Below are 144,179 nucleotides of genomic sequence, written 5' to 3' on the forward strand. Positions count from 1 at the left end.
CCTATCCTATCCTCTATCCTATCCTCTATAATATCGCTTACTCTATCATATCCTATCCTCTATCCTATAATATCATCTATCCTATTCTATACTCTATCCTATCCTCTATCATATCCAATCCTCTATCGCATCCTCTATCCTATCCTACCCTCTTTCCTATCCTATCCTCTATCCTATCCTATCCTCTATCCTATCCTATCGTCTATCCTATACTATCCTCTATCCTATCCTATCCTCTATCCTATCCTATCCTCTTTCCTATCCTCTATCCTATCGTATCCTCTATCGTTTCCTATCCTCTATCCTATCCTATCCTCTTTCCTATCCTATCCTCTATCCTATCCTATCCTCTATCCTATCCTATCCTCTATCCTATCCTATCCTCTATCCTATCCTATCCACTATCCTATCCTATCCTCTATCCTATCCTCTATCCTATCCTCTATCCTATCCTCTATCCTATCCTATCATCTATAATATCGTTTACTCTATCATATCCTATCCTCTATCCTATAATATCATCTATCCTATTCTATCTTCTATCCTATCGTCTATCATATCCAATCCTCTATCCGATCCTCTATCCTATCCTATCCTGTATCCTGTCCTATCCTCTATCCTATCCTATCCTCTATCCTATCCTTTCCTCTATCCTATCCAATCCTCTATCCTATCCTATCCTCTATCCTATCGTAACATCTATCGTATCCTATCCTCCATCCTATCCTATCCTCTATCCTATCCTATCAACTATCCTATCCAATTACCTATCCGATCCTCTATCCAATCCTATCCTATATCCTATCCTATCCTCTATCCTATCCTATCGTCTATCCTATCCTATCCTCTATCCTATCCTATCCTCTATCCTATCCTCTATCCTATCCTATCCTCTATCCTATCGTCTATCCTATCCTATCCTCTATCCTATCCTATCGTCTATCCTATCCTATCCTCTATCCTATCCTCTATCCTATCCTATCCTCTATCCTATCCTATCCTCTATCCTATCGTATCCTCTATCGTATCCTATCCTATATCCTATCCTATCCTCTATCCTATCCTATCCTCTATCCTATCCTATCCTCTATCCTATCCTATCCTCTATCCTATCCTATCCTCTATCCTATCCTATCCTCTATCCTATCCTATCCTCTATCCTATCCTATCCTCTATCCTATCCTATCCTCTATCCTATCCTATCCTCTATCCTCTATCCTCTATCCTCTATCCTCTATCCTCTATCCTCTATCCTATCCTATCTTCTATCCTATCCTATCCTCTATCCTATCCTATCCTCTATCCTATCCTATCGTCTATCCTATCCTATCCTCTATCCTATCCTATCCTCTATCCTATCCTATCCTCTATCCTATCGTATCCTCTATCGTATCCTATCCTATATAGTATCCTATCCTCTATCCGATCCTCTATCCTATCCTATCCTCTATCCTATCCTATACTCTATCCTATCCTATCCTTTATCCTATACTAGCCTCTACCTTATCCTATCCTCTATCCTATCCAATTACCTATCCGATCCTCTATCCTATCCTATCCTCTATCAGATCCTCAATCCTATCCTATCCTCTATCCTGTCCTATCCTCTATCCTATCCTTTCCTCAATCCTATTATATGCTCTATCCTATCCTATCCTCTATCCTATCCTCTATCCTATCCTATCCTCTATCCCATCCTATCCGCTATCCTATCCTATCCTCTATCCTATCCTATCCTCTATCCTATCCTATCCTCTATCCTATCCTATCGTCTATCCTATCCTATCCTCTATCCTATCCTATCCTCTATCCTATCCTATCCTCTATCCTATCGTATCCTCTATCGTATCCTATCCTCTATCCTATCCTATCCTCTATCCTATCCTTTCCTCTATCCTATCCAATCCTCTATCCTATCCTATCCTATCCTATCCTCTATCCTATCCTCTATCCTATCCTCTATCCTATCCTCTATCCTATCCTATCCTCTATCCTATCCTCTATCCTACCCTCTATCCTATCCTCTATCCTATCCTATCCTGTATCCTGTCCTATCCTCTATCCTATCCTATCCTCTATCCTATCCTCTATCCTATTCTATCCTCTATCCTATCCTCTATCATATCCAATCCTCTATCGTATCCTCTATCCTATCCTACCCTCTTTCCTATCCTATCCTCTATCCTATCCTATCCTCTATCCTATCCTATCCTCTATCCTATCCTCTATCCTCTATCCTCTATCCTCTATCCTCTATCCTCTATCCTCTATCCTCTATCCTCTATCCTCTATCCTCTATCCTCTATCCTCTATCCTCTATCCTCTATCCTCTATCCTCTATCCTCTATCCTCTATCCTCTATCCTCTATCCTCTATCCTCTATCCTCTATCCTCTATCCTCTATCCTCTATCCTCTATCCTCTATCCTCTATCCTCTATCCTCTATCCTCTATCCTCTATCCTCTATCCTCTATCCTCTATCCTCTATCCTCTATCCTCTATCCTCTATCCTCTATCCTCTATCCTCTATCCTCTATCCTCTATCCTCTATCCTCTATCCTCTATCCTCTATCCTCTATCCTCTATCCTCTATCCTCTATCCTCTATCCTCTATCCTCTATCCTCTATCCTCTATCCTCTATCCTCTATCCTCTATCCTCTATCCTCTATCCTCTATCCTCTATCCTCTATCCTCTATCCCCTATCCTCTATCCTCTATCCTCTATCCTCTATCCTCTATCCTCTATCCTATCCTATCCTCTATCCTATCCTATCCTCTATCCTCTCCTCTATCCTATCCTATCCTCTATCCTATCCTATCCTCTATGCTATCCTACCCTCTTTCCTATCCTATCCTCTATCCTATTCTATCCTCTATCCTATCCTATCCTCTATCCGATCCTCTATCCTATCCTATCCTGCATCCTGTCCTATCCTCTATCCTGTCCTATCCTCTATCCTATCCTCTATCCTATTCTATCCTCTATCCTATCCTCTATCATATCCAATCCTCTATCGTATCCTCTATCCTATCCTACCCTCTTTCCTATCCTATCCTCTATCCTATCCTATCCTCTATCCTATCCTATCCTCTATCCTATCCTCTATCCTCTATCCTCTATCCTCTATCCTCTATCCTCTATCCTCTATCCTCTATCCTCTATCCTCTATCCTCTATCCTCTATCCTCTATCCTCTATCCTCTATCCTCTATCCTCTATCCTCTATCCTCTATCCTCTATCCTCTATCCTCTATCCTCTATCCTCTATCCTCTATCCTCTATCCTCTATCCTCTATCCTCTATCCTCTATCCTCTATCCTCTATCCTCTATCCTCTATCCTCTATCCTCTATCCTCTATCCTCTATCCTCTATCCTCTATCCTCTATCCTCTATCCTCTATCCTCTATCCTCTATCCTCTATCCTCTATCCTCTATCCTCTATCCTCTATCCTCTATCCTCTATCCTCTATCCTCTATCCTCTATCCTCTATCCTCTATCCTCTATCCTCTATCCTCTATCCTCTATCCTCTATCCTCTATCCTCTATCCTCTATCCTCTATCATCTATCCTCTATCCTCTATCCTCTATCCTCTATCCTCTATCCTCTATCCTATCCTATCCTCTATCCTATCCTATCCTCTATCCTCTCCTCTATCCTTTCCTATCCTCTATCCTATCCTATCCTCTATGCTATCCTACCCTCTTTCCTATCCTATCCTCTATCCTATCCTATCCTCTATCCTATCCTATCCTCTATCCTATCCTATCCTCTATCCTATCCTATCCTCTATCCTATCCTATCCTCTATCCTATCCTTTCCTCAATCCTATTATATCCTCTATCCTATCCTATCCTCTATCCTATCCTATCCTCTATCCTATCCTATCCCCTATCCTATCCTATCCTCTATCCTTTCCTCTATCCTATCCTATCCTCTATCCTATCCTATCCTCTATCCTATCCTCTATCCTATCCTATCCTCTATCCTATCCTATCCTCTATCCTATCCTATCCTCTATCCTCTATCCTATCCTATCCCCTATCCTATCCTATCCACTATCCGACCCTCTATCCTAGCCTATCCTCTATTATATCCTATCCCCTATCCTATCCTATCCTCTATCCTATCCTATCCTCTATCCTATCCTCTCCTCTATCCTATCCTATCCTCTATCCTATCCTATCCTCTATCCTATCCTATCCTCTATCCGATCCTCTATCCTATATTATCCTCTATCCTATCCTATACTCTATCCTATCCTATCCTCTATCCTATCCTATCCTCTATCCTATCCTATCCTCTATCCGATCCTCTATCCTATCCTATCCTCTATCCTATCCTATACTCTATCCTATCCTATCCTCTATCCTATCCTATCCTCTATCCTATCCTATCCTCTATCCTATCCTATCCTCTATCCTATCCTATCGTCTATCCTATCCTATCCTCTATCCTATCCTATCCTCTATCCTATCCTATCCTCTATCCTATCCTATCCTCTATCCTAACCTATCGTCTATCCTATCCTATCCTCTATCCTATCCTATCGTCTATCCTATCCTATCCTCTATCGTATCCTATCCTCTATCCTATCCTATCCTCTATCCTATCCTACCCTCTATCCTATCCTATCCTCTATCCTTTCCTCTATCCTATTCTATCCTCTATCCTATCCTATCCTCTATCCGATCCTCTATCCTATCCTATCCTGTATCCTGTCCTATCCTCTATCCTATCCTATCCTCTATCCTATCCTCTATCCTATCCTATCCTCTATCCTATCCTATCCTCTATCCTATCGTATCCTCTATCGTATCCTATCCTCTATCCTATCCTATCCTCTATCCTATCCTTTCCTCTATTCTATCCAATCCTCTATCCTATCCTATCCTCTATCCTATCCTATCCTCTATCCTATCCTATACTCTATCCTATCCTATCCTCTATCCTATACTAGCCTCTACCTTATCCTATCCTCTATCCTATCCAATTACCTATCCGATCCTCTATCCTATCCTATCCTCTATCAGATCCTCAATCCTATCCTATCCTCTATCCTATCCTATCCTCTATCCTATCCTTTCCTCAATCCTATTATATGCTCAATCCTATTATATGCTCTATCCTATCCTATCCTCTATCCTATCCTATCCTCTATCCTATCCTATCCTCTATCCTATCCTATCCTCTATCCTATCCTACCCTCTATCCTATCCTATCCTCTATCCTATCCTATCCTCTATCCCATCCTATCCTCTATCCTATCCTAACCTCTATCCTATCCTATCCTCTATCCTATCCTATCCTCTATCCTATCCTTTCCTCAATCCTATTATATCCTCTATCCTATCCTATCCTCTATCCTATCCTATACTCTATCCTATCCCCTATCCTATCCTATCCTCTATCCTTTCCTCTATCCTATCCTATCCTCTAGCCTATCCTATCCTCTATCCTATCCAATTACCTATCCGATCCTCTATCCTATCCTATCCTCTATCAGATCCTCAATCCTATCCTATCCTCTATCCTATCCTATCCTCTATCCTATCCTTTCCTCAATCCTATTATATGCTCAATCCTATTATATGCTCTATCCTATCCTATCCTATCCTCTATCCTATCCTATCCTCTATCCTATCCTATCCTCTATCCTATCCTATCCTCTATCCTATCCTATCCTCTATCCTATCCTATCCTCTATCCTATCCTATCCTCTATCCTATCCTATCGTCTATCCTATCCTATCCTCTATCCTATCCTATCCTCTATCCTATCCTATCCCCTATCCTATCCTATCCTCTATCCTTTCCTCTATCCTATCCTATCCTCTATCCTATCCTATCCTCTATCCTATCCTATCCTCTATCCTATCCTATCCTCTATCCTATCCTATCCTCTATCCTATCCTTTCCTCAATCCTATTATATCCTCTATCCTATCCTATCCTCTATCCTATCCTATCCTCTATCCTATCCTATCCCCTATCCTATCCTATCCTCTATCCTTTCCTCTATCCTATCCTATCCTCTATCCTATCCTATCCTCTATCCTATCCTATCCTCTATCCGATCCCCTATCCTATCCTATCCTCTATCCTATCCTATACTCTATCCTATCCTATCCTCTATCCTATCCTATCCTCTATCCTATCCTATCCTCTATCCTATCCTATCCTCTATCCTATCCTATCGTCTATCCTATCCTATCCTCTATCCTATCCTATCCTCTATCCTATCCTATCCTCTATCCTATCCTATCCTCTATCCTATCCTATCGTCTATCCTATCCTATCCTCTATCCTATCCTATCGTCTATCCTATCCTATCCTCTATCGTATCCTATCCTCTATCCTATCCTATCCTCTATCCTATCCTACCCTCTATCCTATCCTATCCTCTATCCTTTCCTCTATCCTATTCTATCCTCTATCCTATCCTATCCTCTATCCGATCCTCTATCCTATCCTATCCTGTATCCTGTCCTATCCTCTAACCTATCCTATCGTCTATCCTATCCTATCCTCTATCCTATCCTATCGTCTATCCTATCCTATCCTCTATCGTATCCTATCCTCTATCCTATCCTATCCTCTATCCTATCCTTTCCTCTATTCTATCCAATCCTCTATCCTATCCTATCCTCTATCCTATCCTATCCTCTATCCTATCCTATACTCTATCCTATCCTATCCTCTATCCTATACTAGCCTCTACCTTATCCTATCCTCTATCCTATCCAATTACCTATCCGATCCTCTATCCTATCCTATCCTCTATCAGATCCTCAATCCTATCCTATCCTCTATCCTATCCTATCCTCTATCCTATCCTTTCCTCAATCCTATTATATGCTCAATCCTATTATATGCTCTATCCTATCCTATCCTCTATCCCATCCTATCCTCTATCCTATCCTATCCTCTATCCTATCCTATCCTCTATCCTATCCTATCCTCTATCCTATCCTTTCCTCAATCCTATTATATCCTCTATCCTATCCTATCCTCTATCCTATCCTATACTCTATCCTATCCCCTATCCTATCCTATCCTCTATCCTTTCCTCTATCCTATCCTATCCTCTATCCTATCCTATCCTCTATCCTATCCAATTACCTATCCGATCCTCTATCCTATCCTATCCTCTATCAGATCCTCAATCCTATCCTATCCTCTATCCTATCCTATCCTCTATCCTATCCTTTCCTCAATCCTATTATATGCTCAATCCTATTATATGCTCTATCCTATCCTATCCTATCCTCTATCCTATCCTATCCTCTATCCTATCCTATCCTCTATCCTATCCTATCCTCTATCCTATCCTATCCTCTATCCTATCCTATCCTCTATCCTATCCTATCCTCTATCCTATCCTATCCTCTATCCGATCCTCTATCCTATCCTATCCTCTATCCTATCCTATACTCTATCCTATCCTATCCTCTATCCTATCCTATCCTCTATCCTATCCTATCCTCTATCCTATCCTATCCTCTATCCTATCCTATCGTCTATCCTATCCTATCCTCTATCCTATCCTATCCTCTATCCTATCCTATCCTCTATCCTATCCTATCCTCTATCCTATCCTATCGTCTATCCTATCCTATCCTCTATCCTATCCTATCGTCTATCCTATCCTATCCTCTATCGTATCCTATCCTCTATCCTATCCTATCCTCTATCCTATCCTACCCTCTATCCTATCCTATCCTCTATCCTTTCCTCTATCCTATTCTATCCTCTATCCTATCCTATCCTCTATCCGATCCTCTATCCTATCCTATCCTGTATCCTGTCCTATCCTCTATCCTATCCTATCCTCTATCCTATCCTCTATCCTATCCTATCCTCTATCCTATCCTATCGTCTATCCTATCCTATCCTCTATCGTATCCTATCCTCTATCCTATCCTATCCTCTATCCTATCCTACCCTCTATCCTATCCTATCCTCTATCCTTTCCTCTATCCTATTCTATCCTCTATCCTATCCTATCCTCTATCCGATCCTCTATCCTATCCTATCCTGTATCCTGTCCTATCCTCTATCCTATCCTATCCTCTATCCTATCCTCTATCCTATCCTATCCTCTATCCTATCCTATCCTCTATCCTATCGTATCCTCTATCGTATCCTATCCTCTATCCTATCCTATCCTCTATCCTATCCTTTCCTCTATTCTATCCAATCCTCTATCCTGTCCTATCCTCTATCCTATCCTATCCTCTATCCTATCCTATACTCTATCCTATCCTATCCTCTATCCTATACTAGCCTCTACCTTATCCTATCCTCTATCCTATCCAATTACCTATCCGATCCTCTATCCTATCCTATCCTCTATCAGATCCTCAATCCTATCCTATCCTCTATCCTATCCTATCCTCTATCCTATCCTTTCCTCAATCCTATTATATGCTCAATCCTATTATATGCTCTATCCTATCCTATCCTCTATCCCATCCTATCCTCTATCCTATCCTATCCTCTATCCTATCCTATCCTCTATCCTATCCTATCCTCTATCCTATCCTTTCCTCAATAATATTATATCCTCTATCCTATCCTATCCTCTATCCTATCCTATCCTCTATCCTATCCTATACTCTATCCTATCCCCTATCCTATCCTATCCTCTATCCTTTCCTCCATCCTATCCTATCCTCTATCCTATCCAATTACCTATCCGATCCTCTATCCCATCCTATCCTCTATCAGATCCTCAATCCTATCCTATCCTCTATCCTATCCTATCCTCTATCCTATCCTTTCCTCAATCCTATTATATGCTCAATCCTATTATATGCTCTATCCTATCCTATCCTATCCTCTATCCTATCCTATCCTCTATCCTATCCTATCCTCTATCCTATCCTATCCTCTATCCTATCCTATCCTCTATCCTATCCTATCGTCTATCCTATCCTATCCTCTATCCTATCCTATCCTCTATCCTATCCTATCCTCTATCCTATCCTATCCTCTAACCTATCCTATCGTCTATCCTATCCTATCCTCTATCCTATCCTATCGTCTATCCTATCCTATCCTCTATCGTATCCTATCCTCTATCCTATCCTATCCTCTATCCTACCCTACCCTCTATCCTATCCTATCCTCTATCCTTTCCTCTATCCTATTCTATCCTCTATCCTATCCTATCCTCTATCCGATCCTCTATCCTATCCTATCCTGTATCCTGTCCTATCCTCTATCCTATCCTATCCTCTATTCTATCCTCTTTCCTATACTATCCTCTATCCTATCCTATCCTCTATCCTATCCTATCGTCTATCCTATCCTATCCTCTATCCTATCCTATCCTCTATCCTATCCTATCCTCTATCCTATCGTATCCTCTATCGTATCCTATCCTCTATCCTATCCTACTCTATCCTATCTTATCCTCTATCCTATCCTATCCTCCGTCCTATCCTATCCTCTATCCTATCCTATCCTCTATCCTATCCTATCCTCTATCCTATCCTATCCTCTATCCTATCCTATCCTCTATCCTATCCTATCCTATCCTATCCTCTATCCTATCCTCTATCCTATCCTCTATCCTATCCTCTATCCTATCCTCTATCCTATCCTCTATCCTATCCTATCCTCTATCCTATCCTCTATCCTACCCTCTATCCTATCCCCTATCCTATCCTATCCTCTATCCTATCCTCTATAATATCGTTTACTCTATCCTATCCTATCCTCTATCCTATCGTATCCTCTATCGTATCCTATCCTATATCCTATCCTATCCTCTATCCTATCCTATCCTCTATCCTATCCTATCCTCTATCCTATCCTCTATCCTATCCTCTATCCTATCCTCTATTATTTCCTATCCTCTATCCTATCCTATCCTCTATCCTATCCTATCCTCTATCCTATCCTATCCTCTATCCTATCATATCCTCTATCCTATCCTCTATAATATCGTTTACTCTATCATATCCTATCCTCTAACCTATAATATCATCTATCCTATTCTATCCTCTATCCTATCCTATCCTCTATCCTATCCTATCCTCTATCCTATCCTACCCTCTATCAAATCCTATTTTCTATCGTATCCTATCCTCTATCCCATCCTATCCTCTATCCTATCCTATCCTCTATCCTATCCTATCCTCTATCCTATCCTATCCTCTATCCTATCCTCTATCCTATCCTCTATCCTATCCTCTATCCTATCCTCTATCCTATCCTCTATCCTATCCTCTATCCTATCCTATCCTCTATCCTATCCTATCCTCTATCCTATCCTATCCTCTATCCTATCCTATCCTCTATCCTATCCTATCCTCTATCCGATCCTCTATCCTATCCTATCCTCTATCCTATCCTATACTCTATCCTATCCTATCCTCTATCCTATCCTATCCTCTATCCTATCCTATCCTCTATCCTATCCTATCGTCTATCCTATCCTATCCTCTATCCTATCCTATCGTCTATCCTATCCTATCCTCTATCGTATCCTATCCTCTATCCTATCCTATCCTCTATCCTATCCTACCCTCTATCCTATCCTATCCTCTATCCTTTCCTCTATCCTATTCTATCCTCTATCCTATCCTATCCTCTATCCGATCCTCTATCCTATCCTATCCTGTATCCTGTCCTATCCTCTATCCTATCCTATCCTCTATCCTATCCTCTATCCTATCCTATCCTCTATCCTATCCTATCCTCTATCCTATCGTATCCTCTATCGTATCCTATCCTCTATCCTATCCTATCCTCTATCCTATCCTTTCCTCTATTCTATCCAATCCTCTATCCTGTCCTATCCTCTATCCTATCCTATCCTCTATCCTATCCTATACTCTATCCTATCCTATCCTCTATCCTATACTAGCCTCTACCTTATCCTATCCTCTATCCTATCCAATTACCTATCCGATCCTCTATCCTATCCTATCCTCTATCAGATCCTCAATCCTATCCTATCCTCTATCCTATCCTATCCTCTATCCTATCCTTTCCTCAATCCTATTATATGCTCAATCCTATTATATGCTCTATCCTATCCTATCCTCTATCCCATCCTATCCTCTATCCTATCCTATCCTCTATCCTATCCTATCCTCTATCCTATCCTATCCTCTATCCTATCCTTTCCTCAATAATATTATATCCTCTATCCTATCCTATCCTCTATCCTATCCTATCCTCTATCCTATCCTATACTCTATCCTATCCCCTATCCTATCCTATCCTCTATCCTTTCCTCCATCCTATCCTATCCTCTATCCTATCCAATTACCTATCCGATCCTCTATCCCATCCTATCCTCTATCAGATCCTCAATCCTATCCTATCCTCTATCCTATCCTATCCTCTATCCTATCCTTTCCTCAATCCTATTATATGCTCAATCCTATTATATGCTCTATCCTATCCTATCCTATCCTCTATCCTATCCTATCCTCTATCCTATCCTATCCTCTATCCTATCCTATCCTCTATCCTATCCTATCCTCTATCCTATCCTATCGTCTATCCTATCCTATCCTCTATCCTATCCTATCCTCTATCCTATCCTATCCTCTATCCTATCCTATCCTCTAACCTATCCTATCGTCTATCCTATCCTATCCTCTATCCTATCCTATCGTCTATCCTATCCTATCCTCTATCGTATCCTATCCTCTATCCTATCCTATCCTCTATCCTACCCTACCCTCTATCCTATCCTATCCTCTATCCTTTCCTCTATCCTATTCTATCCTCTATCCTATCCTATCCTCTATCCGATCCTCTATCCTATCCTATCCTGTATCCTGTCCTATCCTCTATCCTATCCTATCCTCTATTCTATCCTCTTTCCTATACTATCCTCTATCCTATCCTATCCTCTATCCTATCCTATCGTCTATCCTATCCTATCCTCTATCCTATCCTATCCTCTATCCTATCCTATCCTCTATCCTATCCTATCCTCTATCCTATCGTATCCTCTATCGTATCCTATCCTCTATCCTATCCTACTCTATCCTATCTTATCCTCTATCCTATCCTATCCTCCGTCCTATCCTATCCTCTATCCTATCCTATCCTCTATCCTATCCTATCCTCTATCCTATCCTATCCTCTATCCTATCCTATCCTCTATCCTATCCTATCCTATCCTATCCTCTATCCTATCCTCTATCCTATCCTCTATCCTATCCTCTATCCTATCCTCTATCCTATCCTCTATCCTATCCTATCCTCTATCCTATCCTCTATCCTACCCTCTATCCTATCCCCTATCCTATCCTATCCTCTATCCTATCCTCTATAATATCGTTTACTCTATCCTATCCTATCCTCTATCCTATCGTATCCTCTATCGTATCCTATCCTATATCCTATCCTATCCTCTATCCTATCCTATCCTCTATCCTATCCTATCCTCTATCCTATCCTCTATCCTATCCTCTATCCTATCCTCTATTATTTCCTATCCTCTATCCTATCCTATCCTCTATCCTATCCTATCCTCTATCCTATCCTATCCTCTATCCTATCATATCCTCTATCCTATCCTCTATAATATCGTTTACTCTATCATATCCTATCCTCTAACCTATAATATCATCTATCCTATTCTATCCTCTATCCTATCCTATCCTCTATCCTATCCTATCCTCTATCCTATCCTACCCTCTATCAAATCCTATTTTCTATCGTATCCTATCCTCTATCCCATCCTATCCTCTATCCTATCCTATCCTCTATCCTATCCTATCCTCTATCCTATCCTATCCTCTATCCTATCCTATCCTCTATCCTATCCTCTATCCTATCCTCTATCCTATCCTCTATCCTATCCTCTATCCTATCCTATCCTCTATCCTATCCTATCCTCTATCCTATCCTATCCTCTATGCTATCCTACCCTCTTTCCTATCCTATCCTCTATCCTATCCTATCCTCTATCCTATACTATCCTCTATCCTATCCTATCCTCTATCCTATCCTATCCTCTATCCTATCCTATCGTCTATCCTATCCTATCCTCTATCCTATCCTATCCTCTATCCTATCCTATCCTCTATCCTATCGTATCCTCTATCGTATCCAATCCTCTATCATATCCTATCCTCTATCCTATCCTATCCTCTATCCTATCCTATCCTCTATCCTATCCTATCCTCTATCCTATCCTATCCTCTATCCTATCCTCTCCTCTACCCAATCCTATCCTATATCCTATCCTATCCTCTATCCTATCCTATCGTCTATCCTATCCTATCCTCTATCCTATCCTATCCTCTATCCTATCCTCTATCCTATCCTATCCTCTATCCTATCCTCTATCCTATCCTATCCTCTATCCTATCCTATCCTCTATCCTATCCTATCCTCTATCCTATCCTCTATCCTATCCTCTATCCTATCCTATCCTCTATCCTATCCTATCGTCTATCCTATCCTATCCTCTATCCTATCCTATCCTCTATACTATCCTCTATCCTATCCTATCCTCTATCCTATCCTATCCTCTATCCTATCCTATCCTCTATCCTATCCTCTATCCTATCCTATCCTCTATCCTATCCTATCCTCTATCCTATCCTCTATCCTATCCTATCCTCTATCCTATCCTATCCTCTATCCTATCCTATCCTATATCCTATCCTATCCTCTATCCTATCCTATCCTCTATCCTATCCTATCCTCTATCCTATCCTATCCTATATCCTATCCTATCCTCTATCCTATCCTATCCTCTATCCTATACTATCCTCTATCGTATCCTATCCCCTATCCTATCCTATCCTCTATCCTATCCTATCCTCTATCCTATCATATCCTCTATCCTCTATCCTCTATCCTCTATCCTCTATCCTCTATCCTCTATCCTCTATCCTCTATCCTCTATCCTCTATCCTCTATCCTCTATCCTCTATCCTCTATCCTCTATCCTCTATCCTATTCTATCCTCTATCCTATCCTATCCTCTATCCTATCCTATCCTCTATCCTATCCTATCCTCTATCCTATCCTATCCTCTATCCTATCCTATCCTCTATCCTATCCTATCCTCTATCCTATCCTATCCTCTATCCTATCCTATCCTCTATCCTATCCTATCCTCTATCCTATCATATCCTCTATCCTCTATCCTCTATCCTCTATCCTCTATCCTCTATCCTCTATCCTCTATCCTCTATCCTCTATCCTCTATCCTCTATCCTCTATCCTCTATCCTCTATCCTCTATCCTCTATCCTCTATCCTCTATCCTATCCTATCCTCTATCCTATCCTATCGTCTATCCTATCCTATCCTCTATCCTATCCTATCCTCTATGCTATCCTACCCTCTTTCCTATCGTATCCTCTATCGTATCCTATCCTATATCCTATCCTATCCTCTATCCTATCCTATCCTCTATCCTATCCTATCCTCTATCCTATCCTCTATCCTATCCTATCCTCTATCCTATCCTGTATCCTATCCTCTATCCTATCCTCTATCCTATCCTCTATCCTATCCTATCCTCTATCCTATCCTATCCTCTATCCTATCCTATCGTCTATCCTATCCTATCCTCTATCCTATCCTATCGTCTATCCTATCCTATCCTCTATCCTATCCTCTATCCTATCCTCTATCCTATCCTCTATCCTATCCTATCCTCTATCCTATCCTATCGTCTATCCTATCCTATCCTCTATCCTATCCTATCCTCTATCCTATCCTATCCTCTATCCTATCGTATCCTCTATCCTATCCTATCCTCTATCCTATCCAATCCTCTATCCCATCCTATCCTATATCCGATCCTCTATCCTATCCTATCCTCTATCCTATCCTATCCCCTATCCTATCCTATCCTCTATCCTCTCCTCTATCCTATCCTATCCTCTATCCTATCCTATCCTCTATCCTATCCTACCCTGTATCCTGTCCTATCCTCTATCCAATCCTATCCTATATCCTATCCTTTCCTCTATCCTATCCTATCCTCTATCCTATCCTATCGTCTATCCTATCCTATCCTCTATCCTATCCTCTATCCTATCCTATCGTCTATCCTATCCTCTATCCTATCCTCTATCCTATCCTCTATCCTATCCTATCCTCTATCCTCTCCTCTATCCTATCCTATCCTCTATCCTATCCTATCCTCTATCCTATCCTACCCTGTATCCTGTCCTATCCTCTATCCTATCCTATCCTCTATCCTATCCTATCCTCTATGCTATCCTACCCTCTTTCCTATCGTATCCTCTATCGTATCCTATCCTATATCCTATCCTATCCTCTATCCTATCCTATCCTCTATCCTATCCTATCCTCTATCCTATCCTCTATCCTATCCTCTATCCTATCCTACCCTCTATCCTATCCTATCCTCTATCCTATCCTATCCTCTATCCTATCCTATCTTCTATCCTATCCTATCCTCTATCCTATCCTATCCTCTATCCTATACTATCCTTTATCCTATCCTATCCCCTATCCTATTCTATCCTCTATCCTATCCTCTATCCTATCCTATCGTCTATCATATCCTATCCTCTATCCTATCCTATAATCTATCCAATCCTATCCTATATCCTATCCTTTCCTCTATCCTATCCTACCCTCTTTCCTATCCTATCCTCTATCCTATCCTATCCTCTATCCTATCCTATCCTCTATCCTATCCTATCCTCTATCCTATCCTATCCCCTATCCTATCCTATCCTCTATCCTTTCCTCTACCCTATCCTATCCTCTATCATATCCTATCCTCTATCCGATCCTCTATCCTATCCTATCCTGTATCCTGTCCTATCCTCTATCCTATCCTCTATAATATCGTTTACTCTATCATATCCTATCCTCTAACCTATCCTATCCTCTATCCTATCCTATCCTCTATCCTATCGTATCCTCTATCGTATCCTATCCTATATTCTATCCTATCCCATCCTCTATCCTATCCTATCCTCTATCCTATCCTCTATCCTATCCTATCCTCTATCCTATCCTATCCTCTATCCTATCAAATCCTCTATCCTATCCTATCCTCTATCCTATCCTATCCCCTATCCTATACTATCTTCTATCCTATCCTATCCCCTATCTTATCCTATCCTCTATCCATTCCACTATCCTATCCTATCCTCTATCCGATCCTCTATCCTATCCTATCCTGTATCCTGTCCTATCCTCTATCCAATCCTATCCTATATCCTATCCTTCCCTCTATCCTATCCTATCCTCTATCCGATCCTCTATCCTATCCTATCCTCTATGCTATCCTAACCTCTTTCCTATCGTATCCTCTATCGTATCCTATCCTATATCCTATCCTATCCTCTATCCTGTCCTATCCTCTATCCTATCCTATCCTCTATCCTATCCTATCCTCTATCCTATCCTCTATCCTATCCTATCCTCTATCCTATCGTATCCTCTATCCTATCCTATCCTCTATCCTATCCTATCCTCTATGCTATCCTACCCTCTTTCCTATCGTATCCTCTATCGTATCCTATCCTATATCCTATCCTATCCTCTATCCTATCCTATCCTCTATCCTATCCTATCCTCTATCCTATCCTCTATCCTATCCTATCCTCTATCCTATCCTCTATCCTATCCTCTATCCTATCCTCTATCCTATCCTCTATCCTATCCTATCCTCTATCCTATCCTCTATCCTATCCTCTATCCTATCCTATCCTCTATCCTCTCCTCTATCCTATCCTATCCTCTATCCTATCCTATCCTCTATCCTATCCTACCCTGTATCCTGTCCTATCCTCTATCCTATCCTATCCTCTATCCTATCCTATCCTCTATGCTATCCTACCCTCTTTCCTATCGTATCCTCTATCGTATCCTATCCTATATCCTATCCTATCCTCTATCCTATCCTATCCTCTATCCTATCCTATCCTCTATCCTATCCTCTATCCTATCCTCTATCCTATCCTACCCTCTATCCTATCCTATCCTCTATCCTATCCTATCCTCTATCCTATCCTATCTTCTATCCTATCCTATCCTCTATCCTATCCTATCCTCTATCCTATACTATCCTTTATCCTATCCTATCCCCTATCCTATTCTATCCTCTATCCTATCCTCTATCCTATCCTATCGTCTATCATATCCTATCCTCTATCCTATCCTATAATCTATCCAATCCTATCCTATATCCTATCCTTTCCTCTATCCTATCCTACCCTCTTTCCTATCCTATCCTCTATCCTATCCTATCCTCTATCCTATCCTATCCTCTATCCTATCCTATCCTCTATCCTATCCTATCCCCTATCCTATCCTATCCTCTATCCTTTCCTCTACCCTATCCTATCCTCTATCATATCCTATCCTCTATCCGATCCTCTATCCTATCCTATCCTGTATCCTGTCCTATCCTCTATCCTATCCTCTATAATATCGTTTACTCTATCATATCCTATCCTCTAACCTATCCTATCCTCTATCCTATCCTATCCTCTATCCTATCGTATCCTCTATCGTATCCTATCCTATATTCTATCCTATCCCATCCTCTATCCTATCCTATCCTCTATCCTATCCTCTATCCTATCCTATCCTCTATCCTATCCTATCCTCTATCCTATCAAATCCTCTATCCTATCCTATCCTCTATCCTATCCTATCCCCTATCCTATACTATCTTCTATCCTATCCTATCCCCTATCTTATCCTATCCTCTATCCATTCCACTATCCTATCCTATCCTCTATCCGATCCTCTATCCTATCCTATCCTGTATCCTGTCCTATCCTCTATCCAATCCTATCCTATATCCTATCCTTCCCTCTATCCTATCCTATCCTCTATCCGATCCTCTATCCTATCCTATCCTCTATGCTATCCTAACCTCTTTCCTATCGTATCCTCTATCGTATCCTATCCTATATCCTATCCTATCCTCTATCCTGTCCTATCCTCTATCCTATCCTATCCTCTATCCTATCCTATCCTCTATCCTATCCTCTATCCTATCCTATCCTCTATCCTATCGTATCCTCTATCCTATCCTATCCTCTATCCTATCCTATCCTCTATGCTATCCTACCCTCTTTCCTATCGTATCCTCTATCGTATCCTATCCTATATCCTATCCTATCCTCTATCCTATCCTATCCTCTATCCTATCCTATCCTCTATCCTATCCTCTATCCTATCCTATCCTCTATCCTATCCTCTATCCTATCCTCTATCCTATCCTCTATCCTATCCTCTATCCTATCCTATCCTCTATCCTATCCTATCCTCTATCCTATCCTATCCTCTATCCTATCCTATCCTATATCCTATCCGATCCTCTATCCTATCCTATCCTGTATCCTGTCCTATCCTCAATCCTATCCTATCCTCTATCCTATCCTTTCCTCTATCCTATCCAATCCTCTATCCTATCCTATCCTCTATCCTATCATATCCTCTATCCTATACTATCCTCTATCCTATCCTATCCCCTATCCTATCCTATCCTCTATCCTATCCTCTATCCTATCATATCCTCTATCCTCTATCCTCTATCCTCTATCCTCTATCCTCTATCCTCTATCCTCTATCCTCTATCCTCTATCCTCTATCCTCTATCCTCTATCCTCTATCCTATCCTATCCTCTATCCTATCCTATCCTCTATCCTATCCTATCCTCTATCCTATCCTATCCTCTATCCTATCCTATCCTCTATCCTATCCTATCCTCTATCCTATCCTATCCTGTATCCTATCCTATCCTCTATCCTATCCTATCCTCTATCCTATCCTATCCCCTATCCTATCCTATCCTCTATCCTATCCTCTATCCTATCATATCCTCTATCCTCTATCCTCTATCCTCTATCCTCTATCCTCTATCCTCTATCCTCTATCCTCTATCCTCTATCCTCTATCCTCTATCCTCTATCCTATCCTATCCTCTATCCTATCCTATCCTCTATCCTATCCTATCCTCTATCCTATCCTATCCTCTATCCTATCCTATCCTCTATCCTATCCTATCCTCTATCCTATCCTATCCTGTATCCTATCCTATCCTCTATCCTATCCTATCCTCTATCCTATCCTATCCTCTATCCTATCCTATCCTCTATCCTATCCTATCCTCTATCCAATCCTATCCTATATCCTATCCTTTCCTCTATCCTATCCTATCCTCTATCCCATCCTATCGTCTATCCTATCCTATCCTCTGTCCTATCCTATCCTCTATGCTATCCTACCCTCTTTCCTATCGTATCCTCTATCGTATCCTATCCTATATCCTATCCTATCCTCTATCCTATCCTATCCTCTATCCTATCCTATCCTATATCCTATCCTATCCTCTATCCTATCCTATCCTCTATCCTATCCTATCCTCTATCCTATCCTCTATCCTATCCTACCCTCTATCCTATCCTATCCTCTATCCTATCCTATCCTCTATCCTATCCTATCTTCTATCCTATCCTATCCTCTATCCTATCCTATCCTCTATCCTATACTATCCTCTATCCTATCCTATCCTCTATCCTTTCCTCTACCCTATCCTATCCTCTATCCTATCCTATCCTCTATCCGATCCTCTATCCTATCCTCTATCCTATCCTATCGTCTATCATATCCTATCCTCTATCCTATCCTATCCTCTATCCAATCCTATCCTATATCCTATCCTTTCCTCTATCCTATCCTACCCTCTTTCCTATCCTATCCTCTATCCTATCCTATCCTCTATCCTATCCTATCCTCTATCCTATCCTATCCTCTACCCTATCCTATCCCCTATCCTATCCTATCCTCTATCCTTTCCTCTACCCTATCCTATCCTCTATCCTATCCTATCCTCTATCCGATCCTCTATCCTATCCTATCCTGTATCCTGTCCTATCCTCTATCCTATCCTCTATAATATCGTTTACTCTATCATATCCTATCCTCTAACCTATCCTATCCTCTATCCTATCCTATCCTCTATCCTATCGTATCCTCTATCGTATCCTATCCTATATTCTATCCTATCCTATCCTCTATCCTATCCTATCCTCTATCCTATCCTCTATCCTATCCTATCCTCTATCCTATCCTATCCTCCATCCTATCAAATCCTCTATCCTATCCTATCCTCTATCCTATCCTATCCTCTATCCTATCCTATCCTCTATCCTATCCTATCCTCTATGCTATCCTACCCTCTTTCCTATCGTATCCTCTATCGTATCCTATCCTATATCCTATCCTATCCTCTATCCTATCCTATCCTCTATCCTATCCTATCCTCTATCCTATCCTCTATCCTATCCTATCCTCTATCCTATCCTCTATCCTATCCTCTATCCTATCCTCTATCCTATCCTCTATCCTATCCTCTATCCTATCCTCTATCCTATCCTATCCTCTATCCTATCCTATCCTCTATCCTATCCTATCCTCTATCCTATCCTATCCTATATCCTATCCGATCCTCTATCCTATCCTATCCTGTATCCTGTCCTATCCTCAATCCTATCCTATCCTCTATCCTATCCTTTCCTCTATCCTATCCAATCCTCTATCCTATCCTATCCTCTATCCTATCATATCCTCTATCCTATACTATCCTCTATCCTATCCTATCCCCTATCCTATCCTATCCTCTATCCTATCCTCTATCCTATCATATCCTCTATCCTCTATCCTCTATCCTCTATCCTCTATCCTCTATCCTCTATCCTCTATCCTCTATCCTCTATCCTCTATCCTCTATCCTCTATCCTCTATCCTCTATCCTCTATCCTCTATCCTATCCTATCCTCTATCCTCTATCCTATCCTATCCTCTATCCTATCCTATCCTCTATCCTATCCTATCCTCTATCCTATCCTATCCTCTATCCTATCCTATCCTCTATCCTATCCTATCCTCTATCCTATCCTATCCTGTATCCTATCCTATCCTCTATCCTATCCTATCCTCTATCCTATCCTATCCCCTATCCTATCCTATCCTCTATCCTATCCTCTATCCTATCATATCCTCTATCCTCTATCCTCTATCCTCTATCCTCTATCCTCTATCCTCTATCCTCTATCCTCTATCCTCTATCCTCTATCCTATCCTATCCTCTATCCTATCCTATCCTCTATCCTATCCTATCCTCTATCCTATCCTATCCTCTATCCTATCCTATCCTCTATCCTATCCTATCCTCTATCCTATCCTATCCTGTATCCTATCCTATCCTCTATCCTATCCTATCCTCTATCCTATCCTATCCTCTATCCTATCCTATCCTCTATCCTATCCTATCCTCTATCCAATCCTATCCTATATCCTATCCTTTCCTCTATCCTATCCTATCCTCTATCCCATCCTATCGTCTATCCTATCCTATCCTCTGTCCTATCCTATCCTCTATGCTATCCTACCCTCTTTCCTATCGTATCCTCTATCGTATCCTATCCTATATCCTATCCTATCCTCTATCCTATCCTATCCTCTATCCTATCCTATCCTCTATCCTATCCTCTATCCTATCCTATCCTCTATCCTATCCTCTATCCTATCCTCTATCCTATCCTCTATCCTATCCTCTATCCTATCCTATCCTCTATCCTATCCTATCCTCTATCCTATCCTATCGTCTATCCTATCCTATCCTCTATCCTATCCTATCGTCTATCCTATCCTATCCTCTATCCTATCCTCTATCCTATCCTATCCTCTATCCTATCCTCTATCCTATCCTCTATCCTATCCTCTATCCTATCCTATCCTCTATCCTATCCTCTATCCTATCCTCTATCCTATCCTCTATCCTATCCTCTATCCTATCCTATCCTCTATCCAATCCTATCCTATATCCTATCCTTTCCTCTATCCTATCCTTTCCTCTATCCTATCCTATCGTCTATCCTATCCGATCCTCTATCCTATCCTCTATCCTATTCTATCCTCTATCCTATCCTCTATCCTATCCTCTATCCTATCCTCTATCCTATCCTCTATCCTATCCTATCCTCTATCCTATCCTATCGTCTATCCTATCCTATCCTCTATCCTATCCTATCCTCTATCCTATCCTATCCTCTATCCTATCCTATCCTCTATCCTATCGTATCCTCTATCCTATCCTATCCTCTATCCTATCCTATCCTCTATGCTATCCTACCCTCTTTCCTATCGTATCCTCTATCGTATCCTATCCTATATCCTATCCTATCCTCTATCCTATCCTATCCTCTATCCTATCCTATCCTCTATCCTATCCTCTATCCTATCCTACCCTCTATCCTATCCTATCCTCTATCCTATCCTATCCTCTATCCTATCCTATCTTCTATCCTATCCTATCCTCTATCCTATCCTATCCTCTATCCTATACTATCCTCTATCCTATCCTATCCTCTATCCTTTCCTCTACCCTATCCTATCCTCTATCCTATCCTATCCTCTATCCGATCCTCTATCCTATCCTCTATCCTATCCTATCGTCTATCATATCCTATCCTCTATCCTATCCTATCCTCTATCCAATCCTATCCTATATCCTATCCTTTCCTCTATCCTATCCTACCCTCTTTCCTATCCTATCCTCTATCCTATCCTATCCTCTATCCTATCCTATCCTCTATCCTATCCTATCCTCTACCCTATCCTATCCCCTATCCTATCCTATCCTCTATCCTTTCCTCTACCCTATCCTATCCTCTATCCTATCCTATCCTCTATCCGATCCTCTATCCTATCCTATCCTGTATCCTGTCCTATCCTCTATCCTATCCTCTATAATATCGTTTACTCTATCATATCCTATCCTCTAACCTATCCTATCCTCTATCCTATCCTATCCTCTATCCTATCGTATCCTCTATCGTATCCTATCCTATATTCTATCCTATCCTATCCTCTATCCTATCCTATCCTCTATCCTATCCTCTATCCTATCCTATCCTCTATCCTATCCTATCCTCCATCCTATCAAATCCTCTATCCTATCCTATCCTCTATCCTATCCTATCCTCTATCCTATACTATCTTCTATCCTATCCTATCCCCTATCTTATCCTATCCTCTATCCATTCCACTATCCTATCCTATCCTCTATCCGATCCTCTATCCTATCCTATCCTGTATCCTGTCCTATCCTCTATCCAATCCTATCCTATATCCTATCCTTCCCTCTATCCTATCCTATCCTCTATCCGATCCTCTATCCTATCCTATCCTCTATGCTATCCTACCCTCTTTCCTATCGTATCCTCTATCGTATCCTATCCTATATCCTATCCTATCCTCTATCCTATCCTATCCTCTATCCTATCCTATCCTCTATCCTATCCTATCCTCTATCCTATCCTATCCTCTATCCTATCCTATCCTCTATCCTATCCTATCCTCTATCCTATCCTCTATCCTATCCTATCCTCTATCCTATCGTATCCTCTATCCTATCCTATCCTCTATCCTATCCTATCCTCTATGCTATCCTACCCTCTTTCCTATCGTATCCTCTATCGTATCCTATCCTATATCCTATCCTATCCTCTATCCTATCCTATCCTCTATCCCATCCTCTATCCTATCCTATCCTCTATCCTATCCTCTATCCTATCCTCTATCCTATCCTCTATCCTATCCTCTATCCTATCCTCTATCCTATCCTCTATCCTATCCTATCCTCTATCCTATCCTATCCTCTATCCTATCCTATCCTCTATCCTATCCTATCCTCTATCCTATCCTATCCTCTATCCTATCCTATCCTCTATCATATCCTATCCTCTATCCTATCCTATCCTCTATCCTATCCTATCCTCTATCCTATCCTATCCTCTATCCTATCCTATCCTATATCCGATCCTCTATCCTATCCTATCCTCTATCCTATCCTATCCCCTATCCTATCCTATCGTCTATCCTATCCTATCCTCTATCCTATCCTATCCTCTATCCTAGCCTATCCTCTATTATATCCTATCCCCTATCCTATCCTATCCTCTATCCTATCCTATCCTCTATCCTATCCTATCCTCTATCCTATCCTATCTTCTATCCTATCCTATCCTCTATCCTATACTATCCTCTATCCTATCCTATCCCCTATCCTATCCTATCCTCTATCCTTTCCTCTATCCTATCCTATCCTCTATCCTATCCTATCCTCTATCCGATCCTCTATCCTATCCTATCCTGTATCCTGTCCTATCCTCTATCCAATCCTATCCTATATCCTATCCTTTCCTCTATCCTATCCTATCCTCTATCCTATCCTCTCCTCTATCCAATCCTATCCTATATCCTATCCGATCCTCTATCCTATCCTATCCTGTATCCTGTCCTATCCTCTATCCTATCCTCTATCCTATCCTCTATCCTATCCTCTATCCTATCCTATCCTCTATCCTATCCCATCGTCTATCCTATCCTATCCTCTATCCTATCCTATCCTCTATCCTATCCTATCCTCTATCTTATCGTATCCTCTATCCTATCCTATCCTCTATCCTATCCTATCCTCTATGCTATCCTACCCTCTTTCCTATCGTATCCTCTATCGTATCCTATCCTATATCCTATCCTATCCTCTATCCTATCCTATCCTCTATCCTATCCTATCCTCTATCCTACCCTCTATCCTATCCTATCCTCTATCCTATCCTATCCTCTATCCTATCCTATCCTCTATCCTATCCTATCTTCTATCCTATCCTATCCTCTATCCTATACTATCCTCTATCCTATCCTATCCCCTATCCTATCCTATCCTCTATCCTTTCCTCTATCCTATCCTATCCTCTATCCTATCCTATCCTCTATCCGATCCTCTATCCTATCCTATCCTGTATCCTGTCCTATCCTCTATCCAATCCTATCCTATATCCTATCCTTTCCTCTATCCTATCCTATCCTCTATCCTATCCTCTCCTCTATCCAATCCTATCCTATATCCTATCCGATCCTCTATCCTATCCTATCCTGTATCCTGTCCTATCCTCTATCCTATCCTCTATCCTATCCTCTATCCTATCCTCTATCCTATCCTATCCTCTATCCTATCCCATCGTCTATCCTATCCTATCCTCTATCCTATCCTATCCTCTATCCTATCCTATCCTCTATCTTATCGTATCCTCTATCCTATCCTATCCTCTATCCTATCCTATCCTCTATGCTATCCTACCCTCTTTCCTATCGTATCCTCTATCGTATCCTATCCTATATCCTATCCTATCCTCTATCCTATCCTATCCTCTATCCTATCCTATCCTCTATCCTACCCTCTATCCTATCCTATCCTCTATCCTATCCTATCCTCTATCCTATCCTCTATCCTATCCTCTATCCTATCCTCTATCCTATCCTCTATCCTATCCACTATCCTATCCTATCCTCTATCCTATCCTCTATCCTATCCTCTATCCTATCCTCTATCCTATCCTCTATCCTATCCTCTATCCTATCCTATCCTCTACCCTATCCTATCGTCTATCCTATCCTATCCTCTATCCTATCCTATCCTCTATCCTATCCTATCCTCTATCCTATCGTATCCTCTATCCTATCCTATCCTCTATCCTATCCTCTATCCTATCCTATCCTCTATCCTATCCTATCGTCTATCCTATCCTATCCTCTATCCTATCCTATCCTCTATCCTATCCTATCCTCTATCCTATCCTATCCTCTATCCTATCGTATCCTCTATCCTATCCTATCCTCTATCCTATCCTATCCTCTATGCTATCCTACCCTCTTTCCTATCGTATCCTCTATCGTATCCTATCCTATATCCTATCCTATCCTCTATCCTATCCTATCCTCTATCCTATCCTATCCTCTATCCTATCCTCTATCCTATCCTACCCTCTATCCTATCCTATCCTCTATCCTATCCTATCCTCTATCCTATCCTATCTTCTATCCTATCCTATCCTCTATCCTATCCTATCCTCTATCCTATACTATCCTCTATCCTATCCTATCCTCTATCCTTTCCTCTACCCTATCCTATCCTCTATCCTATCCTATCCTCTATCCGATCCTCTATCCTATCCTCTATCCTATCCTATCGTCTATCATATCCTATCCTCTATCCTATCCTATCCTCTATCCAATCCTATCCTATATCCTATCCTTTCCTCTATCCTATCCTACCCTCTTTCCTATCCTATCCTCTATCCTATCCTATCCTCTATCCTATCCTATCCTCTATCCTATCCTATCCTCTACCCTATCCTATCCCCTATCCTATCCTATCCTCTATCCTTTCCTCTACCCTATCCTATCCTCTATCCTATCCTATCCTCTATCCGATCCTCTATCCTATCCTATCCTGTATCCTGTCCTATCCTCTATCCTATCCTCTATAATATCGTTTACTCTATCATATCCTATCCTCTAACCTATCCTATCCTCTATCCTATCCTATCCTCTATCCTATCGTATCCTCTATCGTATCCTATCCTATATTCTATCCTATCCTATCCTCTATCCTATCCTATCCTCTATCCTATCCTCTATCCTATCCTATCCTCTATCCTATCCTATCCTCCATCCTATCAAATCCTCTATCCTATCCTATCCTCTATCCTATCCTATCCTCTATCCTATCCTATCCTCTATCCTATCCTATCCTCTATGCTATCCTACCCTCTTTCCTATCGTATCCTCTATCGTATCCTATCCTATATCCTATCCTATCCTCTATCCTATCCTATCCTCTATCCTATCCTATCCTCTATCCTATCCTCTATCCTATCCTATCCTCTATCCTATCCTCTATCCTATCCTCTATCCTATCCTCTATCCTATCCTCTATCCTATCCTCTATCCTATCCTCTATCCTATCCTATCCTCTATCCTATCCTATCCTCTATCCTATCCTATCCTCTATCCTATCCTATCCTATATCCTATCCGATCCTCTATCCTATCCTATCCTGTATCCTGTCCTATCCTCAATCCTATCCTATCCTCTATCCTATCCTTTCCTCTATCCTATCCAATCCTCTATCCTATCCTATCCTCTATCCTATCATATCCTCTATCCTATACTATCCTCTATCCTATCCTATCCCCTATCCTATCCTATCCTCTATCCTATCCTCTATCCTATCATATCCTCTATCCTCTATCCTCTATCCTCTATCCTCTATCCTCTATCCTCTATCCTCTATCCTCTATCCTCTATCCTCTATCCTCTATCCTCTATCCTCTATCCTCTATCCTCTATCCTCTATCCTCTATCCTATCCTATCCTCTATCCTCTATCCTATCCTATCCTCTATCCTATCCTATCCTCTATCCTATCCTATCCTCTATCCTATCCTATCCTCTATCCTATCCTATCCTCTATCCTATCCTATCCTCTATCCTATCCTATCCTGTATCCTATCCTATCCTCTATCCTATCCTATCCTCTATCCTATCCTATCCCCTATCCTATCCTATCCTCTATCCTATCCTCTATCCTATCATATCCTCTATCCTCTATCCTCTATCCTCTATCCTCTATCCTCTATCCTCTATCCTCTATCCTCTATCCTCTATCCTCTATCCTATCCTATCCTCTATCCTATCCTATCCTCTATCCTATCCTATCCTCTATCCTATCCTATCCTCTATCCTATCCTATCCTCTATCCTATCCTATCCTCTATCCTATCCTATCCTGTATCCTATCCTATCCTCTATCCTATCCTATCCTCTATCCTATCCTATCCTCTATCCTATCCTATCCTCTATCCTATCCTATCCTCTATCCAATCCTATCCTATATCCTATCCTTTCCTCTATCCTATCCTATCCTCTATCCCATCCTATCGTCTATCCTATCCTATCCTCTGTCCTATCCTATCCTCTATGCTATCCTACCCTCTTTCCTATCGTATCCTCTATCGTATCCTATCCTATATCCTATCCTATCCTCTATCCTATCCTATCCTCTATCCTATCCTATCCTCTATCCTATCCTCTATCCTATCCTATCCTCTATCCTATCCTCTATCCTATCCTCTATCCTATCCTCTATCCTATCCTCTATCCTATCCTATCCTCTATCCTATCCTATCCTCTATCCTATCCTATCGTCTATCCTATCCTATCCTCTATCCTATCCTATCGTCTATCCTATCCTATCCTCTATCCTATCCTCTATCCTATCCTATCCTCTATCCTATCCTCTATCCTATCCTCTATCCTATCCTCTATCCTATCCTCTATCCTATCCTATCCTCTATCCTATCCTATCCTCTATCCTATCCTATCCTCTATCCTATCCTCTATCCTATCCTATCCTCTATCCTATCGTATCCTCTATCCTATACTATCTTCTATCCTATCCTATCCCCTATCTTATCCTATCCTCTATCCATTCCACTATCCTATCCTATCCTCTATCCGATCCTCTATCCTATCCTATCCTGTATCCTGTCCTATCCTCTATCCAATCCTATCCTATATCCTATCCTTCCCTCTATCCTATCCTATCCTCTATCCGATCCTCTATCCTATCCTATCCTCTATGCTATCCTACCCTCTTTCCTATCGTATCCTCTATCGTATCCTATCCTATATCCTATCCTATCCTCTATCCTATCCTATCCTCTATCCTATCCTATCCTCTATCCTATCCTATCCTCTATCCTATCCTATCCTCTATCCTATCCTATCCTCTATCCTATCCTATCCTCTATCCTATCCTCTATCCTATCCTATCCTCTATCCTATCGTATCCTCTATCCTATCCTATCCTCTATCCTATCCTATCCTCTATGCTATCCTACCCTCTTTCCTATCGTATCCTCTATCGTATCCTATCCTATATCCTATCCTATCCTCTATCCTATCCTATCCTCTATCCCATCCTCTATCCTATCCTATCCTCTATCCTATCCTCTATCCTATCCTCTATCCTATCCTCTATCCTATCCTCTATCCTATCCTCTATCCTATCCTCTATCCTATCCTATCCTCTATCCTATCCTATCCTCTATCCTATCCTATCCTCTATCCTATCCTATCCTCTATCCTATCCTATCCTCTATCCTATCCTATCGTCTATCATATCCTATCCTCTATCCTATCCTATCCTCTATCCAATCCTATCCTATATCCTATCCTTTCCTCTATCCTATCCTACCCTCTTTCCTATCCTATCCTCTATCCTATCCTATCCTCTATCCTATCCTATCCTCTATCCTATCCTATCCTCTACCCTATCCTATCCCCTATCCTATCCTATCCTCTATCCTTTCCTCTACCCTATCCTATCCTCTATCCTATCCTATCCTCTATCCGATCCTCTATCCTATCCTATCCTGTATCCTGTCCTATCCTCTATCCTATCCTCTATAATATCGTTTACTCTATCATATCCTATCCTCTAACCTATCCTGTCCTCTATCCTATCCTATCCTCTATCCTATCGTATCCTCTATCGTATCCTATCCTATATTCTATCCTATCCTATCCTCTATCCTATCCTATCCTCTATCCTATCCTCTATCCTATCCTATCCTCTATCCTATCCTATCCTCCATCCTATCAAATCCTCTATCCTATCCTATCCTCTATCCTATCCTATCCTCTATCCTATACTATCTTCTATCCTATCCTATCCCCTATCTTATCCTATCCTCTATCCATTCCACTATCCTATCCTATCCTCTATCCGATCCTCTATCCTATCCTATCCTGTATCCTGTCCTATCCTCTATCCAATCCTATCCTATATCCTATCCTTCCCTCTATCCTATCCTATCCTCTATCCGATCCTCTATCCTATCCTATCCTCTATGCTATCCTACCCTCTTTCCTATCGTATCCTCTATCGTATCCTATCCTATATCCTATCCTATCCTCTATCCTATCCTATCCTCTATCCTATCCTATCCTCTATCCTATCCTATCCTCTATCCTATCCTATCCTCTATCCTATCCTATCCTCTATCCTATCCTATCCTCTATCCTATCCTCTATCCTATCCTATCCTCTATCCTATCGTATCCTCTATCCTATCCTATCCTCTATCCTATCCTATCCTCTATGCTATCCTACCCTCTTTCCTATCGTATCCTCTATCGTATCCTATCCTATATCCTATCCTATCCTCTATCCTATCCTATCCTCTATCCCATCCTCTATCCTATCCTATCCTCTATCCTATCCTCTATCCTATCCTCTATCCTATCCTCTATCCTATCCTCTATCCTATCCTATCCTCTATCCTATCCTATCCTCTATCCTATCCTATCCTCTATCCTATCCTATCCTCTATCCTATCCTATCCTCTATCCTATCCTATCCTCTATCATATCCTATCCTCTATCCTATCCTATCCTCTATCCTATCCTATCCTCTATCCTATCCTATCCTCTATCCTATCCTATCCTATATCCGATCCTCTATCCTATCCTATCCTCTATCCTATCCTATCCCCTATCCTATCCTATCGTCTATCCTATCCTATCCTCTATCCTATCCTATCCTCTATCCTAGCCTATCCTCTATTATATCCTATCCCCTATCCTATCCTATCCTGTATCCTGTCCTATCCTCTATCCTATCCTCTATCCTATCCTCTATCCTATCCTCTATCCTATCCTATCCTCTATCCTATCCCATCGTCTATCCTATCCTATCCTCTATCCTATCCTATCCTCTATCCTATCCTATCCTCTATCTTATCGTATCCTCTATCCTATCCTATCCTCTATCCTATCCTATCCTCTATGCTATCCTACCCTCTTTCCTATCGTATCCTCTATCGTATCCTATCCTATATCCTATCCTATCCTCTATCCTATCCTATCCTCTATCCTATCCTATCCTCTATCCTACCCTCTATCCTATCCTATCCTCTATCCTATCCTATCCTCTATCCTATCCTCTATCCTATCCTCTATCCTATCCTCTATCCTATCCTCTATCCTATCCACTATCCTATCCTATCCTCTATCCTATCCTCTATCCTATCCTCTATCCTATCCTCTATCCTATCCTCTATCCTATCCTCTATCCTATCCTATCCTCTACCCTATCCTATCGTCTATCCTATCCTATCCTCTATCCTATCCTATCCTCTATCCTATCCTATCCTCTATCCTATCGTATCCTCTATCCTATCCTATCCTCTACCCTATCCTATCCTCTATGCTATCCTACCCTCTTTCCTATCGTATCCTCTATCGTATCCTATCCTATATTCTATCCTATCCTCTATCCTATCCTATCCTCTATCCTATCCTATCCTCTATCCTATCCTATCCTCTATCCTATCCTATCCTCTATCCTATCCTCTATCCTATCCTATCCTCTATCCTATCCTCTATCCTATCCTCTATCCTATCCTCTATCCTATCCTCTATCCTATCCTATCCTCTATCCTATCCTATCCTCTATCCTATCCTATCCTCTATCCTATCCTATCCTCTATCCTATCCTATCCTATATCCGATCCTCTATCCTATCCTATCCTCTATCCTATCCTATCCCCTATCCTATCCTATCCTCTACCCTCTCCTCAATCCTATCCTATCCTCTATCCTATCCTATCCTCTATCCTATCCTACCCTGTATCCTGTCCTATCCTCTATCCTATCCTATCGTCTATCCTATCCTATCCTCTATCCTATCCTCTATCCTATCCTATCCTCTATCCTATCCTCTATCCTATCCTCTATCCTATCCTCTATCCTATCCTATCCTCTATCCTATCCTATCGTCTATCCTATCCTATCCTCTATCCTATCCTATCCTCTATCCTATCCTATCCTCTATCCTATCGTATCCTCTATCCTATCCTATCCTCTATCCTATCATATCCTCTATGCTATCCTACCCTCTTTCCTATCGTATCCTATATCGTATCCTATCCTATATCCTATCCTATCCTCTATCCTATCCTATCCTCTATCCTATCCTATCCTCTATCCTATCCTATCCTCTATCCTATCCTATCCTCTATCCTATCCTATCCTCTATCCTATCCTATCTTCTATCCTATCCTATCCTCTATCCTATCCTATCCTCTATCCTATACTATCCTCTATCCTATCCTATCCCCTATCCTATTCTATCCTCTATACTATCCTCTATCCTATCCTATCGTCTATCCTATCCTATCCTCTATCCTATCCTATCCTCTATCCAATCCTATCCTATATCCTATCCTTTCCTCTATCCTATCCTACCCTCTTTCCTATCCTATCCTCTATCCTATCCTATCCTCTATCCTATCCTATCCTCTATCCTATCCTATCCTCTATCCTATCCTATCCCCTATCCTATCCTATCCTCTATCCTTTCCTCTATCCTATCCTATCCTCTATCCTATCCTATCCTCTATCCGATCCTCTATCCTATCCTATCCTGTATCCTGTCCTATCCTCTATCCTATCCTCTATAATATCGTTTACTCTATCATATCCTATCCTCTAACCTATCCTATCCTCTATCCTATCCTATCCTCTATCCTATCGTATCCTCTATCGTATCCTATCCTATATTCTATCCTATCCTATCCTCTATCCTATCCTATCCTCTATCCTATCCTCTATCCTATCCTCTATCCTATCCTCTATCCTATCCTATCCTCTATGCTATCCTATCCTCTATCCTATCAAATCCTCTATCCTATCCTATCCTCTATCCTATCCTATCCTCTATCCTATACTATCTTCTATCCTATCCTATCCCCTATCCTATCCTATCCTCTATCCATTCCACTATCCTATCCTATCCTCTATCCGATCCTCTATCCTATCCTATCCTGTATCCTGTCCTATCCTCTATCCAATCCTATCCTATATCCTATCCTTCCCTCTATCCTATCCTATCCTCTATCCGATCCTCTATCCTATCCTATCCTCTATCCTATCCTATACTCTATCCTATCCTATCCTCTATCCTATCCTATCCTCTATCCTATCCTATCCTCTATCCTATCCTATCCTCTATCCTATCCTATCCTCTAACCTATCCTATCCTCTATCCGATCCTCTATCCTATCCTATCCTCTATCCTATCCTCTATCCTATCCTATCCTCTATCCTATCCTATCCTCTATCCTATCGTATCCTCTATCGTATCCTATCCTCTATTCTATCCTATCCTCTATCCTATCCTTTCCTCTATTCTATCCAATCCTCTATCCTATCCTATCCTCTATCCTATCCTATCCTCTATCCTATACTATCCTCTATCCTATCCTATCCCCTATCCTATCCTATCCTCTATCTATTCCACTATCCTATCCTATCCTCTATCCGATCCTCTATCCTATCCTATCCTGTATCCTATCCTATCCTCTATCCTATCCTATCCGCTATCCTCTCCTCTATCCTATCCTATCCTCTATCCTATCCTATCCTCTATGCTATCCTACCCTCTTTCCTATCCTATCCTCTATCCTATCCTATCCTCTATCCTATCCTATCCTCTATCCTATCCTATCCTCTATCCTATCCTATCCTCTATCCTATCCTATCCTCTATCCTATCCTATCCCCTATCCTATCCTATCCTCTATCCTTTCGTCTATCCTATCCTATCCTCTATCCTATCCTATCCTCTATCGTATCCTATCCTCTATCCTATCCTATCCTCTATCCGATCCTCTATCCTATCCTATCCTCTATCCTATCCTATACTGTATCCTATCCTATCCTCTATCCTATCCTATCCTCTATCCTATCCTATCCTCTATCCTATCCTACCCTCTATCCTATCCTATCCTCTATCCTTTCCTCTATCCTATTCTATCCTCTATCCTATCCTATCCTCTATCCGATCCTCTATCCTATCCTATCCTGTATCCTGTCCTATCCTCTATCCTATCCTCTATCCTATCCTATCCTCTGTCCTATCCTATCCTCTATCCTATCGTATCCTCTATCGTATCCTATCCTCTATCCTATCCTATCCTCTATCCTATCCTTTCCTCTATTCTATCCAATCCTCTATCCTATCCTATCCTCTATCCTATCCTATCCTCTATCCTATACTATCCTCTATCCTATCCTATCCCCTATCCTATCCTATCCTCTATCTATTCCACTATCCTATCCTATCCTCTATCCGATCCTCTATCCTTTCCTATCCTGTATCCTGTCCTATCCTCTATCCAATCCTATCCTATATCCTATCCTTCCCTCTATCCTATCCTATCCTCTATCCTATCCTATCCTCTATCCTCTATCCTATCCTATCCCCTATCCTATCCTATCCTCTATCTATTCCACTATCCTATCCTCTCCTCTATCCGATCCTCTATCCTTTCCTATCCTGTATCCTGTCCTATCCTCTATCCTATCCTATCCTCTATGCTATCCTACCCTCTTTCCTATCCTATCCTCTATCCTATCCTATCCTCTATCCTATCCTATCCTCTATCCTATCCTATCCTCTATCCTATCCTATCCTCTATCCTATCCTATCCTCTATCCTATCCTATCCTCTATCCTATCCTTTCCTCAATCCTATTATATCCTCTATCCTATCCTATCCTCTATCCTATCCTATCCTCTATCCTATCCTATCCCCTATCCTATCCTATCCTCTATCCTTTCGTCTATCCTATCCTATCCTCTATCCTATCCTATCCTCTATCCTATCCTATCCTCTATCCTATCCTATCCTCTATCCGATCCTCTATCCTATCCTATCCTCTATCCTATCCTATACTCTATCCTATCCTATCCTCTATCCTATCCTATCCTCTATCCTATCCTATCCTCTATCCTATCCTACCCTCTATCCTATCCTATCCTCTATCCTTTCCTCTATCCTATTCTATCCTCTATCCTATCCTATCCTCTATCCGATCCTCTATCCTATCCTATCCTGTATCCTGTCCTATCCTCTATCCTATCCTATCCTCTATCCTATCCTCTATCCTATCCTATCCTCTGTCCTATCCTATCCTCTATCCTATCGTATCCTCTATCGTATCCTATCCTCTATCCTATCCTATCCTCTATCCTATCCTTTCCTCTATTCTATCCAATCCTCTATCCTATCCTATCCTCTATCCTATCCTATCCTCTATCCTATACTATCCTCTATCCTATCCTATCCCCTATCCTATCCTATCCTCTATCTATTCCACTATCCTATCCTATCCTCTATCCGATCCTCTATCCTTTCCTATCCTGTATCCTGTCCTATCCTCTATCCAATCCTATCCTATATCCTATCCTTCCCTCTATCCTATCCTATCCTCTATCCTATCCTATCCTCTATCCTCTATCCTATCCTATCCCCTATCCTATCCTATCCACTATCCGACCCTCTATCCTATCCTATCCTCTATCCTATCCTATCCTATCCTCTATCCTATCCTCTATCCTATCCTCTATCCTATCCTCTATCCTATCCTATCCTCTATCCTATCCTCTATAATATCGTTTACTCTATCATATCCTATCCTCTATCCTATCCTCTCCTCTATCCTATCCTATCCTCTATCCTATCCTATCCTCTATCCTATCCTATCCTATCCTCTATCCTATCCTATCCTCTATCCTATCCTCTATAATATCGTTTACTCTATCATATCCTATCCTCTATCCTATAATATCATCTATCCTATTCTATCCTCTATCCTATCCTCTATCATATCCAATCCTCTATCGTATCCTCTATCCTATCCTACCCTCTTTCCTATCCTATCCTCTATCCTATCCTATCCTCTATCCTATCCTATCCTCTATCCTATCCTATCCTCTATCCTCTATCCTCTATCCTCTATCCTCTATCCTCTATCCTCTATCCTCTATCCTCTATCCTCTATCCTCTATCCTCTATCCTCTATCCTCTATCCTCTATCCTCTATCCTCTATCCTCTATCCTCTATCCTCTATCCTCTATCCTCTATCCTCTATCCTCTATCCTCTATCCTCTATCCTATAATATCATCTATCCTATTCTATCCTCTATCCTATCCTCTATCATATCCAATCCTCTATCGTATCCAATCCTCTATCGTATCCTCTATCCTATCCTACCCTCTTTCCTATCCTATCCTCTATCCTATCCTATCCTCTATGCTATCCTACCCTCTTTCCTATCCTATCCTCTATCCTATCCTATCCTCTATCCTATCCTATCCTCTATCCTATCCTATCCTCTATCCTATCCTATCCTCTATCCTATCCTATCCTCTATCCTATCCTATCCTCTATCCTATCCTATCCTCTATCCTATCCTTTCCTCAATCCTATTATATCCTCTATCCTATCCTATCCTCTATCCTATCCTATCCTCTATCCTATCCTATCCCCTATCCTATCCTATCATCTATCCTTTCCTCTATCCTATCCTATCCTCTATCCTATCCTATCCTCTATCCTATCCTATCCTCTATCCTATCCTATCCTCTATCCTATCCTATCCTCTATCCTATCCTATCCTCTATCCGATCCTCTATCCTATCCTATCCTCTATCCTATCCTATACTCTATCCTATCCTATCCTCTATCCTATCCTATCCTCTATCCTATCCTATCCTCTATCCTATCCTACCCTCTATCCTATCCTATCCTCTATCCTTTCCTCTATCCTATTCTATCCTCTATCCTATCCTATCCTCTATCCGATCCTCTATCCTATCCTATCCTGTATCCTGTCCTATCCTCTATCCTATCCTATCCTCTATCCTATCCTCTATCCTATCCTATCCTCTATCCTATCCTATCCTCTATCCTATCGTATCCTCTATCGTATCCTATCCTCTATCCTATCCTATCCTCTATCCTATCCTTTCCTCTATTCTATCCAATCCTCTATCCTATCCTATCCTCTATCCTATCCTATCCTCTATCCTATACTATCCTCTATCCTATCCTATCCCCTATCCTATCCTATCCTCTATCTATTCCACTATCCTATCCTATCCTCTATCCGATCCTCTATCCTTTCCTATCCTGTATCCTGTCCTATCCTCTATCCAATCCTATCCTATATCCTATCCTTCCCTCTATCCTATCCTATCCTCTATCCTATCCTATCCTCTATCCTCTATCCTATCCTATCCCCTATCCTATCCTATCCACTATCCGACCCTCTATCCTAGCCTATCCTCTATTATATCCTATCCCCTATCATATCCTATCCTCTATCCTATCCTATCCTCTATCCTATCCTCTCCTCTATCCTATCCTATCCTCTATCCTATCCTATCCTCTATCCTATCCTATCCTGTATCCTATCCTATCCTATCCTCTATCCTATCCTCTATCCTATCCTCTATCCTATCCTATCCTCTATCCTCTCCTCTATCCTATCCTATCCTCTATCCTATCCTATCCTCTATGCTATCCTACCCTCTTTCCTATCCTATCCTCTATCCTATCCTATCCTCTATCCTATCCTATCCTCTATCCTATCCTATCCTCTATCCGATCCTCTATCCTATCCTATCCTCTATCCTATCCTATACTCTATCCTATCCTATCCTCTATCCTATCCTATCCTATTCTCTATCCTATCCTCTATCCTATCCTCTATCCTATCCTATCCTCTATCCTATCCTCTATAATATCGTTTACTCTATCATATCCTATCCTCTATCCTATAATATCATCTATCCTATTCTATCCTCTATCCTATCCTCTATCATATCCAATCCTCTATCGTATCCTCTATCCTATCCTACCCTCTTTCCTATCCTATCCTCTATCCTATCCTATCCTCTATCCTATCCTATCCTCTATCCTCTATCCTATCCTATCCTCTATCCTATCCTATCCTCTATCCTATCCTATCCTCTATCCTATCCTATCCTCTATCCTATCCTATCCTCTATCCTCTCCTCTATCCTATCCTATCCTCTATCCTATCCTATCCTCTATCCTATCCTATCCTCTATGCTATCCTACCCTCTTTCCTATCCTATCCTCTATCCTATCCTTTCCTCAATCCTATTATATCCTCTATCCTATCCTATCCTCTATCCTATCCTATCCTCTATCCTATCCTATCCCCTATCCTATCCTATCCTCTATCCTATCCTCTATCCTATCCTATCCTCTATCCTATCCTATCCTCTATCCTATCCTATCCTCTATCCTATCCTATCCTCTATCCTATCCTATCCTCTATCCTATCCTATCCTCTATCCTATCCTATCCTCTATTCTATCCTATCCTCTATCATTTCCTCTATCCTATTCTATCCTCTATCCTATCCTATCCTCTATCCGATCCTCTATCCTATCCTATCCTGTATCCTGTCCTATCCTCTATCCTATCCTATCCTCTATCCTATCCTCTATCCTATCCTATCCTCTATCCTATCCTATCCTCTATCCTATCGTATCCTCTATCGTATCCTATCCTCTATCCTATCCTATCCTCTATCCTATCCTTTCCTCTATTCTATCCAATCCTCTATCCTATCCTATCCTCTATCCTATCCTATCCTCTATCCTATCCTATCCCCTATCCTATCCTATCCTCTATCTATTCCACTATCCTATCCTATCCTCTATCCGATCCTCTATCCTATCCTACCCTCTTTCCTATCCTATCCTCTATCCTATCCTATCCTCTATCCTATCCTATCCTCTATCCTCTATCCTCTATCCTATCCTATCCTCTATCCTATCCTATCCTCTATCCTCTCCTCTATCCTATCCTATCCTCTATCCTATCCTATCCTCTATGCCATCCTACCCTCTTTCCTATCCTATCCTCTATCCTATCCTATCCTCTATCCTATCCTATCCTCTATCCTATCCTATCCTCTATCCTATCCTATCCTCTATCCTATCCTATCCTCTATCCTATCCTATCCTCTATCCTATCCTATCCTCTATCCTATCCTTTCCTCAATCCTATTATATCCTCTATCCTATCCTATCCTCTATCCTATCCTATCCTCTATCCTATCCTATCCCCTATCCTATCCTATCCTCTATCCTTTCCTCTATCCTATCCTATCCTCTATCCTATCCTATCCTCTATCCTATCCTATCCTCTATCCGATCCTCTATCCTAACCTATCCTCTATCCTATCCTATCCCCTATCCTATCCTATCCTCTATCCTCTCCTCTATCCTATCCTATCCTCTATCCTATCCTATCCTCTATGCTATCCTACCCTCTTTCCTATCCTATCCTCTATCCTATCCTATCCTCTATCCTATCCTATCCTCTATCCTATCCTATCCTCTATCGTATCCTATCCTCTATCCTGTCCTATCCTCTATCCTATCCTATCCTCTATCCTATCCTATCCTTTATCCTATCCTATCATCTATCCTATCCTACCCTGTATCCTATCCTATCCTCTGTCCTATCCTATCCTCCATCCTATCCTCTCCTCTATCCTATCCTATCCTCTATCCTATCCTCTCCTCTATCCTATCCTATCCTCTATCCTATCCTATCCTATCCTCTATCCGATCCTCTATCCTAGCCTATCCTCTATTATATCCTATCCTCTATCCTATCCTATCCTCTATCCTATCCTATCCTCTATCCTATCCTCTCCTCTATCCTATCCTATCCTCTATCCTATCCTATCCTCTATCCTATCCTATCCTCTATCCTATCCTATCCTCTATCCGATCCTCTATCCTATCCTATCCTCTATCCTATCCTATACTCTATCCTATCCTATCCTCTATCCTATACTAGCCTCTACCTTATCCTATCCTCTATCCTATCCAATTACCTATCCTACCCTCTATCCTATCCTATCCTCTATCCTATCCTATCTTCTATCCTATCCTATTGTCTATCCTATCCTATCCTTTATCCTATCCTATCCTCTATCCTATCCTATCCTCTATCCTATCGTATCCTCTATCGTATCCTATCCTCTATCCCATCCTACTCTATCCTATCTTATCCTCTATCCTATCCTATCCTCCGTCCTATCCTATCCTCTATCCTATCCTATCCTCTATCCTATCCTATCCTCTATCCTATCCTATCCTCTATCCTATCCTATCCTCTATCCTATCCTATCCTATCCTCTATCCTATCCTCTATCCTATCCTCTATCCTATCCTCTATCCTATCCTCTATCCTATCCTATCCTCTATCCTATCCTCTATCCTACCCTCTATCCTATCCTCTATCCTATCCTATCCTCTATCCTATCCTCTATAATATCGTTTACTCTATCATATCCTATCCTCTATCCTATAATATCATCTATCCTATTCTATCCTCTATCCTATCCTCTATCATATCCAATCCTCATTCGTATCCTCTATCCTATCCTACCCTCTTTCCTATCCTATCCTCTATCCTATCCTATCCTCTATTCTATCCTATCCTCTATTCTATCCTCTATCCTCTATCCTCTATCCTCTATCCTCTATCCTCTATCCTCTATCCTCTATCCTCTATCCTCTATCCTCTATCCTCTATCCTCTATCCTCTATCCTCTATCCTCTATCCTCTATCCTCTATCCTCTATCCTCTATCCTCTATCCTCTATCCTCTATCCTCTATCCTCTATCCTCTATCCTCTATCCTCTATCCTCTATCCTCTATCCTCTATCCTCTATCCTCTATCCTCTATCCTCTATCCTCTATCCTCTATCCTCTATCGTCTATCCTCTATCCTCTATCCTCTATCCTCTATCCTCTATCCTCTATCCTCTATCCTCTATCCTCTATCCTCTATCCTCTATCCTCCATCCTCTATCCTCTATCCTCTATCCTCTATCCTCTATCCTCTATCCTCTATCCTCTATCCTCTATCCTATCCTATGCTCTATCCTATCCTATCCTCTATCCTATCCTATCCTCTATCCTATCCTATCCTCTATCCTATCCTATCCTCTATCCTATCCTATCCTCTATCCTATCCTATCCTATCCTCTATCCTATCCTATCCTCTATCCTATCCTATCCTCTATCCTATCCTATCCTCTATCCGATCCTCTATCCTATCCTATCCTCTATCCTATCCTATCCCCTATCCTATCCTATCCTCTATCCTCTCCTCTATCCTATCCTATCCTCTATCCTCTCCTCTATCCTATCCTATCCTCTATCCTATCCTATCCTCTATGCTATCCTACCCTCTTTCCTATCCTATCCTCTATCCTATCCTATCCTCTATCCTATCCTATCCTCTATCCTATCCTATCCTCTATCCTATAATATCCTCTATCCTATCCTCTATCCTACCCTCTATCCTATCCTCTATCCTATCCTATCCTCTATCCTATCCTCTATAATATCGTTTACTCTATCATATCCTATCCTCTATCCTATAATATCATCTATCCTATTCTATCCTCTATCCTATCCTCTATCATATCCTATCCTCTATCCTATAATATCATCTATCCTATTCTATCCTCTATCCTATCCTCTATCATATCCAATCCTCTATCGTATCCTCTATCCTATCCTACCCTCTTTCCTATCCTATCCTCTATCCTATCCTATCCTCTATTCTATCCTATCCTCTATCCTATCCTATCCTCTATCTTCTATCCTCTATCCTCTATCCTCTATCCTCTATCCTCTATCCTCTATCCTCTATCCTCTATCCTCTATCCTCTATCCTCTATCCTCTATCCTCTATCCTCTATCCTCTATCCTCTATCCTCTATCCTCTATCCTCTATCCTCTATCCTCTATCCTCTATCCTCTATCCTCTATCCTCTATCCTCTATCCTCTATCCTCTATCCTCTATCCTCTATCCTCTATCCTCTATCCTCTATCCTCTATCCTCTATCCTCTATCCTCTATCCTCTATCATCTATCCTCTATCCTATCCTATCCTCTATTATATCCTATCCTCTTTCCTATCCTATCCTCTATCCTATCCTATCCTCTATCCTATCCTATCCTCTATCCTATCCTATCCTCTATCCTATCCTATCCCCTATCCTATCCTATCCTCTATCCTTTCCTCTATCCTATCGTATCCTCTATCCTTTCCCATCCTCTATCCGATCCTCTATCCTATCCTATCCTGTATCCTGTCCTATCCTCTATCCTATCCTATCCTCTATCCTATCCTCTATCCTATCCTATCCTCTATCCAATCCTCTATCCTATCCTATCCTCTATCCTATCCTATCGTCTATCCTATCCTATCCTCTATCCTATCCTATCCTCTATCCTATCCTATACTCTATCCTATCGTATCCTCTATCGTATCCTATCCTCTATCCTATCCTATCCTCTATCCTATCCTATCGTCTATCCTATCCTATCCTCTATCCTATCCTATCCGCTATCCTATCCTATCCTCTATCCTATCGTATCCTCTATCGTATCCTATCCTCTATCCTATCCTATCCTCTATCCTATCCTATCCTCTATCCTATCCTATCCTCTATCCTATCCTATCCTCTATCCTATCCTATCCTCTATCCTATCCTATCCTCTATCCTATCCTATCCTCTATCCTATCCTATCCTCTATCCTATCCTATCCTCTATCCTATCGTATCATCTATCCTATCCTATCCTGTATCCTATCCTATCCTCTATCCTATCCTATCCTCTATCCTATCCTCTATCCTATCCTATCCTCTATCCTATCCTCTATCCTATCCTATCCTCTATCCTATCCTATCGTCTATCCTATCCTATCCTCTATCCTATCCTATCCTCTATCCTATCCTATCCTCTATCCTATCGTATCCTCTATCGTATCCTATCCTCTATCCTATCCTATCCTCTATCCTATCCTATCCTCTATCCTATCCTATCCTCTATCCTATCCTTTCCTCAATCCTATTATATCCTCTATCCTATCCTATCCTCTATCCTATCCTATCCTCTATCCTATCCTATCCCCTATCCTATCCTATCCTCTATCCTTTCCTCTATCCTATACTACCCTCTATCCTATCCTATCCTCTATCCGATCCTCTATCCTATTCTATCCTGTATCCTGTCCTATCCTCTATCCTATCCTCTATAATATCGTTTACTCTATCATATCCTATCCTCTATCCTATAATATCATCTATCCTATTCTATCCTCTATCCTATCGTCTATCATATCCAATCCTCTATCGCATCCTCCATCCTATCGTATCCTCTATCCTATCCTATCCTCTATCCTATCCTCTCCTCTATCCAATCCTATCCTATATCCTATCCTTTCCTCTATCCTATCCAATCCTCTATCCTATCCTATCCTCTATCCTATCCTATCCTCTATCGTATCCTATCCTCTATCGTATCCTATCCTCTATCCTATCCTATCCCCTATCCTATCCGATCCTCTATCCTATCCTATCCTCTATCCTATCCTATCCTCTATCCTATCCTATCCTCTATCCTATCCTATCCTATATCCTATCCAATCCTCTATCCTATCCTATCCTCTATCCTATCCTATCCTCTATCGTATCCTATCCTCTATCGTATCCTATCCTCTATCCTATCCTATCCCCTATCCTATCCTATCCTCTATCCTATACTATCCTCTATCCTATCCTATCCCCTATCCTATCCTATCCTCTATCCTATCCTATCCTCTATCCTATCCTACCCTGTATCCTGTCCTATCCTCTATCCAATCCTATCCTATATCCTATCCTTTCCTCTATCCTATCCTATCCTCTATCCTATCCTATCGTCTATCCTATCCTATCCTCTATCCTATCCTCTATCCTATCCTCTATCCTATCCTCTATCCTATCCTCTATCCTATCCTCTCCTCTATCCAATCCTATCCTATATCCTATCCGATCCTCTACCCTATCCTATCCTGTATCCTGTCCTATCCTCTATCCTATCCTATCCTCTATCCTATCCTTTCCTCTATCCTATCCAATCCTCTATCCTATCCTATCCTCTATCCTATCATATCCTCTATCCTATACTATCCTCTATCCTATCCTATCCCCTATCCTATCCTATCCTCTATCCTATCCTCTATCCTATCCTCTATCCTATCCTATCATCTATCCTATCATATCCTCTATCCTCTATCCTCTATCCTCTATCCTCTATCCTCTATCCTCTATCCTCTATCCTCTATCCTCTATCCTCTATCCTCTATCCTCTATCCTATCCTATCCTCTATCCTATCCTATCCTCTATCCTATCCTATCCTCTGTCCTATCCTATCCTCTATCCTATCCTATCCTCTATCCTATCCTATCCTCTATCCTATCCTCTATCCTATCCTCTATCCTATCCTCTATCCTATCCTCTATCCTATCCTATCCTCTATCCTATCCTATCGTCTATCCTATCCTATCCTCTATCCTATCCTATCCTCTATCCTCTCCTCTATCCTATCCTATCCTCTATCCTATCCTACCCTGTATCCTGTCCTATCCTCTATCCAATCCTACCCTATATCCTATCCTTTCCTCTATCCTATCCTATCCTCTATCCTATCCTATCCTCTATCCTATCCTATCCTCTATCTTATCGTATCCTCTATCCTATCCTATCCTCTATCCTATCCTATCCTCTATGCTATCCTACCCTCTTTCCTATCGTATCCTCTATCGTATCCTATCCTATATCCTATACTATCCTCTATCCTATCCTATCCTCTATCCTATCCTATCCTCTATCCTATCCTATCCTCTATCCTATCCTATCATCTATCCTATCCTCTATCCTATCCTCTATCCTATCCTCTATCCTATCCTCTATCCTATCCTATCCTCTATCCTATCCTATCCTCTATCCTATCCTATCGTCTATCCTATCCTATCCTCTATCCTATCCTATCCTCTATCCTATCCTATCCTCTATCCTATCCTCTATCCTATCCTCTATCCTATCCTATCCTCTATCCTATCCTATCGTCTATCCTATCCTATCCTCTATCCTATCCTATCCTCTATCCTATCCTATCCTCTATCCTATCGTATCCTCTATCCTATCCTATCCTCTATCCTATCCTATCATCTATCTTATCGTATCCTCTATCCTATCCTATCCTCTATCCTATCCTATCCTCTATGCTATCCTACCCTCTTTCCTATCGTATCCTCTATCGTATCCTATCCTCTATCGTATCCTATCCTCTATCCTATCCTATCCCCTATCCTATCCTATCCTCTATCCTATACTATCCTCTATCCTATCCTATCCCCTATCCTATCCTATCCTCTATCCTATCCTCTATCCTATCCTATCCTCTATCCTATCCTATCGTCTATCCTATCCTATCCTCTATCCTATCCTATCCTCTATCCTATCCTATCCTCTATCCTATCGTATCCTCTATCGTATCCTATCCTCTATCCTATCCTATCCTCTATCCTATCCTATCCTCTATCCTATCCTATCCTCTATCCTATCCTTTCCTCAATCCTATTATATCCTCTATCCTATCCTATCCTCTATCCTATCCTATCCTCTATCCTATCCTATCCCCTATCCAATCCTATCCTCTATCCTTTCCTCTATCCTATACTACCCTCTATCCTATCCTATCCTCTATCCGACCCTCTATCCTATTCTATCCTGTATCCTGTCCTATCCTCTATCCTATCCTCTATAATATCGTTTACTCTATCATATCCTATCCTCTATCCTATAATATCATCTATCCTATTCTATCCTCTATCCTATCGTCTATCATATACAATCCTCTATCGCATCCTCCATCCTATCGTATCCTCTATCCTATCCTATCCTCTATCCTATCCTCTCCTCTATCCAATCCTATCCTATATCCTATCCTTTCCTCTATCCTATCCAATCCTCTATCCTATCCTATCCTCTATCCTATCCTATCCTCTATCGTATCCTATCCTCTATCGTATCCTATCCTCTATCCTATCCTATCCCCTATCCTATCCGATCCTCTATCCTATCCTATCCTCTATCCTATCCTATCCTCTATCCTATCCTATCCTCTATCCTATCCTATCCTATATCCTATCCAATCCTCTATCCTATCCTATCCTCTATCCTATCCTATCCTCTATCGTATCCTATCCTCTATCGTATCCTATCCCCTATCCTATCCTATCCTCTATCCTATACTATCCTCTATCATATCCTATCCCCTATCCTATCCTATCCTCTATCCTATCCTCTATCCTATCCTCTATCCTATCCTCTATCCTATCCTCTATCCTATCCTATCCTCTATCCTATCATATCCTCTATCCTCTATCCTCTATCCTCTATCCTCTATCCTCTATCCTCTATCCTCTATCCTCTATCCTCTATCCTCTATTCTGTCCTATCCTCTATCCTATCCTATCCTCTATCCTATCCTATCCTCTATCCTATCCTATCCTCTATCCTATCCTATCCTCTATCCTATCCTATCCTCTATCCTATCCTATCCTATATCCGATCCTCTATCCTATCCTATCCTCTATCCTATCCTATCCCCTATCCTATCCTATCCTCTATCCTCTCCTCTATCCTATCCTATCCTCTATCCTATCCTATCCTCTATCCTATCCTACCCTGTATCCTGTCCTATCCTCTATCCAATCCTATCCTATATCGTATCCTTTCCTCTATGCTATCCTATCCTCTATCCTATCCTATCGTCTATCCTATCCTATCCTCTATCCTATCCTCTATCCTATCCTCTATCCTATCCTCTCCTCTATCCAATCCTATCCTATATCCTATCCGATCCTCTACCCTATCCTATCCTGTATCCTGTCCTATCCTCTATCCTATCCTCTATCCTATCCTCTATCCTATCCTATCCTCTATCCTATCATATCCTCTATCCTCTATCCTCTATCCTCTATCCTCTATCCTCTATCCTCTATCCTCTATCCTCTATCCTCTATCCTCTATCCTCTATTCTGTCCTATCCTCTATCCTATCCTATCCTCTATCCTATCCTATCCTCTATCCTATCCTATCCTCTATCCTATCCTATCCTCTATCCTATCCTATCCTCTATCCTATCCTATCCTCTATCCTATCCTATCCTCTATCCTATCCTATCCTCTATCCTATCCTATCCTATATCCGATCCTCTATCCTATCCTATCCTCTATCCTATCCTATCCCCTATCCTATCCTATCCTCTATCCTCTCCTCTATCCTATCCTATCCTCTATCCTATCCTATCCTCTATCCTATCCTACCCTGTATCCTGTCCTATCCTCTATCCAATCCTATCCTATATCGTATCCTTTCCTCTATGCTATCCTATCCTCTATCCTATCCTATCGTCTATCCTATCCTATCCTCTATCCTATCCTCTATCCTATCCTCTATCCTATCCTCTCCTCTATCCAATCCTATCCTATATCCTATCCGATCCTCTACCCTATCCTATCCTGTATCCTGTCCTATCCTCTATCCTATCCTATCCTCTATCCTATCCTTTCCTCTATCCTATCCAATCCTCTATCCTATCCTATCCTCTATCCTATCATATCCTCTATCCTATACTATCCTCTATCCTATCCTATCCCCTATCCTATCCTATCCTCTATCCTATCCTCTATCCTATCCTATCCTCTATCCTATCATATCCTCTATCCTCTATCCTCTATCCTCTATCCTCTATCCTCTATCCTCTATCCTCTATCCTCTATCCTCTATCCTCTATCCTCTATCCTCTATCCTCTATCCTCTATCCTCTATCCTCTATCCTCTATCCTCTATCCTATCCTATCCTCTATCCTATCCTATCCTCTATCCTATCCTATCCTCTATCCTATCCTATCCTCTATCCTATCCTATCCTCTATCCTATCCTATCCTCTATCCTATCCTCTATCCTATCCTCTATCCTATCCTCTATCCTATCCTCTATCCTATCCTCTATCCTATCCTATCCTCTATCCTATCCTATCGTCTATCCTATGCAATCCTCTATCCTATCCTATCCTCTATCCTCTCCTCTATCCTATCCTATCCTCTATCCTATCCTACCCTGTATCCTGTCCTATCCTCTATCCAATCCTATCCTATATCCTATCCTTTCCTCTATCCTATCCTATCCTCTATCCTATCCTATCGTCTATCCTATCCTATCCTCTATCCTATCCTCTATCCTATCCTATCCTCTATCCTATCCTCTATCCTATCCTCTATCCTATCCTCTATCCTATCCTCTATCCTATCCTATCCTCTATCCTATCCTATCGTCTATCCTATCCTATCCTCTATCCTATCCTATCCTCTATCCTATCCTATCCTCTATCTTATCGTATCCTCTATCCTATCCTATCCTCTATCCTATCCTATCCTCTATGCTATCCTACCCTCTTTCCTATCGTATCCTCTATCGGATCCTATCCTATATCCTATCCTATCCTCTATCCTATCCTATCCTCTATCCTATCCTATCCTCTATCCTATCCTCTATCCTATCCTATCCTCTATCCTATCCTATCATCTATCCTATCCTCTATCCTATCCTCTATCCTATCCTCTATCCTATCCTCTATCCTATCCTATCCTCTATCCTATCCTATCCTCTATCCTATCCTATCGTCTATCCTATCCTATCCTCTATCCTATCCTATCGTCTATCCTATCCTATCCTCTATCCTATCCTCTATCCTATCCTATCCTCTATCCTATCCTCTATCCTATCCTCTATCCTATCCTCTATCCTATCCTCTATCCTATCCTCTATCCTATCCTATCCTCTATCCTATCCTATCGTCTATCCTATCCTATCCTCTATCGTATCCTATCCTCTATCGTATCCTATCCCCTATCCTATCCTATCCTCTATCCTATACTATCCTCTATCATATCCTATCCCCTATCCTATCCTATCCTCTATCCTATCCTCTATCCTATCCTCTATCCTATCCTCTATCCTATCCTCTATCCTATCCTATCCTCTATCCTATCATATCCTCTATCCTCTATCCTCTATCCTCTATCCTCTATCCTCTATCCTCTATCCTCTATCCTCTATCCTCTATTCTGTCCTATCCTCTATCCTATCCTATCCTCTATCCTATCCTATCCTCTATCCTATCCTATCCTCTATCCTATCCTATCCTCTATCCTATCCTATCCTCTATCCTATCCTATCCTATATCCGATCCTCTATCCTATCCTATCCTCTATCCTATCCTATCCCCTATCCTATCCTATCCTCTATCCTCTCCTCTATCCTATCCTATCCTCTATCCTATCCTATCCTCTATCCTATCCTACCCTGTATCCTGTCCTATCCTCTATCCAATCCTATCCTATATCGTATCCTTTCCTCTATGCTATCCTATCCTCTATCCTATCCTATCGTCTATCCTATCCTATCCTCTATCCTATCCTCTATCCTATCCTCTATCCTATCCTCTCCTCTATCCAATCCTATCCTATATCCTATCCGATCCTCTACCCTATCCTATCCTGTATCCTGTCCTATCCTCTATCCTATCCTCTATCCTATCCTCTATCCTATCCTATCCTCTATCCTATCATATCCTCTATCCTCTATCCTCTATCCTCTATCCTCTATCCTCTATCCTCTATCCTCTATCCTCTATCCTCTATCCTCTATCCTCTATCCTCTATTCTGTCCTATCCTCTATCCTATCCTATCCTCTATCCTATCCTATCCTCTATCCTATCCTATCCTCTATCCTATCCTATCCTCTATCCTATCCTATCCTCTATCCTATCCTATCCTCTATCCTATCCTATCCTCTATCCTATCCTATCCTATATCCGATCCTCTATCCTATCCTATCCTCTATCCTATCCTATCCCCTATCCTATCCTATCCTCTATCCTCTCCTCTATCCTATCCTATCCTCTATCCTATCCTATCCTCTATCCTATCCTACCCTGTATCCTGTCCTATCCTCTATCCAATCCTATCCTATATCGTATCCTTTCCTCTATGCTATCCTATCCTCTATCCTATCCTATCGTCTATCCTATCCTATCCTCTATCCTATCCTCTATCCTATCCTCTATCCTATCCTCTCCTCTATCCAATCCTATCCTATATCCTATCCGATCCTCTACCCTATCCTATCCTGTATCCTGTCCTATCCTCTATCCTATCCTATCCTCTATCCTATCCTTTCCTCTATCCTATCCAATCCTCTATCCTATCCTATCCTCTATCCTATCATATCCTCTATCCTATACTATCCTCTATCCTATCCTATCCCCTATCCTATCCTATCCTCTATCCTATCCTCTATCCTATCCTATCCTCTATCCTATCATATCCTCTATCCTCTATCCTCTATCCTCTATCCTCTATCCTCTATCCTCTATCCTCTATCCTCTATCCTCTATCCTCTATCCTCTATCCTCTATCCTCTATCCTCTATCCTCTATCCTCTATCCTATCCTATCCTCTATCCTATCCTATCCTCTATCCTATCCTATCCTCTATCCTATCCTATCCTCTATCCTATCCTATCCTCTATCCTATCCTATCCTCTATCCTATCCTCTATCCTATCCTCTATCCTATCCTCTATCCTATCCTCTATCCTATCCTCTATCCTATCCTATCCTCTATCCTATCCTATCGTCTATCCTATGCAATCCTCTATCCTATCCTATCCTCTATCCTCTCCTCTATCCTATCCTATCCTCTATCCTATCCTACCCTGTATCCTGTCCTATCCTCTATCCAATCCTATCCTATATCCTATCCTTTCCTCTATCCTATCCTATCCTCTATCCTATCCTATCGTCTATCCTATCCTATCCTCTATCCTATCCTCTATCCTATCCTATCCTCTATCCTATCCTCTATCCTATCCTCTATCCTATCCTCTATCCTATCCTCTATCCTATCCTATCCTCTATCCTATCCTATCGTCTATCCTATCCTATCCTCTATCCTATCCTATCCTCTATCCTATCCTATCCTCTATCTTATCGTATCCTCTATCCTATCCTATCCTCTATCCTATCCTATCCTCTATGCTATCCTACCCTCTTTCCTATCGTATCCTCTATCGGATCCTATCCTATATCCTATCCTATCCTCTATCCTATCCTATCCTCTATCCTATCCTATCCTCTATCCTATCCTCTATCCTATCCTATCCTCTATCCTATCCTATCATCTATCCTATCCTCTATCCTATCCTCTATCCTATCCTCTATCCTATCCTCTATCCTATCCTATCCTCTATCCTATCCTATCCTCTATCCTATCCTATCGTCTATCCTATCCTATCCTCTATCCTATCCTATCGTCTATCCTATCCTATCCTCTATCCTATCCTCTATCCTATCCTATCCTCTATCCTATCCTCTATCCTATCCTCTATCCTATCCTCTATCCTATCCTCTATCCTATCCTCTATCCTATCCTATCCTCTATCCTATCCTATCGTCTATCCTATCCTATCCTCTATCCTATCCTATCCTCTATCGTATCCTATCCTCTATCCTATCCTCTATCCTATCCTCTATCCTATCCTATCCTCTATCCTATCCTATCGTCTATCCTATCCTATCCTCTATCCTATCCTATCCTCTATCCTATCCTATCCTCTATCCTATCGTATCCTCTATCCTATCCTATCCTCTATCCTATCCTATCCTCTATCCTATCCTATCCTCTATCCTATCCTATCGTCTATCCTATCCTATCCTCTATCCTATCCTATCGTCTATCCTATCCTATCCTCTATCCTATCCTCTATCCTATCCTATCCTCTATCCTATCCTCTATCCTATCCTCTATCCTATCCTCTATCCTATCCTCTATCCTATCCTCTATCCTATCCTATCCTCTATCCTATCCTATCGTCTATCCTATCCTATCCTCTATCCTATCTTATCCTCTATCCTATTCTATCCTCTATCCTATCGTATCCTCTATCCTATCCTATCCTCTATCCTATCCTATCCTCTATGCTATCCTATCCTCTATCCTCTCCTCTATCCTATCCTATCCTCTATCCTATCCTATCCTCTATCCTATCCTACCCTGTATCCTGTCCTATCCTCTATCCAATACTATCCTATATCCTATCCTTTCCTCTATCCTATCCTATCCTCTATCCTATCCTATCGTCTATCCTATCCTATCCTCTATCCTATCCTCTATCCTATCCTATCCTCTATCCTATCCTCTATCCTATCCTCTATCCTATCCTATCCTCTATCCTATCCTATCGTCTATCCTATCCTATCCTCTATCCTATCCTATCCTCTATCCTATCCTATCCTCTATCCTATCGTATCCTCTATCCTATCCTATCCTCTATCCTATCCTATCCTCTATGCTATCCTACCCTCTTTCCTATCGTATCCTCTATCGTATCCTATCCTATATCCTATCCTATCCTCTATCCTATCCTATCCTCTATCGTATCCTATCCTCTATCGTATCCTATCCTCTATCCTATCCTATCCCCTATCCTATCCGATCCTCTATCCTATCCTATCCTCTATCCTATCCTATCCTCTATCCTATCCTATCCTATATCCTATCCAATCCTCTATCCTATCCTATCCTCTATCCTATCCTATCCTCTATCGTATCCTATCCTCTATCGTATCCTATCCTCTATCCTATCCTATCCCCTATCCTATCCTATCCTCTATCCTATACTATCCTCTATCCTATCCTATCCCCTATCCTATCCTATCCTCTATCCTATCCTCTATCCTATCCTCTATCCTATCCTATCCTCTATCCTATCATATCCTCTATCCTCTATCCTCTATCCTCTATCCTCTATCCTCTATCCTCTATCCTCTATCCTCTATCCTCTATTCTGTCCTATCCTCTATCCTATCCTATCCTCTATCCTATCCTATCCTCTATCCTATCCTATCCTCTATCCTATCCTATCCTCTATCCTATCCTATCCTCTATCCTATCCTATCCTCTATCCTATCCTATCCTCTATCCTATCCTATCCTATATCCGATCCTCTATCCTATCCTATCCTCTATCCTATCCTATCCCCTATCCTATCCTATCCTCTATCCTCTCCTCTATCCTATCCTATCCTCTATCCTATCCTATCCTCTATCCTATCCTACCCTGTATCCTGTCCTATCCTCTATCCAATCCTATCCTATATCCTATCCTTTCCTCTATCCTATCCTATCCTCTATCCTATCCTATCGTCTATCCTATCCTATCCTCTATCCTATCCTCTATCCTATCCTCTATCCTATCCTCTCCTCTATCCAATCCTATCCTATATCCTATCCGATCCTCTATCCTATCCTATCCTGTATCCTGTCCTATCCTCTATCCTATCCTATCCTCTATCCTATCCTTTCCTCTATCCTATCCAATCCTCTATCCTATCCTATCCTCTATCCTATCATATCCTCTATCCTATCCTATCGTCTATCCTATCCTATCCTCTATCCTATCCTATCCTCTATCCTATCCTCTATCCTATCCTCTGTCCTATCCTATCCTCTATCCTATCCTATCCTCTATCCTATCCTATCCTCTATCCTATCCTATCCTCTATCCTATCCTATCCTCTATCCTATCCTATCCTCTATCCTATCCTTTCCTCAATCCTATTATATCCTCTATCCTATCCTATCCTCTATCCTATCCTATCCTCTATCCTATCCTATCCCCTATCCTATCCTATCCTCTATCCTTTCCTCTATCCTATACTACCCTCTATCCTATCCTATCCTCTATCCGATGCTCTATCCTATTCTATCCTGTATCCTGTCCTATCCTCTATCCTATCCCCTATAATATCGTTTACTCTATCGTATCCTATCCTCTATCCTATAATATCATCTATCCTATTCTATCCTCTATCCTATCGTCTATCATATCCAATCCTCTATCGCATCCTCCATCCTATCGTATCCTCTATCCTATCCTATCCTCTATCCTATCGTATCCTCTATCCTATCCTATCCTCTATCCTATCCTATCCTCTATCCTATCCTATCCTCTATCCTATCCTATCGTCTATCCTATCCTATCCTCTATCCTATCCTATCGTCTATCCTATCCTATCCTCTATCCTATCCTCTATCCTATCCTCTATCCTATCCTATCCTCTATCCTATCCTCTATCCTATCCTCTATCCTATCCTCTATCCTATCCTCTATCCTATCCTCTATCCTATCCTATCCTCTATCCTATCCTATCATCTATCCTATCCTATCCTCTATCCTATCCTATCGTCTATCCTATCCTATCCTCTATCCTATCCTATCCTCTATCCTATCCTATCCTCTATCCTATCGTATCCTCTATCCTATCCTATCCTCTATCCTATCCTATCCTCTATGCTATCCTACCCTCTTTCCTATCGTATCCTCTATCGTATCCTATCCTATATCCTATCCTATCCTCTATCCTATCCTATCGTCTATCCTATCCTATCCTCTATCCTATCCTATCCTCTATCCTATCCTCTATCCTATCCTCTATCCTATCCTCTATCCTATCCTATCCTCTATCCTATCCTATCCTCTATCCTATCCTATCCTCTATCCTATCCTATCCTCTATCCTATCCTATCCTCTATCCTATCCTATCCTCTATCCTATCCTATCCTCTATCCTATCCTTTCCTCAATCCTATTATATCCTCTATCCTATCCTATCCTCTATCCTATCCTATCCTCTATCCTATCCTATCCCCTATCCTATCCTATCCTCTATCCTTTCCTCTATCCTATACTACCCTCTATCCTATCCTATCCTCTATCCGATCCTCTATCCTATTCTATCCTGTATCCTGTCCTATCCTCTATCCTATCCTCTATAATATCGTTTACTCTATCATATCCTATCCTCTATCCTATAATATCATCTATCCTATTCTATCCTCTATCCTATCGTCTATCATATCCAATCCTCTATCGCATCCTCCATCCTATCGTACCCTTTATCCTATCCTATCCTCTATCCTATCCTATCCTCTATCGTATCCTATCCTCTATCGTATCCTATCCTCTATCCTATCCTATCCCCTATCCTATCCGATCCTCTATCCTATCCTATCCTCTATCCTATCCTATCCTCTATCCTATCCTATCCTATATCCTATCCAATCCTCTATCCTATCCTATCCTCTATCCTATCCTATCCTCTATCGTATCCTATCCTCTATCGTATCCTATCCTCTATCCTATCCTATCCCCTATCCTATCCTATCCTCTATCCTATACTATCCTCTATCCTATCCTATCCCCTATCCTATCCTATCCTCTATCCTATCCTCTATCCTATCCTCTATCCTATCCTATCCTCTATCCTATCATATCCTCTATCCTCTATCCTCTATCCTCTATCCTCTATCCTCTATCCTCTATCCTCTATCCTCTATCCTCTATCCTCTATTCTGTCCTATCCTCTATCCTATCCTATCCTCTATCCTATCCTATCCTCTATCCTATCCTATCCTCTATCCTATCCTATCCTCTATCCTATCCTATCCTCTATCCTATCCTATCCTCTATCCTATCCTATCCTCTATCCTATCCTATCCTATATCCGATCCTCTATCCTATCCTATCCTCTATCCTATCCTATCCCCTATCCTATCCTATCCTCTATCCTCTCCTCTATCCTATCCTATCCTCTATCCTATCCTATCCTCTATCCTATCCTACCCTGTATCCTGTCCTATCCTCTATCCAATCCTATCCTATATCCTATCCTTTCCTCTATCCTATCCTATCCTCTATCCTATCCTATCGTCTATCCTATCCTATCCTCTATCCTATCCTCTATCCTATCCTCTATCCTATCCTCTCCTCTATCCAATCCTATCCTATATCCTATCCGATCCTCTATCCTATCCTATCCTGTATCCTGTCCTATCCTCTATCCTATCCTATCCTCTATCCTATCCTTTCCTCTATCCTATCCAATCCTCTATCCTATCCTATCCTCTATCCTATCATATCCTCTATCCTATACTATCCTCTATCCTATCCTATCCCCTATCCTATCCTATCCTCTATCCTATCCTCTATCCTATCCTATCCTCTATCCTATCATATCCTCTATCCTCTATCCTCTATCCTCTATCCTCTATCCTCTATCCTCTATCCTCTATCCTCTATCCTCTATCCTCTATCCTCTATCCTCTATCCTATCCTATCCTCTATCCTATCCTATCCTCTATCCTATCCTATCCTCTATCCTATCCTATCCTCTATCCTATCCTATCCTCTATCCTATCCTCTATCCTATCCTCTATCCTATCCTCTATCCTATCCTCTATCCTATCCTATCCTCTATCCTATCCTATCGTCTATCCTATCCTATCCTCTATCCTATCCTATCCTCTATCCTCTCCTCTATCCTATCCTATCCTCTATCCTATCCTCTATCCTATCCTCTATCCTATCCTATCCTCTATCCTATCATATCCTCTATCCTCTATCCTCTATCCTCTATCCTCTATCCTCTATCCTCTATCCTCTATCCTCTATCCTCTATCCTCTATCCTCTATTCTGTCCTATCCTCTATCCTATCCTATCCTCTATCCTATCCTATCCTCTATCCTATCCTATCCTCTATCCTATCCTATCCTCTATCCTCTATCCTATCCTATCCTCTATCCTATCCTATCCTCTATCCTATCCTATCCTATATCCGATCCTCTATCCTATCCTATCCTCTATTCTATCCTATCCCCTATCCTATCCTATCCTCTATCCTCTCCTCTATCCTATCCTATCCTCTATCCTATCCTATCCTCTATCCTATCCTACCCTGTATCCTGTCCTATCCTCTATCCAATCCTATCCTATATCCTATCCGATCCTCTATCCTATCCTATCCTGTATCCTGTCCTATCCTCTATCCTATCCTATCCTCTATCCTATCCTTTCCTCTATCCTATCCAATCCTCTATCCTATCCTATCCTCTATCCTATCATATCCTCTATCCTATACTATCCTCTATCCTATCCTATCCTATCCTCTATCCTATCCTCTATCCTATCCTATCCTCTATCCTATCATATCCTCTATCCTCTATCCTCTATCCTCTATCCTCTATCCTCTATCCTCTATCCTCTATCCTCTATCCTCTATCCTCTATCCTCTATCCTCTATCCTCTATCCTCTATCCTCTATCCTCTATCCTATCCTATCCTCTATCCTATCCTATCCTCTATCCTATCCTATCCTCTATCCTATCCTATCCTCTATCCTATCCTATCCTCTATCCTATTCTCTATCCTATCCTCTATCCTATCCTCTATCCTATCCTCTATCCTATCTTATCCTCTATCCTATCCTATCGTCTATCCTATCCTATCCTCTATCCTATCCTATCCTCTATCCTCTCCTCTATCCTATCCTATCCTCTATCCTATCCTACCCTGTATCCTGTCCTATCCTCTATCCAATCCTATCCTATATCCTATCCTTTCCTCTATCCTATCCTATCCTCTATCCTATCCTATCGTCTATCCTATCCTATCCTCTATCCTATCCTCTATCCTATCCTATCTTCTATCCTATCCTCTATCCTATCCTCTATCCTATCCTCTATCCTATCCTCTATCCTATCCTATCCTCTATCCTATCCTATCGTCTATCCTATCCTATCCTCTATCCTATCCTATCCTCTATCCTATCCTATCCTCTATCTTATCGTATCCTCTATCCTATCCTATCCTCTATCCTATCCTATCCTCTATGCTATCCTACCCTCTTTCCTATCGTATCCTCTATCGTATCCTATCCTATATCCTATCCTATCCTCTATCCTATCCTATCCTCTATCCTATCCTATCCTCTATCCTATCCTCTATCCTATCCTATCCTCTATCCTATCCTATCATCTATCCTATCCTCTATCCTATCCTCTATCCTATCCTCTATCCTATCCTCTATCCTATCCTCTATCCTATCCTACCCTCTATCCTATCCTATCCTCTATCCTATCCTATCGTCTATCCTATCCTATCCTCTATCCTATCCTATCGTCTATCCTATCCTATCCTCTATCCTATCCTCTATCCTATCCTATCCTCTATCCTATCCTCTATCCTATCCTCTATCCTATCCTCTATCCTATCCTCTATCCTATCCTATCCTCTATCCTATCCTATCGTCTATCCTATCCTATCCTCTATCCTATCCTATCCTCTATCCTATCCTATCCTCTATCCTATCCTATCCTCTATCCTATCCTCTATCCTATCCTCTATCCTATCCTATCCTCTATCCTATCCTATCGTCTATCCTATCCTATCCTCTATCCTATCCTATCCTCTATCCTATCCTATCCTCTATCCTATCGTATCCTCTATCCTATCCTATCCTCTATCCTATCCTATCCTCTATCCTATCCTATCCTCTATCCTATCCTATCGTCTATCCTATCCTATCGTCTATCCTATCCTATCCTCTATCCTATCCTCTATCCTATCCTATCCTCTATCCTATCCTCTATCCTATCCTCTATCCTATCCTATCCTCTATCCTATCCTCTATCCTATCCTCTATCCTATCCTCTATCCTATCCTCTATCCTATCCTATCCTCTATCCTATCCTATCGTCTATCCTATCCTATCCTCTATCCTATCTTATCCTCTATCCTATCCTATCCTCTATCCTATCGTATCCTCTATCCTATCCTATCCTCTATCCTATCCTATCCTCTATGCTATCCTATCCTCTATCCTCTCCTCTATCCTATCCTATCCTCTATCCTATCCTATCCTCTATCCTATCCTACCCTGTATCCTGTCCTATCCTCTATCCAATCCTATCCTATATCCTATCCTTTCCTCTATCCTATCCTATCCTCTATCCTATCCTATCGTCTATCCTATCCTATCCTCTATCCTATCCTCTATCCTATCCTATCCTCTATCCTATCCTCTATCCTATCCTCTATCCTATCCTCTATCCTATCCTCTATCCTATCCTATCCTCTATCCTATCCTATCGTCTATCCTATCCTATCCTCTATCCTATCCTATCCTCTATCCTATCCTATCCTCTATCCTATCGTATCCTCTATCCTATCCTATCCTCTATCCTATCCTATCCTCTATGCTATCCTACCCTCTTTCCTATCGTATCCTCTATCGTATCCTATCCTATATCCTATCCTATCCTCTATCCTATCCTATCCTCTATCCTATCCTATCCTCTATCCTATCCTATCCTCTATCCTATCCTCTATCCTATCCTATCCTCTATCCTATCCTATCCTCTATCCTATCCTATCCTCTATCCTATCCTATCTTCTATCCTATCCTATCCTCTATCCTATCCTATCCTCTATCCTATACTATCCTCTATCCTATCCTATCCCCTATCCTATTCTATCCTCTATCCTATCCTCTATCCTATCCTATCGTCTATCATATCCTATCCTCTATCCTATCCTATCCTCTATCCAATCCTATCCTATATCCTATCCTTTCCTCTATCCTATCCTACCCTCTTTCCTATCCTATCCTCTATCCTATCCTATCCTCTATCCTATCCTATCCTCTATCCTATCCTATCCTCTATCCTATCCTATCCCCTCTCCTATCCTATCCTCTATCCTTTCCTCTACCCTATCCTATCCTCTATCCTATCCTATCCTCTATCCGATCCTCTATCCTATCCTATCCTGTATCCTGTCCTATCCTCTATCCTATCCTCTATAATATCGTTTACTCTATCATATCCTATCCTCTAACCTATCCTATCCTCTATCCTATCCTATCCTCTATCCTATCGTATCCTCTATCGTATCCTATCCTATATTCTATCCTATCCTATCCTCTATCCTATCCTATCCTCTATCCTATCCTCTATCCTATCCTATCCTCTATCCTATCCTATCCTCTATCCTATCAAATCCTCTATCCTATCCTATCCTCTATCCTATCCTATCCTCTATCCTATACTATCTTCTATCCTATCCTATCCCCTATCTTATCCTATCCTCTATCCTATCCTATCCTCTATCCTATCCTATCCTCTATCCTATACTATCTTCTATCCTATCCTATCCCCTATCTTATCCTATCCTCTATCCATTCCACTATCCTATCCTATCCTCTATCCGATCCTCTATCCTATCCTATCCTGTATCCTGTCCTATCCTCTATCCAATCCTATCCTATATCCTATCCTTCCCTCTATCCTATCCTATCCTCTATCCGATCCTCTATCCTATCCTATCCTCTATCCTATCCTATCCTCTATCCTATCCTATACTCTATCCTATCCTATCCTCTATCCTATCCTATCCTCTATCCTATCCTATCCTCTATCCTATCCTATCCTCTATCCTATCCTATCGTCTATCCTATCCTATCCTCTATCCTATCCTATCGTCTATCCTATCCTATCCTCTATCCTATCTTATCCTCTATCCTATCCTATCCTCTATCCTATCGTATCCTCTATCCTATCCTATCCTCTATCCTATCCTATCCTCTATGCTATCCTATCCTCTATCCTCTCCTCTATCCTATCCTATCCTCTATCCTATCCTATCCTCTATCCTATCCTACCCTGTATCCTGTCCTATCCTCTATCCAATCCTATCCTATATCCTATCCTTTCCTCTATCCTATCCTATCCTCTATCCTATCCTATCGTCTATCCTATCCTATCCTCTATCCTATCCTCTATCCTATCCTATCCTCTATCCTATCCTCTATCCTATCCTCTATCCTATCCTCTATCCTATCCTCTATCCTATCCTATCCTCTATCCTATCCTATCGTCTATCCTATCCTATCCTCTATCCTATCCTATCCTCTATCCTATCCTATCCTCTATCCTATCCTATCCTCTATCCTATCCTATCCTCTATGCTATCCTACCCTCTTTCCTATCGTATCCTCTATCGTATCCTATCCTATATCCTATCCTATCCTCTATCCTATCCTATCCTCTATCCTATCCTATCCTCTATCCTATCCTCTATCCTATCCTATCCTCTATCCTATCCTATCCTCTATCCTATCCTATCCTCTATCCTATCCTATCTTCTATCCTATCCTATCCTCTATCCTATCCTATCCTCTATCCTATACTATCCTCTATCCTATCCTATCCCCTATCCTATTCTATCCGCTATCCTATCCTCTATCCTATCCTATCGTCTATCATATCCTATCCTCTATCCTATCCTATCCTCTATCCAATCCTATCCTATATCCTATCCTTTCCTCTATCCTATCCTACCCTCTTTCCTATCCTATCCTCTATCCTATCCTATCCTCTATCCTATCCTATCCTCTATCCTATCCTATCCTCTATCCTATCCTATCCCCTTTCCTATCCTATCCTCTATCCTTTCCTCTACCCTATCCTATCCTCTATCCTATCCTATCCTCTATCCGATCCTCTATCCTATCCTATCCTGTATCCTGTCCTATCCTCTATCCTATCCTCTATAATATCGTTTACTCTATCATATCCTATCCTCTAACCTATCCTATCCTCTATCCTATCCTATCCTCTATCCTATCGTATCCTCTATCGTATCCTATCCTATATTCTATCCTATCCTATCCTCTATCCTATCCTATCCTCTATCCTATCCTCTATCCTATCCTATCCTCTATCCTATCCTATCCTCTATCCTATCAAATCCTCTATCCTATCCTATCCTCTATCCTATCCTATCCTCTATCCTATACTATCTTCTATCCTATCCTATCCCCTATCTTATCCTATCCTCTATCCATTCCACTATCCTATCCTATCCTCTATCCGATCCTCTATCCTATCCTATCCTGTATCCTGTCCTATCCTCTATCCAATCCTATCCTATATCCTATCCTTCCCTCTATCCTATCCTATCCTCTATCCGATCCTCTATCCTATCCTATCCTCTATCCTATCCTATCCTCTATCCTATCCTATACTCTATCCTATCCTATCCTCTATCCTATCCTATCCTCTATCCTATCCTATCCTCTATCCTATCCTATCGTCTATCCTATCCTATCCTCTATCCTATCCTATCGTCTATCCTATCCTATCCTCTATCGTATCCTATCCTCTATCCTATCCTATCCTCTATCCTATCCTACCCTCTATCCTATCCTATCCTCTATCCTTTCCTCTATCCTATTCTATCCTCTATCCTATCCTATCCTCTATCCGATCCTCTATCCTATCCTATCCTGTATCCTGTCCTATCCTCTATCCTATCCTATCCTCTATCCTATCCTCTATCCTATCCTATCCTCTATCCTATCCTATCCTCTATCCTATCGTATCCTCTATCGTATCCTATCCTCTATTCTATCCTATCCTCTATCCTATCCTTTCCTCTATTCTATCCAATCCTCTATCCTATCCTATCCTCTATCCTATCCTATCCTCTATCCTATACTATCCTCTATCCTATCCTATCCCCTATCCTATCCTATCCTCTATCTATTCCACTATCCTATCCTATCCTCTATCCGATCCTCTATCCTATCCTATCCTGTATCCTGTCCTATCCTCTATCCAATCCTATCCTATATCCTATCCTTCCCTCTATCCTATCCTATCCTCTATCCTATCCTATCCTCTATCCTCTATCCTATCCTATCCCCTATCCTATCCTATCCACTATCCGACCCTCTATCCTAGCCTATCCTCTATTATATCCTATCCCCTATTCTATCCTATCCTCTATCCTATCCTATCCTCTATCCTATCCTCTCCTCTATCCAATCCTATCCTATATCCTATCCGATCCTCTATCCTATCCTATCCTGTATCCTGTCCTATCCTCTATCCTATCCTATCCTCTATCCTATCCTATCCTCTATCCTATCCTATCCTCTATCCTATCCTATCGTCTATCCTATCCTATCGTCTATCCTATCCTATCCTCTATCCTATCCTCTATCCTATCCTATCCTCTATCCTATCCTCTATCCTATCCTCTATCCTATCCTATCCTCTATCCTATCCTCTATCCTATCCTCTATCCTATCCTCTATCCTATCCTCTATCCTATCCTATCCTCTATCCTATCCTATCGTCTATCCTATCCTATCCTCTATCCTATCTTATCCTCTATCCTATCCTATCCTCTATCCTATCGTATCCTCTATCCTATCCTATCCTCTATCCTATCCTATCCTCTATGCTATCCTATCCTCTATCCTCTCCTCTATCCTATCCTATCCTCTATCCTATCCTATCCTCTATCCTATCCTACCCTGTATCCTGTCCTATCCTCTATCCAATCCTATCCTATATCCTATCCTTTCCTCTATCCTATCCTATCCTCTATCCTATCCTATCGTCTATCCTATCCTATCCTCTATCCTATCCTCTATCCTATCCTATCCTCTATCCTATCCTCTATCCTATCCTCTATCCTATCCTCTATCCTATCCTCTATCCTATCCTATCCTCTATCCTATCCTATCGTCTATCCTATCCTATCCTCTATCCTATCCTATCCTCTATCCTATCCTATCCTCTATCCTATCGTATCCTCTATCCTATCCTATCCTCTATCCTATCCTATCCTCTATGCTATCCTACCCTCTTTCCTATCGTATCCTCTATCGTATCCTATCCTATATCCTATCCTATCCTCTATCCTATCCTATCCTCTATCCTATCCTATCCTCTATCCTATCCTATCCTCTATCCTATCCTCTATCCTATCCTATCCTCTATCCTATCCTATCCTCTATCCTATCCTATCCTCTATCCTATCCTATCTTCTATCCTATACTATCCTCTATCCTATCCTATCCTCTATCCTATACTATCCTCTATCCTATCCTATCCCCTATCCTATTCTATCCTCTATCCTATCCTCTATCCTATCCTATCGTCTATCATATCCTATCCTCTATCCTATCCTATCCTCTATCCAATCCTATCCTATATCCTATCCTTTCCTCTATCCTATCCTACCCTCTATCCTATACTATCTTCTATCCTATCCTATCCCCTATCTTATCCTATCCTCTATCCATTCCACTATCCTATCCTATCCTCTATCCGATCCTCTATCCTATCCTATCCTGTATCCTGTCCTATCCTCTATCCAATCCTATCCTATATCCTATCCTTCCCTCTATCCTATCCTATCCTCTATCCGATCCTCTATCCTATCCTATCCTCTATCCTATCCTATCCTCTATCCTCTATCCTCTATCCTCTATCCTCTATACTCTATCCTATCCTATCCTCTATCCTATCCTATCCTCTATCCTATCCTATCCTCTATCCTATCCTCTCCTCTATCCTATCCTATCCTCTATCCTATACTATCCTCTATCCTATCCTATCCCCTATCCTATCCTATCCTCTATCCTATCCTCGATCCTATCCTATCCTCTATCCTATCATATCCTCTATCCTCTATCCTCTATCCTCTATCCTCTATCCTCTATCCTCTATCCTCTATCCTCTATCCTATCCTATCCTCTATCCTATCCTATCCTCTATCCTATCCTATCCTCTATCCTATCCTCTCCTCTATCCTATCCTATCCTCTATCCTATCCTACCCTGTATCCTGTCCTATCCTCTATCCAATCCTATCCTATATCCTATCCTTTCCTCTATCCTATCCTATCCTCTACCCTATCCTATCGTCTATCCTATCCTATCCTCTATCCTATCCTCTATCCTATCCTATCCTCTACCCTATCCTATCGTCTATCCTATCCTATCCTCTATCCTATCCTCTATCCTATCCTATCCTCTATCCTATCCTCTATCCTATCCTCTATCCTATCCTCTATCCTATCCTCTATCCTATCCTATCCTCTATCCTATCCTATCGTCTATCCTATCCTATCCTCTATCCTATCCTATCCTCTATCCTATCCTATCCTCTATCCTATCCTATCCTCTATCCTATCCTCTATCCTATCCTCTATCCTATCCTCTATCCTATCCTCTATCCTATCCTATCCTCTATCCTATCCTCTATCCTATCCTCTATCCTATCCTCTATCCTATCCTCTATCCTATCCTATCCTCTACCCTATCCTATCGTCTATCCTATCCTATCCTCTATCCTATCCTATCCTCTGTCCTATCCTATCCTCTATCCTATCGTATCCTCTATCCTATCCTATCCTCTATCCTATCCTATCCTCTATGCTATCCTACCCTCTTTCCTATCGTATCCTCTATCGTATCCTATCCTATATCCTATCCTATCCTCTATCCTATCCTATCCTCTATCCTATCCTATCCTCTATCCTATCCTATCCTCTATCCTATCCTATCCTCTATCCTATCCTCTATCCTATCCTATCCTCTATCCTATCCTCTATCCTATCCTCTATCCTATCCTCTATCCTATCCTCTATCCTATCCTATCCTCTATCCTATCCTATCCTCTATCCTATCCTATCCTCTATCCTATCCTATCCTCTATCCTATCCTATCCTCTATCCTATCCTATCCTCTATCCTATCCTATCCTCTATCCTATCCTATCCTATATCCGATCCTCTATCCTATCCTATCCTCTATCCTATCCTATCCCCTATCCTATCCTATCCTCTACCCTCTCCTCTATCCTATCCTATCCTCTATCCTATCCTATCCTCTATCCTATCCTACCCTGTATCCTGTCCTATCCTCTATCCTATCCTATCGTCTATCCTATCCTATCCTCTATCCTATCCTCTATCCTATCCTCTATCCTATCCTCTATCCTATCCTATCCTCTATCCTATCCTCTATCCTATCCTCTATCCTATCCTCTATCCTATCCTATCCTCTATCCTATCCTATCGTCTATCCTATCCTATCCTCTATCCTATCCTATCCTCTATCCTATCCTATCCTCTATCCTATCGTATCCTCTATCCTATCCTATCCTCTATCCTATCCTATCCTCTATGCTATCCTACCCTCTTTCCTATCGTATCCTATATCGTATCCTATCCTATATCCTATACTATCCTCTATCCTATCCTATCCCCTATCCTATTCTATCCTCTATACTATCCTCTATCCTATCCTATCGTCTATCCTATCCTATCCTCTATCCTATCCTATCCTCTATCCAATCCTATCCTATATCCTATCCTTTCCTCTATCCTATCCTACCCTCTTTCCTATCCTATCCTCTATCCTATCCTATCCTCTATCCTATCCTACCCTCTATCCTATCCTATCCTCTATCCTATCCTATCCCCTATCCTATCCTATCCTCTATCCTTTCCTCTATCCTATCCTATCCTCTATCTGATCCTCTATCCTATCCTATCCTGTATCCTGTCCTATCCTCTATCCTATCCTCTATAATATCGTTTACTCTATCATATCCTATCCTCTAACCTATCCTATCCTCTATCCTATCCTATCCTCTATCCTATCGTATCCTCTATCGTATCCTATCCTATATTCTATCCTATCCTATCCTCTATCCTATCCTATCCTCTATCCTATCCTCTATCCTATCCTCTATCCTATCCTCTATCCTATCCTCTATCCTATCCTATCCTCTATCCTATCCTATCCTCTATCCTATCAAATCCTCTATCCTATCCTATCCTCTATCCTATCCTATCCTCTATCCTATACTATCTTCTATCCTATCCTATCCCCTATCCTATCCTATCCTCTATCCATTCCACTATCCTATCCTATCCTCTATCCGATCCTCTATCCTATCCTATCCTGTATCCTGTCCTATCCTCTATCCAATCCTATCCTATATCCTATCCTTCCATCTATCCTATCCTATCCTCTATCCGATCCTCTATCCTATCCTATCCTCTATCCTATCCTATACTCTATCCTATCCTATTCTCTATCCTATCCTATCCTCTATCCTATCCTATCCTCTATCCTATCCTATCCTCTATCCTATCCTATCCTCTAACCTATCCTATCCTCTATCCGATCCTCTATCCTATCCTATCCTCTATCCTATCCTATACTCTATCCTATCCTATCCTCTACCCTATCCTATCCTCTATCCTATCCTATCCTCTATCCTATCCTATCCTCTATCCTATCCTACCCTCTATCCTATCCTATCCTCTATCCTTTCCTCTATCCTATTCTATCCTCTATCCTATCCTATCCTCTATCCGATCCTCTATCCTATCCTATCCTGTACCCTGTCCTATCCTCTATCCTATCCTATCCTCTATCCTATCCTCTATCCTATCCTATCCTCTATCCTATCCTATCCTCTATCCTATCGTATCCTCTATCGTATCCTATCCTCTATTCTATCCTATCCTCTATCCTATCCTTTCCTCTATTCTATCCAATCCTCTATCCTATCCTATCCTCTATCCTATCCTATCCTCTATCCTATACTATCCTCTATCCTATCCTATCCCCTATCCTATCCTATCCTCTATCTATTCCACTATCCTATCCTATCCTCTATCCGATCCTCTATCCTATCCTATCCTGTATTCTGTCCTATCCTCTATCCAATCCTATCCTATATCCTATCCTTCCCTCTATCGTATCCTATCCTCTATCCTATCCTATCCTCTATCCTCTATCCTATCCTATCCCCTATCCTATCCTATCCACTATCCGACCCTCTATCCTAGCCTATGCTCTATTATATCCTATCCCCTATCCTATCCTATCCTCTATCCTATCCTATCCTCTATCCTATCCTCTCCTCTATCCTATCCTATCCTCTATCCTATCCTATCCTCTATCCTATCCTATCCTCTATCCTATCCTATCCTATCCTCTATCCTATCCTATCCTATCCTCTATCCTATCCTATCCTCTATCCTATCCTCTATAATATCGTTTACTCTATCATATCCTATCCTCTATCCTATAATATCATCTATCCTATTCTATCTTCTATCCTATCCTCTATCATATCCAATCCTCTATCGTATCCTCTATCCTATCCTACCCTCTTTCCTATCCTATCCTCTATCCTATCCTATCCTCTATCCTATCCTATCCTCTATCCTATCCTCTATCCTCTATCCTCTATCCTCTATCCTCTATCCTCTATCCTCTATCCTCTATCCTCTATCCTCTATCCTCTATCCTCTATCCTCTATCCTCTATCCTCTATCCTCTATCCTCTATCCTCTATCCTCTATCCTCTATCCTCTATCCTCTATCCTCTATCCTCTATCCTCTATCCTCTATCCTCTATCCTCTATCCTCTATCCTCTATCCTCTATCCTCTATCCTCTATCCTCTATCCTCTATCCTCTATCCTCTATCCTCTATCCTCTATCCTCTATCCTCTATCCTCTATCCTCTATCCTCTATCCTCTATCCTCTATCCTCTATCCTCTATCCTCTATCCTCTATCCTCTATCCTCTATCCTCTATCCTCTATCCTCTATCCTCTATCCTCTATCCTCTATCCTCTATCCTATCCTCTATCCTATCCTATCCTCTATCCTCTCCTCTATCCTATCCTATCCTCTATCCTATCCTATCCTCTATGCTATCCTACCCTCTTTCCTATCCTATCCTCTATCCTATCCTATCCTCTATCCTATCCTATCCTCTATCCTATCCTATCCTCTATCCTATCCTATCCTCTATCCTATCCTATCCTCTATCCTATCCTATCCTCTATCCTATCCTATCCTCTATCCTATCCTTTCCTCAATCCTATTATATCCTCTATCCTATACTATCCTCTATCCTATCCTATCCTCTATCCTATCCTATCCCCTATCCTATCCTATCCTCTATCCTTTCCTCTATCCTATCCTATCCTCTATCCTATTCTATCCTCTATCCTATCCTATCCTCTATCCTATCCTATCCTCTATCCTATCCTATCCTCTATCCTATCCTATCCTCTATCCTATCCTATCCTCTATCCTATCCTATCCTCTATGCTATCCTATCCTCTATCCTATCCTATCCTCTATCCTATCCTATCCTCTATCCGATCCTCTATCCTATCCTATCCTCTATCCTATCCTATACTCTATCCTATCCTATCCTCTATCCTATCCTATCCTCTATCCTATCCTATCCTCTATCCTATCCTATCCTCTATCCTATCCTATCGTCTATCCTATAATATCCTCTATCCTATCCTATCCTCTATCCTATCCTATCCTCTATCCTATCCTATCCTCTATCCTATCCTATCGTCTATCCTATCCTATCCTCTATCCTATCCTATCGTCTATCCTATCCTATCCTCTATCGTATCCTATCCTCTATCCTATCCTATCCTCTATCCTATCCTACCCTCTATCCTATCCTATCCTCTATCCTTTCCTCTATCCTATTCTATCCTCTATCCTATCCTATCCTCTATCCGATCCTCTATCCTATCCTATCCTGTATCCTGTCCTATCCTCTATCCTATCCTATCCTCTATCCTATCCTCTATCCTATCCTCTATCCTATCCTATCCTCTATCCTATCCTATCCTCTATCCTATCCTATCCTCTATCCTATCCTATCCTCTATCCTATCGTATCCTCTATCGTATCCTATCCTCTATCCTATCCTATCCTCTATCCTATCCTTTCCTCTATTCTATCCAATCCTCTATCCTATCCTATCCTCTATCCTATATTATCCTCTATCCTATACTATCCTCTATCCTATCCTATCCCCTATCCTATCCTATCCTCTATCTATTCCACTATCCTATCCTATCCTCTATCCGATCCTCTATCCTTTCCTATCCTGTATCCTGTCCTATCCTCTATCCAATCCTATCCTATATCCTATCCTTCCCTCTATCCTTTCCTATCCTCTATCCTATCCTATCCTCTATCCTCTATCCTATCCTATCCCCTATCCTATCCTATCCACTATCCGACCCTCTATCCTAGCCTATCCTCTATTATATCCTATCCCCTATCCTATCCTATCCTCTATCCTATCCTATCCTCTATCCTATCCTCTCCTCTATCCTATCCTATCCTCTATCCTATCCTATCCTCTATCCTATCCTATCCTCTATCCTATCCTATCCTATCCTCTATCCTATCCTCTATCTTATCCTCTATCCTATCCTATCCTCTATCCTATCCTCTATAATATCGTTTACTCTATCATATCCTATCCTCTATCCTATAATATCATCTATCCTATTCTATCCTCTATCCTATCCTCTATTATATCCAATCCTCTATCGTATCCTCTATCCTATCCTACCCTCTTTCCTATCCTATCCTCTATCCTATCCTATCCTCTATCCTATCCTATCCTCTATCCTCTATCCTATCCTATCCTCTATCCTATCCTATCCTCTATCCTATCCTATCCTCTATCCGATCCTCTATCCTATCCTATCCTCTATCCTATCCTATACTCTATCCTATCCTATCCTCTATCCTATCCTATCCTCTATCCTATCCTATCCTCTATCCTATCCTATCCTCTATCCTATCCTATCCTCTATCCTATCCTATCCTCTATCCTATCCTATCCTCTATCCTATCCTATCCTCTATCCGATCCTCTATCCTATCCTATCCTCTATCCTATCCTATACTCTATCCTATCCTATCCTCTATCCTATCCTATCCTCTATCCTATCCTATCCTCTATCCTATCCTATCCTCTATCCTATCCTATCGTCTATCCTATAATATCCTCTATCCTATCCTATCCTCTATCCTATCCTATCCTCTATCCTATCCTATCCTCTATCCTATCCTATCGTCTATCCTATCCTATCCTCTATCCTATCCTATCGTCTATCCTATCCTATCCTCTATCCTATCCTATCCTCTATCCTATCCTTTCCTCAATCCTATCCTATCCTCTATCCTTTCCTCTATCCTATCCTATCCTCTATCCTATCCTATCCTCTATCCTATCCTATCCTCTATCCTATCCTATCCTCTATCCTATCCTATCCTCTATCCTATCCTATCCTCTAGCCTATCCTATCCTCTATCCTATCCTATCCTCTATCCTATCCTATCCTCTATCCTATCCTATCCTCTATCCTATCCTATCCTCTATCCTATCCTATCCTCTATCCTATCCTATCCTCTATCCGATCCTCTATCCCAACCTATCCTCTATCCTATCCTATCCCCTATCCTATCCTATCCTCTATCCTCTCCTCTATCCTATCCTATCCTATCCTCTATGCTATCCTACCCTCTTTCCTATCCTATCCTCTATCCTATCCTATCCTCTATCCTATATTATCCTCTATCCTATCCTATCCTCTATCGTATCCTATCCTCTATCCTGTCCTATCCTCTATCCTATCCTATCCTCTATCCTATCCTATCCTTTATCCTATCCTATCATCTATCCTATCCTACCCTGTATCCTATCCTATCCTCTGTCCTATCCTATCCTCTATCCTATCCTCTCCTCTATCCTATCCTATCCTCTATCCTATCCTATCCTCTATCCTATCCTATCCTCTATCCTATCCTATCCTCTATCCGATCCTCTATCCTATCCTATCCTCTATCCTATCCTATACTCTATCCTATCCTATCCTCTATCCTATACTAGCCTCTACCTTATCCTATCCTCTATCCTATCCAATTACCTATCCTACCCTCTATCCTATCCTATCCTCTATCCTATCCTATCCTATCCTCTATCCTATCCCATCCTCTATCCTATCCTTTCCTCAATCCTATTATATCCTCTATCCTATCCTATCCTCTATCCTATCCTATCCTCTATCCTATCCTATCCCCTATCCTATCCTATCCTCTATCCTTTCCTCTATCCTATCCTATCCTCTATCCTATCCTATCCTCTATCCTATCCTATCCTCTATCCTATCCTATCCTCTATCCTATCCTATCCTCTATCCTATCCTATCCTCTATCCTATCCTATCCTCTATCCTATCCTATCCTCTATCCTATCCTATACTCTATCCTATCCTATCCTCTATCCTATCCTATCCTCTATCCTATCCTATCCTCTATCCTATCTTATCCTCTATCCTATCCTATCGTCTATCCTATAATATCCTCTATCCTATCCTATCCTCTATCCTATCCTATCCTCTATCCTATCCTATCCTCTATCCTATCCTATCCTCTATCCTATCCTATCCTCTATCCTATCCTATCGTCTATCCTATCCTATCCTCTATCGTATCCTATCCTCTATCCTATCCTATCCTCTATCCTATCCTACCCTCTATCCTATCCTATCCTCTATCCTTTCCTCTATCCTATCCTATCCTGTATCCTGTCCTATCCTCTATCCTATCCTATCCTCTATCCTATCCTCTATCCTATCCTATCCTCTATCCTATCCTATCCTCTATCCTATCGTATCCTCTATCGTATCCTATCCTCTATCCTATCCTATCCTCTATCCTATCCTTTCCTCTATTCTATCCAATCCTCTATCCTATCCTATCCTCTATCCTATCCTATCCTCTATCCTATACTATCCTCTATCCTATCCTATCCCCTATCCTATCCTATCCTCTATCTATTCCACTATCCTATCCTATCCTCTATCCGATCCTCTATTCTATCCTATCCTGTATCCTGTCCTATCCTCTATCCAATCCTATCCTATATCCTATCCTTCCCTCTATCCTATCCTATCCTCTATCCTATCCTATCCTCTATCCTCTATCCTATCCTATCCCCTATCCTATCCTATCCACTATCCGACCCTCTATCCTAGCCTATCCTCTATTATATCCTATCCCCTATCCTATCCTATCCTCTATCCTATCCTATCCTCTATCCTATCCTACCCTCTATCCTATCCTATCCTCTATCCTTTCCTCTATCCTATTCTATCCTCTATCCTATCCTATCCTCTATCCGATCCTCTATCCTATCCTATCCTCTATCGTATCCTATCCTCTATCCTATCCTATCCTCTATCCTATCCTCTATCCTATCCTATCCTCTATCCTATCCTATCCTCTATCCTATCGTATCCTCTATCGTATCCTATCCTCTATCCTATCCTATCCTCTATCCTATCCTTTCCTCTATTCTATCCAATCCTCTATCCTATCCTATCCTCTATCCTATCCTATCCTCTATCCTATACTATCCTCTATCGTATCCTATCCTCTATCCTATCCTATCCTCTATCGTATCCTATCCTCTATCCTGTCCTATCCTCTATCCTATCCTATCCTCTATCCTATCCTATCCTTTATCCTATCCTATCATCTATCCTATCCTACCCTGTATCCTATCCTATCCTCTGTCCTATCCTATCCTCTATCCTATCCTCTCCTCTATCCTATCCTATCCTCTATCCTATCCTCTCCTCTATCCTATCCTATCCTCTATCCTATCCTATCCTATCCTCTATCCGATCCTCTATCCTAGCCTATCCTCTATTATATCCTATCCTCTATCCTATCCTATCCTCTATCCTATCCTATCCTCTATCCTATCCTCTCCTCTATCCTATCCTATCCTCTATCATATCCTATCCTCTATCCTATCCTATCCTCTATCCTATCCTATCCTCTATCCGATCCTCTATCCTATCCTATCCTCTATCCTATCCTATACTATATCCTATCCTATCCTCTATCCTATACTAGCCTCTACCTTATCCTATCCTCTATCCTATCCAATTACCTATCCTACCCTCTATCCTATCCTATCCTCTATCCTATCCTATCCTATCCTCTATCCTATCCCATCCTCTATCCTATCCTTTCCTCAATCCTATTATATCCTCTATCCTATCCTATCCTCTATCCTATCCTATCCTCTATCCTATCCTATCCCCTATCCTATCCTATCCTCTATCCTTTCCTCTATCCTATCCTATCCTCTATCCTATCCTATCCTCTATCCTATCCTATCCTCTATCCTATCCTATCCTCTATCCTATCCTATCCTCTATCCTATCCTATCCTCTATCCTATCCTATCCTCTATCCTATCCTATCCTCTATCCTATCCTATACTCTATCCTATCCTATCCTCTATCCTATCCTATCCTCTATCCTATCCTATCCTCTATCCTATCTTATCCTCTATCCTATCCTATCGTCTATCCTATAATATCCTCTATCCTATCCTATCCTCTATCCTATCCTATCCTCTATCCTATCCTATCCTCTATCCTATCCTATCCTCTATCCTATCCTATCGTCTATCCTATCCTATCCTCTATCGTATCCTATCCTCTATCCTATCCTATCCTCTATCCTATCCTACCCTCTATCCTATCCTATCCTCTATCCTTTCCTCTATCCTATCCTATCCTGTATCCTGTCCTATCCTCTATCCTATCCTATCCTCTATCCTATCCTCTATCCTATCCTATCCTCTATCCTATCCTATCCTCTATCCTATCGTATCCTCTATCGTATCCTATCCTCTATCCTATCCTATCCTCTATCCTATCCTTTCCTCTATTCTATCCAATCCTCTATCCTATCCTATCCTCTATCCTATCCTATCCTCTATCCTATACTATCCTCTATCCTATCCTATCCCCTATCCTATCCTATCCTCTATCTATTCCACTATCCTATCCTATCCTCTATCCGATCCTCTATTCTATCCTATCCTGTATCCTGTCCTATCCTCTATCCAATCCTATCCTATATCCTATCCTTCCCTCTATCCTATCCTATCCTCTATCCTATCCTATCCTCTATCCTCTATCCTATCCTATCCCCTATCCTATCCTATCCACTATCCGACCCTCTATCCTAGCCTATCCTCTATTATATCCTATCCCCTATCCTATCCTATCCTCTATCCTATCCTATCCTCTATCCTATCCTACCCTCTATCCTATCCTATCCTCTATCCTTTCCTCTATCCTATTCTATCCTCTATCCTATCCTATCCTCTATCCGATCCTCTATCCTATCCTATCCTCTATCGTATCCTATCCTCTATCCTATCCTATCCTGTATCCTATCCTCTATCCTATCCTATCCTCTATCCTATCCTATCCTCTATCCTATCGTATCCTCTATCGTATCCTATCCTCTATCCTATCCTATCCTCTATCCTATCCTTTCCTCTATTCTATCCAATCCTCTATCCTATCCTATCCTCTATCCTATCCTATCCTCTATCCTATACTATCCTCTATCCTATCCTATCCCCTATCCTATCCTATCCACTATCCGACCCTCTATCCTAGCCTATCCTCTATTATATCCTATCCCCTATCCTATCCTATCCTCTATCCTATCCTATCCTCTATCCTATCCTCTCCTCTATCCTATCCTATCCTCTAGCCTATCCTATCCTCTATCCTATCCTATCCTCTATCCTATCCTATCCTATCCTCTATCCTATCCTCTATCCTATCCTCTATCCTATCCTATCCTCTATCCTATCCTCTATAATATCGTTTACTCTATCATATCCTATCCTCTATCCTATAATATCATCTATCCTATTCTATCCTCTATCCTATCCTCTATCATATCCAATCCTCTATCGTATCCTCTATCCTATCCTATCCTCTATCCTATCCTATCCTCTATCCATTCCTATCCTCTATCCTCTATCCTATCCTATCCTCTATCCTATCCTATCCTCTATCCTATCCTATCCTCTATCCTATCCTATCCTCTATCCTATCCTATCCTCTATCCTATCCTTTCCTCAATCCTATCCTATCCTCTATCCTTTCCTCTATCCTATCCTATCCTCTATCCTATCCTATCCTCTATCCTATCCTAACCTCTATCCTATCCTATCCTCTATCCTATCCTATCCTCTATCCTATCCTATCCTCTATCGTATCCTATCCTCTATCCTATCCTATCCTCTATCCTATCCTTTCCTCTATTCTATCCAATCCTCTATCCTATCCTATCCTCTATCCTATCCTATCCTCTATCCTATACTATCCTCTATCCTATCCTATCCCCTATCCTATCCTATCCTCTATCTATTCCACTATCCTATCCTATCCTCTATCCTATCCTTTCCTCAATCCTATCCTATCCTCTATCCTTTCCTCTATCCTATCCTATCCTCTATCCTATCCTTTCCTCAATCCTATCCTATCCTCTATCCTTTCCTCTATCCTATCCTATCCTCTATCCTATCCTATCCTCTATCCTATCCTATCCTCTATCCTATCCTATCCTCTATCCTATCGTATCCTCTATCGTATCCTATCCTCTATCCTATCCTATCCTCTATCCTATCCTTTCCTCTATTCTATCCAATCCTCTATCCTATCCTATCCTCTATCCTATCCTATCCTCTATCCTATACTATCCTCTATCCTATCCTATCCCCTATCCTATCCTATCCTCTATCTATTCCACTATCCTATCCTATCCTCTATCCTATCCTATCCTCTATGCTATCCTATCCTCTATCCAATCCTATCCTCTATCCTATCCTATCCTCTATCCTATCCTATCCTCTATCCTATCCTATCCTCTATCCTATCCTTTCCTCAATCCTATCCTATCCTCTATCCTTTCCTCTATCCTATCCTATCCTCTATCCTATCCTATCCTCTATCCTATCCTATCCTCTATCCTATCCTATCCTCTATCCTATCCTATCCTCTATCCTATCCTATCCTCTATCCTATCCTATCCTCTATCCTATCCTATCCTCTATCCTATCCTATCCTCTATCCTATCCTATCCTCTATCCTGTCCTATCCTCTATCCTATCCTATCCTTTATCCTATCCTATCATCTATCCTATCCTACCCTGTATCCTATCCTATCCTCTGTCCTATCCTATCCTCTATCCTATCCTCTCCTCTATCCTATCCTATCCTCTATCCTATCCTCTCCTCTATCCTATCCTATCCTCTATCCTATCCTATCCTATCCTCTATCCGATCCTCTATCCTAGCCTATCCTCTATTATATCCTATCCTCTATCCTATCCTATCCTCTATCCTATCCTATCCTCTATCCTATCCTCTCCTCTATCCTATCCTATCCTCTATCCTATCCTATCCTCTATCCTATCCTATCCTCTATCCTATCCTATCCTCTATCCGATCCTCTATCCTATCCTATCCTCTATCCTATCCTATACTCTATCCTATCCTATCCTCTATCCTATACTAGCCTCTACCTTATCCTATCCTCTATCCTATCCAATTACCTATCCTACCCTCTATCCTATCCTATCCTCTATCCTATCCTATCCTATCCTCTATCCTATCCCATCCTCTATCCTATCCTTTCCTCAATCCTATTATATCCTCTATCCTATCCTATCCTCTATCCTATCCTATCCTCTATCCTATCCTATCCCCTATCCTATCCTATCCTCTATCCTTTCCTCTATCCTATCCTATCCTCTATCCTATCCTATCCTCTATCCTATCCTATCCTCTATCCTATCCTATCCTCTATCCTATCCTATCCTCAATCCTATTATATCCTCTATCCTATCCTATCCTCTATCCTATCCTATCCTCTATCCTATCCTATCCTCTATCCTATCCTATCCTCTATGCTATCCTACCCTCTTTCCTATCCTATCCTCTATCCTATCCTATCCTCTATCCTATCCTATCCTCTATCCTATCCTATCCTCTATCCTATCCTAACCTCTATCCTATCCTATCCTCTATCCTATCCTATCCTCTATCCTATCCTATCCTCTATCCTATCCTTTCCTCAATCCTATTATATCCTCTATCCTATCCTATCCTCTATCCTATCCTATCCTCTATCCTATCCTATCCCCTATCCTATCCTATCCTCTATCCTTTCCTCTATCCTATCCTATCCTCTATCCTATCCTATCCTCTATCCTATCCTATCCTCTATCCTATCCTATCCTCTATCCTATCCTATCCTCTATCCTATCCTATCCTCTAACCTATCCTATCCTCTATCCGATACTCTATCCTATCCTATCCTCTATCCTATCCTATACTCTATCCTATCCTATCCTCTATCCAATCCTATCCTCTATCCTATCCTATCCTCTATCCTATCCTATCCTCTATCCTATCCTATCGTCTATCCTATCCTATCCTCTATCCTATCCTATCCTCTATCCTATCCTATCCTCTATCCTATCCTATCCTCTATCCTATCCTATCGTCTATCCTATCCTATCCTCTATCCTATCCTATCGTCTATCCTATCCTATCCTCTATCGTATCCTATCCTCTATCCTATCCTATCCTCTATCCTATCCTACCCTCTATCCTATCCTATCCTCTATCCTTTCCTCTATCCTATTCTATCCTCTATCCTATCCTATCCTCTATCCGATCCTCTATCCTATCCTATCCTGTATCCTGTCCTATCCTCTATCCTATCCTATCCTCTATCCTATCCTATCCTCTATCCTATCGTATCCTCTATCGTATCCTATCCTCTATCCTATCCTATCCTCTATCCTATCCTTTCCTCTATTCTATCCAATCCTCTATCCTATCCTATCCTCTATCCTATCCTATCCTCTATCCTATACTATCCTCTATCCTATCCTATCCCCTATCATATCCTATCCTCTATCTATTCCACTATCCTATCCTATCCTCTATCCTATCCTTTCCTCAATCCTATCCTATCCTCTATCCTTTCCTCTATCCTATCCTATCCTCTATCCTATCCTTTCCTCAATCCTATCCTATCCTCTATCCTTTCCTCTATCCTATCCTATCCTCTATCCTATCCTATCCTCTATCCTATCCTATCCTCTATCCTATCCTATCCTCTATCCTATCCTATCCTCTATCCTATCCTATCCTCTATCCTATCCTATCCTCTATCCTATCCTATCCTCTATCCTATCCTATCCTCTATCCTATCCTATCCTCTATCCTATCCTATCCTCTATCCTATCCTATCCTCTATCCTATCCTATCCTCTATCCTATCCTATCCTCTATCCTATCCTATCCTCTATCCTATCCTATCCTCTATCCTATCCTATCCTCTATCCTATCCTATCCTCTATCCTATCCTATCCTCTATCCTATCCTATCCTCTATCCTATCCTATCCTCTATCCTATCCTATCCTCTATCCGATCCTCTATCCTAACCTATCCTCTATCCTATCCTATCCCCTATCCTATCCTATCCTCTATCCTCTCCTCTATCCTATCCTATCCTATCCTCTATGCTATCCTACCCTCTTTCCTATCCTATCCTCTATCCTATCCTATCCTCTATCCTATATTATCCTCTATCCTATCCTATCCTCTATCGTATCCTATCCTCTATCCTGTCCTATCCTCTATCCTATCCTATCCTCTATCCTATCCTATCCTTTATCCTATCCTATCATCTATCCTATCCTACCCTGTATCCTATCCTATCCTCTGTCCTATCCTATCCTCTATCCTATCCTCTCCTCTATCCTATCCTATCCTCTATCCTATCCTCTCCTCTATCCTATCCTATCCTCTATCCTATCCTATCCTATCCTCTATCCGATCCTCTATCCTAGCCTATCCTCTATTATATCCTATCCTCTATCCTATCCTATCCTCTATCCTATCCTATCCTCTATCCTATCCTCTCCTCTATCCTATCCTATCCTCTATCCTATCCTATCCTCTATCCTATCCTATCCTCTATCCTATCCTATCCTCTATCCGATCCTCTATCCTATCCTATCCTCTATCCTATCCTATCCTCTATCCTATCCTATCCTATCCTCTATCCTATCCCATCCTCTATCCTATCCTTTCCTCAATCCTATTATATCCTCTATCCTATCCTATCCTCTATCCTATCCTATCCTCTATCCTATCCTATCCTCTATCCTATCCTATCCTCTATCCTATCCTATCCTCTATCCTATCCTATCCTCTATCCTATCCTATCCTCTATCCTATCCTATACTCTATCCTATCCTATCCTCTATCCTATCCTATCCTCTATCCTATCCTATCCTCTATCCTATCTTATCCTCTATCCTATCCTATCGTCTATCCTATAATATCCTCTATCCTATCCTATCCTCTATCCTATCCTATCCTCTATCCTATCCTATCCTCTATCCTATCCTATCCTCTATCCTATCCTATCCTCTATCCTATCCTATCGTCTATCCTATCCTATCCTCTATCGTATCCTATCCTCTATCCTATCCTATCCTCTATCCTATCCTACCCTCTATCCTATCCTATCCTCTATCCTTTCCTCTATCCTATCCTATCCTGTATCCTGTCCTATCCTCTATCCTATCCTATCCTCTATCCTATCCTCTATCCTATCCTATCCTCTATCCTATCCTATCCTCTATCCTATCGTATCCTCTATCGTATCCTATCCTCTATCCTATCCTATCCTCTATCCTATCCTTTCCTCTATTCTATCCAATCCTCTATCCTATCCTATCCTCTATCCTATCCTATCCTCTATCCTATACTATCCTCTATCCTATCCTATCCCCTATCCTATCCTATCCTCTATCTATTCCACTATCCTATCCTATCCTCTATCCGATCCTCTATCCTATCCTATCCTGTATCCTGTCCTATCCTCTATCCAATCCTATCCTATATCCTATCCTTCCCTCTATCCTATCCTATCCTCTATCCTATCCTATCCTCTATCCTCTATCCTATCCTATCCCCTATCCTATCCTATCCACTATCCGACCCTCTATCCTAGCCTATCCTCTATTATATCCTATCCCCTATCCTATCCTATCCTCTATCCTATCCTATCCTCTATCCTATCCTACCCTCTATCCTATCCTATCCTCTATCCTTTCCTCTATCCTATTCTATCCTCTATCCTATCCTATCCTCTATCCGATCCTCTATCCTATCCTATCCTCTATCGTATCCTATCCTCTATCCTATCCTATCCTCTATCCTATCCTCTATCCTATCCTATCCTCTATCCTATCCTATCCTCTATCCTATCCTATCCTCTATCCTATCGTATCCTTTATCGTATCCTATCCTCTATCCTATCCTATCCTCTATCCTATCCTTTCCTCTATTCTATCCAATCCTCTATCCTATCCTATCCTCTATCCTATCCTATCCTCTATCCTATACTATCCTCTATCCTATCCTATCCCCTATCCTATCCTATCCACTATCCGACCCTCTATCCTAGCCTATCCTCTATTATATCCTATCCCCTATCCTATCCTATCCTCTATCCTATCCTATCCTCTATCCTATCCTCTCCTCTATCCTATCCTATCCTCTATCCTATCCTATCCTCTATCCTATCCTATCCTCTATCCTATCCTATCCTCTATCCTATCCTATCCTATCCTCTATCCTATCCTCTATCCTATCCTCTATCCTATCCTATCCTCTATCCTATCCTCTATAATATCGTTTACTCTATCATATCCTATCCTCTATCCTATAATATCATCTATCCTATTCTATCCTCTATCCTATCCTCTATCATATCCAATCCTCTATCGTATCCTCTATCCTATCCTATCCTCTATCCTATCCTATCCTCTATCCTATCCTATCCTCTATCCTCTATCCTATCCTATCCTCTATCCTATCCTATCTTCTATCCTCTCCTCTATCCTATCCTATCCTCTATCCTATCCTATCCTCTATCCTATCCTATCCTCTATCCAATCCTATCCTCTATCCTATCCTATCCTCTATCCTATCCTATCCTCTATCCTATCCTATCCTCTATCCTATCCTATCCTCTATCCTATCCTTTCCTCAATCCTATTATATCCTCTATCCTATCCTATCCTCTATCCTATCCTATCCTCTATCCTATCCTATCCCCTATCCTATCCTATCCTCTATCCTTTCCTCTATCCTATCCTATCCTCTATCCTATCCTATCCTCTATCCTATCCTATCCTCTATCCTATCCTTTCCTCAATCCTATTATATCCTCTATCCTATCCTATCCTCTATCCTATCCTATCCTCTATCCTATCCTATCCCCTATCCTATCCTATCCTCTATCCTTTCCTCTATCCTATCCTATCCTCTATCCTATCCTATCCTCTATCCTATCCTATCCTCTATCCTATCCTATCCTCTAACCTATCCTATCCTCTATCCGATACTCTATCCTATCCTATCCTCTATCCTATCCTATACTCTATCCTATCCTATCCTCTATCCAATCCTATCCTCTATCCTATCCTATCCTCTATCCTATCCTCTATCCTATCCTATCCTCTATCCTATCCTATCGTCTATCCTATCCTATCCTCTATCCTATCCTATCCTCTATCCTATCCTATCCTCTATCCTATCCTATCCTCTATCCTATCCTATCGTCTATCCTATCCTATCCTCTATCCTATCCTATCGTCTATCCTATCCTATCCTCTATCGTATCCTATCCTCTATCCTATCCTATCCTCTATCCTATCCTACCCTCTATCCTATCCTATCCTCTATCCTTTCCTCTATCCTATTCTATCCTCTATCCTATCCTATCCTCTATCCGATCCTCTATCCTATCCTATCCTGTATCCTGTCCTATCCTCTATCCTATCCTATCCTCTATCCTATCCTATCCTCTATCCTATCGTATCCTCTATCGTATCCTATCCTCTATCCTATCCTATCCTCTATCCTATCCTTTCCTCTATTCTATCCAATCCTCTATCCTATCCTATCCTCTATCCTATCCTATCCTCTATCCTATACTATCCTCTATCCTATCCTATCCCCTATCCTATCCTATCCTCTATCTATTCCACTATCCTATCCTATCCTCTATCCTATCCTATCCTCTATCCTATCCTATCCTCTATCCAATCCTATCCTCTATCCTATCCTATCCTCTATCCTATCCTATCCTCTATCCTATCCTATCCTCTATCCTATCCTTTCCTCAATCCTATCCTATCCTCTATCCTTTCCTCTATCCTATCCTATCCTCTATCCTATCCTATCCTCTATCCTATCCTATCCTCTATCCTATCCTATCCTCTATCCTATCCTATCCTCTATCCTATCCTATCCTCTATCCTATCCTATCCTCTATCCTATCCTATCCTCTATCCTATCCTATCCTCTATCCTATCCTATCCTCTATCCTATCCTATCCTCTATCCTATCCTATCCTCTATCCTATCCTATCCTCTATCCTATCCTATCCTCTATCCTATCCTATCCTCTATCCTATCCTATCCTCTATCCGATCCTCTATCCTAACCTATCCTCTATCCTATCCTATCCCCTATCCTATCCTATCCTCTATCCTCTCCTCTATCCTATCCTATCCTATCCTCTATGCTATCCTACCCTCTTTCCTATCCTATCCTCTATCCTATCCTATCCTCTATCCTATATTATCCTCTATCCTATCCTATCCTCTATCGTATCCTATCCTCTATCCTGTCCTATCCTCTATCCTATCCTATCCTCTATCCTATCCTATCCTTTATCCTATCCTATCATCTATCCTATCCTACCCTGTATCCTATCCTATCCTCTGTCCTATCCTATCCTCTATCCTATCCTCTCCTCTATCCTATCCTATCCTCTATCCTATCCTCTCCTCTATCCTATCCTATCCTCTATCCGATCCTCTATCCTATCCTATCCTCTATCCTATCCTATACTCTATCCTATCCTATCCTCTATCCTATACTAGCCTCTACCTTATCCTATCCTCTATCCTATCCAATTACCTATCCTACCCTCTATCCTATCCTATCCTCTATCCTATCCTATCCTATCCTCTATCCTATCCCATCCTCTATCCTATCCTTTCCTCAATCCTATTATATCCTCTATCCTATCCTATCCTCTATCCTATCCTATCCTCTATCCTATCCTATCCCCTATCCTATCCTATCCTCTATCCTTTCCTCTATCCTATCCTATCCTCTATCCTATCCTATCCTCTATCCTATCCTATCCTCTATCCTATCCTATCCTCTATCCTCTATCCTATCCTATCCTCTATCCTATCCTATCCTCTATCCTATCCTATCCTCTATCCTATCCTATCCTCTATCCTATCCTATACTCTATCCTATCCTATCCTCTATCCTATCCTATCCTCTATCCTATCCTATCCTCTATCCTATCTTATCCTCTATCCTATCCTATCGTCTATCCTATAATATCCTCTATCCTATCCTATCCTCTATCCTATCCTATCCTCTATCCTATCCTATCCTCTATCCTATCCTATCCTCTATCCTATCCTATCCTCTATCCTATCCTATCGTCTATCCTATCCTATCCTCTATCGTATCCTATCCTCTATCCTATCCTATCCTCTATCCTATCCTACCCTCTATCCTATCCTATCCTCTATCCTTTCCTCTATCCTATCCTATCCTGTATCCTGTCCTATCCTCTATCCTATCCTATCCTCTATCCTATCCTCTATCCTATCCTATCCTCTATCCTATCCTATCCTCTATCCTATCGTATCCTCTATCGTATCCTATCCTCTATCCTATCCTATCCTCTATCCTATCCTTTCCTCTATTCTATCCAATCCTCTATCCTATCCTATCCTCTATCCTATCCTATCCTCTATCCTATACTATCCTCTATCCTATCCTATCCCCTATCCTATCCTATCCTCTATCTATTCCACTATCCTATCCTATCCTCTATCCGATCCTCTATCCTATCCTATCCTGTATCCTGTCCTATCCTCTATCCAATCCTATCCTATATCCTATCCTTCCCTCTATCCTATCCTATCCTCTATCCTATCCTATCCTCTATCCTCTATCCTATCCTATCCCCTATCCTATCCTATCCACTATCCGACCCTCTATCCTAGCCTATCCTCTATTATATCCTATCCCCTATCCTATCCTATCCTCTATCCTATCCTATCCTCTATCCTATCCTACCCTCTATCCTATCCTATCCTCTATCCTTTCCTCTATCCTATTCTATCCTCTATCCTATCCTATCCTCTATCCGATCCTCTATCCTATCCTATCCTCTATCGTATCCTATCCTCTATCCTATCCTATCCTCTATCCTATCCTCTATCCTATCCTATCCTCTATCCTATCCTATCCTCTATCCTATCCTATCCTCTATCCTATCGTATCCTCTATCGTATCCTATCCTCTATCCTATCCTATCCTCTATCCTATCCTTTCCTCTATTCTATCCAATCCTCTATCCTATCCTATCCTCTATCCTATCCTATCCTCTATCCTATACTATCCTCTATCCTATCCTATCCCCTATCCTATCCTATCCACTATCCGACCCTCTATCCTAGCCTATCCTCTATTATATCCTATCCCCTATCCTATCCTATCCTCTATCCTATCCTATCCTCTATCCTATCCTCTCCTCTATCCTATCCTATCCTCTATCCTATCCTATCCTCTATCCTATCCTATCCTCTATCCTATCCTATCCTATCCTCTATCATATCCAATCCTCTATCGTATCCTCTATCCTATCCTATCCTCTATCCTATCCTATCCTCTATCCTATCCTATCCTCTATCCTCTATCCTATCCTATCCTCTATCCTATCCTATCTTCTATCCTCTCCTCTATCCTATCCTATCCTCTATCCTATCCTATCCTCTATCCAATCCTATCCTCTATCCAATCCTATCCTCTATCCTATCCTATCCTCTATCCTATCCTATCCTCTATCCTATCCTATCCTCTATCCTATCCTATCCTCTATCCTATCCTATCCTCTATCCTATCCTATCCTCTATCCTATCCTATCCTCTATCCTATCCTATCCTCTATCCTATCCTCTCCTCTATCCAATCCTATCCTATATCCTATCCTTTCCTCTATCCTATCCAATCCTCTATCCTATCCTATCCTCTATCCTATCGTATCATCTATCGTATCCTATCCTCTATCCTATCCTATCCTCTATCCTATCCTCTATCCTATCCTATCCTCTATCCTATCCTCTATCCTATCCTATCCTCTATCCTATCCTCTATCCTATCCTATCCTCTATCCTATCCTATCGTCTATCCTAGCCTATCCTCTATCCTATCCTATCCTCTATCCTATCCTATACTCTATCCTATCGTATCCTCTATCCTATCCTATCCTCTATCCTATCCTATCCTCTATCCTCTATCCTCTATCCTCTATCCTCTATCCTCTATCCTCTATCCTCTATCCTCTATCCTCTATCCTCTATCCTCTATCCTCTATCCTCTATCCTCTATCCTCTATCCTCTATCCTCTATCCTCTATCCTCTATCCTCTATTCTCTATCCTCTATCCTCTATCCTCTATCCTCTATCCTCTATCCTCTATCCTCTATCCTCTATCCTCTATCCTCTATCCTCTATCCTCTATCCTCTATCCTCTATCCTCTATCCTCTATCCTCTATCCTCTATCCTCTATCCTATCCTATCCTCTATCCTATCCTATCCTCTATCCTATCCTATCCTCTATCCTATCCTATCCTCTATCCTATCCTATCCTCTATCCTATCCTATCCTCTATCCTATCCTATCCTCTATCCTATCCTATCCTCTATCCTATCCTATCCTCTATCCTATCCTATCCTCTATCCTATCCTATCCTCTATCCTATCCTATCCTCTATCCTATCCTATCCTCTATCCTATCCTATCCTCTATCCTATCCCATCCTCTATCCTATCCTATCCTCTATCCTATCCTATCCTCTATCCGATCCTCTATCCTATCCTATCCTCTATCCTGTCCTATCCCCTATCCTATCCTATCCTCTATCCTCTCCTCTATCCTATCCTATCCTCTATCCTATCGTATCCTCTATCGTATCCTATCCTCTATCCTATCCTATCCTCTATCCTATCCTATCCTCTATCCTATCCTATCCTCTATCCTATCCTTTCCTCAATCCTATTATATCCTCTATCCTATCCTATCCTCTATCCTATCCCATCCTCTATCCTATCCTTTCCTCAATCCTATTATATCCTCTATCCTATCCTATCCTCTATCCTATCCTATCCTCTATCCTATCCTATCCCCTATCCTATCCTATCCTCTATCCTTTCCTCTATCCTATCCTATCCTCTATCCTATCGTATCCTCTATCCTATCCTATCCTCTATCCTATCCTATCCTCTATCCTCTATCCTCTATCCTCTATCCTCTATCCTCTATCCTCTATCCTCTATCCTCTATCCTCTATCCTCTATCCTCTATCCTCTATCCTCTATCCTCTATCCTCTATCCTCTATCCTCTATCCTCTATCCTCTATCCTCTATCCTCTATTCTCTATCCTGTATCCTCTATCCTCTATCCTCTATCCTCTATCCTCTATCCTCTATCCTCTATCCTCTATCCTCTATCCTCTATCCTCTATCCTCTATCCTCTATCCTCTATCCTCTATCCTCTATCCTCTATCCTCTATCCTCTATCCTCTATCCTATCCTATCCTCTATCCTATCCTATCCTCTATCCTATCCTATCCTCTATCCTATCCTATCCTCTATCCTATCCTATCCTCTATCCTATCCTATCCTCTATCCTATCCTATCCTCTATCCTATCCTATCCTCTATCCTATCCTATCCTCTATCCTATCCTATCCTCTATCCTATCCTATCCTCTATCCTATCCTATCCTCTATCCTATCCTATCCTCTATCCTATCCTATCCTCTATCCTATCCCATCCTCTATCCTATCCTATCCTCTATCCTATCCTATCCTCTATCCGATCCTCTATCCTATCCTATCCTCTATCCTGTCCTATCCCCTATCCTATCCTATCCTCTATCCTCTCCTCTATCCTATCCTATCCTCTATCCTATCGTATCCTCTATCGTATCCTATCCTCTATCCTATCCTATCCTCTATCCTATCCTATCCTCTATCCTATCCTATCCTCTATCCTATCCTTTCCTCAATCCTATTATATCCTCTATCCTATCCTATCCTCTATCCTATCCTATCCTCTATCCTATCCTATCCCCTATCCTATCCTATCCTCTATCCTATCCTATCCTCTATCCTATCCTATCCTCTATCCTATCCTATCCTCTATCCTATCCTATCCTCTATCCTATCCTATCCTCTATCCTATCCTATCCTCTATCCTATCCTATCCTCTATCCGATCCTCTATCCTATCCTATCCTCTATCCTATCCTATCCCCTATCCTATCCTATCCTCTATCCTCTCCTCTATCCTATCCTATCCTCTATCCTATCGTATCCTCTATCGTATCCTATCCTCTATCCTATCCTATCCTCTATCCTATCCTATCCTCTATCCTATCCTATCCTCTATCCTATCCTATCCTCTATCCTATCCTTTCCTCAATCCTATTATATCCTCTATCCTATCCTATCCTCTATCCTATCCTATCCTCTATCCTATCCTATCCCCTATCCTATCCTATCCTCTATCCCTTCCTCTATCCTATCCTATCCTCTATCCTATCCTATCCTCTATCCGATCCTCTATCCTATCCTATCCTGTATCCTGTCCTATCCTCTATCCTATCCTATCCTGTATCCTGTCCTATCCTCTATCCTATCCTCTATAATATCGTTTACTCTATCATATAATATCATCTATCCTATTCTATCCTCTATCCTATCGTCTATCATATCCAATCCTCTATCGCATCCTCCATCCTATCGTATCCTCTATCCTATCCTATCCTCTATCCTATCCTCTCCTCTATCCAATCCTATCCTATATCCTATCCTTTCCTCTATCCTATCCAATCCTCTATCCTATCCTATCCTCTATCCTATCCTATCCTCTATCGTATCCTATCCACTATCCTATCCTATCCCCTATCCTATCCGATCCTCTATCCTATCCTATCCTGTATCCTGTCCTATCCTCTATCCTATCCTATCCTCTATCCTATCCTTTCCTCTATCCTATCCAATCCTCTATCCTATCCTATCCTCTATCCTATCCTCTATCCTATCCTATCCTCTATCCTATTCTATCGTCTATCCTATCCTATCCTCTATCCTATCCTATCCTCTATCCTATCCTATACTCTATCCTATCGTATCCTCTATCGTATCCTATCCTCTATCCTATCCTCTATCCTCTATCCTCTATCCTCTATCCTCTATCCTCTATCCTCTATCCTCTATCCTCTATCCTCTATCCTCTATCCTCTATCCTCTATCCTCTATCCTCTATCCTCTATCCTCTATCCTCTATCCTCTATCCTCTATCCTCTATCCTCTATCCACTATCCTCTATCCTCTATCCTCTATCCTCTATCCTCTATCCTCTATCCTCTATCCTCTATCCTCTATCCTCTATCCTCTATCCTCTATCCTCTATCCTCTATCCTCTATCCTCTATCCTCTATCCTCTATCCTCTATCCTCTATCCTCTATCCTCTATCCTCTATCCTATCCTATCCTCTATCCTATCCTATCCTATCCTCTATCCTATCCTATCCTCTATCCTATCCTATCCTCTATCCTATCCTATCCTCTATCCTATCCTATCCTCTATCCTATCCTATCCTCTATCCTATCCTATCCTCTATCCTATCCTATCCTCTATCCTATCCTATCCTCTATCCTATCCTATCCTCTATCCTATCCTATCCTCTATCCTATCCTATCCTCTATCCTATCCTATCCTCTATCCTATCCTATCCTCTATCCTATCCTATCCTCTATCCTATCCTATCCTCTATCCTATCCTATCCTCTATCCTATCCTATCCTCTATCCTATCCTATCCTCTATCCTATCCTATCCTCTATCCTATCCTATCCTCTATCCTATCCTATCCTCTATCCTATCCTATCCTCTATCCGATCCTCTATCCTATCCTATCCCCTATCCTATCCTATCCTCTATCCTCTCCTCTATCCTATCCTATCCTCTATCCTATCCTATCCTCTATGCTATCCTACCCTCTTTCCTATCCTATCCTCTATCCTATCCTATCCTCTATCCTATCCTATCCTCTATCCTATCCTATCCTCTATCGTATCCTATCCTCTATCCTGTCCTATCCTCTATCCTATCCTATCCTCTATCCTATCCTATCCTTTATCCTATCCTATCCTCTATCCTATCCTACCCTCTATCCTATCCTATCCTCTATCCTATCCTATCCTCTATCCTATCCTCTCCTCTATCCTATCCTACCCTCTATCCTATCCTCTCCTCTATCCTATCCTATCCTCTATCCTATCCTATCCTATCCTCTATCCGATCCTCTATCCTAGCCTATCCTCTATTATATCCTATCCTCTATCCTATCCTATCGTCTATCCTATCCTATCCTCTATCCTATCCTATCCTCTATCCTATCCTATCCTCTATCCTATCCTATCCTATCCTCTATCCTATCCTCTATCCTATACTCTATCCTACCCTCTATCCTATCCTCTATCCTATCCTATCCTCTATCCTATCCTCTATAATATCGTTTACTCTATCATATCCTATCCTCTATCCTATAATATCATCTATCCTATTCTATCCTCTATCCTATCCTTTATCCTATCCTATCCTCTATCCTATCCTATCGTCTATCCTATCCTATCCTCTATCCTATCCTATCCTCTATCCTATCGTATCCTCTATCGTATCCTATCCTCTATCCTATCCTATCCTCTATCCTATCCTATCCTCTATCCTATCCTATCCTCTATCCTATCCTATCCTCTATCCTATCCTATCCTATCCTCTATCCTATCCTATCCTCTATCCTATCCTATCCTCTATCCTATCCTCTCCTCTATCCAATCCTATCCTATATCCTATCCTTTCCTCTATCCTATCCAATCCTCTATCCTATCCTATCCTCTATCCTATCGTATCATCTATCGTATCCTATCCTCTATCCTATCCTATCCTCTATCCTATCCTATCCTCTATCCTATCCTCTATCCTATCCTATCCTCTATCCTATCCTCTATCCTATCCTATCCTCTATCCTATCGTATCATCTATCGTATCCTATCCTCTATCCTATCCTATCCTCTATCCTATCCTATCCTCTATCCTATCCTCTATCCTATCCTATCCTCTATCCTATCCTCTATCCTATCCTATCCTCTATCCTATCCTCTATCCTATCCTATCCTCTATCCTATCCTATCGTCTATCCTATCCTATCCTCTATCCTATCCTATCCTTTATCCTATCCTCTCCTCTATCCAATCCTATCCTATATCCTATCCTTTCCTCTATCCTATCCAATCCTCTATCCTATCCTATCCTCTATCCTATCGTATCATCTATCGTATCCTATCCTCTATCCTATCCTATCCTCTATCCTATCCTATCCTCTATCCTATCCTATCCTCTATCCGATCCTCTCCTCTATCCAATCCTATCCTATATCCTATCCTTTCCTCTATCCTATCCAATCCTCTATCCTATCCTATCCTCTATCCTATCGTATCATCTATCGTATCCTATCCTCTATCCTATCCTATCCTCTATCCTATCCTATCCTCTATCCTATCCTATCCTCTATCCTATCCTCTATCCTATCCTATCCTCTATCCTATCCTCTATCCTATCCTATCCTCTATCCTATCCTATCGTCTATCCTATCCTATCCTCTATCCTATCCTATCCTCTATCCTATCCTATACTCTATCCTATCGTATCCTCTATCGTATCCTATCCTCTATCCTATCCTATCCTCTTTCCTATCCTATCCTCTATCCTATCCTATCCTCTATACTATCCTATCCTCTATCCTATCCTATCCTCTTTCCTATCCTATCCTCTATCCTATCCTATCCTCTATCCTATCCTATCCTCTATCCTATCCTCTATCCTATCCTCTATCCTATCCTATCCTCTATCCTCTATCCTCTATCCTCTATCCTCTATCCTCTATCCTCTATCCTCTATCCTCTATCCTCTATCCTCTATCCTATCCTATCCTCTATCCTATCCTATCCTCTATCCTATCCTATCCTCTATCCTATCCTATCCTCTCTCCTATCCTATCCTCTATCCTATCCTATCCTCTATCCTATCCTATCCTCTATCCTATCCTATCCTCTATCCTATCCTATCCTCTATCCTATCCTATCCTCTATCCTATCCTATCCTCTATCCTATCCTATCCTCTATCCTATCCTATCCTCTATCCTATCCTATCCTCTATCCTATCCTATCCTCTATCCTATCCTATCCTCTATCCTATCCTATCCTCTATCCTATCCTATCCTCTATCCTATCCTATCCTCTATCCTATCCTATCCTCTATCCGATCCTCTATCCTATCCTATCCTCTATCCTATCCTATCCCCTATCCTATCCTATCCTGTATCCTGTCCTATCCTCTATCCTATCCTATCCTCTATCCTATCCTTTCCTCTATCCTATCCAATCCTCTATCCTATCCTATCATCTATCCTATCGTATCATCTATCGTATCCTATCCTCTATCCTATCCTATCCTCTATCCTATCGTATCCTCTATCGTATCCTATCCTCTATCCTATCCTATCCTCTTTCCTATCCTATCCTCTATCCTATCCTATCCTCTATCCTATCCTCTATCCTCTATCCTCTATCCTCTATCCTCTATCCTCTATCCTCTATCCTCTATCCTGTCCTATCCTCTATCCTATCCTATCCTATCCTCTATCCTATCCTATCCTATCCTCTATCCTATCCTATCCTCTATCCTATCGTATCCTCTATCCTATCCTATCCTCTATCCTATCCTATCCTCTATCCTATCCTATCCTCTATCCTATCCTATCCTCTATCCTATCCTCTCCTCTATGCAATCCTATCCTATATCCTATCCTTTCCTCTATCCTATCCTATCCTCTATCCTATCCTATCCTCTATCCTATCGTATCATCTATCGTATCCTATCCTCTATCCTATCCTATCCTCTATCCTATCCTATACTCTATCCTATCGTATCCTCTATCGTATCCTATCCTCTATCCTATCCTATCCTCTTTCCTATCCTATCCTCTATCCTATCCTATCCTCTATACTATCCTATCCTCTATCCTATCCTATCCTCTTTCCTATCCTATCCTCTATCCTATCCTATCCTCTATCCTATCCTATCCTCTATCCGATCCTCTATCCTATCCTATCCTGTATCCTGTCCTATCCTCTATCCTATCCTATCCTGTATCCTGTCCTATCCTCTATCCTATCCTCTATAATATCGTTTACTCTATCATATCCTATCCTCTATCCTATAATATCATCTATCCTATTCTATCCTCTATCCTATCGTCTATCATATCCTATCCTCTATCCTATCCTATCCTCTATCCTATCCTATCCTCTATCCTATCCTATCCTCTATCCTATCCTATCCTCTATCCTATCCCATCCTCTATCCTATCCTATCCTCTATCCTATCCTATCCTCTATCCTATCCTATCCTCTATCCGATCCTCTATCCTATCCTATCCTCTATCCTGTCCTATCCCCTATCCTATCCTATCCTCTATCCTCTCCTCTATCCTATCCTATCCTCTATCCTATCGTATCCTCTATCGTATCCTATCCTCTATCCTATCCTATCCTCTATCCTATCCTATCCTCTATCCTATCCTATCCTCTATCCTATCCTTTCCTCAATCCTATTATATCCTCTATCCTATCCTATCCTCTATCCTATCCTATCCTCTATCCTATCCTATCCCCTATCCTATCCTATCCTCTATCCTTTCCTCTATCCTATCCTATCCTCTATCCTATCCTATCCTCTATCCGATCCTCTATCCTATCCTATCCTGTATCCTGTCCTATCCTCTATCCTATCCTCTATAATATCGTTTACTCTATCATATCCTATCCTCTATCCTATAATATCATCTATCCTATTCTATCCTCTATCCTATCGTCTATCATATCCAATCCTCTATCGCATCCTCCACCCTATCGTATCCTCTATCATATCCTATCCTCTATCCTATCCTCTATCCTATCCTCTCCTCTATCCAATCCTAACCTATATCCTATCCTTTCCTCTATCCTATCCAATCCTCTATCCTATCCTATCCTCTATCCTATCGTATCATCTATCGTATCCTATCCTCTATCCTATCCTATCCTCTATCCTATCCTCTATCCTATCCTCTCCTCTATCCAATCCTATCCTCTATCCTATCCTATCCTCTATCCTATCCTATCCTCTATCCTATCCTATCCTCTATCCTATCCTATCCTCTATCCTATCCTATCCTCTATCCTATCCTATCCTCTATCCTATCCTATCCTCTATCCTATCCTATCCTCTATCCTATCCTATCCTCTATCCTATCCTATCCTCTATCCTATCCTATCCTCTATCCTATCCTATCCTCTATCCTATCCTATCCTCTATCCTATCCTATCCTCTATCCTATCCTATCCTCTATCCTATCCTATCCTCTATCCTATCCTATCCTCTATCCTATCCTATCCTCTATCCTATCCTATCCTCTATCCTATCCTATCCTCTATCCTATCCTATCCTCTATCCTATCCTATCCTCTATCCTATCCTATCCTCTATCCTATCCTATCCTCTATCCTATCCTATCCTCTATCCTATCCTATCCTCTATCCGATCCTCTATCCTATCCTATCCTCTATCCTATCCTATCCCCTATCCTATCCTATCCTCTATCCTCTCCTCTATCCTATCCTATCCTCTATCCTATCGTATCCTCTATCGTATCCTATCCTCTATCCTATCCTATCCTCTATCCTATCCTATCCTCTATCCTATCCTATCCTCTATCCTATCCTATCCTCTATCCTATCCTTTCCTCAATCCTATTATATCCTCTATCCTATCCTATCCTCTATCCTATCCTATCCTCTATCCTATCCTATCCCCTATCCTATCCTATCCTCTATCCCTTCCTCTATCCTATCCTATCCTCTATCCTATCCTATCCTCTATCCGATCCTCTATCCTATCCTATCCTGTATCCTGTCCTATCCTCTATCCTATCCTATCCTGTATCCTGTCCTATCCTCTATCCTATCCTCTATAATATCGTTTACTCTATCATATCCTATCCTCTATCCTATAATATCATCTATCCTATTCTATCCTCTATCCTATCGTCTATCATATCCAATCCTCTATCGCATCCTCCATCCTATCGTATCCTCTATCCTATCCTATCCTCTATCCTATCCTCTCCTCTATCCAATCCTATCCTATATCCTATCCTTTCCTCTATCCTATCCAATCCTCTATCCTATCCTATCCTCTATCCTATCCTATCCTCTATCGTATCCTATCCACTATCCTATCGTATCCCCTATCCTATCCGATCCTCTATCCTATCCTATCCTGTATCCTGTCCTATCCTCTATCCTATCCTATCCTCTATCCTATCCTTTCCTCTATCCTATCCAATCCTCTATCCTATCCTATCCTCTATCCTATCCTCTATCCTATCCTATCCTCTATCCTATTCTATCGTCTATCCTATCCTATCCTCTATCCTATCCTATCCTCTATCCTATCCTATACTCTATCCTATCGTATCCTCTATCGTATCCTATCCTCTATCCTATCCTCTATCCTCTATCCTCTATCCTCTATCCTCTATCCTCTATCCTCTATCCTCTATCCTCTATCCTCTATCCTCTATCCTCTATCCTCTATCCTCTATCCTCTATCCTCTATCCTCTATCCTCTATCCTCTATCCTCTATCCTCTATCCTCTATCCTCTATCCTCTATCCTCTATCCTCTATCCTCTATCCTCTATCCTCTATCCTCTATCCTCTATCCTCTATCCTCTATCCTCTATCCTCTATCCTCTATCCTCTATCCTCTATCCTCTATCCTCTATCCTCTATCCTCTATCCTCTATCCTCTATCCTCTATCCTCTATCCTCTATCCTCTATCCTCTATCCTCTATCCTCTATCCTCTATCCTCTATCCTCTATCCTCTATCCTCTATCCTCTATCCTCTATCCTCTATCCTCTATCCTCTATCCTATCCTATCCTCTATCCTATCCTATCATATCCTCTATCCTATCCTACTCTCTATCCTATCCTATCCTCTATCCTATCCTATCCTCTATCCTATCCTATCCTCTATCCTATCCTATCCTCTATCCTATCCTATCCTCTATCCTATCCTATCCTCTATCCTATCCTATCCTCTATCCTATCCTATCCTCTATCCTATCCTATCCTCTATCCTATCCTATCCTCTATCCTATCCTATCCTCTATCCTATCCTATCCTCTATCCTATCCTATCCTCTATCCTATCCTATCCTCTATCCTATCCTATCCTCTATCCGATCCTCTATCCTATCCTATCCCCTATCCTATCCTATCCTCTATCCTCTCCTCTATCCTATCCTATCCTCTATCCTATCCTATCCTCTATGCTATCCTACCCTCTTTCCTATCCTATCCTCTATCCTATCCTATCCTCTATCCTATCCTATCCTCTATCCTATCCTATCCTCTATCGTATCCTATCCTCTATCCTGTCCTATCCTCTATCCTATCCTATCCTCTTTCCTATCCTATCCTCTATCCTATCCTATCCTCTATCCTATCCTATCCTCTATATTATCCTATCCTCTATCCTCTATCCTCTATCCTCTATCCTCTATCCTCTATCCTATCCTATCCTCTATCCTATCCTATCCTATCCTCTATCCTATCCTATCCTCTATCCTATCCTATCCTCTATCCTATCCTATCCTATCCTCTATCCTATCCTATCCTCTATCCTATCCTATCCTCTATCCTATCCTCTATCCTATCCTATCCTCTATCCTATCCTATCCTCTATCCTATCCTATCCTCTATCCTATCCTATCCTCTATCCTATCCTATCCTCTATCCTATCCTATCCTCTATCCGATCCTCTATCCTATCCTATCCTGTATCCTGTCCTATCCTCTATCCTATCCTCTATAATATCGTTTACTCTATCATATCCTTTCCTCTATCCTATAATATCATCTATCCTATTCTATCCTCTATCCTATCGTCTATCATATCCAATCCTCTATCGCATCCTCCATCCTATCGTATCCTCTATCCTATCCTATCTTTTATCCTATCCTCTATCCTATCCTATCCTTTATCCTATCCTCTCCTCTATCCAATCCTATCCTATATCCTATCCTTTCCTCTATCCTATCCAATCCTCTATCCTATCCTATCCTCTATCCTATCGTATCATCTATCGTATCCTATCCTCTATCCTATCCTATCCTCTATCCTATCCTATCCTCTATCCTATCCTATCCTCTATCCGATCCTCTCCTCTATCCAATCCTATCCTATATCCTATCCTTTCCTCTATCCTATCCAATCCTCTATCCTATCCTATCCTCTATCCTATCGTATCATCTATCGTATCCTATCCTCTATCCTATCCTATCCTCTATCCTATCCTATCCTCTATCCTATCCTCTATCCTATCCTCTATCCTATCCTATCCTCTATCCTATCCTCTATCCTATCCTATCCTCTATCCTATCCTCTATCCTATCCTATCCTCTATCCTATCCTATCGTCTATCCTATCCTATCCTCTATCCTATCCTATCCTCTATCCTATCCTATACTCTATCCTATCGTATCCTCTATCGTATCCTATCCTCTATCCTATCCTATCCTCTTTCCTATCCTATCCTCTATCCTATCCTATCCTCTATACTATCCTATCCTCTATCCTATCCTATCCTCTTTCCTATCCTATCCTCTATCCTATCCTATCCTCTATCCTATCCTATCCTCTATCCTATCCTCTATCCTATCCTCTATCCTATCCTATCCTCTATCCTCTATCCTCTATCCTCTATCCTCTATCCTCTATCCTCTATCCTCTATCCTCTATCCTCTATCCTCTATCCTCTATCCTCTATCCTATCCTATCCTCTATCCTATCCTATCCTCTATCCTATCCTATCCTCTATCCTATCCTATCCTCTATCCTATCCTATCCTCTCTCCTATCCTATCCTCTATCCTATCCTATCCTCTATCCTATCCTATCCTCTATCCTATCCTATCCTCTATCCTATCCTATCCTCTATCCTATCCTATCCTCTATCCTATCCTATCCTCTATCCTATCCTATCCTCTATCCTATCCTATCCTCTATCCTATCCTATCCTCTATCCTATCCTATCCTCTATCCTATCCTATCCTCTATCCTATCCTATCCTCTATCCTATCCTATCCTCTATCCGATCCTCTATCCTATCCTATCCTCTATCCTATCCTATCCCCTATCCTATCCTATCCTGTATCCTGTCCTATCCTCTATCCTATCCTATCCTCTATCCTATCCTTTCCTCTATCCTATCCAATCCTCTATCCTATCCTATCATCTATCCTATCGTATCATCTATCGTATCCTATCCTCTATCCTATCCTATCCTCTATCCTATCGTATCCTCTATCGTATCCTATCCTCTATCCTATCCTATCCTCTTTCCTATCCTATCCTCTATCCTATCCTATCCTCTATCCTATCCTCTATCCTCTATCCTCTATCCTCTATCCTCTATCCTCTATCCTCTATCCTCTATCCTGTCCTATCCTCTATCCTATCCTATCCTATCCTCTATCCTATCCTATCCTATCCTCTATCCTATCCTATCCTCTATCCTATCGTATCCTCTATCCTATCCTATCCTCTATCCTATCCTATCCTCTATCCTATCCTATCCTCTATCCTATCCTATCCTCTATCCTATCCTCTCCTCTATGCAATCCTATCCTATATCCTATCCTTTCCTCTATCCTATCCTATCCTCTATCCTATCCTATCCTCTATCCTATCGTATCATCTATCGTATCCTATCCTCTATCCTATCCTATCCTCTATCCTATCCTATACTCTATCCTATCGTATCCTCTATCGTATCCTATCCTCTATCCTATCCTATCCTCTTTCCTATCCTATCCTCTATCCTATCCTATCCTCTATACTATCCTATCCTCTATCCTATCCTATCCTCTTTCCTATCCTATCCTCTATCCTATCCTATCCTCTATCCTATCCTATCCTCTATCCGATCCTCTATCCTATCCTATCCTGTATCCTGTCCTATCCTCTATCCTATCCTATCCTGTATCCTGTCCTATCCTCTATCCTATCCTCTATAATATCGTTTACTCTATCATATCCTATCCTCTATCCTATAATATCATCTATCCTATTCTATCCTCTATCCTATCGTCTATCATATCCTATCCTCTATCCTATCCTATCCTCTATCCTATCCTATCCTCTATCCTATCCTATCCTCTATCCTATCCTATCCTCTATCCTATCCCATCCTCTATCCTATCCTATCCTCTATCCTATCCTATCCTCTATCCTATCCTATCCTCTATCCGATCCTCTATCCTATCCTATCCTCTATCCTGTCCTATCCCCTATCCTATCCTATCCTCTATCCTCTCCTCTATCCTATCCTATCCTCTATCCTATCGTATCCTCTATCGTATCCTATCCTCTATCCTATCCTATCCTCTATCCTATCCTATCCTCTATCCTATCCTATCCTCTATCCTATCCTTTCCTCAATCCTATTATATCCTCTATCCTATCCTATCCTCTATCCTATCCTATCCTCTATCCTATCCTATCCCCTATCCTATCCTATCCTCTATCCTTTCCTCTATCCTATCCTATCCTCTATCCTATCCTATCCTCTATCCGATCCTCTATCCTATCCTATCCTGTATCCTGTCCTATCCTCTATCCTATCCTCTATAATATCGTTTACTCTATCATATCCTATCCTCTATCCTATAATATCATCTATCCTATTCTATCCTCTATCCTATCGTCTATCATATCCAATCCTCTATCGCATCCTCCACCCTATCGTATCCTCTATCATATCCTATCCTCTATCCTATCCTCTATCCTATCCTCTCCTCTATCCAATCCTAACCTATATCCTATCCTTTCCTCTATCCTATCCAATCCTCTATCCTATCCTATCCTCTATCCTATCGTATCATCTATCGTATCCTATCCTCTATCCTATCCTATCCTCTATCCTATCCTCTATCCTATCCTCTCCTCTATCCAATCCTATCCTCTATCCTATCCTATCCTCTATCCTATCCTATCCTCTATCCTATCCTATCCTCTATCCTATCCTATCCTCTATCCTATCCTATCCTCTATCCTATCCTATCCTCTATCCTATCCTATCCTCTATCCTATCCTATCCTCTATCCTATCCTATCCTCTATCCTATCCTATCCTCTATCCTATCCTATCCTCTATCCTATCCTATCCTCTATCCTATCCTATCCTCTATCCTATCCTATCCTCTATCCTATCCTATCCTCTATCCTATCCTATCCTCTATCCTATCCTATCCTCTATCCTATCCTATCCTCTATCCTATCCTATCCTCTATCCTATCCTATCCTCTATCCTATCCTATCCTCTATCCTATCCTATCCTCTATCCTATCCTATCCTCTATCCTATCCTATCCTCTATCCTATCCTATCCTCTATCCTATCCTATCCTCTATCCTATCCTATCCTCTATCCGATCCTCTATCCTATCCTATCCTCTATCCTATCCTATCCCCTATCCTATCCTATCCTCTATCCTCTCCTCTATCCTATCCTATCCTCTATCCTATCGTATCCTCTATCGTATCCTATCCTCTATCCTATCCTATCCTCTATCCTATCCTATCCTCTATCCTATCCTATCCTCTATCCTATCCTATCCTCTATCCTATCCTTTCCTCAATCCTATTATATCCTCTATCCTATCCTATCCTCTATCCTATCCTATCCTCTATCCTATCCTATCCCCTATCCTATCCTATCCTCTATCCCTTCCTCTATCCTATCCTATCCTCTATCCTATCCTATCCTCTATCCGATCCTCTATCCTATCCTATCCTGTATCCTGTCCTATCCTCTATCCTATCCTATCCTGTATCCTGTCCTATCCTCTATCCTATCCTCTATAATATCGTTTACTCTATCATATCCTATCCTCTATCCTATAATATCATCTATCCTATTCTATCCTCTATCCTATCGTCTATCATATCCAATCCTCTATCGCATCCTCCATCCTATCGTATCCTCTATCCTATCCTATCCTCTATCCTATCCTCTCCTCTATCCAATCCTATCCTATATCCTATCCTTTCCTCTATCCTATCCAATCCTCTATCCTATCCTATCCTCTATCCTATCCTATCCTCTATCGTATCCTATCCACTATCCTATCCTATCCCCTATCCTATCCGATCCTCTATCCTATCCTATCCTGTATCCTGTCCTATCCTCTATCCTATCCAATCCTCTATCCTATCCTATCCTCTATCCTATCCTCTATCCTATCCTATCCTCTATCCTATTCTATCGTCTATCCTATCCTATCCTCTATCCTATCCTATCCTCTATCCTATCCTATACTCTATCCTATCGTATCCTCTATCGTATCCTATCCTCTATCCTATCCTCTATCCTCTATCCTCTATCCTCTATCCTCTATCCTCTATCCTCTATCCTCTATCCTCTATCCTCTATCCTCTATCCTCTATCCTCTATCCTCTATCCTCTATCCTCTATCCTCTATCCTCTATCCTCTATCCTCTATCCTCTATCCTCTATCCTCTATCCTCTATCCTCTATCCTCTATCCTCTATCCTCTATCCTCTATCCTCTATCCTCTATCCTCTATCCTCTATCCTCTATCCTCTATCCTCTATCCTCTATCCTCTATCCTCTATCCTCTATCCTCTATCCTCTATCCTCTATCCTCTATCCTCTATCCTCTATCCTCTATCCTCTATCCTCTATCCTCTATCCTCTATCCTCTATCCTCTATCCTCTATCCTCTATCCTCTATCCTCTATCCTCTATCCTCTATCCTCTATCCTCTATCCTCTATCCTCTATCCTCTATCCTATCCTATCCTCTATCCTATCCTATCATATCCTCTATCCTATCCTACTCTCTATCCTATCCTATCCTCTATCCTATCCTATCCTCTATCCTATCCTATCCTCTATCCTATCCTATCCTCTATCCTATCCTATCCTCTATCCTATCCTATCCTCTATCCTATCCTATCCTCTATCCTATCCTATCCTCTATCCTATCCTATCCTCTATCCTATCCTATCCTCTATCCTATCCTATCCTCTATCCTATCCTATCCTCTATCCTATCCTATCCTCTATCCTATCCTATCCTCTATCCTATCCTATCCTCTATCCGATCCTCTATCCTATCCTATCCCCTATCCTATCCTATCCTCTATCCTCTCCTCTATCCTATCCTATCCTCTATCCTATCCTATCCTCTATGCTATCCTACCCTCTTTCCTATCCTATCCTCTATCCTATCCTATCCTCTATCCTATCCTATCCTCTATCCTATCCTATCCTCTATCGTATCCTATCCTCTATCCTGTCCTATCCTCTATCCTATCCTATCCTCTTTCCTATCCTATCCTCTATCCTATCCTATCCTCTATCCTATCCTATCCTCTATATTATCCTATCCTCTATCCTCTATCCTCTATCCTCTATCCTCTATCCTCTATCCTATCCTATCCTCTATCCTATCCTATCCTATCCTCTATCCTATCCTATCCTCTATCCTATCCTATCCTCTATCCTATCCTATCCTATCCTCTATCCTATCCTATCCTCTATCCTATCCTATCCTCTATCCTATCCTCTATCCTATCCTATCCTCTATCCTATCCTATCCTCTATCCTATCCTATCCTCTATCCTATCCTATCCTCTATCCTATCCTATCCTCTATCCTATCCTATCCTCTATCCGATCCTCTATCCTATCCTATCCTGTATCCTGTCCTATCCTCTATCCTATCCTCTATAATATCGTTTACTCTATCATATCCTTTCCTCTATCCTATAATATCATCTATCCTATTCTATCCTCTATCCTATCGTCTATCATATCCAATCCTCTATCGCATCCTCCATCCTATCGTATCCTCTATCCTATCCTATCTTTTATCCTATCCTCTATCCTATCCTATCCTTTATCCTATCCTCTCCTCTATCCAATCCTATCCTATATCCTATCCTTTCCTCTATCCTATCCAATCCTCTATCCTATCCTATCCTCTATCCTATCGTATCATCTATCGTATCCTATCCTCTATCCTATCCTATCCTCTATCCTATCCTATCCTCTATCCTATCCTATCCTCTATCCGATCCTCTCCTCTATCCAATCCTATCCTATATCCTATCCTTTCCTCTATCCTATCCAATCCTCTATCCTATCCTATCCTCTATCCTATCGTATCATCTATCGTATCCTATCCTCTATCCTATCCTATCCTCTATCCTATCCTATCCTCTATCCTATCCTCTATCCTATCCTCTATCCTATCCTATCCTCTATCCTATCCTCTATCCTATCCTATCCTCTATCCTATCCTCTATCCTATCCTATCCTCTATCCTATCCTATCGTCTATCCTATCCTATCCTCTATCCTATCCTATCCTCTATCCTATCCTATACTCTATCCTATCGTATCCTCTATCGTATCCTATCCTCTATCCTATCCTATCCTCTTTCCTATCCTATCCTCTATCCTATCCTATCCTCTATACTATCCTATCCTCTATCCTATCCTATCCTCTTTCCTATCCTATCCTCTATCCTATCCTATCCTCTATCCTATCCTATCCTCTATCCTATCCTCTATCCTATCCTCTATCCTATCCTATCCTCTATCCTCTATCCTCTATCCTCTATCCTCTATCCTCTATCCTCTATCCTCTATCCTATCCTATCCTCTATCCTATCCTATCCTCTATCCTATCCTCTATCCTATCCTATCCTCTATCCTATCCTATCCTCTATCCTATCCTCTATCCTATCCTATCCTCTATCCTATCCTATCGTCTATCCTATCCTATCCTCTATCCTATCCTATCCTCTATCCTATCCTATACTCTATCCTATCGTATCCTCTATCGTATCCTATCCTCTATCCTATCCTATCCTCTATCCTATCCTATCCTATCCTCTATCCTATCCTCTATCCTATCCTATCCTCTATCCTATCCTCTATCCTATCCTATCCTCTATCCTATCCTCTATCCTATCCTATCCTCTATCCTATCCTATCGTCTATCCTATCCTATCCTCTATCCTATCCTATCCTCTATCCTATCCTATACTCTATCCTATCGTATCCTCTATCGTATCCTATCCTCTATCCTATCCTATCCTCTTTCCTATCCTATCCTCTATCCTATCCTATCCTCTATACTATCCTATCCTCTATCCTATCCTATCCTCTTTCCTATCCTATCCTCTATCCTATCCTATCCTCTATCCTATCCTATCCTCTATCCTATCCTCTATCCTATCCTCTATCCTATCCTATCCTCTATCCTCTATCCTCTATCCTCTATCCTATCCTCTATCCTCTATCCTCTATCCTCTATCCTCTATCCTCTATCCTCTATCCTCTATCCTCTATCCTGTCCTATCCTCTATCCTATCCTATCCTATCCTCTATCCTATCCTATCCTATCCTCTATCCTATCCTATCCTCTATCCTATCGTATCCTCTATCCTATCCTATCCTCTATCCTATCCTATCCTCTATCCTATCCTATCCTCTATCCTATCCTATCCTCTATCCTATCCTCTCCTCTATGCAATCCTATCCTATATCCTATCCTTTCCTCTATCCTATCCTATCCTCTATCCTATCCTATCCTCTATCCTATCGTATCATCTATCGTATCCTATCCTCTATCCTATCCTATCCTCTATCCTATCCTATCCTCTATCCTATCCTCTATCCTATCCTATCCTCTATCCTATCCTCTATCCTATCCTATCCTCTATCCTATCCCCTATCCTATCCTATCCTCTATCCTATCCTATCGTCTATCCTATCCTATCCTCTATCCTATCCTATCCTCTATCCTATCCTATACTCTATCCTATCGTATCCTCTATCGTATCCTATCCTCTATCCTATCCTATCCTCTTTCCTATCCTATCCTCTATCCTATCCTATCCTCTATACTATCCTATCCTCTATCCTATCCTATCCTCTTTCCTATCCTATCCTCTATCCTATCCTATCCTCTATCCTATCCTATCCTCTATCCTATCGTATCATCTATCGTATCCTATCCTCTATCCTATCCTATCCTCTATCCTATCGTATCCTCTATCGTATCCTATCCTCTATCCTATCCTATCCTCTTTCCTATCCTATCCTCTATCCTATCCTATCCTCTATCCTATCCTCTATCCTCTATCCTCTATCCTCTATCCTCTATCCTCTATCCTCTATCCTCTATCCTCTATCCTGTCCTATCCTCTATCCTATCCTATCCTATCCTCTATCCTATCCTATCCTATCCTCTATCCTATCCTATCCTCTATCCTATCGTATCCTCTATCCTATCCTATCCTCTATCCTATCCTATCCTCTATCCTATCCTATCCTCTATCCTATCCTATCCTCTATCCTATCCTCTCCTCTATGCAATCCTATCCTATATCCTATCCTTTCCTCTATCCTATCCTATCCTCTATCCTATCCTATCCTCTATCCTATCGTATCATCTATCGTATCCTATCCTCTATCCTATCCTATCCTCTATCCTATCCTATCCTCTATCCTATCCTCTATCCTATCCTATCCTCTATCCTATCCTCTATCCTATCCTATCCTCTATCCTATCCCCTATCCTATCCTATCCTCTATCCTATCCTATCGTCTATCCTATCCTATCCTCTATCCTATCCTATCCTCTATCCTATCCTATACTCTATCCTATCGTATCCTCTATCGTATCCTATCCTCTATCCTATCCTATCCTCTTTCCTATCCTATCCTCTATCCTATCCTATCCTCTATACTATCCTATCCTCTATCCTATCCTATCCTCTTTCCTATCCTATCCTCTATCCTATCCTATCCTCTATCCTATCCTATCCTCTATCCGATCCTCTATCCTATCCTATCCTGTATCCTGTCCTATCCTCTATCCTATCCTATCCTGTATCCTGTCCTATCCTCTATCCTATCCTCTATAATATCGTTTACTCTATCATATCCTATCCTCTATCCTATAATATCATCTATCCTATTCTATCCTCTATCCTATCGTCTATCATATCCAATCCTCTATCGCATCCTCCATCCTATCGTATCCTCTATCCTATCCTATCCTCTATCCTATCCTCTCCTCTATCCAATCCTATCCTATATCCTATCCTTTCCTCTATCCTATCCAATCCTCTATCCTATCCTATCCTCTATCCTATCCTATCCTCTATCGTATCCTATCCACTATCCTATCCTATCCCCTATCCTATCCGATCCTCTATCCTATCCTATCCTGTATCCTGTCCTATCCTCTATCCTATCCTATCCTCTATCCTATCCTTTCCTCTATCCTATCCAATCCTCTATCCTATCCTATCCTCTATCCTATCGTATCATCTATCGTATCCTATCCTCTATCCTATCCTATCCTCTATCCTATCCTATCCTCTATCCTATCCTCTATCCTATCCTATCCTCTATCCTATCCTATCCTCTATCCTATCCTCTATCCTATCCTATCCTCTATCCTATCCTATCGTCTATCCTATCCTATCCTCTATCCTATCCTATCCTCTATCCTATCCTATACTCTATCCTATCGTATCCTCTATCGTATCCTATCCTCTATCCTATCCTATCCTCTATCCTATCCTATCCTATCCTCTATCCTATCCTCTATCCTATCCTATCCTCTATCCTATCCTCTATCCTATCCTATCCTCTATCCTATCCTCTATCCTATCCTATCCTCTATCCTATCCTATCGTCTATCCTATCCTATCCTCTATCCTATCCTATCCTCTATCCTATCCTATACTCTATCCTATCGTATCCTCTATCGTATCCTATCCTCTATCCTATCCTATCCTCTTTCCTATCCTATCCTCTATCCTATCCTATCCTCTATACTATCCTATCCTCTATCCTATCCTATCCTCTTTCCTATCCTATCCTCTATCCTATCCTATCCTCTATCCTATCCTATCCTCTATCCTATCCTCTATCCTATCCTCTATCCTATCCTATCCTCTATCCTCTATCCTCTATCCTCTATCCTCTATCCTCTATCCTCTATCCTCTATCCTCTATCCTCTATCCTCTATCCTCTATCCTCTATCCTCTATCCTATCCTATCCTCTATCCTATCCTATCCTCTATCCTATCCTATCCTCTATCCTATCCTATCCTCTATCCTATCCTATCCTCTCTCCTATCCTATCCTCTATCCTATCCTATCCTCTATCCTATCCTATCCTCTATCCTATCCTATCCTCTATCCTATCCTATCCTCTATCCTATCCTATCCTCTATCCTATCCTATCCTCTATCCTATCCTATCCTCTATCCTATCCTATCCTCTATCCTATCCTATCCTCTATCCTATCCTATCCTCTATCCTATCCTATCCTCTATCCTATCCTATCCTCTATCCTATCCTATCCTCTATCCTATCCTATCCTCTATCCTATCCTATCCTCTATCCGATCCTCTATCCTATCCTATCCTCTATCCTATCCTATCCCCTATCCTATCCTATCCTGTATCCTGTCCTATCCTCTATCCTATCCTATCCTCTATCCTATCCTTTCCTCTATCCTATCCAATCCTCTATCCTATCCTATCCTCTATCCTATCGTATCATCTATCGTATCCTATCCTCTATCCTATCCTATCCTCTATCCTATCGTATCCTCTATCGTATCCTATCCTCTATCCTATCCTATCCTCTTTCCTATCCTATCCTCTATCCTATCCTATCCTCTATCCTATCCTCTATCCTCTATCCTCTATCCTCTATCCTCTATCCTCTATCCTCTATCCTCTATCCTCTATCCTGTCCTATCCTCTATCCTATCCTATCCTATCCTCTATCCTATCCTATCCTATCCTCTATCCTATCCTATCCTCTATCCTATCGTATCCTCTATCCTATCCTATCCTCTATCCTATCCTATCCTCTATCCTATCCTATCCTCTATCCTATCCTATCCTCTATCCTATCCTCTCCTCTATGCAATCCTATCCTATATCCTATCCTTTCCTCTATCCTATCCTATCCTCTATCCTATCCTATCCTCTATCCTATCGTATCATCTATCGTATCCTATCCTCTATCCTATCCTATCCTCTATCCTATCCTATCCTCTATCCTATCCTCTATCCTATCCTATCCTCTATCCTATCCTCTATCCTATCCTATCCTCTATCCTATCCCCTATCCTATCCTATCCTCTATCCTATCCTATCGTCTATCCTATCCTATCCTCTATCCTATCCTATCCTCTATCCTATCCTATACTCTATCCTATCGTATCCTCTATCGTATCCTATCCTCTATCCTATCCTATCCTCTTTCCTATCCTATCCTCTATCCTATCCTATCCTCTATACTATCCTATCCTCTATCCTATCCTATCCTCTTTCCTATCCTATCCTCTATCCTATCCTATCCTCTATCCTATCCTATCCTCTATACGATCCTCTATCCTATCCTATCCTGTATCCTGTCCTATCCTCTATCCTATCCTATCCTGTATCCTGTCCTATCCTCTATCCTATCCTCTATAATATCGTTTACTCTATCATATCCTATCCTCTATCCTATAATATCATCTATCCTATTCGATCCTCTATCCTATCGTCTATCATATCCAATCCTCTATCGCATCCTCCATCCTATCGTATCCTCTATCCTATCCTATCCTCTATCCTATCCTCTCCTCTATCCAATCCTATCCTATATCCTATCCTTTCCTCTATCCTATCTAATCCTCTATCCTATCCTATCCTCTATCCTATCCTATCCTCTATCGTATCCTATCCACTATCCTATCCTATCCCCTATCCTATCCGATCCTCTATCCTATCCTATCCTGTATCCTGTCCTATCCTCTATCCTATCCTATCCTCTATCCTATCCTTTCCTCTATCCTATCCAATCCTCTATCCTATCCTATCCTCTATCCTATCGTATCATCTATCGTATCCTATCCTCTATCCTATCCTATCCTCTATCCTATCCTATCCTCTATCCTATCCTCTATCCTATCCTATCCTCTATCCTATCCTATCCTCTATCCTATCCTCTATCCTATCCTATCCTCTATCCTATCCTATCGTCTATCCTATCCTATCCTCTATCCTATCCTATCCTCTATCCTATCCTATACTCTATCCTATCGTATCCTCTATCGTATCCTATCCTCTATCCTATCCTCTATCCTCTATCCTCTATCCTCTATCCTCTATCCTCTATCCTCTATCCTCTATCCTCTATCCTCTATCCTCTATCCTCTATCCTCTATCCTCTATCCTCTATCCTCTATCCTCTATCCTCTATCCTCTATCCTCTATCCTCTATCCTCTATCCTCTATCCTCTATCCTCTATCCTCTATCCTCTATCCTCTATCCTCTATCCTCTATCCTCTATCCTCTATCCTCTATCCTCTATCCTCTATCCTCTATCCTCTATCCTCTATCCTCTATCCTCTATCCTATCCTATCCTCTATCCTATCCTATCCTCTATCCTATCCTATCCTCTATCCTATCCTATCCTCTATCCTATCCTATCCTCTATCCTATCCTATCCTCTATCCTATCCTATCCTCTATCCTATCCTATCCTCTATCCTATCCTATCCTCTATCCTATCCTATCCTCTATCCTATCCTCTATCCTATCCTTTCCTCTATCCTATCCAATCCTCTATCCTATCCTATCCTCTATCCTATCGTATCATCTATCGTATCCTATCCTCTATCCTATCCTATCCTCTATCCTATCGTATCCTCTATCGTATCCTATCCTCTATCCTATCCTATCCTCTTTCCTATCCTATCCTCTATCCTATCCTATCCTCTATCCTATCCTATCCTCTATCCTCTATCCTCTATCCTCTATCCTCTATCCTCTATCCTCTATCCTCTATCCTCTATCCTCTATCCTCTATCCTCTATCCTCTATCCTCTATCCTCTATCCTCTATCCTCTATCCTCTATCCTCTATCCTATCCTATCCTCTATCCTATCCTATCCTATCCTCTATCCTATCCTATCCTCTATCCTATCCTATCCTCTATCCTATCCTATCCTCTATCCTATCCTATCCTCTATCCTATCCTATCCTCTATCCTATCCTATCCTCTATCCTATCCTATCCTCTATCCTATCCTATCCTCTATCCTATCCTATCCTCTATCCTATCCTATCCTATCCTCTATCCTATCCTATCCTCTATCCTATCCTATCCTCTATCCTATCCTATCCTCTATCCTATCCTATCCTCTATCGTATCCTATCCTCTATCCTATCCTATCCTCTATCCTATCCTATCCTCTATCCTATCCTCTATCCTATCCTATCCTCTATCCTATCCTTTCCTCTATCCTATCCAATCCTCTATCCTATCCTATCCTCTATCCTATCGTATCATCTATCGTATCCTATCCTCTATCCTATCCTATCCTCTATCCTATCGTATCCTCTATCGTATCCTATCCTCTATCCTATCCTATCCTCTTTCCTATCCTATCCTCTATCCTATCCTCTCCTCTATCCAATCCTATCCTATATCCTATCCTTTCCTCTATCCTATCCAATCCTCTATCCTATCCTATCCTCTATCCTATCCTATCCTCTTTCCTATCCTATCCTCTATCCTATCCTATCCTCTATCCTCTATCCTCTATCCTCTATCCTCTATCCTCTATCCTCTATCCTCTATCCTCTATCCTCTATCCTATCCTATCCTCTATCCTATCCTATCCTATCCTCTATCCTATCCTATCCTCTATCCTATCCTATCCTCTATCCTATCCTATCCTCTATCCTATCCTATCCTCTATCCGATCCTCTATCCTATCCTATCCTGTATCCTGTCCTATCCTCTATCCTATCCTCTATAATATCGTTTACTCTATCATATCCTATCCTCTTTCCTATCCTATCCTCTATCCTATCCTATCCTCTATCCTATCCTATCCTCTATATTATCCTATCCTCTATCCTCTATCCTCTATCCTCTATCCTCTATCCTCTATCCTATCCTATCCTCTATCCTATCCTATCCTATCCTCTATCCTATCCTATCCTCTATCCTATCCTATCCTATCCTCTATCCTATCCTATCCTCTATCCTATCCTATCCTCTATCCTATCCTCTATCCTATCCTATCCTCTATCCTATCCTATCCTCTATCCTATCCTATCCTCTATCCTATCCTATCCTCTATCCTATCCTATCCTCTATCCTATCCTATCCTCTATCCTATCCTATCCTCTATCCTATCCTATCCTCTATCCTATCCTATCCTCTATCCTATCCTCTATCCTATCCTTTCCTCTATCCTATCCAATCCTCTATCCTATCCTATCCTCTATCCTATCGTATCATCTATCGTATCCTATCCTCTATCCTATCCTATCCTCTATCCTATCGTATCCTCTATCGTATCCTATCCTCTATCCTATCCTATCCTCTTTTCTATCCTATCCTCTATCCTATCCTATCCTCTATCCTCTATCCTCTATCCTCTATCCTCTATCCTCTATCCTCTATCCTCTATCCTCTATCCTCTATCCTCTATCCTCTATCCTCTATCCTATCCTATCCTCTATCCTATCCTATCCTATCCTCTATCCTATCCTATCCTCTATCCTATCCTATCCTCTATCCTATCCTATCCTCTATCCTATCCTATCCTCTATCCTATCCTATCCTCTATCCTATCCTATCCTCTATCCTATCCTATCCTCTATCCTATCCTATCCTCTATCCTATCCTATCCTCTATCCTATCCTATCCTCTATCCTCTATCCTCTATCCTCTATCCTCTATCCTCTATCCTCTATCCTCTATCCTCTATCCTCTATCCTCTATCCTCTATCCTCTATCCTATCCTATCCTCTATCCTATCCTATCCTATCCTCTATCCTATCCTATCCTCTATCCTATCCTATCCTCTATCCTATCCTATCCTCTATCCTATCCTATCCTCTATCCTATCCTATCCTCTATCCTATCCTATCCTCTATCCTATCCTATCCTCTATCCTATCCTATCCTCTATCCTATCCTATCCTATCCTCTATCCTATCCTATCCTCTATCCTATCCTATCCTCTATCCTATCCTATCCTCTATCCTATCCTATCCTCTATCCTATCCTATCCTCTATCCTATCCTCTATCCTATCCTATCCTCTATCCTATCCTTTCCTCTATCCTATCCAATCCTCTATCCTATCCTATCCTCTATCCTATCGTATCATCTATCGTATCCTATCCTCTATCCTATCCTATCCTCTATCCTATCGTATCCTCTATCGTATCCTATCCTCTATCCTATCCTATCCTCTTTCCTATCCTATCCTCTATCCTATCCTCTCCTCTATCCAATCCTATCCTATATCCTATCCTTTCCTCTATCCTATCCAATCCTCTATCCTATCCTATCCTCTATCCTATCCTATCCTCTTTCCTATCCTATCCTCTATCCTATCCTATCCTCTATCCTATCCTATCCTCTATCCTCTATCCTCTATCCTCTATCCTCTATCCTCTATCCTCTATCCTCTATCCTCTATCCTCTATCCTCTATCCTCTATCCTCTATCCTCTATCCTCTATCCTCTATCCTCTATCCTATCCTATCCTCTATCCTATCCTATCCTATCCTCTATCCTATCCTATCCTCTATCCTATCCTATCCTCTATCCTATCCTATCCTCTATCCTATCCTATCCTCTATCCTATCCTATCCTCTATCCTATCCTATCCTCTATCCGATCCTCTATCCTATCCTATCCTGTATCCTGTCCTATCCTCTATCCTATCCTCTATAATATCGTTTACTCTATCATATCCTATCCTCTTTCCTATCCTATCCTCTATCCTATCCTATCCTCTATCCTATCCTATCCTCTATATTATCCTATCCTCTATCCTCTATCCTCTATCCTCTATCCTCTATCCTCTATCCTCTATCCTATCCTATCCTCTATCCTATCCTATCCTATCCTCTATCCTATCCTATCCTCTATCCTATCCTATCCTATCCTCTATCCTATCCTATCCTCTATCCTATCCTATCCTATCCTCTATCCTATCCTATCCTCTATCCTATCCTATCCTCTATCCTATCCTCTATCCTATCCTATCCTCTATCCTATCCTATCCTCTATCCTATCCTATCCTCTATCCTATCCTATCCTCTATCCTATCCTATCCTCTATCCTATCCTCTATCCTATCCTATCCTCTATCCTATCCTATCCTCTATCCTATCCTATCCTCTATCCTATCCTATCCTCTATCCTATCCTATCCTCTATCCTATCCTATCCTCTATCCTATCCTCTATCCTATCCTTTCCTCTATCCTATCCAATCCTCTATCCTATCCTATCCTCTATCCTATCGTATCATCTATCGTATCCTATCCTCTATCCTATCCTATCCTCTATCCTATCGTATCCTCTATCGTATCCTATCCTCTATCCTATCCTATCCTCTTTTCTATCCTATCCTCTATCCTATCCTATCCTCTATCCTCTATCCTCTATCCTCTATCCTCTATCCTCTATCCTCTATCCTCTATCCTCTATCCTCTATCCTCTATCCTCTATCCTCTATCCTCTATCCTCTATCCTATCCTATCCTCTATCCTATCCTATCCTATCCTCTATCCTATCCTATCCTCTATCCTATCCTATCCTCTATCCTATCCTATCCTCTATCCTATCCTATCCTCTATCCTATCCTATCCTCTATCCTATCCTATCCTCTATCCTATCCTATCCTCTATCCTATCCTATCCTCTATCCTATCCTATCCTCTATCCTATCCTATCCTCTATCCTATCCTATCCTCTATCCTCTATCCTCTATCCTCTATCCTCTATCCTCTATCCTCTATCCTCTATCCTCTATCCTCTATCCTCTATCCTCTATCCTCTATCCTCTATCCTCTATCCTCTATCCTCTATCCTCTATCCTCTATCCTCTATCCTATCCTATCCTCTATCCTATCCTATCCTATCCTCTATCCTATCCTATCCTCTATCCTATCCTATCCTCTATCCTATCCTATCCTCTATCCTATCCTATCCTCTATCCTATCCTATCCTCTATCCTATCCTATCCTCTATCCTATCCTATCCTCTATCCTATCCTATCCTCTATCCTATCCTATCCTATCCTCTATCCTATCCTATCCTCTATCCTATCCTATCCTCTTTTCTATCCTATCCTCTATCCTATCCTCTATCCTCTATCCTCTATCCTCTATCCTCTATCCTCTATCCTCTATCCTCTATCCTCTATCCTCTATCCTCTATCCTCTATCCTCTATCCTCTATCCTCTATCCTATCCTATCCTCTATCCTATCCTATCCTATCCTCTATCCTATCCTATCCTCTATCCTATCCTATCCTCTATCCTATCCTATCCTCTATCCTATCCTATCCTCTATCCTATCCTATCCTCTATCCTATCCTATCCTCTATCCTATCCTATCCTCTATCCTATCCTATCCTCTATCCTATCCTATCCTCTATCCTATCCTATCCTCTATCCTCTATCCTCTATCCTCTATCCTCTATCCTCTATCCTCTATCCTCTATCCTCTATCCTCTATCCTCTATCCTCTATCCTATCCTATCCTCTATCCTATCCTATCCTATCCTCTATCCTATCCTATCCTCTATCCTATCCTATCCTCTATCCTATCCTATCCTCTATCCTATCCTATCCTCTATCCTATCCTATCCTCTATCCTATCCTATCCTCTATCCTATCCTATCCTCTATCCTATCCTATCCTCTATCCTATCCTATCCTATCCTCTATCCTATCCTATCCTCTATCCTATCCTATCCTCTATCCTATCCTATCCTCTATCCTATCCTATCCTCTATCGTATCCTATCCTCTATCCTATCCTATCCTCTATCCTATCCTATCCTCTATCCTATCCTCTATCCTATCCTATCCTCTATCCTATCCTTTCCTCTATCCTATCCAATCCTCTATCCTATCCTATCCTCTATCCTATCGTATCATCTATCGTATCCTATCCTCTATCCTATCCTATCCTCTATCCTATCGTATCCTCTATCGTATCCTATCCTCTATCCTATCCTATCCTCTTTCCTATCCTATCCTCTATCCTATCCTCTCCTCTATCCAATCCTATCCTATATCCTATCCTTTCCTCTATCCTATCCAATCCTCTATCCTATCCTATCCTCTATCCTATCCTATCCTCTTTCCTATCCTATCCTCTATCCTATCCTATCCTCTATCCTATCCTATCCTCTATCCTCTATCCTCTATCCTCTATCCTCTATCCTCTATCCTCTATCCTCTATCCTCTATCCTCTATCCTCTATCCTCTATCCTCTATCCTCTATCCTCTATCCTCTATCCTATCCTATCCTCTATCCTATCCTATCCTATCCTCTATCCTATCCTATCCTCTATCCTATCCTATCCTCTATCCTATCCTATCCTCTATCCTATCCTATCCTCTATCCTATCCTATCCTCTATCCTATCCTATCCTCTATCCGATCCTCTATCCTATCCTATCCTGTATCCTGTCCTATCCTCTATCCTATCCTCTATAATATCGTTTACTCTATCATATCCTATCCTCTTTCCTATCCTATCCTCTATCCTATCCTATCCTCTATCCTATCCTATCCTCTATATTATCCTATCCTCTATCCTCTATCCTCTATCCTCTATCCTCTATCCTCTATCCTCTATCCTATCCTATCCTCTATCCTATCCTATCCTATCCTCTATCCTATCCTATCCTCTATCCTATCCTATCCTATCCTCTATCCTATCCTATCCTCTATCCTATCCTATCCTATCCTCTATCCTATCCTATCCTCTATCCTATCCTATCCTCTATCCTATCCTCTATCCTATCCTATCCTCTATCCTATCCTATCCTCTATCCTATCCTATCCTCTATCCTATCCTATCCTCTATCCTATCCTATCCTCTATCCTATCCTCTATCCTATCCTATCCTCTATCCTATCCTATCCTCTATCCTATCCTATCCTCTATCCTATCCTATCCTCTATCCTATCCTATCCTCTATCCTATCCTCTATCCTATCCTTTCCTCTATCCTATCCAATCCTCTATCCTATCCTATCCTCTATCCTATCGTATCATCTATCGTATCCTATCCTCTATCCTATCCTATCCTCTATCCTATCGTATCCTCTATCGTATCCTATCCTCTATCCTATCCTATCCTCTTTTCTATCCTATCCTCTATCCTATCCTATCCTCTATCCTCTATCCTCTATCCTCTATCCTCTATCCTCTATCCTCTATCCTCTATCCTCTATCCTCTATCCTCTATCCTATCCTATCCTCTATCCTATCCTATCCTATCCTCTATCCTATCCTATCCTCTATCCTATCCTATCCTCTATCCTATCCTATCCTCTATCCTATCCTATCCTCTATCCTATCCTATCCTCTATCCTATCCTATCCTCTATCCTATCCTATCCTCTATCCTATCCTATCCTCTATCCTATCCTATCCTCTATCCTATCCTATCCTCTATCCTATCCTATCCTCTATCCTATCCTATCCTCTATCCTATCCTATCCTCTATCCTCTATCCTCTATCCTCTATCCTCTATCCTCTATCCTCTATCCTCTATCCTCTATCCTCTATCCTCTATCCTCTATCCTCTATCCTCTATCCTCTATCCTCTATCCTCTATCCTATCCTATCCTCTATCCTATCCTATCCTATCCTCTATCCTATCCTATCCTCTATCCTATCCTATCCTCTATCCTATCCTATCCTCTATCCTATCCTATCCTCTATCCTATCCTATCCTCTATCCTATCCTATCCTCTATCCTATCCTATCCTATCCTCTATCCTATCCTATCCTCTATCCTATCCTATCCTCTATCCTATCCTATCCTCTATCCTATCCTATCCTCTATCCTATCCTATCCTCTATCCTATCCTATCCTCTATCCTATCCTTTCCTCTATCCTATCCAATCCTCTATCCTATCCTATCCTCTATCCTATCCTCTATCCTATCCTATCCTCTATCCTATCCTTTCCTCTATCCTATCCAATCCTCTATCCTATCCTATCCTCTATCCTATCGTATCATCTATCGTATCCTATCCTCTATCCTATCCTATCCTCTATCCTATCGTATCCTCTATCGTATCCTATCCTCTATCCTATCCTATCCTCTTTCCTATCCTATCCTCTATCCTATCCTCTCCTCTATCCAATCCTATCCTATATCCTATCCTTTCCTCTATCCTATCCAATCCTCTATCCTATCCTATCCTCTATCCTATCCTATCCTCTTTCCTATCCTATCCTCTATCCTATCCTATCCTCTATCCTATCCTATCCTCTATCCTCTATCCTCTATCCTCTATCCTCTATCCTCTATCCTCTATCCTCTATCCTCTATCCTCTATCCTCTATCCTCTATCCTCTATCCTCTATCCTCTATCCTATCCTATCCTCTATCCTATCCTATCCTCTATCCTATCCTATCCTCTATCCTATCCTATCCTCTATCCTATCCTATCCTCTATCCTATCCTATCCTCTATCCGATCCTCTATCCTATCCTATCCTGTATCCTGTCCTATCCTCTATCCTATCCTCTATAATATCGTTTACTCTATCATATCCTATCCTCTTTCCTATCCTATCCTCTATCCTATCCTATCCTCTATCCTATCCTATCCTCTATATTATCCTATCCTCTATCCTCTATCCTCTATCCTCTATCCTATCCTATCCTCTATCCTATCCTATCCTATCCTCTATCCTATCCTATCCTCTATCCTATCCTATCCTCTATCCTATCCTATCCTCTATCCTATCCTATCCTCTATCCTATCCTATCCTCTATCCGATCCACTATCCTATCCTATCCTGTATCCTGTCCTATCCTCTATCCTATCCTCTATAATATCGTTTACTCTATCATATCCTATCCTCTTTCCTATCCTATCCTCTATCCTATCCTATCCTCTATCCTATCCTATCCTCTATATTATCCTATCCTCTATCCTATCCTATCCTCTATCCTATCCTATCCTATCCTCTATCCTATCCTATCCTCTATCCTATCCTATCCTCTATCCTATCCTCTATCCTATCCTATCCTCTATCCTATCCTATCCTCTATCCTATCCTATCCTCTATCCTATCCTATCCTCTATCCTATCCTATCCTCTATCCTATCCTATCCTCTATCCTATCCTATCCTCTATCCTATCGTATCATCTATCGTATCCTATCCTCTATCCTATCCTATCCTCTATCCTATCGTATCCTCTATCGTATCCTATCCTCTATCCTATCCTATCCTCTTTCCTATCCTATCCTCTATCCTATCCTATCCTCTATCCTATCCTATCCTCTATCCTCTATCCTCTATCCTCTATCCTCTATCCTCTATCCTCTATCCTCTATCCTCTATCCTCTATCCTCTATCCTCTATCCTCTATCCTATCCTATCCTCTATCCTATCCTATCCTATCCTCTATCCTATCCTATCCTCTATCCTATCCTATCCTCTATCCTATCCTATCCTCTATCCTATCCTATCCTCTATCCTATCCTATCCTCTATCCTATCCTATCCTCTATCCTATCCTATCCTCTATCCTATCCTATCCTCTATCCTATCCTATCCTCTATCCTATCCTATCCTCTATCCTATCCTATCCTCTATCCTATCCTATCCTCTATCCTATCCTATCCTCTATCCTATCCTATCCTCTATCCTATCCTATCTTCTATCCTATCCTATCCTCTATCCGATCCTCTATCCTATCCTATCCTGTATCCTGTCCTATCCTCTATCCTATCCTCTATAATATCGTTTACTGTATCATATCCTATCCTCTATCCTATAATATCATCTATCCTATTCTATCCTCTATCCTATCGTCTATCATATCCAATCCTCTATCGCATCCTCCATCCTATCGTATCCTCTATCCTATCCTATCCTTTATCCTATCCTCTATCCTATCCTATCCTTTATCCTATCCTCTCCTCTATCCAATCCTATCCTATATCCTATCCTTTCCTCTATCCTATCCAATCCTCTATCCTATCCTATCCTCTATCCTATCGTATCATCTATCGTATCCTATCCTCTATCCTATCCTATCCTCTATCCTATCCTATCCTCTATCCTATCCTATCCTCTATCCTATCCTCTCCTCTATCCAATCCTATCCTATATCCTATCCTTTCCTCTATCCTATCCAATCCTCTATCCTATCCTATCCTCTATCCTATCGTATCATCTATCGTATCCTATCCTCTATCCTATCCTATCCTCTATCCTATCCTATCCTCTATCCTATCCTCTATCCTATCCTATCCTCTATCCTATCCTCTATCCTATCCTATCCTCTATCCTATCCTCTATCCTATCCTATCCTCTATCCTATCCTATCGTCTATCCTATCCTATCCTCTATCCTATCCTATCCTCTATCCTATCCTATACTCTATCCTATCGTATCCTCTATCGTATCCTATCCTCTATCCTATCCTATCCTCTTTCCTATCCTATCCTCTATCCTATCCTATCCTCTATACTATCCTATCCTCTATCCTATCCTATCCTCTTTCCTATCCTATCCTCTATCCTATCCTATCCTCTATCCTATCCTATCCTCTATCCTATCCTCTATCCTATCCTATCCTCTATCCTATCCTCTATCCTATCCTCTCCTCTATCCTATCCTATCCTCTATCCTATCCTATCCTATCCTCTATCCTATCCTCTATCCTATACTCTATCCTACCCTCTATCCTATCCTCTATCCTATCCTATCCTCTATCCTATCCTCTATAATATCGTTTACTCTATCATATCCTATCCTCTATCCTATAATATCATCTATCCTATTCTATCCTCTATCCTATCCTTTATCCTATCCTATCCTCTATCCTATCCTATCGTCTATCCTATCCTATCCTCTATCCTATCCTATCCTCTATCCTATCGTATCCTCTATCATATCCTATCCTCTATCCTATCCTATCCTCTATCCTATCCTATCCTCTATCCTATCCTATCCTATCCTCTATCCTATCCTATCCTCTATCCTATCCTATCCTCTATCCTATCCTCTCCTCTATCCAATCCTATCCTATATCCTATCCTTTCCTCTATCCTATCCAATCCTCTATCCTATCCTATCCTCTATCCTATCGTATCATCTATCGTATCCTATCCTCTATCCTATCCTATCCTCTATCCTATCCTATCCTCTATCCTATCCTCTATCCTATCCTATCCTCTATCCTATCCTCTATCCTATCCTATCCTCTATCCTATCGTATCATCTATCGTATCCTATCCTCTATCCTATCCTATCCTCTATCCTATCCTATCCTCTATCCTATCCTCTATCCTATCCTATCCTCTATCCTATCCTCTATCCTATCCTATCCTCTATCCTATCCTCTATCCTATCCTATCCTCTATCCTATCCTATCGTCTATCCTATCCTATCCTCTATCCTATCCTATCCTCTATCCTATCCTATACTCTATCCTATCGTATCCTCTATCGTATCCTATCCTCTATCCTATCCTATCCTCTTTCCTATCCTATCCTCTATCCTATCCTATCCTCTATACTATCCTATCCTCTATCCTATCCTATCCCCTTTCCTATCCTATCCTCTATCCTATCCTATCCTCTATCCTATCCTATCCTCTATCCTATCCTCTATCCTATCCTATCATCTATCCTATCCTCTATCCTATCCTATCCTCTATCCTATCCTATCCTCTATCCTATCCTCTATCCTATCCTATCCTCTATCCTATCCTATCCTCTATCCTATCCTATCGTCTATCCTATCCTATCCTCTATCCTATCCTATCCTCTATCCTATCCTATCCTCTATCCGATCCTCTATCCTATCCTATCCTGTATCCTGTCCTATCCTCTATCCTATCCTCTATAATATCGTTTACTCTATCATATCCTATCCTCTTTCCTATCCTATCCTCTATCCTATCCTATCCTCTATCCTATCCTATCCTCTATATTATCCTATCCTCTATCCTCTATCCTCTATCCTCTATCCTCTATCCTCTATCCTATCCTATCCTCTATCCTATCCTATCCTATCCTCTATCCTATCCTATCCTCTATCCTATCCTATCCTATCCTCTATCCTATCCTATCCTCTATCCTATCCTATCCTATCCTCTATCCTATCCTATCCTCTATCCTATCCTATCCTCTATCCTATCCTCTATCCTATCCTATCCTCTATCCTATCCTATCCTCTATCCTATCCTATCCTCTATCCTATCCTATCCTCTATCCTATCCTCTATCCTATCCTATCCTCTATCCTATCCTATCCTCTATCCTATCCTATCCTCTATCCTATCCTATCCTCTATCCTATCCTATCCTCTATCCTATCCTATCCTCTATCCTATCCTCTATCCTATCCTTTCCTCTATCCTATCCAATCCTCTATCCTATCCTATCCTCTATCCTATCGTATCATCTATCGTATCCTATCCTCTATCCTATCCTATCCTCTATCCTATCGTATCCTCTATCGTATCCTATCCTCTATCCTATCCTATCCTCTTTTCTATCCTATCCTCTATCCTATCCTATCCTCTATCCTCTATCCTCTATCCTCTATCCTCTATCCTCTATCCTCTATCCTCTATCCTCTATCCTCTATCCTCTATCCTCTATCCTCTATCCTCTATCCTCTATCCTCTATCCTATCCTATCCTCTATCCTATCCTATCCTATCCTCTATCCTATCCTATCCTCTATCCTATCCTATCCTCTATCCTATCCTATCCTCTATCCTATCCTATCCTCTATCCTATCCTATCCTCTATCCTATCCTATCCTCTATCCTCTATCCTCTATCCTCTATCCTCTATCCTCTATCCTCTATCCTCTATCCTCTATCCTCTATCCTCTATCCTCTATCCTCTATCCTCTATCCTCTATCCTCTATCCTCTATCCTCTATCCTATCCTATCCTCTATCCTATCCTATCCTATCCTCTATCCTATCCTATCCTCTATCCTATCCTATCCTCTATCCTATCCTATCCTCTATCCTATCCTATCCTCTATCCTATCCTATCCTCTATCCTATCCTATCCTCTATCCTATCCTATCCTCTATCCTATCCTATCCTCTATCCTATCCTATCCTATCCTCTATCCTCTATCCTATCCTATCCTCTATCCTATCCTATCCTCTATCCTATCCTATCCTCTATCCTATCCTATCCTCTATCCTATCCTATCCTCTATCCTATCCTATCCTCTATCCTATCCTTTCCTCTATCCTATCCAATCCTCTATCCTATCCTATCCTCTATCCTATCCTCTATCCTATCCTATCCTCTATCCTATCCTTTCCTCTATCCTATCCAATCCTCTATCCTATCCTATCCTCTATCCTATCGTATCATCTATCGTATCCTATCCTCTATCCTATCCTATCCTCTATCCTATCGTATCCTCTATCGTATCCTATCCTCTATCCTATCCTATCCTCTTTCCTATCCTATCCTCTATCCTATCCTCTCCTCTATCCAATCCTATCCTATATCCTATCCTTTCCTCTATCCTATCCAATCCTCTATCCTATCCTATCCTCTATCCTATCCTATCCTCTTTCCTATCCTATCCTCTATCCTATCCTATCCTCTATCCTATCCTATCCTCTATCCTCTATCCTCTATCCTCTATCCTCTATCCTCTATCCTCTATCCTCTATCCTCTATCCTCTATCCTCTATCCTCTATCCTCTATCCTCTATCCTCTATCCTCTATCCTCTATCCTATCCTATCCTCTATCCTATCCTATCCTATCCTCTATCCTATCCTATCCTCTATCCTATCCTATCCTCTATCCTATCCTATCCTCTATCCTATCCTATCCTCTATCCTATCCTATCCTCTATCCGATCCTCTATCCTATCCTATCCTGTATCCTGTCCTATCCTCTATCCTATCCTCTATAATATCGTTTACTCTATCATATCCTATCCTCTTTCCTATCCTATCCTCTATCCTATCCTATCCTCTATCCTATCCTATCCTCTATCCTATCCTATCCTCTATCCTATCCTATCCTCTATCCTATCCTATCCTCTATCCTCTATCCTCTATCCTCTATCCTCTATCCTCTATCCTCTATCCTCTATCCTCTATCCTCTATCCTCTATCCTCTATCCTCTATCCTATCCTATCCTCTATCCTATCCTATCCTATCCTCTATCCTATCCTATCCTCTATCCTATCCTATCCTCTATCCTATCCTATCCTCTATCCTATCCTATCCTCTATCCTATCCTATCCTCTATCCTATCCTATCCTCTATCCTATCCTATCCTCTATCCTATCCTATCCTCTATCCTATCCTATCCTATCCTCTATCCTATCCTATCCTCTATCCTATCCTATCCTCTATCCTATCCTATCCTCTATCCTCTATCCTCTATCCTCTATCCTCTATCCTCTATCCTCTATCCTCTATCCTCTATCCTCTATCCTCTATCCTCTATCCTCTATCCTCTATCCTCTATCCTCTATCCTCTATCCTATCCTATCCTCTATCCTATCCTATCCTATCCTCTATCCTATCCTATCCTCTATCCTATCCTATCCTCTATCCTATCCTATCCTCTATCCTATCCTATCCTCTATCCTATCCTATCCTCTATCCTATCCTATCCTCTATCCTATCCTATCCTCTATCCTATCCTATCCTCTATCCTATCCTATCCTATCCTCTATCCTCTATCCTATCCTATCCTCTATCCTATCCTATCCTCTATCCTATCCTATCCTCTATCCTATCCTATCCTCTATCCTATCCTATCCTCTATCCTATCCTATCCTCTATCCTATCCTTTCCTCTATCCTATCCAATCCTCTATCCTATCCTATCCTCTATCCTATCCTCTATCCTATCCTATCCTCTATCCTATCCTTTCCTCTATCCTATCCAATCCTCTATCCTATCCTATCCTCTATCCTATCGTATCATCTATCGTATCCTATCCTCTATCCTATCCTATCCTCTATCCTATCGTATCCTCTATCGTATCCTATCCTCTATCCTATCCTATCCTCTTTCCTATCCTATCCTCTATCCTATCCTCTCCTCTATCCAATCCTATCCTATATCCTATCCTTTCCTCTATCCTATCCAATCCTCTATCCTATCCTATCCTCTATCCTATCCTATCCTCTTTCCTATCCTATCCTCTATCCTATCCTATCCTCTATCCTATCCTATCCTCTATCCTCTATCCTCTATCCTCTATCCTCTATCCTCTATCCTCTATCCTCTATCCTCTATCCTCTATCCTCTATCCTCTATCCTCTATCCTCTATCCTCTATCCTCTATCCTCTATCCTATCCTATCCTCTATCCTATCCTATCCTATCCTCTATCCTATCCTATCCTCTATCCTATCCTATCCTCTATCCTATCCTATCCTCTATCCTATCCTATCCTCTATCCTATCCTATCCTCTATCCGATCCTCTATCCTATCCTATCCTGTATCCTGTCCTATCCTCTATCCTATCCTCTATAATATCGTTTACTCTATCATATCCTATCCTCTTTCCTATCCTATCCTCTATCCTATCCTATCCTCTATCCTATCCTATCCTCTATCCTATCCTATCCTCTATCCTATCCTATCCTCTATCCTATCCTATCCTCTATCCTCTATCCTCTATCCTCTATCCTCTATCCTCTATCCTCTATCCTCTATCCTCTATCCTCTATCCTCTATCCTCTATCCTCTATCCTATCCTATCCTCTATCCTATCCTATCCTATCCTCTATCCTATCCTATCCTCTATCCTATCCTATCCTCTATCCTATCCTATCCTCTATCCTATCCTATCCTCTATCCTATCCTATCCTCTATCCTATCCTATCCTCTATCCTATCCTATCCTCTATCCTATCCTATCCTCTATCCTATCCTATCCTCTATCCTATCCTATCCTATCCTCTATCCTATCCTATCCTCTATCCTATCCTATCCTCTATCCTATCCTATCCTCTATCCTATCCTTTCCTCTATCCTATCCAATCCTCTATCCTATCCTATCCTCTATCCTATCCTCTATCCTATCCTATCCTCTATCCTATCCTTTCCTCTATCCTATCCAATCCTCTATCCTATCCTATCCTCTATCCTATCGTATCATCTATCGTATCCTATCCTCTATCCTATCCTATCCTCTATCCTATCGTATCCTCTATCGTATCCTATCCTCTATCCTATCCTATCCTCTTTCCTATCCTATCCTCTATCCTATCCTCTCCTCTATCCAATCCTATCCTATATCCTATCCTTTCCTCTATCCTATCCAATCCTCTATCCTATCCTATCCTCTATCCTATCCTATCCTCTTTCCTATCCTATCCTCTATCCTATCCTATCCTCTATCCTATCCTATCCTCTATCCTCTATCCTCTATCCTCTATCCTCTATCCTCTATCCTCTATCCTCTATCCTCTATCCTCTATCCTCTATCCTCTATCCTCTATCCTCTATCCTCTATCCTATCCTATCCTCTATCCTATCCTATCCTATCCTCTATCCTATCCTATCCTCTATCCTATCCTATCCTCTATCCTATCCTATCCTCTATCCTATCCTATCCTCTATCCTATCCTATCCTCTATCCGATCCTCTATCCTATCCTATCCTGTATCCTGTCCTATCCTCTATCCTATCCTCTATAATATCGTTTACTCTATCATATCCTATCCTCTTTCCTATCCTATCCTCTATCCTATCCTATCCTCTATCCTATCCTATCCTCTATCCTATCCTATCCTCTATCCTATCCTATCCTCTATCCTATCCTATCCTCTATCCTCTATCCTCTATCCTCTATCCTCTATCCTCTATCCTCTATCCTCTATCCTCTATCCTCTATCCTCTATCCTCTATCCTCTATCCTCTATCCTCTATCCTCTATCCTCTATCCTCTATCCTATCCTATCCTCTATCCTATCCTATCCTATCCTCTATCCTATCCTATCCTCTATCCTATCCTATCCTCTATCCTATCCTATCCTCTATCCTATCCTATCCTCTATCCTATCCTATCCTCTATCCTATCCTATCCTCTATCCTATCCTATCCTCTATCCTATCCTATCCTCTATCCTATCCTATCCTATCCTCTATCCTATCCTATCCTCTATCCTATCCTATCCTCTATCCTATCCTATCCTCTATCCTATCCTATCCTCTATCCTATCCTATCCTCTATCCTATCCTATCCTCTATCCTATCCTTTCCTCTATCCTATCCAATCCTCTATCCTATCCTATCCTCTATCCTATCCTCTATCCTATCCTATCCTCTATCCTATCCTTTCCTCTATCCTATCCAATCCTCTATCCTATCCTATCCTCTATCCTATCGTATCATCTATCGTATCCTATCCTCTATCCTATCCTATCCTCTATCCTATCGTATCCTCTATCGTATCCTATCCTCTATCCTATCCTATCCTCTTTCCTATCCTATCCTCTATCCTATCCTCTCCTCTATCCAATCCTATCCTATATCCTATCCTTTCCTCTATCCTATCCAATCCTCTATCCTATCCTATCCTCTATCCTATCCTATCCTCTTTCCTATCCTATCCTCTATCCTATCCTATCCTCTATCCTATCCTATCCTCTATCCTCTATCCTCTATCCTCTATCCTCTATCCTCTATCCTCTATCCTCTATCCTCTATCCTCTATCCTCTATCCTCTATCCTCTATCCTATCCTATCCTCTATCCTATCCTATCCTCTATCCTATCCTATCCTCTATCCTATCCTATCCTCTATCCTATCCTATCCTCTATCCTATCCTATCCTCTATCCTATCCTATCCTCTATCCGATCCTCTATCCTATCCTATCCTGTATCCTGTCCTATCCTCTATCCTATCCTCTATAATATCGTTTACTCTATCATATCCTATCCTCTTTCCTATCCTATCCTCTATCCTATCCTATCCTCTATCCTATCCTATCCTCTATATTATCCTATCCTCTATCCTCTATCCTCTATCCTCTATCCTATCCTATCCTCTATCCTATCCTATCCTATCCTCTATCCTATCCTATCCTCTATCCGATCCACTATCCTATCCTATCCTGTATCCTGTCCTATCCTCTATCCTATCCTCTATAATATCGTTTACTCTATCATATCCTATCCTCTTTCCTATCCTATCCTCTATCCTATCCTATCCTCTATCCTATCCTATCCTCTATATTATCCTATCCTCTATCCTATCCTATCCTCTATCCTATCCTATCCTATCCTCTATCCTATCCTATCCTCTATCCTATCCTATCCTCTATCCTATCCTCTATCCTATCCTATCCTCTATCCTATCCTATCCTCTATCCTATCCTATCCTCTATCCTATCCTATCCTCTATCCTATCCTATCCTCTATCCTATCCTATCCTCTATCCTATCCTATCCTCTATCCTATCCTCTATCCTATCCTCTATCCTATCCTTTCCTCTATCCTATCCAATCCTCTATCCTATCCTATCCTCTATCCTATCGTATCATCTATCGTATCCTATCCTCTATCCTATCCTATCCTCTATCCTATCGTATCCTCTATCGTATCCTATCCTCTATCCTATCCTATCCTCTTTCCTATCCTATCCTCTATCCTATCCTATCCTCTATCCTATCCTATCCTCTATCCTCTATCCTCTATCCTCTATCCTCTATCCTCTATCCTCTATCCTCTATCCTCTATCCTCTATCCTCTATCCTCTATCCTCTATCCTCTATCCTATCCTATCCTCTATCCTATCCTATCCTATCCTCTATCCTATCCTATCCTCTATCCTATCCTATCCTCTATCCTATCCTATCCTCTATCCTATCCTATCCTCTATCCTATCCTATCCTCTATCCTATCCTATCCTCTATCCTATCCTATCCTCTATCCTATCCTATCCTCTATCCTATCCTATCCTCTATCCTATCCTATCCTCTATCCTATCCTATCCTCTATCCTATCCTATCCTCTATCCTATCCTATCCTCTATCCTATCCTATCCTCTATCCTATCCTATCTTCTATCCTATCCTATCCTCTATCCGATCCTCTATCCTATCCTATCCTGTATCCTGTCCTATCCTCTATCCTATCCTCTATAATATCGTTTACTGTATCATATCCTATCCTCTATCCTATAATATCATCTATCCTATTCTATCCTCTATCCTATCGTCTATCATATCCAATCCTCTATCGCATCCTCCATCCTATCGTATCCTCTATCCTATCCTATCCTTTATCCTATCCTCTATCCTATCCTATCCTTTATCCTATCCTCTCCTCTATCCAATCCTATCCTATATCCTATCCTTTCCTCTATCCTATCCAATCCTCTATCCTATCCTATCCTCTATCCTATCGTATCATCTATCGTATCCTATCCTCTATCCTATCCTATCCTCTATCCTATCCTATCCTCTATCCTATCCTATCCTCTATCCTATCCTCTCCTCTATCCAATCCTATCCTATATCCTATCCTTTCCTCTATCCTATCCAATCCTCTATCCTATCCTATCCTCTATCCTATCGTATCATCTATCGTATCCTATCCTCTATCCTATCCTATCCTCTATCCTATCCTATCCTCTATCCTATCCTCTATCCTATCCTATCCTCTATCCTATCCTCTATCCTATCCTATCCTCTATCCTATCCTCTATCCTATCCTATCCTCTATCCTATCCTATCGTCTATCCTATCCTATCCTCTATCCTATCCTATCCTCTATCCTATCCTATACTCTATCCTATCGTATCCTCTATCGTATCCTATCCTCTATCCTATCCTATCCTCTTTCCTATCCTATCCTCTATCCTATCCTATCCTCTATACTATCCTATCCTCTATCCTATCCTATCCTCTTTCCTATCCTATCCTCTATCCTATCCTATCCTCTATCCTATCCTATCCTCTATCCTATCCTCTATCCTATCCTATCCTCTATCCTATCCTCTATCCTATCCTCTCCTCTATCCTATCCTATCCTCTATCCTATCCTATCCTATCCTCTATCCTATCCTCTATCCTATACTCTATCCTACCCTCTATCCTATCCTCTATCCTATCCTATCCTCTATCCTATCCTCTATAATATCGTTTACTCTATCATATCCTATCCTCTATCCTATAATATCATCTATCCTATTCTATCCTCTATCCTATCCTTTATCCTATCCTATCCTCTATCCTATCCTATCGTCTATCCTATCCTATCCTCTATCCTATCCTATCCTCTATCCTATCGTATCCTCTATCATATCCTATCCTCTATCCTATCCTATCCTCTATCCTATCCTATCCTCTATCCTATCCTATCCTATCCTCTATCCTATCCTATCCTCTATCCTATCCTATCCTCTATCCTATCCTCTCCTCTATCCAATCCTATCCTATATCCTATCCTTTCCTCTATCCTATCCAATCCTCTATCCTATCCTATCCTCTATCCTATCGTATCATCTATCGTATCCTATCCTCTATCCTATCCTATCCTCTATCCTATCCTATCCTCTATCCTATCCTCTATCCTATCCTATCCTCTATCCTATCCTCTATCCTATCCTATCCTCTATCCTAACGTATCATCTATCGTATCCTATCCTCTATCCTATCCTATCCTCTATCCTATCCTATCCTCTATCCTATCCTCTATCCTATCCTATCCTCTATCCTATCCTCTATCCTATCCTATCCTCTATCCTATCCTATCGTCTATCCTATCCTATCCTCTATCCTATCCTATCCTCTATCCTATCCTATACTCTATCCTATCGTATCCTCTATCGTATCCTATCCTCTATCCTATCCTATCCTCTTTCCTATCCTATCCTCTATCCTATCCTATCCTCTATACTATCCTATCCTCTATCCTATCCTATCCCCTTTCCTATCCTATCCTCTATCCTATCCTATCCTCTATCCTATCCTATCCTCTATCCTATCCTCTATCCTATCCTATCATCTATCCTATCCTCTATCCTATCCTATCCTCTATCCTATCCTATCCTCTATCCTATCCTCTATCCTATCCTATCCTCTATCCTATCCTATCCTCTATCCTATCCTATCGTCTATCCTATCCTATCCTCTATCCTATCCTATCCTCTATCCTATCCTATCCTCTATCCTATCCTATCCTCTATCCGATCCTCTATCCTATCCTATCCTGTATCCTGTCCTATCCTCTATCCTATCCTCTATAATATCGTTTACTCTATCATATCCTATCCTCTTTCCTATCCTATCCTCTATCCTATCCTATCCTCTATCCTATCCTATCCTCTATATTATCCTATCCTCTATCCTCTATCCTCTATCCTCTATCCTCTATCCTCTATCCTATCCTATTCTCTATCCTATCCTATCCTATCCTCTATCCTATCCTATCCTCTATCCTATCCTATCCTCTATCCTATCCTATCCTCTATCCTATCCTATCCTATCCTCTATCCTATCCTATCCTCTATCCTATCCTATCCTCTATCCTATCCTCTATCCTATCCTATCCTCTATCCTATCCTATCCTCTATCCTATCCTATCCTCTATCCTATCCTATCCTCTATCCTATCCTATCATCTATCCTATCCTATCCTCTATCCGATCCTCTATCCTATCCTATCCTGTATCCTGTCCTATCCTCTATCCTATCCTCTATAATATCGTTTACTCTATCATATCCTTTCCTCTATCCTATAATATCATCTATCCTATTCTATCCTCTATCCTATCGTCTATCATATCCAATCCTCTATCGCATCCTCCATCCTATCGTATCCTCTATCCTATCCTATCCTTTATCCTATCCTCTATCCTATCCTATCCTTTATCCTATCCTCTCCACTATCCAATCCTATCCTATATCCTATCCTTTCCTCTATCCTATCCAATCCTCTATCCTATCCTATCCTCTATCCTATCGTATCATCTATCGTATCCTATCCTCTATCCTATCCTATCCTCTATCCTATCCTATCCTCTATCCTATCCTATCCTCTATCCGATCCTCTCCTCTATCCAATCCTATCCTATATCCTATCCTTTCCTCTATCCTATCCAATCCTCTATCCTATCCTATCCTCTATCCTATCGTATCATCTATCGTATCCTATCCTCTATCCTATCCTATCCTCTATCCTATCCTATCCTCTATCCTATCCTCTATCCTATCCTATCCTCTATCCTATCCTCTATCCTATCCTATCCTCTATCCTATCCTCTATCCTATCCTATCCTCTATCCTATCCTATCGTCTATCCTATCCTATCCTCTATCCTATCCTATCCTCTATCCTATCCTATACTCTATCCTATCGTATCCTCTATCGTATCCTATCCTCTATCCTATCCTATCCTCTTTCCTATCCTATCCTCTATCCTATCCTATCCTCTATACTATCCTATCCTCTATCCTATCCTATCCTCTTTCCTATCCTATCCTCTATCCTATCCTATCCTCTATCCTATCCTATCCTCTATCCTATCCTCTATCCTATTCTCTATCCTATCCTATCCTCTATCCTCTATCCTCTATCCTCTATCCTCTATCCTCTATCCTCTATCCTCTATCCTCTATCCTCTATCCTCTATCCTATCCTATCCTCTATCCTATCCTATCCTCTATCCTATCCTATCCTCTATCCTATCCTATCCTCTATCCTATCCTATCCTCTATCCTATCCTATCCTCTATCCTATCCTATCCTCTATCCTATCCTATCCTCTATCCTATCCTATCCTCTATCCTATCCTATCCTCTATCCTATCCTATCCTCTATCCTATCCTATCCTCTATCCTATCCTATCCTCTATCCTATCCTATCCTCTATCCTATCCTATCCTCTATCCTATCCTATCCTCTATCCTATCCTATCCTCTATCCTATCCTATCCTCTATCCTATCCTATCCTCTATCCTATCCTATCCTCTATCCTATCCTATCCTCTATCCTATCCTATCCTCTATCCTATCCTATCCTCTATCCTATCCTATCCTCTATCCTATCCTATCCTCTATCCTATCCTATCCTCTATCCTATCCTATCCTCTATCCGATCCTCTATCCTATCCTATCCTCTATCCTATCCTATCCCTATCCTATCCTATCCTGTATCCTGTCCTATCCTCTATCCTATCCTATCCTCTATCCTATCCTTTCCTCTATCCTATCCAATCCTCTATCCTATCCTATCCTCTATCCTATCGTATCATCTATCGTATCCTATCCTCTATCCTATCCTATCCTCTATCCTATCGTATCCTCTATCGTATCCTATCCTCTATCCTATCCTATCCTCTTTCCTATCCTATCCTCTATCCTATCCTATCCTCTATCCTATCCTCTATCCTCTATCCTCTATCCTCTATCCTCTATCCTCTATCCTCTATCCTCTATCCTGTCCTATCCTCTATCCTATCCTATCCTATCCTCTATCCTATCCTATCCTATCCTCTATCCTATCCTATCCTCTATCCTATCGTATCCTCTATCCTATCCTATCCTCTATCCTATCCTATCCTCTATCCTATCCTATCCTCTATCCTATCCTCTCCTCTATGCAATCCTATCCTATATCCTATCCTTTCCTCTATCCTATCCTATCCTCTATCCTATCCTATCCTCTATCCTATCGTATCATCTATCGTATCCTATCCTCTATCCTATCCTATCCTCTATCCTATCCTATCCTCTATCCTATCCTCTATCCTATCCTATCCTCTATCCTATCCTCTATCCTATCCTATCCTCTATCCTATCCCCTATCCTATCCTATCCTCTATCCTATCCTATCGTCTATCCTATCCTATCCTCTATCCTATCCTATCCTCTATCCTATCCTATACTCTATCCTATCGTATCCTCTATCGTATCCTATCCTCTATCCTATCCTATCCTCTTTCCTATCCTATCCTCTATCCTATCCTATCCTCTATACTATCCTATCCTCTATCCTATCCTATCCTCTTTCCTATCCTATCCTCTATCCTATCCTATCCTCTATCCTATGCTATCCTCTATCCGATCCTCTATCCTATCCTATCCTGTATCCTGTCCTATCCTCTATCCTATCCTATCCTGTATCCTGTCCTATCCTCTATCCTATCCTCTATAATATCGTTTACTCTATCATATCCTATCCTCTATCCTATAATATCATCTATCCTATTCTATCCTCTATCCTATCGTCTATCATATCCAATCCTCTATCGCATCCTCCATCCTATCGTATCCTCTATCCTATCCTATCCTCTATCCTATCCTCTCCTCTATCCAATCCTATCCTATATCCTATCCTTTCCTCTATCCTATCCAATCCTCTATCCTATCCTATCCTCTATCCTATCCTATCCTCTATCGTATCCTATCCACTATCCTATCCTATCCCCTATCCTATCCGATCCTCTATCCTATCCTATCCTGTATCCTGTCCTATCCTCTATCCTATCCTATCCTCTATCCTATCCTTTCCTCTATCCTATCCAATCCTCTATCCTATCCTATCCTCTATCCTATCGTATCATCTATCGTATCCTATCCTCTATCCTATCCTATCCTCTATCCTATCCTATCCTCTATCCTATCCTCTATCCTATCCTATCCTCTATCCTATCCTATCCTCTATCCTATCCTCTATCCTATCCTATCCTCTATCCTATCCTATCGTCTATCCTATCCTATCCTCTATCCTATCCTATCCTCTATCCTATCCTATACTCTATCCTATCGTATCCTCTATCGTATCCTATCCTCTATCCTATCCTCTATCCTCTATCCTCTATCCTCTATCCTCTATCCTCTATCCTCTATCCTCTATCCTCTATCCTCTATCCTCTATCCTCTATCCTCTATCCTCTATCCTCTATCCTCTATCCTCTATCCTCTATCCTCTATCCTCTATCCTCTATCCTCTATCCTCTATCCTCTATCCTCTATCCTCTATCCTCTATCCTCTATCCTCTATCCTCTATCCTCTATCCTCTATCCTCTATCCCCTATCCTCTATCCTCTATCCTCTATCCTCTATCCTCTATCCTCTATCCTCTATCCTCTATCCTCTATCCTCTATCCTCTATCCTCTATCCTCTATCCTCTATCCTCTATCCTCTATCCTCTATCCTCTATCCTCTATCCTCTATCCTCTATCCTCTATCCTCTATCCTCTATCCTCTATCCTCTATCCTCTATCCTCTATCCTCTATCCTCTATCCTCTATCCTCTATCCTCTATCCTCTATCCTCTATCCTCTATCCTCTATCCTCTATCCTCTATCCTCTATCCTCTATCCTCTATCCTCTATCCTATCCTATCCTCTATCCTATCCTATCCTCTATCCTATCCTATCCTCTATCCTATCCTATCCTCTATCCTATCCTATCCTCTATCCTATCCTATCCTCTATCCTATCCTATAATCTATCCTATCCTATCCTCTATCCTATCCTATCCTCTATCCTATCCTATCCTCTATCCTATCCTATCCTCTATCCTATCCTATCCTCTATCCTATCATATCCTCTATCCTATCCTATCCTCTATCCTATCCTATCCTCTATCCTATCCTATCCTCTATCCGATCCTCTATCCTATCCTATCCTCTATCCTGTCCTATCCCCTATCCTATCCTATCCTCTATCCTCTCCTCTATCCTATCCTATCCTCTATCCTATCGTATCCTCTATCGTATCCTATCCTCTATCCTATCCTATCCTCTATCCTATCCTATCCTCTATCCTATCCTATCCTCTATCCTCTATCCTCTATCCTCTATCCTCTATCCTCTATCCTGTATCCTCTATCCTCTATCCTCTATCCTCTATCCTCTATCCTCTATCCTCTATCCTCTATCCTCTATCCTCTATCCTCTATCCTCTATCCTCTATCCTCTATAATCTATCCTCTATCCTCTATCCTCTATCCTCTATCCTCTATCCTCTATCCTCTATCCTCTATCCTCTATCCTCTATCCTCTATCCTCTATCCTATCCTATCCTCTATCCTATCCTATCCTCTATCCTATCCTATCCTCTATCCTATCCTATCCTCTATCCTATCCTATCCTCTATCCTATCCTATCCTCTATCCTATCCTATCCTCTATCCTATCCTATCCTCTATCCTATCCTATCCTCTATCCTATCCTATCCTCTATCCTATCCTATCCTCTATCCTATCCTATCCTCTATCCTATCCTATCCTCTATCCTATCCTATCCTCTATCCTATCCTATCCTCTATCCTATCCTATCCTCTATCCGATCCTCTATCCTATCCTATCCTCTATCCTATCCTATCCCCTATCCTATCCTATCCTCTATCCTCTCCTCTATCCTATCCTATCCTTATCCTATCGTATCCTCTATCGTATCCTATCCTCTATCCTATCCTATCCTCTATCCTATCCTATCCTCTATCGTATCCTATCCACTATCCTATCCTATCCCCTATCCTATCCGATCCTCTATCCTATCCTATCCTGTATCCTGTCCTATCCTCTATCCTATCCTATCCTCTATCCTATCCTTTCCTCTATCCTATCCAATCCTCTATCCTATCCTATCCTCTATCCTATCCTATCCTCTATCCTATCCTATCCTCTATCCTCTATCCTCTATCCTCTATCCTCTATCCTCTATCCTCTATCCTCTATCCTCTATCCTCTATCCTCTATCCTCTATCCTCTATCCTCTATCCTCTATCCTCTATCCTCTATCCTCTATCCTCTATCCTATCCTATCCTCTATCCTATCCTATCCTATCCTCTATCCTATCCTATCCTCTATCCTATCCTATCCTCTATCCTATCCTATCCTCTATCCTATCCTATCCTCTATCCTATCCTATCCTCTATCCTATCCTATCCTCTATCCTATCCTCTCCTATCCTCTATCCTATCCTATCCTCTATCCTATCCTATCCTCTATCCTATCCTATCCTCTATCCTATCCTATCCTCTATCCTATCCTATCCTCTATCCTATCCTATCCTCTATCCTATCCTTTCCTCTAATCCTATCCAATCCTCTATCCTATCCTATCCTCTATCCTATCGTATCATCTATCGTATCCTATCCTCTATCCTATCCTATCCTCTATCCTATCCTATCCTCTATCCTATCCTCTATCCTATCCTATCCTCTATCCTATCCTTTCCTCTATCCTATCCAATCCTCTATCCTATCCTATCCTCTATCCTATCCTATCCTCTATCCTATCCTCTATCCTATCCTATCCTCTATCCTATCCTTTCCTCTATCCTATCCAATCCTCTATCCTATCCTATCCTCTATCCTATCGTATCATCTATCGTATCCTATCCTCTATCCTATCCTATCCTCTATCCTATCGTATCCTCTATCGTATCCTATCCTCTATCCTATCCTATCCTCTTTCCTATCCTATCCTCTATCCTATCCTCTCCTCTATCCAATCCTATCCTATATCCTATCCTTTCCTCTATCCTATCCAATCCTCTATCCTATCCTATCCTCTATCCTATCCTATCCTCTTTCCTATCCTATCCTCTATCCTATCCTATCCTCTATCCTCTATCCTCTATCCTCTATCCTCTATCCTCTATCCTCTATCCTCTATCCTCTATCCTCTATCCTCTATCCTATCCTATCCTCTATCCTATCCTATCCTATCCTCTATCCTATCCTATCCTCTATCCTATCCTATCCTCTATCCTATCCTATCCTCTATCCTATCCTATCCTCTATCCTATCCTATCCTCTATCCTATCCTATCCTCTATCCTATCCTATCCTCTATCCGATCCTCTATCCTATCCTATCCTCTTTCCTATCCTATCCTCTATCCTATCCTATCCTCTATCCTATCCTATCCTCTATATTATCCTATCCTCTATCCTCTATCCTCTATCCTCTATCCTCTATCCTCTATCCTATCCTATCCTCTATCCTATCCTATCCTATCCTCTATCCTATCCTATCCTCTATCCTATCCTATCCTCTATCCTATCCTATCCTCTATCCTATCCTCTATCCTATCCTATCCTCTATCCTATCCTATCCTCTATCCTATCCTATCCTCTATCCTATCCTATCCTCTATCCTATCCTATCCTCTATCCTATCCTATCCTCTATCCTATCCTATCCTCTATCCTATCCTATCCTCTATCCTATCCTATCCTCTATCCTATCCTATCCTCTATCCTATCCTCTATCCTATCCTTTCCTCTATCCTATCCAATCCTCTATCCTATCCTATCCTCTATCCTATCGTATCATCTATCGTATCCTATCCTCTATCCTATCCTATCCTCTATCCTATCGTATCCTCTATCGTATCCTATCCTCTATCCTATCCTATCCTCTTTCCTATCCTATCCTCTATCCTATCCTATCCTCTATCCTATCCTATCCTCTATCCTCTATCCTCTATCCTCTATCCTCTATCCTCTATCCTCTATCCTCTATCCTCTATCCTCTATCCTCTATCCTCTATCCTCTATCCTCTATCCTATCCTATCCTCTATCCTATCCTATCCTATCCTCTATCCTATCCTATCCTCTATCCTATCCTATCCTCTATCCTATCCTATCCTCTATCCTATCCTATCCTCTATCCTATCCTATCCTCTATCCTATCCTATCCTCTATCCTATCCTATCCTCTATCCTATCCTATCCTCTATCCTATCCTGTACTCTATCCTATCGTATCCTCTATCGTATCCTATCCTCTATCCTATCCTATCCTCTTTCCTATCCTATCCTCTATACTATCCTATCCTCTATCCTATCCTATCCTCTTTCCTATCCTATCCTCTATCCTATCCTATCCTCTATCCTATCCTATCCTCTATCCTATCCTATCCTCTATCCTATCCTATCCTCTATCCTATCCTATCCTCTATCCTATCCTATCCTCTATCCTATCCTATCCTCTATCCTATCCTATCCTCTATCCTATCCTATACTCTATCCTATCGTATCCTCTATCGTATCCTATCCTCTATCCTATCCTATCCTCTTTCCTATCCTATCCTCTATACTATCCTATCCTCTATCCTATCCTATCCTCTATCCTATCCTATCCTCTATCCTATCCTATCCTCTATCCTATCCTATCCTCTATCCTATCCTATCTTCTATCCTATCCTATCCTCTATCCGATCCTCTATCCTATCCTATCCTGTATCCTGTCCTATCCTCTATCCTATCCTCTATAATATCGTTTACTGTATCATATCCTATCCTCTATCCTATAATATCATCTATCCTATTCTATCCTCTATCCTATCGTCTATCATATCCAATCCTCTATCGCATCCTCCATCCTATCGTATCCTCTATCCTATCCTATCCTTTATCCTATCCTCTATCCTATCCTATCCTTTATCCTATCCTCTATCCTATCCTATCCTTTATCCTATCCTCTCCTCTATCCAATCCTATCCTATATCCTATCCTTTCCTCTATCCTATCCAATCCTCTATCCTATCCTATCCTCTATCCTATCGTATCATCTATCGTATCCTATCCTCTATCCTATCCTATCCTCTATCCTATCCTATCCTCTATCCTATCCTATCCTCTATCCTATCCTCTCCTCTATCCAATCCTATCCTATATCCTATCCTTTCCTCTATCCTATCCAATCCTCTATCCTATCCTATCCTCTATCCTATCGTATCATCTATCGTATCCTATCCTCTATCCTATCCTATCCTCTATCCTATCCTATCCTCTATCCTATCCTCTATCCTATCCTATCCTCTATCCTATCCTCTATCCTATCCTATCCTCTATCCTATCCTCTATCCTATCCTATCCTCTATCCTATCCTATCGTCTATCCTATCCTATCCTCTATCCTATCCTATCCTCTATCCTATCCTATACTCTATCCTATCGTATCCTCTATCGTATCCTATCCTCTATCCTATCCTATCCTCTTTCCTATCCTATCCTCTATACTATCCTATCCTCTATCCTATCCTATCCTCTTTCCTATCCTATCCTCTATCCTATCCTATCCTCTATCCTATCCTATCCTCTATCCTATCCTCTATCCTATCCTATCCTCTATCCTATCCTCTATCCTATCCTATCCTCTATCCTATCCTATCCTCTATCCTATCCTCTATCCTATCCTATCGTCTATCCTATCCTATCCTCTATCCTATCCTATCCTCTATCCTATCCTATCCTCTATCCTATCCTATCCTCTATCCTATCCGATCCTCTATCCTATCCTATCCTCTATCCTATCCTATCCTCTATCCTATCCTCTATAATATCGTTTACTGTATCATATCCTAACCTCTATCCTATAATATCATCTATCCTATTCTATCCTCTATCCTATCGTCTATCATATCTAATCCTCTATCGCATCCTCCATCCTATCGTATCCTCTATCCTATCCTATCCTTTATCCTATCCTCTATCCTATCCTATCCTTTATCCTATCCTCTCCTCTATCCAATCCTATCCTATATCCTATCCTTTCCTCTATCCTATCCAATCCTCTATCCTATCCTATCCTCTATCCTATCGTATCATCTATCGTATCCTATCCTCTATCCTATCCTATCCTCTATCCTATCCTATCCTCTATCCTATCCTATCCTCTATCCTATCCTCTCCTCTATCCAATCCTATCCTATATCCTATCCTTTCCTCTATCCTATCCAATCCTCTATCCTATCCTATCCTCTATCCTATCGTATCATCTATCGTATCCTATCCTCTATCCTATCCTATCCTCTATCCTATCCTATCCTCTATCCTATCCTCTATCCTATCCTATCCTCTATCCTATCCTCTATCCTATCCTATCCTCTATCCTATCCTCTATCCTATCCTATCCTCTATCCTATCCTATCGTCTATCCTATCCTATCCTCTATCCTATCCTATCCTCTATCCTATCCTATACTCTATCCTATCGTATCCTCTATCGTATCCTATCCTCTATCCTATCCTATCCTCTTTCCTATCCTATCCTCTATACTATCCTATCCTCTATCCTATCCTATCCTCTTTCCTATCCTATCCTCTATCCTATCCTATCCTCTATCCTATCCTATCCTCTATCCTATCCTCTATCCTATCCTATCCTCTATCCTATCCTCTATCCTATCCTATCCTCTATCCTATCCTATCCTCTATCCTATCCTCTATCCTATCCTATCGTCTATCCTATCCTATCCTCTATCCTATCCTATCCTCTATCCTATCCTATCCTCTATCCTATCCTATCCTCTATCCTATCCGATCCTCTATCCTATCCTATCCTCTATCCTATCCTATCCTCTATCCTATCCTCTATAATATCGTTTACTGTATCATATCCTATCCTCTATCCTATAATATCATCTATCCTATTCTATCCTCTATCCTATCGTCTATCATATCTAATCCTCTATCGCATCCTCCATCCTATCGTATCCTCTATCCTATCCTATCCTTTATCCTATCCTCTATCCTATCCTATCCTTTATCCTATCCTCTCCTCTATCCAATCCTATCCTATATCCTATCCTTTCCTCTATCCTATCCAATCCTCTATCCTATCCTATCCTCTATCCTATCGTATCATCTATCGTATCCTATCCTCTATCCTATCCTATCCTCTATCCTATCCTATCCTCTTTCCTCTATCCTCTATCCTCTATCCTCTATCCTCTATCCTCTATCCTCTATCCTCTATCCTCTATCCTCTATCCTCTATCCTCTATCCTCTATCCTCTATCCTCTATCCTCTATCCTCTATCCTCTATCCTCTATCCTATCCTATCCTCTATCCTATCCTATCCTATCCTCTATCCTATCCTATCCTCTATCCTATCCTATCCTCTATCCTATCCTATCCTCTATCCTATCCTATCCTCTATCCTATCCTATCCTCTATCCTATCCTATCCTCTATCCTATCCTCTCCTATCCTCTATCCTATCCTATCCTCTATCCTATCCTATCCTCTATCCTATCCTATCCTCTATCCTATCCTATCCTCTATCCTATCCTATCCTCTATCCTATCCTATCCTCTATCCTATCCTTTCCTCTATCCTATCCAATCCTCTATCCTATCCTATCCTCTATCCTATCGTATCATCTATCGTATCCTATCCTCTATCCTATCCTATCCTCTATCCTATCCTATCCTCTATCCTATCCTCTATCCTATCCTATCCTCTATCCTATCCTTTCCTCTATCCTATCCAATCCTCTATCCTATCCTATCCTCTATCCTATCGTATCATCTATCGTATCCTATCCTCTATCCTATCCTATCCTCTATCCTATCGTATCATCTATCGTATCCTATCCTCTATCCTATCCTATCCTCTATCCTATCGTATCCTCTATCGTATCCTATCCTCTATCCTATCCTATCCTCTTTCCTATCCTATCCTCTATCCTATCCTATCCTCTATCCTATCCTATCCTCTATCCTCTATCCTCTATCCTCTATCCTCTATCCTCTATCCTCTATCCTCTATCCTCTATCCTCTATCCTCTATCCTCTATCCTCTATCCTCTATCCTCTATCCTCTATCCTCTATCCTATCCTATCCTCTATCCTATCCTATCCTATCCTCTATCCTATCCTATCCTCTATCCTATCCTATCCTCTATCCTATCCTATCCTCTATCCTATCCTATCCTCTATCCTATCCTATCCTCTATCCTATCCTATCCTCTATCCTATCCTATCCTCTATCCTATCCTATCCTCTATCCTCTATCCTCTATCCTCTATCCTCTATCCTCTATCCTCTATCCTCTATCCTCTATCCTCTATCCTCTATCCTCTATCCTCTATCCTCTATCCTCTATCCTCTATCCTCTATCCTCTATCCTCTATCCTATCCTATCCTCTATCCTATCCTATCCTATCCTCTATCCTATCCTATCCTCTATCCTATCCTATCCTCTATCCTATCCTATCCTCTATCCTATCCTATCCTCTATCCTATCCTATCCTCTATCCTATCCTATCCTCTATCCTATCCTATCCTCTATCCGATCCTCTATCCTATCCTATCCTCTATCCTATCCTATCCCCTATCCTATCCTATCCTCTATCCTCTCCTCTATCCTATCCTATCCTCTATCCTATCGTATCCTCTATCGTATCCTATCCTCTATCCTATCCTATCCTCTATCCTATCCTATCCTCTATCGTATCCTATCCACTATCCTATCCTATCCCCTATCCTATCCGATCCTCTATCCTATCCTATCCTGTATCCTGTCCTATCCTCTATCCTATCCTATCCTCTATCCTATCCTTTCCTCTATCCTATCCAATCCTCTATCCTATCCTATCCTCTATCCTATCCTATCCTCTATCCTATCCTATCCTCTATCCTCTATCCTCTATCCTCTATCCTCTATCCTCTATCCTCTATCCTCTATCCTCTATCCTCTATCCTCTATCCTCTATCCTCTATCCTCTATCCTCTATCCTCTATCCTCTATCCTCTATCCTCTATCCTCTATCCTATCCTATCCTCTATCCTATCCTATCCTATCCTCTATCCTATCCTATCCTCTATCCTATCCTATCCTCTATCCTATCCTATCCTCTATCCTATCCTATCCTCTATCCTATCCTATCCTCTATCCTATCCTATCCTCTATCCTATCCTCTCCTATCCTCTATCCTATCCTATCCTCTATCCTATCCTATCCTCTATCCTATCCTATCCTCTATCCTATCCTATCCTCTATCCTATCCTATCCTCTATCCTATCCTATCCTCTATCCTATCCTTTCCTCTATCCTATCCAATCCTCTATCCTATCCTATCCTCTATCCTATCGTATCATCTATCGTATCCTATCCTCTATCCTATCCTATCCTCTATCCTATCCTATCCTCTATCCTATCCTCTATCCTATCCTATCCTCTATCCTATCCTTTCCTCTATCCTATCCAATCCTCTATCCTATCCTATCCTCTATCCTATCCTCTATCCTATCCTATCCTCTATCCTATCCTTTCCTCTATCCTATCCAATCCTCTATCCTATCCTATCCTCTATCCTATCCTATCCTCTATCCTATCCTCTATCCTATCCTATCCTCTATCCTATCCTTTCCTCTATCCTATCCAATCCTCTATCCTATCCTATCCTCTATCCTATCGTATCATCTATCGTATCCTATCCTCTATCCTATCCTATCCTCTATCCTATCGTATCCTCTATCGTATCCTATCCTCTATCCTATCCTATCCTCTTTCCTATCCTATCCTCTATCCTATCCTCTCCTCTATCCAATCCTATCCTATATCCTATCCTTTCCTCTATCCTATCCAATCCTCTATCCTATCCTATCCTCTATCCTATCCTATCCTCTTTCCTATCCTATCCTCTATCCTATCCTATCCTCTATCCTCTATCCTCTATCCTCTATCCTCTATCCTCTATCCTCTATCCTCTATCCTCTATCCTCTATCCTCTATCCTATCCTATCCTCTATCCTATCCTATCCTATCCTCTATCCTATCCTATCCTCTATCCTATCCTATCCTCTATCCTATCCTATCCTCTATCCTATCCTATCCTCTATCCTATCCTATCCTCTATCCTATCCTATCCTCTATCCTATCCTATCCTCTATCCGATCCTCTATCCTATCCTATCCTCTTTCCTATCCTATCCTCTATCCTATCCTATCCTCTATCCTATCCTATCCTCTATATTATCCTATCCTCTATCCTCTATCCTCTATCCTCTATCCTCTACCCTCTATCCTATCCTATCCTCTATCCTATCCTATCCTATCCTCTATCCTATCCTATCCTCTATCCTATCCTATCCTCTATCCTATCCTATCCTCTATCCTATCCTCTATCCTATCCTATCCTCTATCCTATCCTATCCTCTATCCTATCCTATCCTCTATCCTATCCTATCCTCTATCCTATCCTATCCTCTATCCTATCCTATCCTCTATCCTATCCTATCCTCTATCCTATCCTATCCTCTATCCTATCCTATCCTCTATCCTATCCTATCCTCTATCCTATCCTCTATCCTATCCTTTCCTCTATCCTATCCAATCCTCTATCCTATCCTATCCTCTATCCTATCGTATCATCTATCGTATCCTATCCTCTATCCTATCCTATCCTCTATCCTATCGTATCCTCTATCGTATCCTATCCTCTATCCTATCCTATCCTCTTTCCTATCCTATCCTCTATCCTATCCTATCCTCTATCCTATCCTATCCTCTATCCTCTATCCTCTATCCTCTATCCTCTATCCTCTATCCTCTATCCTCTATCCTCTATCCTCTATCCTCTATCCTCTATCCTCTATCCTCTATCCTATCCTATCCTCTATCCTATCCTATCCTATCCTCTATCCTATCCTATCCTCTATCCTATCCTATCCTCTATCCTATCCTATCCTCTATCCTATCCTATCCTCTATCCTATCCTATCCTCTATCCTATCCTATCCTCTATCCTATCCTATCCTCTATCCTATCCTATCCTCTATCCTATCCTGTACTCTATCCTATCGTATCCTCTATCGTATCCTATCCTCTATCCTATCCTATCCTCTTTCC

This window comes from Halictus rubicundus, unplaced genomic scaffold, assembly GCF_050948215.1.
Source record: "Halictus rubicundus isolate RS-2024b unplaced genomic scaffold, iyHalRubi1_principal scaffold0046, whole genome shotgun sequence".
Classification (NCBI taxonomy): domain Eukaryota; kingdom Metazoa; phylum Arthropoda; class Insecta; order Hymenoptera; family Halictidae; genus Halictus; species Halictus rubicundus.